The following is a 141,160-nucleotide window of genomic DNA, read 5'->3' as shown; positions in this document are numbered from 1 at the left end:
CTTGAAGTGCTTGTCGGGTGGGTTCTTCTTGGGGAACTTGGCCTTGTTCTTGGTGGTGTTGGTGGTGGCGGAGGAGGGGTGTGGGGGTTCGGGGTTGGGTGGTTGGGGCTGGGAGTCATTGGCAAAGCGCAAGGACTCGCCGGAGGTGAGGGGGGGGCCGCCGCAGGAGAGGACGGACCAGAGCCAGACGCTCTTGGCGGCGGCGATGAGGGCCGCGGAGGCCTTCTGGGGCTGGGCCAGGAGGATGTTGTACCGCCGCATCCGCAGCTGGTGGAGGGCGTTGGAGAAGTCTCTGTCCCCGGAGATCAGCAGATAGTTGGCCGGGGCCGGGTTGTCCACCGCCCAGAACAGCATGTCCACCAGGATCTTCTTATCACTCGCGTCCTTGACCCCTAATACAACACAATTCAAAACACGTGAGAACTCGGTTAGGGCTTCCGATTGAAAAATCAAGCGTACCGGCAGGGACGTGGTTGAGGGCGATTCCGGTGCTGGAGAGAGCCTGCTGGACAGAGGAAGGGATGCGAGTCGTGTCGCCGTAAGCGGAGATGGAGACTGGACCGCAATAGTTGATCTTCACCAGAGCGGAGCTGATGTTCTGCGCTATGGCGTGAGCGTCGCTGCCACGCGCCACCTGGCAGTTCTCTATGTCCCACCACACCGACGTCTTTGCTCTCGCGTACTGCGCCTCCGCCACCGCCATCGCCGCCTTTTTCGATTTCGGATCGTCCTAAAACCCTAATAACAACTCACTCTTCGTTTTCTTAACGCCCTCACTCCTCTCCGCATCTTTCGCTTCTTTATTCCCTTCGGAACGAGAAATAAGAATAAAAAGAGATCGCCTTGTTGCAATTACCATCCTACCCCTACACTCCCCCGCTTATTCCACTGTGCCCAGAGTCAACGCAGTCACCAAAATTACAAGTTTGACGGTCGGTATTGGTCGATTCGCAAACATAAATGAATCCTATTGGTCCACACAGCACAGTTTTGTTTGGACTATTTACTGCCATGCATGAACTCATTTAATATACTCCTCTATATAAGGAATTTGTTATGTTACCTTGGAACCATTCAACTTTGAAACGTTCAAACTCGAATTACGCATAGAAGAATTGGCGTTACTTAACTAAGACGAAAGATTAAACACTACTTGTCTTGCTAATTGATAAACACGCATCAAAATTAACAAAAGCAATAGACGCACCCGAAGAGGGAAAAAAATATAGAAAAATTGTCTAATTTGTCATCAACTTCATAACATTTTTCCACTTTCCACCAAAAAAAATGCCATCATCTAATGTTGACATCTATGTTTGCCCTTCACTATTAGATGTCTACATTGTTGACATAGATGTCAACATTGTTGACATAGAGATGGTATTTTGGGAAAAATTAACGTTTTGGTGGGAAGTGAAAAAATGTTATAAAATTGATAGTAAATTAAGCAATTTCTCAAAAATATATATATCTGATCAATCACAACCCCAGATACATAATGAGGGACCAAATAAAAACATCCAAACTATTGGGTCTCTACTGCTTTAACCAGCCACGTTATTACCAAATAGAGTGATATACGAACTTGTTGGTCCTGGCCTGAAACTTTCATTGCTTGCTCAAAACTAGGTTTTATACAACGAATAGCTTTCTAACTTTGCCTATGCGATCGCTGCTCCATGTGAATAAAAATTGGCTGTTCTGTTTATGTACTTTTACATGCTGGGTTTCCATTAAAGGTGGGACTTTGAGGAAGGTATTAGAGGAGCTTCTTCATCAACATGCAAATCCCCGCCCGAAACTTTCCATCGGCTTCTCCCGAAATAGCCCTTTTTGTCATTGTCATCGGGTGTGTACACATCATCCGACTTCTCGAGCTTCAAATCCTACAGTGTTCACATTGCAGAGCTATGATTTCCATATCACCCACTTAAACCAATATAAGGGACTGATAGAGCTTACCTGCATTGCTTTATCCGGGATAATTCCAGAAGGAAGCTGCGATGAGCTCGTATCCCTCATCTTCAGATAGTTGTAAACAACAACACCGCATAGAGCTGCCAAAAATGAAAGATGTTCGATCCCAACGTCATGAACTAAAATCAACGAGTAAAACTCAGATGTGACTGCGAGTACGTACCAATTGCGTAGCCGGTAATGTTGAGACCCGTGATCATGGACTCAGGGAATAAAACCGTGGAAAGGGCAATTAACATCCAGTCTTTCATGACTCCTGCAACTCGGATAGTCACGGCTCCAGTTCTACCAATCACTAAGAAAGTCGAGATGTTCAATGCCAGCGCTGCAAGAGCATTTGAGAAGAAGATCCAGAAGTTAAACTGGATCTTCGTAACATCTATGTTTGGATTCTCCAGAATATACCAAGGAATAAACAGGAACGCAAAGCTGCAAAAATGAAGAGATCGTAAGCAAGCCCCTCAAGAAAACAAGACAGAAAATAAATGTAATCATCATATCATTGTAGCTGGATGAATATTTCCTGTACTTTAACCAAATGAATAGATCATCAAAGCATCTCAATCTCGAGATGGGTCAGTGCCAAAATCAGCACCAAAGCAAGATTCAACACATTCATGCAACACTTGAAAGAAGTAGAGAAGAAAAATGATAAATAAAAAACCTTTAAAGTACCTGCATGGTGCAATGTAGTAGAGAGTGGTAATGGGGTTTAGAGTTAATCCCTTTTTCTGAAGAAGAACTTGAGTCAAGACAAGCCTAAGGGCCTCGCCAACGATTCCCATGAGCTGGTAGAGTGTGCCCATCATGTTGAAATGAATTTCACCGTACGATGATACGGCCACTCCAACACTAATCAGCACCATGTTAAAAAACACGTCAAATCTTAAAACATCGGTGCCGCAGATCACAGCCACCAGGAATGTTGCAACCGGCACTGCAAGTTCCAAGGATTTAAAACAAAAACAAAAAAAAAACTAAGCATTTCCCAAAGAGGAACGGAAACAAATGAAAAGAAAAAAAATCCATAACCAAGAACAACATACTTAGAGCTTTAAGCATCTGGATGAACGCCACGGATATGTACAAATAAGCAGTATTCCCAAACCTGTATGCATTTTGAGCATCAAGTGTAAAGAAATGAAATGAATTGAATCTAGAGAGTGTAATGAGCTGAAAGTTATGGGTTTGGTGAGTTACCAGAGGCTTGACGCAAAGAAGGCGCTTATGGGAACAACACAGGTGATGTATCTGCGGAGAATAGAAGAGATTAAATGAGATAGTCTATTTACATACAATGTTGCGATGTGGATGTGGATGTGGATGTGGAGGAGGGCTTACATCTTGAATGTCATCTTAATAGGAGAAACGACCTACACGAGAAGAAGAAATCAATTTCTGGTGGGAATGAGATGGGCAAATTGAAAGCGGGATTACCTTCGCGACCCGGATGAGGAAGAATGCGACAGCTGCAGAGAAGCCCATGTGAATCATAGTGAGAGTGATTGGGTACGGGAAATTGAAGTGCCTTGTCGAGAGAAACCACTGATGAACAACAATGAGAATGCAGAGTGAGAGAGAGAGAGGGAGAGAGAGAGAGAGAGGAAGAGAGATGAGAGTTGGCTTGCCTTGTTGTAGAGAATGACTGCGGAGGAGAGAGTGGTGTAGAGGAGAAGGTAGATGTAAGTCAAGAGATGTTGTCTGTTCAACATCGTCTTGTCTTGTTCTTCCCTGACCCCAACGCAATCGATCAATTTGATCTACACTAAGTGCCACTGGATCCACCAGATTTGCAAATCTGAAGCTACAAGCAGAGGAAGGTGAGCCAGATCGTACCATGCAATTGCAATGAAGGGTGTATTGCCCAATTCGCACCGAAAGAGATCGGTGATTGAAACAAGACCAGAAATAAGTGCCTTAAACACACAACTACTCTCTCTCTCTCACAGGACTCAGGAGTCAGGTCTCGGAAGAGGAGCGAGCACCTCACAGTCTCAATGTCCTTTTTTCTTTTTAACAAATATAAATATTAATTATGTGTGTAGAGAGAGAGAGAGAGAGGAGTCAGTCTCGAGACAGTTGCTGTGCTGTTACACAACAAAACTGGGCCTCAACCACCCATTGGGCCTACAGCCCTCACCGACGATACTGGCCGCTGCGAACCCTTTTAAATATTTTGATTAATATTGGAGAAATAGTCAACACCCAACTAGTAGCAATTTCGATACTTTAACTAAAATAACAAGGGTTATTAAGTTATATAGCCACGTAGATATAGTGGATTGAGATATAGCCCATCTTTGGTTAATTTCTTGTAAATAGCCAAGTAAACTTATTAACAAATTAATAAAAGCCTTATTTAACACAACCAAACATATATTTTAGGTAGTTAATTGGCTGCCACGTATGCAAGTTGGCTATTTACAAATTATTTACCAAAGGTTGGCTAATTTACAATTCCTATAGTTTAGGTGGCTTACGTAACCAATTTTTTGTAACAACAATTGTGAATATATAAGTCTACAATTACTAGTAAAAAATCCAAAAATATAATTGTTACTATTTTAGTCCAAATTATCAAAATTACTACTAATTGAAGCCATTTCCCTTAAAATCTTTCCTAGATTATTTTTCCATTTGGATTTTTTTTCCTCAAAAAATCAATAAAGGAATCCTGAATTTAGAATGAATTATGTAATTATTTTTAAGTAAACACTTAGATTCATGTGTCATTCGATTTAGGGCTGATTATATGATCACACGTAGATTGAGGTATGGTGGAGTCTCTTTTTTGGTCGTTGTTGTCTCATCAAAAAGAGATTTTTGGGTTCCTATCGTCTCGTCAATAAATCTCTTTCATGTTCTTCGTGTTCATCATGTTTGGTGTGCTCTTCTTATTCTTCACGTTTTTTGCGCTCATCGTCGAGTCTCCGAATACACGTGTCTTCACCTTGAACATGAGAAACGTGAGTCTAGAGGGGCACGAAGGGTTTTTTCCTCGGTGCGCGCTCTAAGCTCAACATTAATCATGCTGTATTGGATTGTATTATGATTGGTGAATTCTAGTTCGTCTCTGCTTTGTTTGGTAGAGAGGAGAGAAACATGGAAGGAGGGATTGAAGAAGAGGGAAATGGAAGGAAAAGAAATGGATGGATTGTATCTTTCCCAAAACTTGATTGGTATGTTTAGAGGAAAGATTAAAATTCATCCACTTGTTGTTTGTTAAGAGGAAAGATTAAAATTCATCCTTCACAGCGACGAAGACAAACGCAAATCCGACGATAATCAGACGTTTCTCTTTCGGTTCGACATGGAGGAGTACAAACTTCAAATGATTTCATCCATAATCGGCAAATTTCTTCCTAATTTCAAGTTCATAGCCGTTTTTATTATCGGTGAATTTATTTTGTTATGTGTTGTCGAAAGTTTTTGAAGTATGATGTAAAACAGGTAAACAAATACGTTTATTGGGCTTTGTTTGTACTGTTTTTTTTTTTTTAGCCCACTCTTAGCTTATAATGTTAATATTGTTTAGCTAATTTTCAACAAGTGCATGGTCACCAATGACATATTACTTTTACGATCATACATATATCTCAGCAGTTTTTTGTTTTATTTTGCCTTTTACTAATAATCAAGTAATAATCAAACAACCACTCTTATCTTATTGTAATTTTTTCAATGGTATAATAATGTTCAACTAATATAAAACTTTGTTTTTGTTGAATGTTATCATAAACGTCATACATATTTTAAGAAACATATATTTTACAAATTAAAAATTAAAGATATAGGTATTTATGTATAATAATGTTCAACTTTTATAAAACTTTGTTTTTATTAAATGTTATCATAAACACCATACGTAGTTTAAGAATCATATATTTTACAAATTAAAAATTAAAGATATAGGTATTTATGTATGTATATATTTTTATTATATTTTTGTGACACTTTGATTTTCCATCGGTTTGTTGATTTTCCATGAAAAACGACATTTGAAAATGGTAAATCAACTGCATTTTCCACATTTTTTTCCGTTCGATTTTTCATCGGCTTGTCGATTTTCCGTAAATCATGAAGCTCGAAACGGGGTCGAAAACGGTATTTCAAACCTTGGTTTTGTGAGAGCATGATATAAACAAAGTTAGGTATTTCGTGACAACAATGTCAAGATATTTAGTGACTTCGTGACAACATGGTCAAGAAATTCTTATTTTTCATGACGACATGGTCACGAAAACATGTGAATTTGTGACAACATTGTCACAAATTTTCATTTTTTTTACAAATTCATCAAAAATTGGTGGATTCTTTGACGTAACTAGTTTTCCACTTGGTCTTAAATGGCGCGTTGAATTAAAAAAAAAAAACAATGAAACCGTATAATTAAGCCTTTATATATTTAGATCATAAGATAATAGTATATATTATTCTTTTGAATATTATTTCCTGACTAATATACTCCTTCAAAAACAAAATAATTATATATTTTAAAATTCACTCGAATGCTATAGTTTTTCGGTAATTGTATTACCAAACACAATGTGTTATGACCTCATGATCCAAATATATGAAATGTTACTTTTTATGGTTTTATATTCTATATGTGGTTTTCTTTTTTCATTTTTTATGTCCATGTTTCTCTTTGGCAAAGAATTCACTAAGTTTTGAAGAATTTGTGAAAAAAATTCAAATTTCGCGACCTTGTTTTCACGATTTTACAAGTTTTCGTGATCATATTATCACAAATTTTTCGGTTTCTTGACAACATGATTACAAAATTTAGGCTTAAAGAAGATATAGTTAAGACCGGTCTTAAAAGAAACTAATCTTCGTGGGCTTCGCGTTGATACCAAAATAGTCGTGGAGGTCGGAATCAAGGGTTATAAACATTTAGAATTTGGGTTTCTTTATGTCCTTCTATCTTTCTCTTCATACACGCCTCTTTATGGTTTCATCAGGACATGAAAAAAAAAATAAGGCAAACGATTTTTATTGGATAACAAAGATTTTAGGTGGGTAAGAAAAAAAACTTAACAAATGAGACGAGGGTAGAATAGTAAAATAAAATCTCTCATACTTTAGTCTTATTGATATTAAGAAATAAATATTAAAATATATTTATAATATCATCTATGCTTAAGTCTAATATTTAAGTCGTTTTTAATTAATTTTTTAATTATAAAAATGTTATTTTTTAATATTTGATTCATTTGAAAAAAATAATATCAAACCGCATTTAATTTTAAACTGCTACAAGTATTTCCGTTAAAACTTAATTGATTTTGTTTAACAGTGCAATTGAAATATAATATTAAATATTTATGCCATCATTTCTTCTTTATTTAATTATAAACTCGTTAACAACTAATTTCAGCAGTATATAGTTAATAAATATGATTTCCCTCAAACTAAAATCATATTTGAATATTTTTATTTAACCGATAATATAATCTTTATTCAAATTTATTTATATACCTACAAAGCCAAACCGGATTTTGTTTTTTAATTTAAAAAAATAACTTCGACCACAGGCAGTCATTGCGCCAGAATGATTACGACGCCATCTTTACATAAGTTTATATCTTAAAATACGTCTCAGCATCCTAGGCCAAATAAGAATGTGAAGCAAAGTATATATAGATATATATATATTACAAATACATGATCATGATAACAAGGAAAATGGTTTGGGGGGGCATTATGAACAAATCAAATGCTTTTCTTCTCTCTAAAACAATGTAAATGATATGCAACAAATCCAACAATATAGCAAGACGGGCTCCATAAAATTCTCAGCGATTAACTCGGCGTTGCTGAGAGTGTTTCAGCAGCGGGCCTCGCATTTAAGAGCGGTTGCAGAGCTTTAACGACGATGCTCATGTTTGGCCTGAAATCTGCTTCATATTGAACGCACAACGCCGCCACTGCAGCCATCTGTATTTCCAATCATATTTCTCTTTTATCAGCAAATATATCACCACAACCAAAGCTATATATGAGCCTATGTGCTCGTACCTTTGCAACTGCCTTTGGAGGATAATCCCCTCCTAGTCTCGCATCAATGCACTGCCTTACTTTGTCTTCACTCAGTTTGGGCGTGGCCTATCACAGTCAGCATCTTATAAAAAAAACAAACTATAATCACCGAATATTTGGTACAGCAAATTAAAAAGGCGAATAGTACCCATGTGACGAGACTCTGTTGCCCACGCGGTAGTGTATGATCGACAGGTTTCCTTCCGGTTAGAAGTTCAAGAAGCACAACCCCGAAGCTGTACACGTCACTCTTTGCATTCAACTGTCCAGTCATCGCATATCTACCACCCAACAACAATTGATGAGCTTTTCATTCACAAAATTAACTGAACCAAAAGAATGCAAGTATAGGCTTACTCGGGAGCATGATAGCCGAAGGTTCCGAGAACACGGGTGGAGTGAAGACGAGCCGCCATATCGGGGGCTTGGTTCGACAGATCAAAGTCCGCAATTTTGGCAACATCGTCGTCGAAGATGAGCACATTGCTGGACTTGATATCACGATGAATGATGTGAGGGTCGGCCTTCTCGTGCAGATATTCGAGCCCTTTCGCAGCTCCAACGGCGATCTTCACTCGCTGCGCCCACGACAAGACCGGACCCGGCTGCGCTCCTTTCACACCCTTCCTTCCTGAACCAACCGCAAACCCTAGTTCAGCATATCTGGTTGAGAAAAAAATGCATAACCTATTGATCGTACTCATAGTACCATGTAGAATGTCGTGAAGAGAGCCGTTGGATGCAAACTCATAGGCTAAGATACGGGAATTCCCATCCACACAGTACCCGAGCAACTTCACAAAATTATCATGCTTCAGCCTCGACACCATCGAAACCTGAAAGAATGGAATGAGCGCGTGTGCGAACACTAACATGTTTTTGTGTTTAGAGATTTTTTTTTTATAAACCTGAGCCAAAAACTCGTCATCGGGCTGTTTACTAGCATCGAGTTTCTTGATGGCTGCAGCGTCTCCGCTCTTGAGCATGCCATAGTAGACTCTTCCGTACGAGCCCTCTCCGATCAAAGCATTAGTCCCAAAACCATCGGTGACTTCCTTGAGCTCATCCGCCGACACCGCCGGAACTTCGATGGGCTGGACTTTCACCGCCTGACCACCTCCTCGCGGTGCCGCCTCCGACGCCGGATATCCTCCATCATTTCCTACATAAAGTCATCTCTTTCACTATCCGATACAAAAATAAAAAGAATAAAAGCTTTTATTTTGTTTGAATTAGTGTATGGATTGGAAACACGTACCTCCCATGGTTCTGGCGGCATATCCACCGCCATTATCAGCGGGTTTGTGCATATCGTCATCTTGACAACACCCGAAGCAGCCCATGATTTTGCGGCAACACAACAACCTGTCTCCAAATTCAATACCACACTCGTCAAAAAAACTCCAACCAAAGTTCGTACTTGTTCTCTATTGATTAATCGGCCTCTTCACAACCACTCACTACAAAGCTCCGTTACCTGTATTATTTCCGATCCTTGATCGAACGAAGTCTTTTTCAAGTGAGATCGTTCCTACGCATACTTAATTGGAGAAAGATCGGAGTACTGTACCTTGAACAACGGAATTGGAGGAGATCTGAGCTTCGGTGCTAGCGAAGGATAAGAGCTATGGGTGCGCAGGATAAGAGGGCAAGAAGAGAGAGAAAGTCTTCTGACTTCGCTTCGCACACTAATAGTCGTTTTTTGGGATGATTATAGATGTAACTAAATATTATATATACAATTAGGAATATATGACGCGGTGGCGTTTGCAGCCGAGTTTGACTTGCTCTGGTCAAATCAAAGCTAGTCCACGTGTCAGCTTTTCATTCGCCCCTCAATATGTAAGGCTAGTCTGTCTAATGTAACTTTGAAATTTATAATCTGACTAGTTTAAAAAAAATGCGCAATTAGCTAGTCAATAATTTTTTTATTTATTTTTAAAAAGTGAAAAAGAAAAATAAATAAAATAGAGTAAGTTGAAAAATTTTAATTGTATTGAATTAAATCTAGCAAAATCGTTGTCAATGATGTTTAAAAAATAAGAAAAAGGTAGAAAAAAATTTCTTTTATGATTCAAAGGTTTTCAAAATACTGGATGTTTTCCTATCTGTCAGATTTCTTAGAAGTACTGTGAGAAAAAAAAAATTTAGGTAAGTAAAAGTTGAAGTTAAATTTTGATAAAAGAAATTAAAAAACAAAGATATAGAGAAATAGAAAGTATAAAAAATTTCTTATATTTATAATAATAATAAATATTGTTATGTTAAATTGCAAAAGTGTATTATACATCAAACAATAACATATAAAATCTACGTGTAATATTAATACCACATAGTTTTTCCAAGAATATATATATATATATATATATATATAAAATAACATATACTCAGAATAATGTATGTTATTGGTATAGTATAATATAGTATTAGCAATTATGATTATAATATACTTAAAAAAAATTATACAAAATATATTGATAAGAGAGAGAGGAAAAAAATTAATACACAGAAGAAAAAAAATTATACAAAATATATTGATGAAAGATGAAAAAAAAAAAATTGAAGGCTGAAAAAAAAAGAAGGCCAAAAAAAAAATCCGCCACGTGTCGCTGTCAGGCGGGGCCACGTGACGACCCTAAGATGCATGTGGGAGAGGAGTTGCTCTTTATTAACCATGTTATAGATATATAATAACATATACTCAAAATAATGTATGTTATTGGTATAGTATAATATAGTATTAGTAATTATGATTATAATATACATAAAAAATTATACAAAATATATTGATGAAAGAGAGAGAAAAAAGAAAATAATATAAATAAAAAGGTATACAAAATATATTGATGAGACAGGGAAAAAAAAAATTAAAGGTCGGAAAAAAAAATAAAGGATAATATATGTTATTGATATAGTATTAGTAATTATGATTATAATATACATAAAATAAATTATACAAAATATATTGATGTTTGGAAGGTAAAACAAAAATCAAAATTGGAAGGGGAAAAAAATCAAAATCGGGTAAAAAAAAAAAATTGGCCGCCACATGTCGCCGCTTGGTTGCGCCACGTGGCGACACCAGGATTGAAGTTGAAGAGGCATTGTCTCTTATTAAGAGAAATTTCATTAAGTGGGCTTAAAAATTGATTAAATATCAAGATTAGACCCTAACTTTTTAAAATATCTAAAAATGGACTTTTGGATCCAAAACGGACAAATATACCCCTGTCCTCTATTTGAACTCATTCGCGCCTCTCTCCCTCTCTCCTCCATTTCACTCGTTCAAAACAAAGAAAAAACTGAGAACTCCTACGATATTGTACGACGGCATACGATCTTGTACGAGCCAGTACGATATAATACGATAGAGGACGATGGCGTACGATGGAAACGCTTCAATCTTCGGCGGCGGTGAAACACAGAAATCCCGAGCTCAAAAGTCATCTAAAAAGGTAAGTTTTCAACTAATTTGTTGTTAAATGTCTTTGGAAATAGTTAGAATAGGGTTTATGAGTTAGTATTAATCTTATTTGAGTTGATTTGGGTCGGATTTAGAATGTTAGGGTTTGAAATTAGGGCCAGTGTACGATGAGATTGATGCATCGTACGATGTCGTACGATGCTGTACGATGTCGTACGATGAAATTCATAGAGCTCTACGATGCGATACGATGGTGTACGATGGGTTTATGTTTTCTCAAAAATTGTCGTACGACTTTGTACGATGTCGTACGATGCGGTACGATGCTATACGATGATTTTTAAAAAACTTTAATTTCTTGTTTTACGATGATATACGATGCTGTACGATGCTATACGATGATGTTTTTAAAAATTTTAATTTCTTGTTTTACGATGATATACGATATTGTACGATGCTATACGATGATTTTTTTAAAAAATTTAATTTCGTGTTTTACGATGATATACGATGCTGTACGATGCTATACGATGATTTTTTTAAAAAATTTAATTTCTTGTTTTACGATGATATACGATGCTGTACGATGCTATACGATGATTTTTTTTTTAAATTTAATTTCTTGTTTTGTGATTCTAATTTAATTTTGTTGTTTTTTTTAGGACAATTTAAACTACATATACAACGTCTCATTCCCGGGGCGTATCACGTACGGTGGGACGGGGATCTTGAAGCTTGTACGGAGTAGATTCGATGAGCTCGGGATAAAAGAACGAATCCTCGGGACTCCGTTCGAGCAATTTTTTACGGAGAGCGAGCTTGGTTTCTCACCGGTGCTCGTACATACTCTCCTTCAGAAGAAGATCGAGGCGACAGTACGCGGCGAGATACATTTTGGTATCGGAGGCAAACGGGTACGATTTGGACGCCTCGAGTACGCACTCGTCTCGGGGATGACTTATGAAGACGGTCCGACCAAAGCCGAACAAGACGAGCGAAAGAACGATGGATTGATCACGGATCACTTGAACGGCGTTGCCGGAAGCAAGTTGAGCGCGTTGATCAACGCGTTCACCATATGTCGAAGCCCTGACGCTGCGTTCAAGCTCGGGCTGCTCGTATTCGTCTACGGGTATCTTCTGGGGCAGCCGGCCAACAAAGCCATCGAAGAAAGGTGGCAGAAATTTCTATACATCGTTCAAGACCTCCCCTTCTTCTTCAAGATGCCTTGGGGAAATTTGAGTTGGGCAGAGACGTATTCCAGCTTGTCGGTGAACCTACGGCGTTATCACGAAACGCTGCAAAAGAAGTTGAAGGACAAGCCGGATGTGGCACAGAAAGAGGCCAAGTACACATTGACGGGTAATCTCCATACCCTTCATTACTGGGCGTACGAGGCTATCCCAGAGATCGGGAAGAGGTTCGGGTCGAACCAGGGGATTCGTGTGCCCCGGATGCACTCGTGGTCTAGTAATGTGCTCATAATGGGCAAAGACATCGAGGCGGTCTTGAATAAAAAAACGGTAACTTTTTTATTATTTATCGTTTATTAATGTATTTTACATTATTTTGGAATATTGGTAACGTTTATTAATGTATTGTAGGTGGGTGTTCTTCAAATGCTGAGACCAAGGGCACCAGAGAAAGAAATGTTCACTCTCCTCGAGACACAGACGAGCAAATGTCTGTATCCCATAGACGTCGAGGGCGAAGATGCGACAGAGCCGCGAGACATCGAAGAAGAAATAGATCGAGTCGCGACTGTTGCAGAAGATGCCATCGTCGGAGACTCCGACGACGAACACGTGTCAGACACTCCACGTGTTCGTCTTGCTAGTCCGACCACTCCCGCAATGGGATCGAGGCCTACAGCGACCTCTCGCGCCGACATTCCCGAGGCCTTTGTCATAACACGGGAAATGTGGGGAGAAATGCGAGCTTCCCAAGAACAACTGCGAGCATCTCAAGAACAACTGCTAGCATCCCAAAAACGAATGATTCAGTCACAAGGGATAGTCTTACGTTCTCTTGCCACGACCGGCCGTAGAGTTGAGCGCATGAGTGTTAGACAGGTTAGAGTTCAAATTTAATTTAACGTTTTAAAGTTGAGTTTAAATTTAATTTAACGTTTTAGAGTTAAGTTTAAATATAATTTAACGTTTTAAAGTAGAGTTTAAATTTAATTTAACGTTTTAAAGTTGAGTTTAAATTTAATTTAACGTTTTAGAGTTACGTTTAAATATAATTTAACGTTTTAGAGTTAAGTTTAAATATAATTTAACGTTTTAGAGTTAAGTTTAAAATTTAGAGTTGAGTTTAAATTTTAGAGTTGAGTTTAAATTTTAGAGTTGAGTTTAAATTTTTTTGACAAGTTTAAATTTTGTGACATATTTTATTACTTTGACTTTCAGCTTTCTATGTGGAGGAGGCTGAACATTTTGTTCGAGGACGCAACGGGCTTGCCTGGGGGTGAAATTCTCACGTCCCAAGATGATGGCCGTAAACGCCGGACCCCTCCTCCTCCTCCTCCGGCGGCTAGTCAAAAGCCGGCGTCTCCATCGCATGAGGCAGAGCCGTCTTCTACGCATCGCGAGTCATCGAAGAAGTCAGAGCCGTCTTCTACGCATCGCGAGTCATCGAAGAAGTTGAAGAAGCCATCTTCAACGCATCGCGAGTCGTCGAAGCGATCGGAGATCAGGCCGGTGACTTCTCCCAGGTTGTCGACGTCTTCGTCGAGTCCTCGTAGAGAAGACATTTCGGATAAGCTACGCCCGCTCACAACTCCTCTAAGGAAAAGACAGAAGGCACAGCTTACTCCGGCACGTCCAGATCGGCAAGTGCGACAGAAGACGTCGCGTTGGTCCGAATTCACTGATCCGACGAGGCCCAAGTATTTGGAAAAGCCGATCCCCAAGTTCAAGCCGTTGAAGGACGCGAAGCAAAAAGAGTTTGATAATTTCGTTAAGTGGTTGCGGATAAAAAAGTGGGACGGCAAATTCATGGAGTCTGTTCGACTGAAGACGTGCGACGCAGACACGATTTTCTTCGACACGATATTGACAGAAACCAAATGGCTACATGATTCGGTACGTTATTATATAATTTCACTTTTTCCAATCAATTTAAAATAACGCTATATGTTTGTAATGTCTCAGCATATTGATGCTATGATTCACATGGTTCGGGCTCGCCAACGAGGTCTCGACGGTTATCGGCAAGACGTCCGAATCATGGATTGTCGGTGGGTCCAGCACGTGTACGGCCGATTCAGAACGGAAGAAGCGAACATCAACAAGGCCATCGAACTGGGAGCAGAGCCCGAACCCGTGGACTGGGACATGAGGGCAACTATTAGCCCGATGACTGGGTATAGGGACGCCGATATTTTGCCTTGGGATGGTGCTCGAGAGATCCTGTTCGTCGTGAACTTCCAGAACCTTCATTGGTTCACATTTCGGATCGACATCGAGGCCTGGACCATTACCGTCTTCGACTGCCAAAAGGATCTCATGCAGTCGTCGAGACATCAAAAGGACTTCACTGAGCTGATGGAGGTACGTAAAATGTTATGTTATTCACAATTATTACCTTAGAGCAACAATTAATTAAATTATAAGGGTTACTTAACATTGTTAAAATGTTTATTATTCAGACTTGGAGTCGAGCATTTGCTAGGGTTGTGGCCATAGGTGGTTTCTTCAAGAACCATCCCCACTCTTACCGGGAAAGTGAACATGGTGAAATTAAGTTCACTGTGCCGACGTGGATCGTCGATGACAAGGTCCCACAATGTGCTTACAGGTAAACAATTATATTTTTATTGACAAGTTATTTTACTAGTTATTTGAACTTTTTTTTGACAACTTTCTCTAAACAATCATGTTTTTATTGACAAGTTATTTTAGAAGTTTTTTTTTTTTTTTACAAGTTTTAATTGACAAGTTATTTTACTAGTTATTTGAACTTTTTTTTGACAACTTTCTCTAAACAATCATGTTTTTATTGACAAGTTATTTTAGAAGTTTTTTTTTTTTTTTTTACAAGTTTTAATTGACAAGTTATTTTACTAGTTATTTGAACTTTTTTTTGACAACTTTCTCTAAACAATCATGTTTTTATTGACAAGTTATTTTAGAAGTTTTTTTCTTTTTTTTACAAGTTTTAATTGACAAGTTATTTTACTAGTTATTTGAACTTTTTTTTGACAACTTTCTCTAAACAATCATGTTTTTATTGACAAGTTATTTTAGAAGTTTTTTTTTTTTTTTTTACAAGTTTTAATTGACAAGTTATTTTACTAGTTATTTGAACTTTTTTTTGACAACTTTCTCTAAACAATCATGTTTTTATTGACAAGTTATTTTAGAAGTTTTTTTTTTTTTTACAAGTTTTAATTGACAAGTTATTTTACTAGTTATTTGAACTTTTTTTTGACAACTTTCTCTAAACAATCATGTTTTTATTGACAAGTTATTTTAGAAGTTTTTTTTTTTTTTTTACAAGTTTTAATTGACAAGTTATTTTACTAGTTATTTGAACTTTTTTTTGACAACTTTCTCTAAACAATCATGTTTTTTCAAGTTATGTTTCAACTATTTGTGACAACTTATTCTTGTGTTGTAGCGGTGATTGCGGGATGTTCGCATTGAAGTATGTCGAGCACGTAGTACTGAACGAATCATTTGACACTCTTCAAAGTGAGAATATGAGAATGTTCAGGAAGAAATGGTGCGTGGACTTATTCGACAACCACCTTATCCCGTGATTTTGTATTTTCGGATGTTTATTTTTTATCTTTTTGGTTTTCTATGTAATAGTACCTTATAAACATATTATCGAGATGGTTTGTTGACTATTGTGTTTTTTATTGTACCTTATAAACATGTAATTCAATTAAAGAGATTCACAAAAAAAAAACATCAAAAATTCACACATTCACAAAGGGTTTAGAACTCGAGACATTTATAAAGAACTAAAGTTGCATCTTGACGCCACTGACAAGCTTGCTTTTCCATCATAGCTTCATGTAGGATTAGGATAGTGTGTAACTAACTTGTTCATTCTAGATTAGGATAGTTTGTTACAAATAATCAATATTCTAGTTTTTTTTTTAGATTCTAGCAAAAGTTTCCTTTTATTAAAAAAGAAAAATAGCTCACTAAGCTGAATTAAATTAAATTAACTAAAATAGTTAAATTCAGTTACTTCGAACTGGTGAGCTATTTTTTTTAATAAAATGAAACTTTGCCAATTTTTAAAAGGATAGTGGTCTATTGATTGTCCCGTATAAAAAGGTCCGTGAGACGGATGACACTCCATTAAACAAGATAAAAAGGTGACTCAAATAAACGTTAAAGTTTTAAACTTAAAAATAAAAATAACACACAAAGTCTAAAGTTTTAATCCCTCCAAGTGCATGTTTTTCTGTTATGTCCCCTACCACCACATTTCCCGCATTTTCGCTGCACGACAATCTTTTCGCCTTGAGATGGGTATCGATTAATTCTTCTTCTTCATTGTTTACTTTTCTTCGGTCGACCGGTTTGCTTCTTTTCAACGGGTTCCGAAACTTTCATGTTTTTTTATCTCATCCGGGACATCCCATTGATCTTCATTGCCAACCGGATATATGGCTTCCTTGTACATCTCAATCCACGTCTCCTTCAAATAAAAGTCACTGCATAACGAGTACACGTCCACGCTTCGATGTTGGGCTGCTGCGATAGAATGCTCGCACGGGATATTCAATTGTTGTGGTAGTCCGCAAGTGCACGTCTTCGCCATAAGGTCTACATCGAAATCACCTCTTACGTCTTTGACATGACATTCATATAGACCAAGTCCGTACGCATTGATGAACTGTGCCTTATTATTTAGCTGTGCGAGATCACTTTGCCACGTTGGTGTCAATTTTGTGTTCAACTTGTTCGCTATCTCTTCTCGTTCAAAAAACCAAGTTTGGAGTGTGAATCGAATAAACTCGAGCAACGTCGTAATGGGAAACGTCCTCGCATTCCTTGTTTTGTTGTTGAAGCTTTCTGCGTTGTTGCTCGTCATTAGGTCGTACCTATATAAAACATACTTGATTTATATAATCAACGACATAAAAAATTCAGTACAAAAGAAGTTCTAGACTCTTACCGTTTTCCAGGAAAGAAAGCTCTGGCCCACCGATCGACACCAACTTCTTCAAGATACTTTGCCATCTCGACATCCTTACGTCTCAACTGTCTAAAATTAGCTTCGAATGCTGTTTTACTGAAGGCGTAAGCCGCATCGTAAAGTTCAAAGCGACAATGGTCTGTCTTGAACTTGTGTTGGACATTCAGTTGTAAATGATGGTAACATGCTCCGTGAGGGATACCAGGAAACACAACCTCGACACCATGTATGATGCTAACGTGGCGATCGGATATGAACGCCAAATTAGGTACGTCTTCACCGATAGCTTCTCGCAATCTTCTCAAAAACCAAATCCAAGAAGCATGACACTCGCTATCTACAACTCCGAATGCAAGTGGATATAATTGTGAATTCGCATCCATTGCAATTGCGCAAAGCAACTATCCCCCGTATTTTGTCTTCAGAAATGCACCGTCCAATGCTATGACCGGCCGACATGCTTTGAAGCCTCTACGACACGCCCCAATGGAAAAGAAAGCATACTTGAATTTATCACCATCTCGCACAAAGTCTGTTAACGTCCCAGGATTCTTTTGCTTCAACATGTACATCCAAGACGGTAACTTCTGGTACGATTGTTCCGACGTACCCCGCACGTACCCAATAGCTTTCTCCCTGGATCTCCAAGCTTTCAAATACGATACGTTCACACCCCATCTTGTCTTCACTTCTTCCCTGACGTTATGCGCCGAATACTCCGCCATAGAGTTAATTGAGTACTTGTCTTTAAATACGTGACCGATGACCCATGGTGCCGCTCCTCGATGGCCCTCTGTTCGAACAACACGCCCACATGAGTGTTTACCCTCGTACGACGTAATCTCCCACATCTCAGACCACTGCACGACACCCCTCAACCTCCATGTGCATCTCTCGTTTTTGCATAGAACATACCATCTCTTTTTCGAAGAAGATTTCACTCTAAATTCGAAATTATGTTTCAACGCGTACAAGTGGATATGTTTCTTCAGTTCATGCTTGTTTTCAAATTGCTGCCCAATATATATTTCTTCTGAGCTACCTGTTACTTTCAAAGGTTAGTTAAACAATATGTGGTTTCATATTATACTTGAATCTCATTTGAATCCACTTAAATTACCTGTAGAAGAATGACTTGGATAATGACTCGGGTTTTCCTTCACAACATCATCGGCGCTGAACTCGGGTGCTTTCCATGAATAAGGAACGATAGGTGATCCGATCATCGGAGGCTCACGCTGACATTGACCCGATGGTTCACAATGACCCGTTGGTACCGTAAACGTTTCCACAAATTCTTCATATTCTTCGGGATTGGCAAATTCTTCAAATTCTTCACCTCTACCATTGTTATCTCCGTCATATCCATCACTATTCTCTTCATCACCATCGCAACCTTCGTTTTCATCACCTTCGCCACCTTCGTTTTCATCACCTTCGCCATCTTCGTATTCATCACCATTGTGTCCATCATATTCGTCACTGTTGTGATTACAATCTCTATCACGCCTGTATACTTCGTCACCGTTTCCGGCACCCTTGTACTCGTTAAACAAGTCATCGTCACAGCCACCGTCTTTGTTTTCAATTATAGGATGTTTTTGTCGATCCTCGATAACAAGAGTATTCCGTTTCTTCTTCGGTTCATTGCGAGACACCATTCCAACTTCCACATCTTTCCCTTTACATAGTCCTCGATACGCAATAGGTGCAATGACCTCGATCTGTTTCGGTACCAAACTTACACAGAGTGGAAATCTATTACGATATTTGTGCTTCATAAAATGCGAAACATCACCATTGTCCTTCAATACGGCAGGACCTACTGGAATTGTACCGACTTCGTATGGGACTTCGAGTTTTAAGTCGAACGCGAATCTGTCTAACTCGAACTTCTCGTATAAGAAATCTACTAACTCCGTGTACGTTACCTCTTTCGGAATTACAAATGCACGAAATTCTGCATTGGTGAAAACCCATTGGTGTCCTTCCTTCTCCCAAGTGCCGTTAATCATGACAAAAACTGCAAAAAAACAGTCAAACTATGCAAAATAAGCTTCTATATCGCACACCATCGTACTGCATCGTACAACATCGTATACCATCGTACACTATCGTACATCATCGTACATCATCTTACTGATAGACATCGTACTGCATCGTACAGAATCGTATACCATCGTACAGAATCGTACATTGTAAAAGAGGCATCGTACGGCATCGTACAACATCGTATACCATCGTACACCATCGTACAGCATCGTACAGAATCCAATTTTTTTTCTAAATTTCATCGTACACAAATTTAAATTTCATCGTATACCATCGTACAAACAAGTTAAACCCAGATTTTGGACTTTGTTTTCAGATCTGATCGATTTTTTATGCTACATTCTATCATATACATTCATAAACTTTGTAAAAATGATTAAGTTAGTAATCTTACCCATGATTCTTTTGAAACCCGCTTAAGTAGAGAGGATTTGAGTGGATTTGAAAGAGTTTGAGCGAGTGTGAGAGTGAGAGTGAGGCTGAGCTGATATAGTCTCAGGGGCATTTTTGTCCATTTTCGGTACAAAAGTCCATATTTAGATATTTTTAAACATTAGGGTCTAATCTTGATATTTAATGGGTTATTAAGCCCAATTAATGAAATTTCTCCTTATTAACTATGCTATGGATAAAAAACAAAAAAAATCCTATGAATTTTTTTTCCGATAAAATAAAAAGCTTCGAAATTTGTTTTCTTTTAGCAACTTTTAATCTAGAAGAATGACTGAAAAATATTTATTTTTATTGGATGCACTTGAGTATGTATTTTTTTTCGTTAGATAAAATACTAAATATTTTTTTTCTGATTCCACCGTTATTACCCAACTCAAATCAACGGTCTAAACTTAATCTATATATTTTTATTATTTAAAGATAAAAAATAGCAAAAAAAATAACAAAAATAACTCTCTCTCTCTCTCTCTATCTCTTTCTCCTCTCTCTCTCTCTACTTTTGTCTATAAAGACCGGGCTCTTCATGATCTCTTCGACAGAGATGTTGTCGTCGGCCTCCTCGAAAATTGTGTTGGCTCTGTCCCTGTTGAAGCTGTTGGGTTCCGCGATCTCCATCTCGAACACGCCCCTCACTTGGTTCAAAGTGAAAACCCCCGAGAAAGCCGACAAATGATGAGAAGAACAACCATTATGTGTCTCGACCACCGTCGCCAATGACGACGATTCTTCTTCCTTATCAAGTTCATCGTCGTTAATCATAGCCTCGTCGTCTTCGATCCCGACCGATTTAGAACTAAAGACCTTGTGGTAAGTGCATGACCCAGACAGACTTTGGTTGTAGATGTGTCGTTTAAGTACCGTTACGACACACTAACCGAGGTCAATATGATTGTCACAGTGAGACTTGATCTAAATCTTAAAGTGATCATGGACACTGGATCATGTCACCGCGCTCTTTGACTCATTCGCTAAAAGGCTACTATCATGCTAATGACAGCTTATGTCTTTGGAGTTTTGGAGCATGATTCGAGTGGGAAGTGGTTGAAATATACGGAATCCACCCTTGCTGAAAGAAGGTAAATGTTCACTCACCTAAGGGTTGATTCTATAACCGATAGATTGCTGACACTTCCAAAGTATGAACGTTCGGAAGAATCTTTCGTTGGGGAAGCAACAATGCTTAGAGTATATAAGTGTTATCGGTCGTTCTCAGAAAACCCGAAACATCAAGAAGGCCCACGTCACTCAAAGGACCGATGGTCAGGCCGGAGGTCATAAAGAGTGACAACCTTCTTCCACGAGTCGACAGACGAGTCCTCGCGTCAAAACTACGTAACTCATCGAGTCGAGTCTCGCTCCTCGAGTCGGGTTTTGCGTCCACGAGTCGATTGACAAGTCCTCGTGTTGACCCTAATTCCTCGAGTAGAGTCTCTATCATATCGCGCGACTTGCACGAAATCCCAAACTCCGAAAGCACAACGGGCCAGGTCGCTGAAAACGGCTAAGGCCCACGCAAACGACCCAAAAAGTCCAAGATCATACTCCCACATGGAGCATGGAGTTGCCATCGTGCGCTCCACGAAAGGAGCACGCGCTCGGCACGCCACTCAAAAGGAGCGCACGAGCACGCTCCTTGGAAAAGAGCGCGCACGTGGCATGCAGGCACACGGCACGCGCGCCCAGGCGCGCTTGCGCTGCGCTCCTTGTAGCCGCGCGCGCCCGGAACCCGTGCCCCGCTCCTTGAGGTGCGTCCTTGGGGCCTCCTAGGCCTCCTCATTCACTATAAATACCCCGTCTCATTAAGGGGGAGAGATACATTCATTCTTCCCTAAGATTACTCGCTCTCAGAGTTCTGAAATGTTGCCAGAGACTTTCTGAGCACAATTTCCTCTTATTCAGCGCTTGATCTAGAGCGCAAGCCGCTCCTAGGATTTTCTACTGAAAATTCTCTACGCGTCCAACGCATAAGCCACGTCCATGATTTTCCACTGAAAATCCCTGTCACGACCCGTGAGCTCTCGTTGGCTCACGAGCTGCGACTGATCAACTAAAATCATACAAATCTTATATCATAAATATACATTGAATAGAGTAACGCGGAAGGTTTATATATGATAAGGTAATTTGCGAGAATTCGGGGAAATTTTTTGCTTTTAATAAAAGCTTAAAGTCTTATAACGACTCATGTACATATACGTTTCAGAATGTGTTGATAAATGAAACAAATCCCCGGTTTGTGAGACCCCATAGCCCACAAGTCAAGGCGATACGCGCTCGGTTTCGGTCTTCAACTCCGCTTCCCGCTTACAAGCTTTTTCCTTATCTACGTTATCAAGGGTCATAAAGCTATGAGTCGAATGACTCATTAAGTGGGAGTCTATCTAGGAAAGAAAAATAACTAATGTCATGTGATATCATGTGACGTGCAAGTAAGCACATAAGAATGCAGAATGAGCGCTAGATGAATCTAGAATCTAACACTAGAACATGATAGACACGTGACGTCACAATCTACCTACATACTTGTCGTTCTGCAAGATCGTACATCCTCTCCTACTACGATCTTCAGAACGATAAAAAGCCAGCCTCAGACCTCGAGCAGCAGTCTTACAGCGGCCTAAGTGTTTTAAGGTTCAGGTACTCTGCAACACTCAGAGTACACCTATACTACTTACATGAGAGCAACTCAGAATAAACCCCGAGAGAAATATCATTTTCCTTTTATGCTTGTTAGTGTTTTCAATTGAAGACTCGGACGTGACTCCCGGTGCTTCTACCCTTGATTAGAATCCGAGAGTTAATCACATCTCTTCTGTCTCCCCCGTTCTAACGGGTCAAGCGCAGAACCTAAGGGATGATTATATCACGTAGTAGAGGATGGGTTTCACAAATCTTATGTTTGAACTTATCGGGCGAACCCGAGCTAAGTTTTCAAGAAAAGCGGCCGAAACCTTAATCTTTGAGATTATTCGTTTTTAGGGCTTTCACCTACTCTTGTTTACTATCACGTAAAATGCACCTAAACAAGGTTATTCCCTTGGTATGTAGTTGACTTAGGTCTCCACACTTACCCGTAGTAGTTCGTCGTAAAATTTGTTGACTTGAGGAGTTGCCTCGCTTAACGCACTTCTCAATACTCTTGGAACGTCCTGGTCCGTCGAGAGAACTAAAATTCGAAGTTGAAACTTCGGTAGTTATTCGATTCGGTGTTAGAATAGATCTAGGATTAAGAATAATTTATCGCTTCTAGCAAGCGGCAGAATATAAAAAATTCTTTAAAACATATAAAACAATTTTACTACCTAGACAAAGTGCATGAACATATAATCTAAAATAAAACTATAATGAGTTTTCACTCGGTACCAATCTTGCTTGAAGCTTGAGCGTTGGTAAGCTTTTGGGTTGGTTGAATCGCTCGTCTCCCCACTTAGCTTGTCTCCTTCGTGTCTTCTTGAATCCGAGTAACCACGATAGTTTCTACCACTAGAGTCTTCGAGTTTGGAAAGGATTTAGTGTGTGCGCACTACTAAACACAATGACTCAAGAACTAGTCTTAGAGCCAAAGAGCTAATACAAAACGCTAGGTCTAACCAGTACCTAGGTGCCAAAACAAAAGAGCAAGAAGAAGAGCGAGAGAGAGAGATGGGGGGTCGGCAAAAAACTAGAGAGAGAAGTTCTCACCAAAACTTGTTTCAACATTGTGAATGAGGTGTGATATTTATAGGAGAAGAGATTGCCTTGAAGAGGCAATTTCCTCTTTTCTATTGAATATCACATATTCATGAGCACAATCTTTATTTCTCATTCCTATCATAATAATACCAAAGTGCACATGCTCATTTCTTGAGTTGGTATGATTACTGTATGACCGTTAGCCGATAGATATTGTCGGAGTAGTCATTTTATTGGCTGTTTTTGTTGAACTATGATATTTGGTAGATTGTGTCGGTCTTTTCATTTTTGGTTCGTACTTTGTATTTAACTATTTTCATTAGGTTTGTGTTGAACTATTTTCATTAGGTTTTGTGTTGAACCATTTCATATTGATTATGTAACGAAGATATTGTAAACTATTTTCATTTTTAGCCTATGGTATGTATGACATTTTATAAATATTTGTTCACTGGATACCCCCTCGGTAAGTCTGGTATTTGCCTGTAAACCACATCGGTAACAGTAAGTTCACCGGTACGGTTTACCCTCACTTTCACTGGATACCCCGATAAACCAAGGATATCTCCCGGTAACCTAGAAAAATTTGAGGCACGGTACGGCATCGGTAATAGTATTTCAATCCTTGATCTGAACACTGAGTATTCGGAGCTTTTCACTTCTTCGGATCCGTCTTATCCTTCAGATTTGGAGAATTTGATAACCCCGATTCTAAGTGTTGATGACATTGAACGGCTTGGAGCTATACCCACAGGGGAGGAAGTGAGAAAGACGGTGTGGCACATGAATGCGACAAAAGCTCCGGGGCCGAACGAGCTCTAAGGAGCTTTCTACCTTAAGTTTTGGGAGACGGTTGGCTAGTCCCTCATAATGTTTGTGCAAGAATTATTTCGGAATGGAAAACTCCTAAAGATCATCAACCTTGCTCATGTGGTTCTTATACCAAAGTCGGAAGGGCAGAGACTTTCGAGAACTTTAGACCCATTAGCCTTTGTAACTTTAGTTTCAAAGTGATCACTCGAATCCTAAGGCTAAGGTAACACTTGGGAGCTATGATCTCTCCGTTTCAATCCACTTCTGTTCTCGGAAGATGAATTGCAGAGAACACCATAGTAGCTAGGAGGTGGTGGCCAAGTTGAAGTGAAAGAAGGGGCGTTGAGGTCTCCGCGGAGTCAAGATCGACATGAGCAAGGCGTATAATAAAATGGAGTGGGGCTTCATCCTACAAGTGCTTAGGTGCTTTGGAGTTACTAGTACAAAAAAGACCTTTGTGTGCGACTTTTTTCGCACCCAAAAGTCAATTTTCACACCCAAAGATATCTTTAGGTGCGACTTTGGGTGCGACTTTTCCGCACTCGAAAGTCCGCACCTAAAAGTCTTGGGTGCGAAAAGTCGCACCCAAAAGTCTTGACTTTCGGGTGCGACATTTAGGTGCGACTTTCCGCACCTAAAGTCGCACCTAAAAAGTCACAAAAAAGGCGACAATTAGGCCCTGGCTCTGTAGCTGTCCGGAGTCTTGAAGCTTCAAGAATTCGTGCCGAAATGAAATCTGCGATAAGGCAAATGAAAAATACCCTAAATCACAGATTCAACAAAGATCGAAATACATACATAAAAACAATACCCAAATTTGACTTCCCTTGATGTGAAATCCGGCGAAACACATTCGGAATTGAGGTGAACTCTTCTTCTTCTTCGTCGCTGTGTTAACATTATTGAAACCCTAATTCAGATTTCGAGACATAAAGGCCAAACCCTAATTTGATTACTTACCTTGGATAAATCTCTCTCCCTCTCTCTCTCTATCGATTGGGAGATAGGTATTTGACTAACTTCCAAGGCCGAGGCTTCGGATCGGAGCCGACGGCGGGGCTGCGAGAGGCGAACCAGGTCTACAGACCTACAACAAGAAATAGAGGGTGACAAAGTTAGAGAGAGAATCGGACAGAGAGAAAAAGAGAGAAGAAGAGGAAACTCACCTGAAGTCCGGCGGCGGCGGCGGGGGCTCAGCTCGGTGACACCGCTCCAACTCGCGGCCTCGTTGCTTCTTCGGGGTCACAGCTCGCGCACGGACAAGAGAAGAAGAAGATGGGAAAAGAGAAGAAGAAGATGGTCGGAGATAACGTAGGAGAGAACTCGGAGAAAGAGAGAGAGAGAGGCTCGGGTTTAGAAGTGCAGATTAAATGAAAAACGAAGTGCAGATTTGTTTTATATCATGACCTAGAATTTGGGTGCGACTTTTCGCACCCAATAGTCTGTCTCGACACTTTTGGGTGCGACAAAGTCGCACGCAATGATCCGTTTTAACACTTTTAGGTGCGACAAAGTCGCACCTAATAGTATTTCACAAAAAAAGGGGGAAAAGTTGACCGTTCAAATGTTTTAAGACTATAGGTGCGACTAAGTCGCACCTAATATTTTGACGAAGCATTGGGTGTCGCACCCAAAAGTTTTGACGGACTTGTGGGTGCGAAAAGTCGCACCCAAAGTTTAAAAAATCAGCGAAAATTTTTATATGCTTGTTTGAGTTTTGGGTGCGACAAGTCGCACCTGAAAGACTAATTTGGTGCGAATTTTGGGTGCGAAAAGTCGCACCCGAATGTCTTCCGCACCGGAAAATAGTATTTGTAGTAGTGAGTGTCGGAGAGGTTCGTCGGCCTCATAGAGCAATATAATTCCCCAGCCTTGTATGCTATTCTCCTTAATGGGAGCCCTTTGGAGAAGAGGACCCTGTCCCGTGGCATCCGACTAGGAGATCTGTTCTCCCCTTATTTGTTTATTTTTGTGACGAAGTCTTGAGTAGGTTGCTTACGCGCGTTGAGGGTCAAGGAGGCTTTCACAGGATCAATCTAGGCTCGGGGAGACGAAGTGAGTGCTTTATGGAGCTGTGTGGAGAAGTACGAGAGGTGGTCCGAACAACAGGTCAACAAACAAAAATTGGGGATCTTTTTCTCAACAAATTGTTCAGAACTTCATCAGAGAAATATCTCTAACTACTTGGCAATGAGTGAGTGTGAGAGGGAAATACATTACCTTCGGAACCCGTTGTTCATTGGAAGAAATAGGGGAGAGAATTTTGCCAAGCTAAAGAAGAAGGTCTATGATCGGCTAGAATGGTGGATGGAAAAAACGATTTCGAAGACCGACTGGACAACGTTGGTCAAATCGGTTATTCAAAGCACCCGGTTTATGCTATGGAAACCTTCCGACTTCCGAATTACTTTTGTCAATCCCTTGACAAAGTAACTACGAAGTTTTGGTGGACCAGACGGAATGATGTGAATAAATTCCTTACTTTGTCAAGTTGGGACTCTATGTGCCAACCAAAATCTCACAGGGGTTTAGGCTTCCATAGATTTGAGGATATAAATACGGTGTTATTATGTAAGCTTGGATGGCACATGGCGATTAACTCGAATCTTTGGTGGGTTTCAATCCTTAAGGACAAGTATTGTGGAGATAAGGGATTTCTTCAATGTCGGCCGAGAACTAGCGACTCTGGGCTGGCGTGACATAATGTCCACTCAATAGATTATACGGTCCAATGTTTGCTACCAAGTTGGAAGTGACAACTCCGTGCCCATCATCGAGGCCAACTGGTTACGACAATGAAGTGCGAGCGATGTGTCAAGGCAAGAGTCCGAAGCCGAGGATGGTCAAATACTTTTTTCTGCCTAATTCAAGGAAGAGTGGCTAAGTGGAGACTAGGGAGAGATGGCGGAGGGGCTACGAGTGCTCAAAGAACCGAAGGACGACATGCTGGTTTGGTTGGGATCGACCAAAGGAAATTTTAACTTAAAATCACTGTATTGGGCGGTGGCAGGAGCGACCTTCAATCCGAAAAATGAAGTGTGGCAAAGGCTATGGAATTCGAAACTCCCGGAGCGGCTCAAGATACTTTTGTGGAGAGTGGCGCGAAACTATCTCCTGACTAGGGCAAGACTAGCGCGCTGCTTCAGAATCCCGGAGTCGATGTGCGTGTTCTGCGCAGGGGCTGTTGAGAATACCCAACATCTCTTCTTCGCTTGCCCTTTTGCGAGGAGATTCTGGATGGTGTTTTCGAATGAATGCCACTGGGAGGTGGACACGGCAAAAGATGGGTTCGAGAGGGTTAGCCTAATTCTGGAGCGCAACAAGATGGAGGAAAAACAGGGAATTGACGAGGGGTGGTTTTTTCTTCAAGCTGCAATTGTCATTGAGGTCGTGTGGAAATGGAGAAATGAGAGCATCTTCACAAGGGTTCAGGAAAATCAAGATCGTCATATACGATGGCCGAGGAAAAGATGCAAAGGATTTTGGGAAAGTGTGAATCCCTTAGAGGCAGAGCGAGAAGAGATTAGAGGTCGTAATGGGCTCCAGTGGCAAAAACTACTCCGGGCGAGACTAAAATTAACGTGGATGCTAGCTTTGGTAGAAGAGGAGTCAGTGAGGGGTTAGTGGCGCGTGATGAAGCCGGGGAAATCTTGTGGATGTGGAGAAGTGCTATTACAGCAGCCACGGTCCTGGAAGCTGAGATGGCTGGAGTTTATCTGGCGATTCTGATGGCAAAATTTATATTTGTGCAGCGACTAGTTGTGGAGGGAGATAACAAGCAAATCATGGAGGGTCTTGATACACGGATGGCTGTACGGACTGGAGCTTACCACCCCTCTTTGATCAGATACAAACCACTGCAAGTTCGTTTACTTTGTTTAAATGTAATTGGGTACCTAGAAGGGTGAATGGAATTGCTCATAGTTCTGGGTAGCAATATTAACCAGAACATTAGTACTGGGTATTGCTCTCTTACTGATGTACCGCCGATTGTGCAAAATGCGATCCTCAAAGATTGCTGTTAATGAAAAGACACTATGAGATAATAAAAAAAAAAAAAAAGAGATGAGGAAATCGTTTGAAATAGTTCTGTTTAAAGATCAACAAAAATCAAATTTCAAATAATTGCGAAGCCGAATCTAAATATGTCCCCCGTCATTAGTGTGACATCACAACCATAAGTCGTAGGGCACGTCGGAAACAAGAATATCAACATAACATAATTCAAACAATTTTTTTTTTCTTTTCATTATTAATAATAAAACAAAACGATCCATATATCATAGTACTCGATCTGTAGCTACTTTTACCGGTGTCCTACTAAATTGGACACTCCTCTCTCTCTCTCTTCACCACAAGGGACACCGGTAACAATGTAACATGATTAAAATGAAACAACAGTAAAACAAACAAAAATCAATTTAAAAGGAAAGGAAAAGAAAAGAAAAACGTTGAAGTATAATAGAGGTAGGGAACAATTTCGGGTATAGCGCATGAAATGAGAGAGTGGAGAAAAGGAGAATTATTAAAAGTCGAAGCAAAAGGGCAGTAGAATTATGCGGAGGAAGGGTTGTCCCACTTGAGGGGCTTGACGACCTCCCAGGTGAAGTCGGGGTCGTCCCTTCCAAAGTGGCCGTAGGCGGCGGTCTTGAGGAACCTCCCGTTGGTGCCTCTCTTGAGGTCCAAGTTGATGGTCATCATCCCCGGCCTGAAGTCGAAGTTCTCCTTCACGATCTTCAAGATCTCCCTGTCCGGGATCTTCCCCGTCCCGTAGGTGTCCACGAACACAGACAGGGGCTCGGGCACCCCGATGGCGTACGACACCTGGACGATGCAGCGGCGAGCCATCCCGTTGGCCACAATGCTCTTGGCAGCCTGCCTCACGATGTACGCCCCGCTCCTGTCCACCTTCGTGGGGTCCTTCCCGGAGAAGGCACCGCCTCCGTGGGCGCCCCACCCTCCGTACGTGTCGATGATGATCTTGCGGCCAGTGAGACCGGCGTCCCCGTGCGGCCCTCCGATCACGAACCGCCCCGACGGGTTGAGGTGGAAGATGGTCTTCTCGTCCAGGTACTTCTCGGGGATCACCGGCTTGATCACGTGCTCCTTGAGGTCGGCGGCGATCTCGTCGTTGGTCACCGTCTCATCGTGCTGGGTGGAGATGAGCACGGTGTGGACGCGGGTGGGGACCATGGCCCCGTTGTCGTTGAGGTACTCCACCGTGACCTGGGTCTTGCCATCGGGCCGCAGCCACGCGCACGTGCCGTTCTTCCTCACCTCCGTCAGCTTGGCTCCCAGCTTGGTGGCGAGGACGTGGGTGAGGGGCATGAGCTCGGGGGTCTCGTCGGTGGCGTAGCCGAACATGTGACCCTGGTCTCCTGCGCCGATGTCCTCGGGCCTCTTCGTGAAGTGGCCGTGGACGCCCTGGGCGATGTCCGGGCTCTGCTGCTCGATGTTCACCAGGACCTTGCATTTGTCGGCGTCCAGGCCCACGTCGTCCGAGATGAACCCGATGTTGCGGCAGGTGTCGCGCACGATCTTCTCGTAGTCCACCACCGCCTTGGTGGTGATCTCGCCGAACACCATCACCATGTTCGTCTTCGTGCACGTCTCGCACGCCACCTTGCTGTCGGGGTCCTGGGTCAGGCACGCGTCGAGGACCGCGTCTGAGATCTGGTCGCACATCTTGTCTGGGTGACCCTCGTTCACCGACTCCGACGTGTAAAGGAAAGTCTCGGCCATCTTTCAATCTGTACTATTTAACAAATTGCACACGCCAACACACTATATGAGATACTATTACAGGCTAGGCCTAAGATCCCAAGTTCGTGGAATACACAACAAAAACAAAGTTTAATATTCTAGCGTTGATTTTAAAAACGTAAAATCCAAAAGTTATTCTTCGGTCTCTTAAAAGTATCAGAACACATAGCAACAACAACAAAAAATAAAAATAAAATATAATAATCCGAGACAAGAGGAAATTGGTGTACAGGCAAAGATAAAAAAGCAAACAAGATTCGCGGAGCATTATACAGAATAAGCATGGAATCTGAATAATTACAGAAGTTCTAATTCATTGCTTCGTGCTAAACAAAAACTTCATTTCTAATAATTAGTGGTTAATAAATCTTAATGTAAAACGATATGATGCACACAGATCTAAAGAGTGTTTGGCTATAAGAACGTCGCGCGTAAAAGAATTCGAATAAGCAGATACTATACTCGGACAAAATGACAACCGCTAATGATTCTGCTACATTACAGATCATGGACATTCAACAAATGAGAAAACGAAATCGTGACAAGAAAAAACAGATCTGAGAGCATTACGGTAGAATCGAGATACGAAACAAGCAAATCTGACAAAAGCTTAGGCTAACAAAGCGGAGATCTAAAAGCGAAACTCCATCAGAGAAAAAGAGAGAGAAATGTGTACCTGAGAGAGGAAGAAGTAAAGGGTAGATTGGAACAGATCTGGAGAAAGAAATATGTAAACTCCCTCTTCTAGACCTCTTCTGTTCTACGACACAGAGTCATTCAAGCGTCGTGGCCCTATTTATAGATAAATATTCCTCTATTACCCTTCACCGAACCATTCGGTATTCTAATCCTGGGTGTAAAAAAAATATCATGACCGTCGAATCATATTTCTACCAGATGAATCATGAAGGGATGTGATTGTCAGAAGTTGGTGTGAGATACAAATTTTATTATTTTATTATTTAGTGAGTGATTTGCAACGCCCAAGTGGCATGGACATGGTTGATGATTCTCACTGGTTGGGCTTAGGTATGACCGGTATACGCCGGTGACTCAACAACCCTACCCGGTCATCTCGGCTTCGATGGCTTTTGTTGACCCAAGCCAACTTACTTCTTTCACAATGGCGTCTTTCTTGGCTTGGCGTTTCATATGCCTACTTTATTCAATTCAAGTACTACTTTTAACAATATTACCATGGTTTAGGGATAAACATACATATAGTTTGAGAAATTTCATTTTATAGACCTAAAATTTAACAAAATATCGGGATTAAACCTCACATTTTAAAAATATCTGAAATTGGACTTTTGGACACATTTTGGACTAAAATACCCCTGATTCAAATAACCCATATTTTTCTCTCATTTTCATCATAATTCTTTTCATCTTCGAATTGGTTGCGCTAGGATTAGAATTTTCAGTGGTCGAGCTCACCGCTGAGCTCATGGGGTTCGGGGCAACGCCCCGATTTTTTTTATTTAAGAATTTGGGTATGTGTTCAGTTTCGATTTTGAGGGTTTCACATTGTATCTCATCGTACGGTATCCTATTGCATCGTACGACATCGTACAGCATCGTACGACATCGTACGATATCGTACATTATAATGTGTATGAATTCTATCGTACATTATAATTATAATGTATCGTATCGCATCGTACAGCATCGTACGGTATCGTACATTATAATGTGTATGAATTTTATCGTACATTATAATTATAATGTATCGTATCGCATCGTACGGCATCGTACGACATCGTACGGTGTCATACGATAATGTACGATGTTATACGATAAAATTCATATTTTTTGGATATTTTAAGCGGAAAAAGTCAAATTCACGTGAAATTTTGTCATTCTATGTTATCATAGCTCGTCGGATTCCCTCATATATCATTGAATTTAGTTATATCTCATCGGAATCGAGCGTTAAAGATCGAATGAAGGATTGAGAAAATATCTCAAGTAAAATGAGTATATTTGTTCAAAATGGTATTTATGTCCGAAATTGGGATAAAAGTCCATTTTTAGATATTTTTAAAGTGTGAGGTCTAATCCCGATATTTTGTTAAATTTTAGGTCTATAAAATGAAATTTCTCTATAGTTTAGGGTCAAAGGTTAAATTAAACCACGTATAGTTGAAGAAGATTTTAGTGGTCATTGAACGAGGACAACAATATTGGGTTTATACACCTTAGGCTTGTCAGTGTCATTTGGAATAAATACAACCATAGATCTCGGTCCACAATCCATAATCATCGTGGTAAACTGGGTTCTTGCTTATTATTACACAGCATTCTTATTCATGAGCAAAATCGAATTTCACATGTTGTCGATTAAAATCCTTGGTGGCTATTTCGATTAAATGCCAAAACTGCCCTTCGTGAGAAGGATGTGCCTTTTGAAAAGGCGATGGGGGTATTTTGGTGATTGAAAAAATGCGACCGACAGTTTAGTTGCAAGTTGCAAATTGCAAATGAGCTGGAGTATATACTTCAAGGCTCATATCAAGCTATTTTACACCTCTTTTCTCCAAAAGCAGACAAGATTGCCCACGCATCAAATTCACAATACTTGCTGGATATAGTTATTACGGTGGTAAGGGTAAAAGAGGAAAAGCACGATGACGACAGTATTTAATATTTTACACTCACAAGTCACAGCCAATTGCATTTGCATGAGAAATAATGCGCAAAAACTGATTGCAACCTTTTGACAACTTATCGACTCTAATTATGTTAATGTTCACATTCAAGACAGGGTCCAGTTAAATTGGTGTATTTGAAAAGCGACCATATTTCACCTTATGTATTTTCATGATTTTCATGAGCCCCACTTCTATTAAAATACAAACTGCATATAAATGCATTACCGTTGATCGCTGATGCGCTGCTATATAGCAGTGCTCATTTGAAAATCCATGTGGTTAAACAAGAGGTTGAGTAGTGATGATATAGGGGGCTTTATGTAATTTTTATGGTGTATATTTTAATTGATTTTTACGATTAACCTTTGCTAGTGACAAAAAAATGTCATGCCCATTAGAACAAGCCGAATACAACAAAAATCTAGGCTTAATGTTCATATAAAACAAGGATCTAGTTAAAATGATAAGATGATAAATAAAAAATTGGTAAATGTGTTGATTTGATGATAGGTAAAGTCAATGACATGATGTGAAAATTAATATTATTGTGTAAAGCACGGGAGAGTGTGGAGAGCTTTTCTGTTGCCTCCTCTTGCTTTTTTTTACTGCCAGGTCATGGATTTATCACGACTTGATAGTTATTTGGTGATAACCGTCTTTGGAATTGCTTTGAATACTGTTTTGCCTCGTGAAAATTGATAGGTATTTAAGTTTATGTGACCATGTAAACATTCGATTGACTACGTTTTTAAATAATCACTACTTTCTCCGAATTTTTGGTTACGTTGAGTAATTATCAGGCTTAACGATCCTCGGCGCTCTTCAACTTCTTTGGAGTTTGAGCTCTCTGCTCATAATTTTCTTTTGATAGTTAATTACGACTAGATAGACTTTGTTCGAAGTTATTTTAAATTTTACCTGTATAATTGTTTTATACAAAAACTTCAGTGGCAATGAAGGAATGCGCCAAGTTATTTTATATCAGCCGAAATTCTTATATTGAAGAAAATAGCGTTGTGTTTGTCCACCAACCGAATAGACCTTTGTATTGAGAGAGAGAGAGAGAGAGAGAGAGAGAGAGAGAGAGAGAGAGAGAGAGAGAGAGAGAGGGGTCAATTATGGAAGTCCATCACCAACTCACCAACCAACCAACTCACCAACCAAGCAGAGCTCGAGTGCACTCAAGCCGTCAAGCCATCCTCCTGATGACATGGCGGTTGGTGGGGTTCGTTGGAAGAAAGGCAGGGCTATGATGTAAAAAAGTGATCATCTTTTTCTAATTATATTTCTTTATCTCTCACTCCCACACAACACAACACATTGACAGGCGCTATTATGTAGGCAGGGATATGGGATTTTGTTGGAAAATAGATTGGGTTGTACCCGGTTGCCGGTAAAGTACCAATGACGTGGCTATTAAACCAAATCCAACATAGTAAATGGAAACTCTTGATATCATCATCCACCTCGAGTAACTAGGATTCGTCCGAGTTAAAGAGTAGATGGTGGTGGTGCTGCGTGTTTTTATTGATTCCGGATCTCACTCCAAAATAAAAATGATAAACCGAAAACTAGTATTTATTTGAGACATGGTGGAGGACCACTCCACCGCCAATCATACTTAATTGTTGCGAATTGAGAGCATGTGGCCTTTTCATGGCAAGGTTGGGGAGATCCAAAGAGTAATTATTAGAATTTGGTCCCTCGTTTGGGAGTCAAAAGTGGCTTTAGCATTTACTGGGAAAACCAACGAGGAAGAAGGTGAAGAATGAAATAGATCCAGGAGAGGAAAAAGAGAGACTCCAACTCTGACTGGGTTTAGTGAAATAGCATCACCAAATGACACCCCATCAACTCAGCGAAGGTTACCAATTGTAGAGAACTCGGCGATTTGCATTCCTCTTCCGGCTACTACGATCTGATAGTGTCCCCTATATAGACAGTAATAACATTAGTCGCTAGAATTACAACATTAAACTTTGTAACACAGATGACAGTGATACTTAATTACCTACTACAGGCTCTAGCATCCAATGCTTCCGGTTCAGGCACGCTAATGATGACACATGCATACTCTGACAGCTTGCCTTGCTCTTCAAGGCTCCAGCATCGGATACGCTGATCGAGACCGGTCGAAAACACCCATGACCCGTCCGTCCATATACCTTCACCAAACAACTTGTTAAGAAAACGGAGCATAAAGGGTTTAAGGCTTGTCATCATAGACGATTGTTTAAAACGAGCTTAAACAAATATTCAAAAGGTCACACTTTCTAGAGAATAATACTCTCTAATTATTTATCTTTGATATAGGGGAAGACCTTTAAGAGCCATTGACAAACCTTCACAAATGAAAAATAATCCAATAAACACTAGTGATCTAACAATTGCAGGAGTCAGATATGTAATACTAAGTTGCCAAAACATTTGAGCCTAATGATGGGTGGAAAGATTAGAAGACAAACTGGCAGCTCTTGCCTTTGTGGAGAAGTGTTGATAGGTAATATGCTAGCCATAATATTATAAGCGGAGACCTGGTTTTCATACACATAAATTACCTTTCACCGCAGAGGTATGAGCTGACAGGACTTTATCATGGTACAATAATACAATTTTGTACTCTGTGCTCTCACTCTGGCAGGATCGATCAAAAGTCTTCCCATTTCCAAGCCCAATGACCGACTCTTTGTCTAGCAGTGTCCTTGTTTCGAAATCTTGGCTAGCTGTGAGTGCAAATACAAGACTGTGAATGGCTTGATCATCACCCCCAGTGAGCACATTGTAAACGAAACCACCATCAAAGCTTTGGTAGCTTCTCTCATTTGAGATGTGAAGACAATTGACACCAGATTGGTGAATGTTTTCCAGTATACGTAGAGGTTGTATTTCATATATCTTAGATGCGGAATCATCGGGGTCGGTTTCCGACTCAGCAGTGGTGTCGCAGCCGGAATTGTCTTCCATGGACAAGGTTTCATGATTAGGAGGTGTATCAGAAGTTACAACGCTTGGTTCAATATTTTTGGTGATGTAACGGCCCAAGGACCTCCACCACCGTCCACCCTGACTTCCCCTTCCTGTGCGTGGCCTTTTCTGACAGTCGATGAACTTCTCCACTTGAAGAACTGATATCCGACGCGTAAAAGCTTCGACACTCTCAGTTAAGTCCCACAGGGCAATACTTCCATCAGTAGCTCCACTAATAACAATATACACATTTCCATCTCCACAGTACTCTGCCATCAAAAAATATAATTGGCAATCCATGTAACTGCATACACAAGGAATACTCATAAAAGAACTCTGAAATCATTAGAAAGATGAAATCAAGGAAAACTTGAGCTTCAAGATAGCTATTCGACGCCGATATGGCCTAATTGGATATAGTATATGCAAGCATAAATCTCCATGATCCAAGATCCGCACAATCTAAACTTCATTTATGCAATTGGCAGAATAATATTTTGGGTCACAGGAAATATGAATTATTCAAAGTATTTTCATTCAGAAAGGGCATCAGCCAAACATAGTCATGGGCCAGAGTGTTAGGCCGCCATTAAATTTTGGGGTTTTGCCCCCTTATTCAAAGGAATGTTCCTTATTTTTGTGTTTTTGAGGTGGTTTTTGGTGGTTGTGTCGGATTTTGCTTTGTTCTTTTGGGTTCGTCTGTTTAGATCCTAAGCCAGAGCATCTCTCCGTCTAATCTTTTCTGTAAATGTGGTGTTCGCATATTTTTGTAACTGTGGTTTTCGCCTATATTTTTATAAAGAGGTTCTTGTTTAAAAAAAAAATGTTATGCCTAGGAATATTACATTCATGGATTTCTGTGAGTGGACCAACCTTTAGAAGGCAGACATAGTGGAACAATGACATGCCGCAAAGCTAAAACTGGTGATGATAGAGGCCCAAGTAATGCTACATCAAACCTTCAATATCATGCAAGAAACAGATTAGATAATTCTTAGCAAAAAACAGTGAAAATAAAAGGAAGGAAAATGTAAACACAGCATAGGTTTCTTTGTAAATACTACCATAGTCTAAGTGGCAACACTAGAGCCCGTAATACTAGTGTTGCGTCTGAACAAGCAACAACAACAAAACATACAGTTAACCTGCAATGCAATATTAATAATTAAAATATATTTAAAAAAGAAAAGAAATCTTGAACTAGATTCAGGACATAAGTGGAAGGCAACCACACCTGGAACTTGTAGCTTTAACCAGAAAAGCAGTAACAGCCATGTATCTCCAGTCATCTTCATATTTGTCCTTAGAGCATGATTTTAACTGCAGCTTTTCACCTCTATCATTACCATCTGCGTTCACACTAGATGTAACATCAGCTACACCAACCATTTTATTAGTACTTGAATTCTTTGGCGGCATGTCCGTGGAGAGCCATTGGAATGACATAGAAGATGACCCTGCCGATGAACTGCCGTTTCCAATTTCACCGTGCTGGGTTTTCGAATTTCTTAGTGACCAAGAAGTTAGAACACGCTTTGCACCGACTGATATCAACAGGAATGGACACTCATTGCCGTCGATTCGTATGTCGCTTCCATCAGCTATGGCGGTCGCTTGCGTTGAAACCATATGCATCTTTGATACAGAGCATATTGATCTCACCGCTGATCCACCTACATGCTCTCCCATCAATTTTGATTCCGTCCAACCTTCAAGACCTGGTGTAGACCTAATTCAACCATACAGCAAATAACACTTACAGCTTACCAGCTTTGGGATGAGGACTAACAATCCTTGTCATGAATTGAAACAGTTCTTTCTTGTTACTAATTTCATGGGTATAATGATTATATATTTTTTACTTGTTACTAATTTCACGGGTGTAATGATTTTTAAGAGACTACTACATACAGGCAACCTACAAACTGAGAACCACTTTTTCAGTGTATCATAAAAAATCACTTGCAGCCATATACCTGGTCAACCTTACAGTTCCATCTTCACACCCAGTAGCAATCCAACTGGAACCAGAGAAGAGGCCAGGCTTTGCGTTTGTTGCTGTAGGTGATTCTTTGCTGATAAAACATAAGGAGTGCAATTCCCTTCCATGGAATTGCATATGCAGATTCTGTGGGTATATCTTCCAGCAACTCTCTGGCACGAGATTTTTGTGAATATGAATGACTTCATCCTAGTAGCAAAGTACGTATTATGCAAAAGTAAAAATTAACAGAATAGCTTCGTAGATGCTGATGAAGAAATAACAAAATTGTCAGATTTAGAGCTGATCGTGGCTATTAGAAAACTAGGTATATCTTACTAAAATAATGTTTGCGGAAACAAATTGAATGATTTTTATTACTTCCGAATGCCGAATGGTGTATTTATACAGCCTAAAAAGAATAATTTCTAGAGAAAATCAAGAAGATCTGATCTGATTAGGAGGAGTTCAGATAAGAATAAAATAAGATCAGTAAACCTAATTAATTCATTATATTCTGGAATTAGATTACACATAATATTCTAAGGAGAGAAATGAATCAACCGTATATTCTAACGCTCCCCCTCAAACGGGAATGTAGATATCGTACGGTCCTAGCTTGCTGATTAGTTCTTGAAACGTAGGACCATGAAGACTCTAGGTTAAAATACCGACTGTTTGCTCCTTTGATGGGACAAATGGTAGGCAGACTTCTCCTCTATCTTTTTTTCGATGAAATGTCTATCAACCTCCATGTGTTTAGTAAGATCATGTTGGACAGGGTTGTGTGCGATACTTATTGCAGATTTGTTGTCGCACATAAGTTTCATTGGACTGTCACATGGCTGTTTCAGTTCCACGAGGACTCGCTTAAGCCACATGATTTCACAAAGTCCTTGAGCCATTGCTCTGATGCAGAACCTGCCCAATACCCTGATGTTGATCTTCGGTCAGTTGCTGAACCTGCCCAATCAGCATCGGTGAAGGCGTGGACTTCTCTGTTCTGATGCTTCTGGAATAAAAGGCCCTTTCCCGGACAGCCTTTAAGTTAACGAAGGATACGAAGGACAGCATCGTAATGATCTCGGCATGGAGCATGCATGTATTGGCTTACGACCCCAACGGCATATGCAGTGTCGGGTCTCGTGTGAGCCAAGTATATTAGCTTTCCAAATAATCTCTGGTACCTTCCTGTATCATTTGATGGTCCTTTTTCTGCTCCTCCAAGTTTAACACTAGCGTCCATCGGAGTTGTTGCTGGTTTACATCCGAGAAGACCTGTCTCTTTTAGCAGATCCAGGACGTATTTTCGTTGAGACACGGAGATTCCTTTGCTTGACCGAGCTATTTCCATCCAGATGAAGTACTTCATATGGCCGAGGTGCTTCATCTCGAACTACTTGGCTAGGAGTATCTGTAGCTGCTCGAGCTCTTCAACATCATCGCCGGTAAGTATTATGTCATCTACATACACTATAACTTAGGGCGGTGCAAAAAAACCGGTAAAACCGTAAATCGGACTGAACCGTTGGTTTTTAGACCGTTGGTCCGGTTTTAAACGGTTTAAAATTTCACCGGTCCGGTCCGGTTTAAACTTTTAAACGGTCCGGTCCGGTCTAAAAAGTCTAAACCGCAGTTTAGACTGAACCGGACCAGTTAGTATTTAAATTAAAAAAAATTAATAAAAAATGTCTAAAACGGTCCGGTCTAAGACGGTCCGGTCTAAATCGGTCCAAAACAGTCTAAAAGAAAACCGGACCAGGTATTATTTAAGAAAAATATAAATAAAAATTAGGCTAAAATAAAACTGTCCGGTTTAAAACGGCCTAACGATCCTAAACGGTCCATATTAAACCGGTTCGGACTGTTTTAACCGGTTCGGTCCGGTCCGGTTTTTTTCCTTATTTGGTCTGGTCCGGTCCGGTTTAATTTTTTTTAAACCGTTTAAATCGGTTCGGTTTGATTTTTTGACCGGTTTTATACCGGACCGGACCATGCACACCCCTACTATAACTGATATTTTCTGATCTTTGGAGTGTTTGTAGAACACATTATGATCGGTTTGAGCTTGGCATAAACAAAGGCTTTGCACATATCTGTTGAACCGTCCAAACCATTTTCGAGGCGACTGTTTAAGATCGTAGAGAGATTTGATGAGCTTATACACCTGGCCTTTATTGGTCTCGTCTTCAAAACCGGGTGGTATGTCCATATAGATTTCTTCGAGTTCTCTGTTTAAGAATGCATTTTTGACGTCAATTGTTGTAGAGGCCAATCTAGGTTTGCAGCGATCGATATGAGTACTCTAATGGTATTTTGCTTTGCCACTAGGGCAAAAGTCTCGGTGTAGTCGAGGCCGTAGGTCTGGGTGTATCCCTTTGCAACGAGACGAGCCTTGTATCTTTTTACGGTGCCGTCCGAGTTAAGCTTCACAGTAAATAGCCATCTACATCCCACGGTAGCCTTTCCATTTGGAAGTTCCGTTACTTTCCACACGTCCTTCTTCAAGGCCCGAATCCCGTCAAAAACCGCATCTCTCCACTTTGGAACTAGTGCTTCCCGAATAGACTTTGGGACTTCCTCTTCAACAAGTTTAGACACAAAGGTTATATATGGTGTACACAGGTTTGCATATGAGACAAAATTGGCGATAGGATATCGGGTACATGATATGGTTCCTTTCCTAAGGGCTATTGGAAGCTCTTCAATGTTGTCTTTATTAACAATCGGTTTTTTAGGAATGGATAAGGGTATAGTACCTTGTTCGAATGCAGGTGGGTCAGGAGTGATGATTGGCACTGCCGAGATGGTAGATGGCTCATAATTCTTCACTCCTTGGTTCATCCTCCGCGCATAGATTTTAAACGGTTATGTCCCCGGTTGTACTTCTTTTGTTCTTGCTTCGGGATTAGGGTCAGTAGGAGTAGGTTCGGGATGAGGGTCTGCGTGTAGGATTGGGATTGGGATCTGTAGGGTTCAGAATTTGTGGAGGTGAGGTATGATTCTGACCTGAATCCCAAAACTGAGCATCATAATTTTGTCTCCCCCTGAGGTGAAGTATTGGGGTAAAAATGCTGATTTTCGAAGAAGGTTACATCAACACTAATATGGTATTTTCTAGATGTTGGGTCGTAAAATTTGTAACTTTTTTTAGTAGATGAGTAGCCTAAGCCAATTTTAATGGCTCGTTGGTCTAGTTTTCCCCGGTTGATGTTATGAGCATGTACAAAGGCCGTACACCCGAAGACTTTAGGAGGCAGGTTGCTAAACTGTTTGTTTTGAGGATATGCTATTGTGGGGTGTCGGGTTTTCCGTTGGAGACTCCTTGGTGTCGAAGGTATATAAGCCATCTACCATCTTAGCATTGCCAATCATCTTCCCCAATACCTAATCCTGTATGACACAATGAGTTGGAGTAAAGTAAATCACACAATCATGTTTGTATAGGAATTTATTGACTGAGAATAAATTGCATGAAAGTTTGGGGACATGTAAGACAGATTTGAGTGGTTTCCGGGGATATAGGTATTGATCCTTTCCTGGCAATGGGAGATAACAATCCATCTGCTACTTTAACTTTGTGGTTGCCTGGGCTTGTTGAGTATGAGGAGTAAACAAGTGAGTTGTAGGTCATATGATCGGTTGCTCCCGAGTCTATGATCCATGGATTCGGTATAGCTATATGTTACCTCTTTTGGTATGTGAAGTGGAAGGGATATTGTTGGTATTGCTTAGTTGAGAGGAATTGATGAGACTAATCAATTGCTCTAGTTGTTCTTTGGTGAAGAGCTTTGATTCTGATGAAGCCTCGATTGGTTTTGATGAGTCTGACACAGTGGTGTTGAGAGCTTTGCCATCTCGAGAAGCTTTTGAGGATTTCCAATCAAGAGGCTTGCCATGAATCTTCCAACACTTATTGCGGGTGTGTCCAAGTCGTTGACAATGGTCACACCATGGACGGTTGTTCCTCTTCGTAGATTGGCTTGATGAGGACTCGTAGGCATTGATGTTGAGTGTCGAGGACTCAAGAGTGGAAGGAGCCGGGGATTGATCATTCATCATGACATAGCGCCGGCTTTCTTCTGGCATGACCTCGGATGACACTTCTCGGATGTTGGGAAACGGGACTCGGCTCACGACTTGACTCCGTACACTATCAAGCTCGGTATTCAACCCTGCGAGAAAGTCAAATACTCTCCTTGTCCAGTCCGTGCACTTCCAAGAAAACGAGTTAAATAAATCGCATTCATGTCACAGACCTGTGAGGGTGTTGGAAGTATTGTGTGACGCTGGATGTGCCATGTTTGGTGTCGCGGATGCGGTTCTTCAGCTCGAAGAGTTGCTAGGCATTCCTTAAGTCATAATATGTCTACAACTGAATCCCACACAAATTTGGCCGTCGGCAAGAAGAGGTAAGTTTTCCCAATTTTCTGTTCCATCGAATTGATTAACCAGGACATGATCATAGAGCTTTCCGTCTCCCATAGTGGATAGGAAGGATCGTCTTTGCAGGTTGTGTGATGGGTTGTGTGATGATGCCAGAAAGATACCCGAATTAACCTTTCCCTTGAACTATTTCACAGATCGAGACCATTGAAGGTAATTTAGGCCATTCGATTTGTGAATTGTGATGAGGGAAGGGTTGGTTTCGGTCTGGTGTGGTGGAACAGGGTTAGAGCTTGTCGCTGAACTGGAGATTTCACTCGTGTTTGTCATCATATACGATGAGGAAGAGGAATGGAATTGGAACGTGTTTGCGAAAAACGGAAATGAAGGTATTCAGAGTAGGCTCTGATACCATAAAAGAATGTTTGCGGAAACAAATTGAATGATTTTTATTACTTCCGAATGGTGTATTTATACAGCCTAAAAAGAATAATTTCTAGAGAAAATCAAGGAGATCTGATCTGATTAGGAGAGATCAGATCAGATCAGAATAAACCTAATTAATTCCTTATATTCTGGAATTATATTACACACAATATTCTAAGGAGAGAAATGAATCAACTGTATATTCTAACACTTACCTTTACATATGCAAAGCAGTTATTCGCTTCTGGTAGATCACCAACATAATAAGAATGTGGCCGTCGCCATCCACCACATGGAATTTGCAAAATCTGTTCCAACACAGACCACCCTCAGCTACAAATATTCTAGTTTTCTTTATCCCGGTCAAGAGAGAGAGAGAAGTGAGAGATAGAACTGTACCTTTGCTTCGGTTTTTAAGTTCAATATCATAAAGTCAACTGATGTGAAGCCCGCTGCATAGTGGGCATTGGACAACTCATCAACAGGGTTAGCGTCAGTGTGAACAGATTGAATCAAACTCAACTCTTTCACTTGTTTCATCCCAGTAAATTCCAAAGGCTGTCCTCCCCTATCACATTCCAAATAACATATGCAACCATCTCCTCCAGTCTGACCAAGAAAGAATATTCTCAAACAGAGAACCTTCTGCTACAACTAGATTCTAAGATAAAACTATTAATATATAAGTACCCTTTTAGATAAATCATACCGAACATATTTCAATGGGATTAGCTAGCCGTCGTGTAACAGAAACACTGGTCACACTTGAGATCCCATGAGCCCCTTTGAAATGACTTATGGCAGATATTTTTGTATGTGATGAAACATCTGAGCCTACCAACGTACTTCTCAACAGAGGAAACAGAATTAGATTACCACGTTTATCTCCACATACCAGCACCTACAACATTTAATCAAATATGAATTATGATCAAGATATTTTATAACATAATTCGATGCGAATATTACTGAGCTATGCAAGTAACAAACAAAACCAGCATGTAGCATTCAAGTTCGCCGAATCAAAGATCAATTCAGAATGAGTATGAGATAAAAAATAAAAAAATAAAAAAATAAAAAAAAAAAAAAAAAACATTTATCTTCTTTTTCGTGTGTCAGTTTTCATTTGTTTGCTTTGGCATTTCATGGAAATCCAATTGAAATCAAAATGTTTAGGGTAAATCAAGGTTTTTTAGGTCATCTTTGGTCGGCATCTATGAAATATTTGGCAAAAAGTAGATTGTTCATATTCAGTAAATTAATCGTATACCTCATCCTGAAGTGAAGCATCAAGACACATTATTCGTGTTCCAAAAGATGACGTGAATTCTGCGATGAAGGATACATTAGAACATTCTCCAACATTTCGAGGAAAAGATTGGAAATCAGCGCATAGTCTCCATAGCTTTAATGTTCCTCTGGGATCCGCAGTGAAGATGTAACTACATGATAAATCCCATAAAAACAAAAAGACAAATATTAGCACAGAATACATCATAAAGGAAAAAATTAAGTCACGGAACATTTTTTGTTTTTTTTTAAACTGTGGTATCCGAGTTAGACCCGACTAATATCCATGAGGCCGTGGCATTTTCGACCGGGATACTACCCCAGTGGCCCCAATTGTTGCGTCCAGGGGGAATTGATCGATAATAAGATATCTTAAATTTAGTCATGCATGGCCAAAATGTGGGGAAAATGATTAAAGTTGATTATTTGAGAACATCAGTCATACCTATGACCTAGTGGCTTACACCAATGAGTGCCCAAGAGTTGCCTTTCTTGCCCGGCCGACCAGGTTATGGTAATATCTGCTTTAGGTGAACAAACTTCACTAATAACTCTAACAACAGTCATGTTTCCTTTACCATCTCCTACACCAATCCAATCCTCATTAACGCAGCCAGTCTTAAACACTTTTGGCAGCAAGTCCATACAAACAATGGGCACCTTTTCTCGATTTCGGAAGATCTCTGTCCAAACTACATCTCCAGTATCTACTAATTTAGCATGATACAATAAACCATGGTTTGTGGCAACATAAAGTGTGTCCTCCAATGTAAAGCGCAAACAACGAACATATTCGCTTTTACTGCAGATATACAGAAGCGCAAATTCCACAACATAATCAGTTCTATAATAAATGAATAAAAGAAAATTCAAACCATGAAAGACATGGAAAAGTCTGCAATATATACAAAAGTTTAGGGTTTAGATCAACCAAATTAAGTATTTTTCAACCAGAGTAACCAGCATGTTCCCCATCTAATTTCCTTCTAAAAAAGAATTATAACATGCAATCATATATTACCTATCCACGAGTCCAATAGGTTCCAGCAAACTAGGTATTCTAGTTGTGTATATATTATTTTGGTTGCTACTTGTTGCCTCAGAATGTCCATCTAAACTTCCCGGAAGTGAAGTGTTCCCAAGCTGATGAACTTTGATTGAAGAGTCAAACCCAGCAGTAATTAGAAGTGAAAATTTTGGATCGTACAGACATCGCCATATACCCCTTCCTCTGCATTACGGAAAATTAAGACAGAAGTTGAAATTTAATGTGATTACAGCATTTCAACCGGCAAGGGCTTAACACAAAAAACAAATACAATGAATCATCTTCGATACATAAATTGTAAATGTGACCCAAAAGCTGAATTCAAGTATATTGAAATAATAATGTAGTTATATGATTTTGACAATACTGAATACAAGTCTCCAAACAGTGTGTGTTACATACTCAGCCATTAGGAGTTTTATTTATGGAAATTAGACTATTTAAGTATGAAATTAGGCTATTTAAATCTTGCAATTCCTATTTTTAATTATGCATTTTTATTATTACGAATTTAGGATTTTAATTAGGCAATTAGGGTTTAATTATATTATTCCAGAATTGTCCATAGACCTACTTGTATATGGGTCTCTCTTTTATCAGTGAAAGTAGCCTCCAACCACATAGCTTAATCTCTCTCAAAACGAGAAGAGGTTAGGTTCCGGTGGAGCTTTGCATTCTTAGCATTCTTATTTTCCGACAATTAAATCACAACGGCTCCCATCACGAGATCGAAATCCCGGGTTCATAACAGTGTGAGTGTGTGTGTGAGAGAGAGAGAGACTATCATTAGGATTGTGACAGTGTTGGTGTGTGTATGAGTTTTTCTTATCTGATTTTAATATTTATTAATTAAACATTTCATTTAAAACCACATCATCACAAGATTGTGACAAGTGGACTTCCGCTAAACATAACGGTCAAAGTAGTAACGGTGGAAGTGGAACTAGAAACCAACATTAAGTATTTTACCCGCCGAGAAAAAAAATGGGTAGCCAAGTGTATCCAGCATAAAACTTTTAAGTATTTTTGCCGCCATTTACTCTTAAAAAAAAAAAAAAGACAAAAACAAAAATATTATACATAAACCACTTACAAATGTTCCTTGATCATGTGGAGTGGTTTACCGTCCAAACCCCAAACACGACATGTGCAATCTTCACCTACCGTGACAATCAACTTAAGAGAGCAAGAAACAGAAAGAAAAAAAAAATGTAGAATTAATATTCCACATTTATAAACTAAATTTACAGCAGCAAAAAGAAACTCCCTGTTCGAACTTGCTGAGGAAATCTTAGAAATGAAAAATAGAACTACGTGAGAGTTAATGATAGTGAACTTATACTTACGGAATCGAAAATAGAGCAGTCCCAAACTCGCGCACTATGACCAAAAAGGACAAGGCCAACAGACTCACAAAGTTCATCATGATTTTCTGGTCCCATATTAACATCCCAGACACGGGCACTTTATCAAAGAAGAAATTAATTATGACAATATTTTTTCTCCCTTTGAAAGAAAGTAAAGCAAATCATAAGCTCGGTATGGAAAACCAGTGCAATGTGTGAAGGTTAAAGATTCACCTACGATCGTCAGAGGCGGAGACCAGTTTTGATCCGTCGGAAGACCATGCTAACCGGAAAATTGAGCCTTCATGCCCAACTAGTTTACATGTATGAACAGCTTTGTACTCCGGTTTGCAATCTTGAAGAGAGTTGTGAATTCTATTAATCTGAGGAACAACTTTCCACACGATGATCTGCCCAAGCCCCATTTAAAAAAAAAACAAAAACAAAAAAATATACAAAATTAGATGACCAATCTATTGCTTATCCCTTGGGGGTGAATAAGTGATCCAATCCTAAATTTTAAGTTTCGTTTAATCATTTATAGTTAGTGACAATAAGATTGAAATTAAGGCAAATCATAACCACCAAAAGAGTCGAAAGCAAATAAAGAGTAACCACCTCGTTATAGATAGTTCCAGATGCTATTCGTAGAGCTTCGAGACTGTCACCCCACAACCGCATTGAATATAGAAGACTCTTTTCTAAAATCAAACACAGAGAATGTTAAAATAAAAAAAAAAACAATTATGTTCGAGAATAGAACCACCTCTAAAATGTGCATGAGAGAACCAACCAAGAGATCGGACATGAAGAACAACGCTAGAGATGGACATGTCCCAAACACAGACCGAGTTGTCACTGAGTCCAATCGCTAAATGACTCTCCGTCCTCTACTTTCAAAGAAAACACACGAAAAAGTGAATGGATGAATGGAATCAAAAGAGAGTGAAATGTAGTTTTTGGTGGTGTTACCTGGAAATAGCAAACATCGAAAATCCAGCTTCCGAACTTAGGCAAGGTCTGCAACATAGTGAATTCAACGCCATTATCGAAGGTCGGGGTGAAGAGCCTGAGCCTCCTCTCGCCGAAGACGGCAATGGTCGGAGGACGAGAAGGGAGACACGAGATTCCATGGACGCGAACGCCTTGGAATACGGGGAGAGACGCGATTTTCTTTCCGAGTTCCAAGTCGTAGACCAGAAGCTGAGAGCCCGAGCCTGTTAGGCGGGAGTTAGAAAATCAGAGCACGTGAGAGAGCGAGTAAGGGCCGAAGAGAAAGAGTACCTGCGATGAGGTAAGGGAGAGAAGAGAGACGATGAGGATCGGTGAGAAGACAGAGCGCCGATATTTCGCCCACGTATTCCCCGCTTCCGAGACGCCATTCCTCCACCACCGCCATTGCTTTGCTTTTGGTGGGAAAACAAAAACGACGGCTTCACTAGTAGGATTTTTAACTTCTAAAACCCTTCTGAAAACTGGCTTCTTATGGACTCGGCTAAAAAGACAGAATATTGCGGTGAGCGTGGATCGAACACGCGACCTTCAGATCTTCAGTCTGACGCTCTCCCAACTGAGCTATCCCCGCAACATGCTTCACTTTTTAATCTATTACAATAAAAATTAAGAAATAATTACCCTCCTCGACTCCAACAACCCACCCTTGTCCTAGAGAAATTTCATTTTATGGATCTAAAGGTTGTCAAAATACCGAGATTAGACCTCATATTTTAAAAATATCTAAAAATTAATTTTTTTCCCAATTTCGGACACAAATACCTTTTGAACAAATAAACGCATTTCACTTTCACTATCTATCTTCTCAATCTCTCATTCGGTCTTTCACACTTGATTCCGACAAGATATAACTAAATTCGACGAGATACGAGGGAATCCGACGAGCTATGATAACCTAGAATGACAAAATTTCACGTGAATTTGACTTTTTCCGCTTGAAATGCCCGAAAAGTATGAATTTTATCGTATAACATCGTACATTATCGTACACTATGGTATATTATATCGTCGAATTTAGTTATATCTCGTCGGAATCAAACGTGAAAGACCGAATGAGAAATTGAGAAGAGAGAGAGTGAAAGTGAAATTGATTTATTTGTTCAAAATGGTATTTGTGTTCGAAATTGAGACAAAATTCTATTTTTGGATATTTTTAAAATATGAGGTATAATATCGATATTTTGTTAACTTTTTTATCCATAAAATGAAATTTCTCTTGTCGTAATCCTTAATCATTCTGTCAACTTTTCTGACGGCCATCCAATTATTGATCACATGATCACTTATAGATCACATTTTTAAGAAATGTATTTGAAGTTGAACTAAGATTTCAATTTTTTTTTCTTTTATTTTTGCTGGTGTATGATTGTAATTTTTTAGAAATCAATAAAATTCCAAGTTTGAATCAAAATTGTCTTCTTTTGAGAGTATTCCTCTATGTACCAAGTCACCATCTTTGTTAATGAAAGAGATAAATGGCACCAACACTCCTTTGACTATCGTCGTGAATTTAATTACTGTGAATCCATACTTTACACCCGTCTTGGCAGATTTGTTCATCGTCGACCAAATCTGCTCGCAAAGGATCGCAATGAATATGCTAAACTCGTCCCATTATTTTATCGACAAGTCAGAGCAATCGTGGATCCACCCAACCACCTCCTCCATATTTCCACTATGCATATGAAGCGAATGCATTCCCGTCGGAACCCAGCTGAGCCGATCGCATCCCAACGACCAGTCTCGTGAGAACCCTAACCATGAACATGGTTGTGAAAAATTTACAGAGATATGCTAGATTGAGTTCAGTCAAACTCGGATTCAGATTTGGACTCAGACCTAGGGCTGGTCTAGGGACTCAAACCTCCCGATGTAGATCGATGCTCTCAAATTTCATTTATTAAATTAACTTAAAAAATTAATTAATTAACTCTTTAATTAATATAATTTAATGCGGATTGGTGAACTATTTTTTAATAAAATAAAACTTCGACTATTGAGCTACTAACGTAATTTTCCCATATTATAAATTGTAATAATAATAAGAAATAAGATCAATACTATAAAATAACAAGTATTTGTTTTATATAATATTTGATCATTTAACATCATTGAGTATATTAAAAAATGAATAAATCATTGTAAATCAAACTACTAAACTTCATATTAGAAAACGTTTGACATTACTTTTACAATTTAAATAAATTATTAATATATAATGATTTTTTGAATAATATAATGAAATAAAGAGATTTGTAAGTAACTAGCGTATTCACAAGAGAAAGTTAAAATTTTGGTCAAAATATCATTTCTTTGAAGGAAATAGCCAATAAATGTAGCTTATCTTGTTCGGCCTTTTTCTAGTTGATTTCTCCAAGAAATCGATGATGTGTTCAATAATGATGGTTGAGCTTTGGATTGTGAAGATGGGAAGTCAAGTCAGCACCAACCTCAAGCAAGCTCTTCTTCACCACCAGCCTTCAAAGAAGCCAAGCACCGAAAGCCCTAAATCCCACGTCGACGACATTGAAGCAAAGAACCGAAGAATTATAATCATGCCGTTTGAGGACGCTAATGTGATGTCCAAAACAATCTACCTCCACAATTTCATGCTCAACTTCATGGTCCGAGCCTCCACTCGGGTCTCGGCGCACGAGGCCGAGTCGTTCGCCCACTGTGTCGTGATAAAGCATGACCTCGAAGCCAACCCTCACGTTTAGAACAGGCTGGTCAAGATGTACGCCAAGACGGGCTATCTCTATTCATCTTTCCGCGCATACAGCGAGATTCCATTGTAGGATGTGGTGGCCTAGACCGCCATGGTCAGCGCTTGCAAGAAATGCGGCGAGCTAGGGTTCACGTGCATGATGTTCAACGAAAACAATCTACCGCCACAAATTCTTAACCGATATTGAGCGAAGTCGTTTAGTTGTTTGGTTTATGTTTGATAGGTAGCGTAGGAAGCAAGTTATTTGTTTGCTTAATTTTATTTCCCATCGTTTTACTTTCTTCTGTCGTTTTACTTTCTTTGTGTAAACGACTTGTCGTTGTTTTACAGAGAGTTAGTTAGTTTAGTTTTCACTATATATATATATATATAAATATATATATATATATATATATATATATATATATATATATATATATCTTGTACTCTGCATCTTTTTAATTGAATGAGAAAAGTTCAGTTTTCCTTTTCTTCTTCTTTTCTCTCTGACCTCTCACGAAGCTCATCGTAAAATGGTATCAGAGCACATTGCTCCGACCAAGCTTTCCTTCGTCTGATCAGATCCTTGATTTTACCTTTCTCCTTCGTCTCCTCCAACTATGGCTGAAGATCCAACGATCCATAGTTCGGCTACAGGAATTACCTCACGAAGGACTGCTAATGAAGAAACCCTAGATCCCTTTTTTCTTCATCATACAGACACCACAGGTCAGATTTTGGTTACCACAGCCCTCACTGGTGACAATTATCCCACCTGGCGAAGATCGATGAAGATCGCTTTGTCTGTCAAGAACAAATTCGGTTTCGTCGATGGATCTATCCCGAAGCCAAACGCCACTGATATGAATCGCCTCATTTCTTGGACAAGGAACAACGATATCATCATAGCATGGATGCTTAATTCTGTCTCCAAAGAAATCTCATCGAGCGTCATCTACAACGATTCAGCGGCGGCGATCTGGAAAGATCTGGAAGAACGATTCCAACAGAGCAACGCGCCTAGGATCTTTGAACTCAGACGCGCCATCATGAATCTTGTGCAAGATCAGATGACTGTGGGAATGTACTTCACCAAATTGAAGATCCTCTGGGAAGAACTAGCTAATTTTAGGCCAGATTGCCCTTGCTCGTGCGGTGGATCGAAGGATCTCATCAATTTTGTGCAAGATGAGTATGTAATGAAGTTCTTGATGGGACTGAATGAGTCCTTCAACAACGTTCGTGGTCAAGTTCTCCTGATGGATCCAATGCCTTCAATCAATAAAGTCTTTGCCATGGCTGTCCAAGAGGAGAAACAAAGATCGCTGAGCAATGATGTCCTAGGAGGCCAAGACATCTCCAATTCAGCTGCAATGGCTGTGAAAGATGACCAGAAGAAATCCACCAACAAGAAAGATCGGCCAATTTGCACTCACTGCAAAATTCCTGGCCACACAGCTGACAAGTGCTACAAATTGCATGGATTTCCACCTGGCTACAAATCAAGATTCAAGTCTAATGCCGCAGAAGGATCCACTGGTCTCAATGAGGTCAACAACAATGGAGCGACAAGCACCATGAACAACCTATCAGCAGACCAGATACACCAGCTCATCAATGCACTCTCCAACCAGCTCATCATGCCAAAAGCACAATCTGAAGGCACCAACAACATCAATATGACCACCATGAGTACAGGTTCTTATTGTTATCTTAACAGCACAGGTTGTACCGTTAAAACTCCTTTTTCTTGGATTCTTGATTCGGGAGCCTCTAGACACATATGTGCACATAAGAGTTTCTTCCATAATTTTAGGAATTTGCACAATTCCACTGTCACCTTACCTAATCATACTGTCATCCCTGTTCATCATTTAGGTGATGTTAGGATTGATAAAAACCTTGTGCTCAAAGATGTCCTTTATCTACCTGGTTTCAAATTTAATTTACTTTCTGTCAGTGCTTTAACCCGAGATTCTCAGGTCACCATCACATTCTCAGATGATGAATTTGTGATACAGGATATCAAGTCCAAGATGAAGATTGGCAGGGGTAATATGGTTCATGACCTATACGTGTTGGAAAAGGACAACAATGACTGCATCAACATGGTTACTTCTCAGACATGGCATCATAGATTAGGACATCTCTCTTATAAGAGACTTGATCTTTTGAAAAACCAGTTACAATTCAGTTCCACTAATAAACTTGTTCCTTGTGATATCTGTCCTCTAGCTAAACAGATACGTCTTCCCTTTGTTTCTCATAATCATTTAGCTAGTAAGACCTTTGACCTCATTCACTGTGATGTATGGGGTCCTTACTCTGTGACATCACATTCTGGTTACAAGTATTTCTCGACTCTTGTGGATGATTGTAGCAGGTTTACCTGGATCTATCTCCTGAGGAATAAAAATGATGTTCATCACATTATCCCTCGGTTTTGTTCCATGATAACTAACCAATTTTCTACTACTATTAAACAATTTCGTTCTGATAATGCCAAGGAATTAGTGTTCTTTGATTTTTTTTTCTAAGGCAGGTATTGTACACCAATTCTCTTGTGTGGAAACACCACAGCAGAATTCTGTGGTAGAAAGAAAGCATCAGCATCTCCTCAATGTGGCAAGATCCTTATACTTTCAGTCACACATTCCTATTGAGTATTGGTCTGAATGCATTCTTACATCTGTCTACCTCATCAATAGAACTCCTACACCTTTGTTATCTAACCAATGCCCTTATGATATTCTGTTTGGCAAGCCTGTTGATTATGATTTCTTAAGAGTTTTTGGCTGCTTAGTTTTTGCCTCAACCTTGAAATCTCACAGAACCAAGTTCCAACCTAGAGCACGCAAGTGCATTTTCATAGGATATCCTGCAGGTGTTAAAGGGTACAAGTTGTTAGATTTATTGACTAGAGAAATTTTTCTATCACGTGATGCAGTGTTTCATGAACATATTTATCCTTTTCATGATCATATGCAAAGACAAGTGCAGGTTGATCCTTTTCCTGATTTGGTACTGCCTATACCATCCACCACCACACATATTCCATATATGGACTCCACTGACCAAGCAACACACTCAAGTCAACCACATACACAAGAAATGATTTCTTCTCCAAGCCATGACTCTGAACATCCGGGGCCACCCTTGGAAGTGGAAGAACCAGTCACTGTTGTTCGAAGATCAGTAAGGCCTAGAGCTCCACCAACACACCTAAAGGACTATCACTGCAACTTGTCACAATCAACCACATGTGTACTCTATCCATCTCCTCATCATTTGTCTAAAGTCCTTTGTTATGATAATATTTCTACTGCCTATAAATCCTTTGCACTGTCTGTTTCTGATTATTTTGAACCTCAGTTTTATCATCAAGCTTGTAACTTCCCTCATTGGAAACAAGCTATGCATGAGGAATTAAGTGCTATGGAAGATAACAACACTTGGTATGTTGTTCCCTTGCCCAAGGATAAGAAGGCTATAGGTTGCATATGGATCTATACTAACAAATTTAATGCAGATGGGACTCTTGCCAGGCATAAAGCCAGATTAGTGGCCAAAGGCTACAATCAAAGACAGGGAGTTGACTTTATTGAAACTTTCTCTCCAGTCGCCAAACTGGTGACTGTTAAAGTTTTATTAGCTCTTGCTGCCTCCCAAAACTGGGCTTTAGCACAATTAGATATCAATAATGCTTTCCTAAATGGAGAGCTATTTGAAGAAGTATATATGGATTTACCTATGGGTTATTCCTTTCAGGGGGAGCAGCAGTATCAGGGTACTAGTCAGCTTGCTGGGAAACCTGTCTGCAAATTGCATAAATCAATTTATGGTCTGAAGCAGGCATCCAGACAATGGAACATCACCTTCACAAATGCTATTGTAGCTGCTGGATTTACTCAATCCAAATCAGATTATTCTCTTTTCACTAGAGGACAATCTGATACTTTTGTTGCCATTCTTCTCTACGTTGATGATATTGTGGTTGCTGGTCCTAATACTTCTGTTATTGACTCTGTTAAGACCTATTTGCATTCCAAGTTCAAACTCAAGGATCTTGGCCCCTTGAAGTTTTTTTTAGGCATTGAGATTGCCAGGTCAAAGTCTGGGATTGTTATCAATCAAAGGCATTACACTCTTCAGTTACTTGAAGACTATGGTTTCCTGGATTCCAAGCCTGTCAAAACCCCAATGGCACCTCGACATACACTGAATTGTTGTCAATGGTGCCCAAAAGAAGAGTTGTAATCTTTATTTTGTACATTTGATGTAATAAAGTCTCATGAAGACTCTTGCTTGTAATTGCCTATTCATTCATTAATAAAGTTGAAACGTTCATTCATTCTTTCTTTGTTTGAAGCTTTATGATAAAACCTTAGTCTTTTAGTCCATAAACAAACTTAACAACTTACGAAGAGACAAATGTAGATTTTCATGAACAAACTCTTCGTAGTTTGCTTAAAACGATATATTCGCAATCTTAGGGTCAAAGGACTATTGACCTCAGTACGATTGTTAGAAGAATCTATGATGTCTGGTTATGAGGCATTGAGAGTTGGGGACTCTATAGTTCTTCTAGGTACCTTCCGAAGGTACTGAATTGACCAGTGCACTTCTAGAGACAAGATAAGAACAAACCATTTAACCTCTTATGTCTCGAAGTCACTATGTATGAATTGCATCATGCTTACCTTAATCCTGAAATGAGACATGTCATTTCACACCTTAGTATTCTCATTTGAGAAAGTCAGAGTTCGGACTCACTATGTGATTCCGAACAGGGCCTATTGGTGAAGTACTAAGTTGTGAGTATGTCATGAGTAACTTTGTGAAGTTCTCATAGATATGGAATTCATGTACAAGATTGCTGAAATGCAATGTATGTCACCTCATGCTTTGTTCCTTGGAGTGTGAATAAATGAACTGGCCAGTGTCCAAATTGAGTCCTGACTCTTTTGGATGAAACAATGTGACTTGTTAGCTCCTCGTCAATACATTGTTTCTAACTTATTCACAAGCGACAAAGGAGTTGAGGAAATAACAGCTAGAAGGGTAAAATGGTAATTTAGTAAATCCCGACTAGCTTATGACATTCATGAAGGGTAAACATAGATAATATTCAGTGGATCCGCTCATTATAATTAGGTGAATTCTTGAGTAGAAAATAAATTCATTTGAACCGAGAGATTTTCAGTGTCAGCTCTTTAGTGGAGTCAGTTGGCATTAAGCTAAACTTGGAAAATGTTTGTGAACTTTTGAGTCCAAGTGTTTAGCTCAAGCTTTGTTCATTTGGGTCCATGAGGTCACTGTCACGAATCACATCGATAGGAATAGTTAAACTGGAAGCTAAGTCAAAACGAGAACGAAAATAGTCAAAAGGGTATTTTTGTCTTTTGAGACAAAATGATTAAATGAATGTCAATAAATTTTTTGACAAGTTCATTTGATGACTTAATGTCACTCGGCCATGACTTGATCATTGGGCCTCGTGAATTAATTTCATTTCATAAGAGTTTTATTGAAAATTCTTAATGGGCCTTTTTCATGTTCTCATGAATAAATGAAGAAGCTTCTAGAAGCTCCTTCTAGAGACATGTTGGGCGCCTACCCTATAGAGAAATAGGAGAGTTTATTTTGTGCATAAATGTATTTAGATACTTGCCAAAAGAAAAAGAGGAAACAAATTTGCATAAGGATGCATAAGGAACTTCGGCCATGTTGAGAGAAAAGGCAAGCCATGAACAAAATTGGAAACAAATCAAGGCTTCTAGAAGCCCTTGTTGGCCGAGTGTCTCAATAGGGAAAATAAGAAATTGGCTCATGAATATGTGATATTCTATAGAAGAGGAAACTACCTTATTGAAGGTGAGACCTCTCCTATAAATAGGAGCCTCATTTCCTCACATTTCATTCATCCAAGTTTAAGAGATTTGAGAGACTCTCTCTCTAGAACTTTGGCCGAAACTCCTCTCTCTCTCTCTCTCTAGTTTATTTTCGATTTTTCTTGTTTTGGCACCTAGGTCCTCACTCGACCTAGTGTTTAGCTCTGCGACTTCAAGACTCATTCTTAAGTCGTAGTGTTTAAAAGTGCCCACTCACTAATTCCTTTATTTCGAGTGATTTAGTGATAGAAACTTTCGTGGTTGCTCGAGGTGCCGAGGAAAGAAAGAGAGACGTGCTGCGAGGGGAGACGAGCGTTGCAAACTTTCCAAAAGCTTCTTCAAAGTTCAAGCTTCAAGAAAGGTTAGTAAACTTCTAGCTCATATTAGTTTTTAATTACATGTACTTGCTCTTTGTCTAGGTTAGTAAAAACTGTTTTTACTTGTAAAGAAATTTTTTAAAATTCCGCCGCTTCCCGAAGCGTTTAATCTTTTTCTTAAACCCTAGATCAATTCCAACATGAATAACATTGATGGGGCTCTCTTAGATGATGTCAAACACTATAGAAGTCTCATAGGACGTCTTTTGTATTTGACTATTTCTCGCCCTGATATAACCTATGCAGTTCACTCATTAAGTCAATTCTTGCAGGCACCTCGTGATACACATCTCAGTGCGGTCCATCATCTTCTGCGTTATCTCAAAGGGTCTCCAGGGCTTGGTTTGATGTTCCCGGCAGACTCACCGACGCAATTGAAGGGGTTCTCTGATGCTGATTGGTCGACGTGTCCTGATACAAGGCGATCAGTGACTGGATACTGCGTTTTTCTTGGAGGTGCCCTGGTTGCTTGGAAATCGAAGAAACATCATACAGTTTCACGCTCCTCAGCTGAGGCTGAGTATCGAGCTTTAGCGGCTGCGGCAAGTGAAGTCTTGTGGTTGAAGCAGCTTCTCCAAGATTTAAAAATCCCAGAACAAGGTCCTTCTCTTTTGTTCTGCGACAACCAAGCCGCTGTGCACATTGCTACAAATCCCTCGTTTCATGAGCGCACCAAGCACATCGAAGTGGATTTGTACTTTGTCAGGGATCATCTACAGCTGGGTGATTTCAAACTCCTACCTGTTCGAACACACCATCAACTAGCTGATGCGTTTACAAAACCACTTCCAGCTCCGGCGTTATCCTCTATCATGTCCAAGCTGTCCTTGAAGGATCTCTTTCATCCTTCCTCAAGTCCATCTTGAGGGGGAGTATTGAGCGAAGTCGTTTAGTTGTTTGGTTTATGTTTGATAGGTAGCGTAGGAAGCAAGTTATTTGTTTGCTTAATTTTATTTCCTGTCGTTTTACTTTCTTCTGTCGTTTTACTTTCTTTGTGTAAACGACTTGTCGTTGTTTTACATAGAGTTAGTTAGTTTAGTTTTCACTGTATATATATCTTGTACTCTGCATCTTTTTAATTGAATGAGAAAAGTTCAGTTTTCCTTTTCTTCTTCTTTTCTCTCTGATCTCTCACGAAGCTCATCGTAAAAACCGACTCCGAGATCTCGTCCTCCGAGGGAGTCCAAGCCCTTAACCATGAGCTCGAACAGGCCACGAAGAAGTTTAAGAACAACCAGCACGAAGAGAGCATGTAACGCCCCTCCATAGAGGTTACTCAAAAATAAGATTGAAATAAAATAAAATAAACATGTTATAAAATCAAACAACTTGAACCCGAAAACCACAACGAGACAACTTTTATATTACCAGGTATTTCACTTCAGGACAAAATCCTTGATTACACAACCACACAAAGACATAAACCTTACATTCCCACAAATGTAACACCAAAATAAGACTAAACTCTACATTTCTCATCAGAATATATACACCCATTAGTTTTCAAAAGTATAACTCATACTTACAAGATTTACAACAAAAAAATAGGCGCTAACTAGAGTCTAGAAAGCTAATTCTCGAGCCTTGTCTTAGCCAAGATGCTCCTCCCCCTGATACGTCACACTGAACGACTCCTGAGGGGGAAAAGGAAGGAGGTGAGTTTGCAAGTTTAGCAGGGAACGATTACCATCCTCTACGTTTTATGATTAGTCAATTATGATATCTTACCTGCACTGTTAGCTTCACAACGTACAACAAGTAGGTTTGTCTAGAAAAATATATCATCACATCAAAGTTAGATATATCATCACATAACAACAAAATATGATTAAGATGTATAAGTCCAGGGACTCGAACCCACGAAACCTCGTGTCTAAACGTCAGAGACTTGAACCACCAAAACGTCCTATACCAATCCGGGGACTCGAAGCCACGGAATCTAGTCTACGCAGTACTACAAGATACATATATGCAAGACATGATGCTCAAACAAACACAAATTAATGCAAAATAAAATGATCATATTCCAAATCAGGTCTCGAAAACTATAACCAAGCAGCGCGTTCGGCCTGATTATGAGGTTTGAATCTTTGATGAGAGTCAGCGTTTCTTTGGTGGGCTTGATTTGATTGTTGTAAACGTTCAATTATGAGGGGAGAATTTTCACCCTATAATAGAGATCAACTGATGTTCTTGTTTTCGTTGATAAGATTAATTGTCGTTCTTGTTTTAGTTAATAAGATTAACTAAGTATTCTTGTTTTCGTTGGTAAGATTAACTATTGTTATTTTTTTCGTTACTGCGACTAATTATTGAGATTGAGTTAACAAATTTTAAATTAATCGAAAAAATTGTATACAAGTTAATATTATTTACTCTGACAGTTAATAATATTAATGTATTATTGGAAGATTGAAATGTTATTCTAACCAATTGACTATGTTCCTAAATATGTTAATAGTTGGACTACATTTTAAAGAAGGTGTGATGTTTGAGCTACTTACTTAACCCGCTTTAAAATAAAATATAACTCCAAGCATGCTATGGTTATTTCAAGCATGCTATGTCTCCATGCATGGTGAGGGCAGACAGTTTGAGGATGAGCTCGGAATTGAGCTCGATTTGATAACTCTAAGCATGAGTTTCCTCCTACTTTCCTCGTGTCTGACCGCGGAGAAGGCTTCACGGAGAGATGATAGTGGTTTTGTACTGATTATCCGACCTCTGACCTCGTTGAGGTCTTGGTTGAGTCCGGATAATAGTTTAAACACATGTTTGGTCTCCACTATCCTGCGATAGAGTTTCGAGTCTTCGGTGCAGGTCCACTGGTGATGTTCGTAGAGGTCAATCTTCTGCCATAGATGCGTGAACGAGCTGAAGAACTGAGTAACAGACATCTCTCCTTGACGTAGGTCTTGGAGAGTGTTCTCATTCTTAAACACTCGGACACATCTTCGGAGTTGGAGAAGATTTCTCTAACTGCTTGCCAGATTTCTGCTGTCGTTGGGTAAAGGAAGAATGTTTCCCCGATTTCGAGATGCATAGAGTTTATGAACCAGGACATCACCATGTTGTTTTCTGCCTTCCAACTCTTAAACGCCAAATCTTCGATCTTCGAAGATGTAGCCACGCCTGTGAGGTATTCATCTTTACCTCGTCCCGATATGAACATGAGCACGGATTGAGACCACTGTAGGAAGTTGTGGTCATTGAGTTTGTGGCTCGTGATATGTTGGGAGAATGATTCAGAGTGAGACTGAGTGGGCGAGGTCTGCAAGGTGGTCGAAGTGGTGTTGAGGGTGGATGAGTTTTCGAAAGAGTTCACGATGATTGAATTTTTGGGCTCTGATACCATGTAGAAGTAAAGAAAAAAAAGGTCGGAAATGAGAGAGAGTGTTCCGAGGCTTTGAATGTTATTTCTTATTTTGATATGAAATTCTATCACCTATTTATACATATGGTGGATACATTAGTATAGACTAGATACATGAGTGTAATAAATACGTGTAATTATTATGTCTGGGAAATAGAGAATAATAAATATTACACAAAGAACAAGACATAGAAAATATAATAATAAATAAATGCAACACTTTTCCCATGTGAGATGAGTTCCAAGAAGTGAGGGTTTCCGAGACATGCCTGTCAGGAGGAATAGCGAAGTGACGAGGTGAAGCTTAGCTTAGGCGAGGTGACGAAGTGACAAGGGAGAGCGAACTGCCGAGCTAGATTTCAACGGATCAACATGTGAAGTCAGGCAGTGAGCGAGTCAGAATTGATCCAAAGAGGTTCATCAAACTGACCCAACAATTCTTCAGCATCACACTCCACATCACCGCCTCCTCCCAGCACCACGTCATCACTTCCCGACAGCCACGTCGGAGTCCCGTTCTCGTAGCCACTCCACGTCAGCCTCCTCAGCCCACTCCCATCCAATCTCACCACGTACAGATCCCCGTACGGCTGAAACTGATTGGGCAGCCCCACCGGCTCCGCCGAAACTCCGCCAAGGTTCGCCGCGAACAGAAGCCACTCACCGTCCTTGCTGAAGCAGACGTGGTTAATCCTCTCTCTGTCCACCTCTTCACTCGCCACATGGATCCTCCTCAGCCCCGTCCCGTCCGGCCGAACCACGTACACGCTGAACACGCTCGGATCCTCCGCTCTGTGCCTGTTCGAAGAGAAAGCAATGAGGTCTCCGGTCGGAGACCACGACGGCATAGTGTCGATCCAAGCACCGTCCGTGATCTGCCTCAAGCTTCCCCCTCCGGCGGAAAACTCGCCGTTCACGGCGTCGACGACGTAGAGGTTCTTGTGTCCGGACCGGCCCGACCGGAACACCACGGATTTCCCATCGGGAGAGCAGGACGGGAAGGCGTTGTTTCCGGTCTCGTCATTTGTCAGGATCTTGACCTCGCACGGGACGTCATCGTCGCGATCGGCGGTCAGATCTCCGGCGTCGAATGTGATCCTCGCGATCTGGACGGTCGCTTTCACTGACTCGAAGATAGGGCCGATGGAGGCAAAGATCGTGTTCTCTTCCGCAGGGCTCCACGCGCTGCAGAATACAGTCCGGCCTCTGATGAGAGTCCAGCGCTTTGAGCCGTCGGATTTCATGATCTTGAGGCCGGTCTTTTCCCTCGTGAAGCCTGGGTTGAACGCGATCAGATCTCCTCCCGGCGACAACGACGGGAAATCGCCGTTCACTCTCAGCATCCGGAGAGACTTCATCGGCGAATCCACCGGATCCAGGTTTGGAATAACGCTGTGGCCGATTCCTCGGAAGCGGTGGTAGCCGACGAGCTTGGAGTCGGAGGAGACGAAGGGGTTGTAGTGATGGATCTCCGGGTTCAGCAGGGCGGTGAGCGGCCGAAACTCGTTGGAGCGAAGATCGAAGAGCTCGATGTGGCGGAACGGGGAGCCTGGGCGGCGCGTGGCGACCACGACGCCGGTACCGTCATGCAGAGCCGCGGGAGTGAAGCAGTGGACGCCGGGGGGTGTGACGCGAACGGGAGAGACGACGGCGGTGTCAAATAATCCGGCGAAGTCGACTCTGTATACGCTCCAGCATTGGTCGTGGTCGCTGCGGCGGTGGAAGTAGATGGTGCGGTCACCGCACCAGGAGGGCCAGCCGCCTCGGTGGGCGAGGGTGAGGCGGCGGTGGGGGCGGGAAGGGTCAAAGACGACGATGGAGGTGTTGAGCTCGTTGAAGTCGCCGGCCCAGGGGGCGGAGCCGTAGGAGGCGACGGCGAGGAGCGTTCCGGAGCGAGACAGGGCGGGGCTGAAGTCGGCGCAATCGGGAGGAGTGAGCCTGACGACGTCGGATCCTGAGAGGGAGAGGGAGTAGAGCGCGGCCCAGGAGCGGAAGGGGCGGCGCGGGGGCTGGTGGGCGGAGATGAAGTAGAGCGTGGAGTCTGCGGCGAGGACGGGGCGGTCGTGGAAGAGGCTCGCCGGGGCGCCAGGGAGGGCCACCGGGGACGGCAGCCCCGCCCGGGTCAGGAAGATGCGTGGCGACCCCGTTCTCTCGGAGACGAACACCACTGAGTCGGAGTCGGCGTGAGCGAAGTTGCCGTTCAAGTTGACGGAGATGGTGTCGGTGAGGCGTTGCTCGGCGTGCTGTGGGGCGGAGAGAGGGACTGAGAAGACGTCGAAGCCGTATGACACGCGCCCCACCGTGCTGAACACCACGCTTCCACTGGGCTCCATCAATACCGGATAATGATTTAATTTAATGCCTTAAGCTGGGTGTGCTTACATAATGTGTAATCCCATCTCTTATATACACATACCTGCTTGTGCGTATTAGATACCTACATAATGTTTTTTTGGATTTGATGACCTTTTGTCGTCCAATTCCGAGCATCATCACGGACTGTTTTGTTTTGTTTCGCTACTTGCCAAGTACTCCACGCATTCACCATTTATAAACAACTCAATTTCATTTTGTATACTTCAAAAGTCTCAAAATATCTAGACTAATCTCATTAATTCAATAATATCTAATTATATTTTTGTCCAATTTTCAAAGGAAAATACCCATAATTTCAAATAAATCCACTAACTACTATTTCCCTCTCATTTCACGCCCACTCTTCATCTCTTTCTCTCTCTCTCTCTCTCCCTCTCTCTCTCTCTCTAATCCGAGCAAGTCCGACCTACCACCTCTAAGTCCGGCGTTCAAGGTTCTTCAAGGTCGAAATCCGGATTCAAAGTTCCATAGATCAAAATGACGAAAAAGGTTAGATTTTGATCTTACTTTCGTGTTTTTGTTGTTGTTAGATAGTTAGAATAATGGATTAGAGTGTGATTTGTTAGTGTTTGAAGATTCTAAACGGATTTAGAAAGTTTTATAGGAGTTAGGGTTTTCAATTTTTTGGGCAAAATCCGATGATATTCATCGGATTTTTCGGATGGATTCCGCCAAAATCCGAGCAAATCTGATGGGTCCGATGAGTCTGATGGTCTCTGATGGTTTTGGTCAAAATCCGATGGTTTCGGTCAAAATCCGGTGATTTTGGTGAAAATTCGATGATTTCGTCCAAGATCCGATGGTTTCGGAAATAATTGATTTTTTTTCTTTATATTTTAGGATAAATATACTAATAAAGTGATATTTTTTATGATAATTTTTTTAATAAATTATTGATTTTTTTTTTTTATATATTTTAGTGACAATATACTAATAAATTGTTGTTATGTTTTTATTTTATATTTTAGGAAAAATATATATTTATCAAGGTTGTTTTTTTTTTAATATAATTATGCTAATATTTTAGGATAATTATATGTTATTGGTGTATTTTTTTTAGGACAAATTGACATTCCTATGCGGGCACAACTTTGCGGGACGAATCACATATGGTGGCTCAGGTTACTTGAAGATGGTGAAGGAAAAATTCACCGATCTTGGTGCAATTGATCAGCTCGCGGAGACTCCGTTCTAGCAATTTTTTTAGGGGTCCACGCTCAACTTTTCCGCGATACTCATACACGGTCTTCTTCTCCGTAAGATTGACCCAACGAAACGGGGGGAGATACATTTCGGGTTGGAAAATAAGCGCGTGAGATTTGGATGGCTCGAACGCGTTAATAAGCGGCTTCACTATGGAAGATGGTCCGATGGTGGCTGAGCAGGACGAGCGAACGAGCGATAGGTTCGCAACTGATTACTTGAACGATGTATCAAATGTCGTTCGACGTCTTAGTAAATGCGTTTAAGACTTGTCAAGATCCGGACGATACTTACCAGCTTGGTTTTTGTGTGTTTGTCATGGGATATCTCCTCGGACTAGAACACAACAAAACCAATAACGACAAATACTTTTATATGGTTGAAGATTTGTCGTTCTGTAGTTTGCCTTGGGGAAACATCACCTGGGCCGAGACTTTATTGTTTGTCGATGAATTTATCGTGCTACTATGACAGATTTCAGGAGAAATGCGGGAAAGAGAATGTTGTCCAAAAGGAGGCGAAGTATTCGTTGTCGGAAAATTTGCACGCCGTGCAATACTGGGCGTACGAGGCTATCCCAAAGATTGGTCAACATTTTGGTAAAAATGTCGGTTTTCGAGTACTGAGGATGCATTCTTGGTCCAGCACCTGGGTTGTCACCCGCAAGGATGACGTCGAGAAGATTTCAGTTAAAAAATGGTAATTACTTTGAACTTAAATACCTTAATGTCTCTAACTTTTAAATATTTATAACTGTTTGTTGTCTTGTAGATTGGCGTTCTTCAGATGTTGAGACCACGACCGGAGAGCGCCAAATTTTCAAGCTTCTAGAGACGCAACCCAGTCAATCTCTCTATCTGACAAAAGGCGAAGACATGGTTGAGCCACGTAATATTGAAAAAGAGATTGACTTAGTAGAGTCAACGGCGAAATAAGTCGGCGTACTCAGACAAGCCGAAGATGACGAAGAGGATGACTTGTGGGGTGAAGAAGCCGATGATAAAGAAGAGATGAGTTCGACTCAGATACAAATTAAAAAAAAAACAGTTTGATGATGTTCAATAAATATATACTAGTTCTCTTTTATTTTTTTTTCAAGGTCGTTGCCTACTAGTACATTATTATTTCAAGTATAAAGTTGATTCTTTTTTGGGTCCATTAAGTATATAGTTATATTTACAGTTTCACATTGCTATATAGCAAAGTTTCGTAAATCTTAGGTAAATAACCACGTTCACGTATTTGCACACATAAATTTACAAAAACACCGCACGCTCTTATTTCAATGAATGAGCAAACCAAGAATGTCACGTCATCTTTATGGCTATTTACTTGAGATTTACGAAACGTGGTTATATAACATCACAAACGTTTTAGTTGGTTAGTTACCTAATGTTTTGTTCTTTTTTTTGGTATTGCACATTGCATCCCATGGAGCTTGATAAATTCATAGTAGTTTATTCATAATAAAATACTCTTATTATCAAGATTCCTATAAATTACGTGCAAATCTTATTTATCTTTCCATGAAGAAATTACATAGGCTACGGCTTGCTTCATCTTTTAGCAAAAGATGAACTTCAGGTTCATACAAAAAATCCAAATTTTATGGTTGACTTAACGACAACACAAGGGAAAACGACGACATAACTCAGCGTAGAGTGGACTAAAGATAGTATTGCAGGAATAAATACGGGTACACCGGGCAAGAAGATGAAGCAGAAGCTCAGCGTGAACATGAAACAAGAGACACGCTAAGCATGTCTCTTGTTTCATGGGTGATTTACAGATATTGGACCACATTATGTGACTGCTCTAGTCATAAGAAGATATAGCATAACTAACTGCACTAGGACACACCATTTATTACCAACATTGCGTCCTTGGAAACTAATTCAATGTCCTCACATAAGCACGAGGAAACAACCTGGGGAACAAACTGTTCTTGGCTCTGAAAATCAGTGCGTATATCCCGTAACAAGGCACGTGAAACAAAGCCATCCCCAAATACCTGCACGGGCACATATATTATACATGTAAGATCATCATCGTAAAAGGGAGACCCACGAGAGAGACGTACCATAGGGGTGCCCATGGCGTGTTGAGCTCTAGAAAAGGATACGGCCACCTGTGAATATTGAAACCCCAATGTTAGAGCTCAATTCCCAGTGAGAGAGAAGAGAGAGAGTGAGGACACACATCTTTGATTTACATTGTAACCTGATGAAATGGATAGCAAGACTTGGGAAAGGGGTTTAATTACTTACCGAGTCGTGAAACCACAAGCGTGAACCGCCCATTGGAAACCCATGTAGACGCAACTCCACACCACAAAGTTAGCAAAGCCGAACCACGTGAATGGCTGGACCACAACAACACATATTACATCATATTTAGAGTCAGTTACAATTACATTGTTGTTTTGTCTCTACTTACAAGCCCATTCAGCACGGTGTCTCCGATGAGAAAAACCACATTCACTGTGTGAAGACACACTATCAACTGCACCAAAACACACTCATAAATAAAGCCTTTTATTTTTTTTTTTGCATAGTAAAAGAAGAAGCGATACTCACAAAGGTTAATTGGAAGTGGACGTTGACGTGCAGTGGAACCAAGAGACACCAGAACACGAGATCTGTCAGCACACAGGCACCTGCACAGGTCTGTCGTGCAACATACTCTTTTCTTTTATTTCACACTCTCTCAAAACTCTATTATGCAAATATTATATACAAGAAAGGAACTAACTTGATACATAGCTAGCATTAGGTGTCCCCAACAACCAGCTCCGCATTGAATCTCGTCTTTGAATTCTTCTTCCGGAGATTCCCTCTTCTTCTTCATCGACACCCAACACCCGTGCGCCGACATCACACTCGCCAACTACAAATCACCATTTTCATTTTCAATGTTACGAACAAATGCGGAGAGCTTTGACTTGCCTTGACTTTTCTTGACATACCCCAAAATAGGCCATGACTAATGCAAAAGTCCACCTGTATTACTCAATTATGAGTCGAATTTCTTTTCTTTGGGTACCCAAATTGTAAAAGAAATGGAATCGGACTCACTGGGTGTAGAAATAGAAGGCAAAAGCACCCATGAGAGAGACCATGTTGAAGAGAATGAGAGAGAGGGAAAGGAAAGCGAAGGCTCTGTAGATGAGGAGCCAAAGAGGGCTGAGAGTTCTCCAGCAACTATTCCACAAGTGGAATGACCTCACAGGCTCGTGACTCTTCTGGTTCTTGATGTGTTTCAGAGCCACCGCGGCTGGGACGAGGAGGATCGCAGCACATACCGGGACTTGCCATTGGAACCAGTACTCAAACCCTTGCTTCGACATTTCCAACCTCTACCCACAAGTCAAGTGACAACTGTTTGGAGTATCCATGTCTCTTCAAAAAAATACTTTTCAGAGTGGCAACAGAACGTTCTGTCAGAGGCTAGGCCAATCATTCCAAGCCCATTAATGATCGTATTGGGCTGTGCAACGCTATTTTTAACTAAAACTCATGTTAGACCTTTTTCATTTTTTTTAAGAGACCTTTGTTTTATGGGATATTTGCCTACTGAACTCCGAAGTTAAGCGTGCTTGGGCGAGAGCAGTACTAGGATGGGTAGGATGGGTGACCTCCTGGGAAGTCCTCGTGTTGCATCCCTCTTTAAAAATTTATCAAAAAAAAAAAAAAAAAACCGAAATTGTACCAAAGTTACCCACCCGCTTTTGCCTAAAATTGGACTATAATACCCCTACTTTCATTTTTTATTGGCTGCGTTTGGTTCAGGTTCAAAAACCTTGTTTTTGCTTTTAGAAAAAACTAAACTGCTTATTTGGTGTTTGGCAAAACTGTTTTTATAAAAAACTTCAAAAGCGATTTTAAATTTTGTACATGAGATGGAAAAACTATGATTCTTGACTTTTAGAAAAAGTGTTTTTAAGTTTGGTATATAAATTACTGTAATATCCTCGTACAAAATATTATATATATATGTATATAAATAAGTATTAATAATTATTATTTAATTATTAAGAACATGTCTATTTTATTCTTTTTACTATAATATATTTATTTTACCAAACGTTAAATCAGTTTTTGTTACCAGCAATAACTGTTATATAAACAGTTTACCAAACACCTTGTCAGTTTTTGAAAACAGAAGCACTTTTTTTTAAAACAAAGCTATGCCAAACAGGCCATTATCTCTCGTCCCCAATTCATCTGCTGTTTCTCCTCCGGAGCTTCACGCCTGTGAATTGATGTACGATCTCAGCTTCGCTTTGAACGACTTCGTGTCCGACATGTAGCTCGGGTGCCGATCGCCGCCGCCGTAGCACACGCTCTCTGCCGGAGTCACAGAGCGCACTCACTGCAGAATTTCCACGTGCTCTGCGCCGTCGAGAATCGACAATCCTCCGTCGGAAGAGATTCTCGCTAGCCGATTAGACCTATCGCCGAAGCCACCTCAAGCCGGAGAGCTTCGATCTCTTGCCGAGTCCCAGCCTGTGCGAATCAAGTGAAAGAGGCGGAGATGACGACGATGGCTTCGATCTCTCGATGAATCCCAGCCTGTGCGAATCAAGTGGTCTCCATCGTCGTTATCGTCTCGTCGAGCTTCGATCTCTCGCCGAGTCCCAGCCTGTGCGAACGGAGAATCTATTGCAGAGTTCGAATCAGATACACGACTCGCTCAGCTCGATCGATTTGTGGACTCAGCGTCGGAGATCGAGTCGAAGCCGTGTTGAGGCGGCCTGTTGTCAATGGTGCCCACAAGAAGAGTAGTAGTATCTATTTATGTACATTTGATGTCATATAGTCTTACGAAGACTCTTGCTTGTAATTGCTTATTCATTATTAATAAAGTTGAAACGTTCATTCATTCTTTCTTTGTTTGAAGCTTTATGATAAAACCTTAGTCTTTTAGTCTATAAACAAACTTAACAACTTACGAGGAGACAAATGTAGATTTGCATGAACAAACTCTTCGTAGTTTGCTTAAAACGATATATTCGCAATCTTAGGGTCAAAAGACTATTGACCTCAGTATGATTGTTAGAAGAATCTATGATGTCTGGTTATGAGGCATTGAGAGTTGGGGACTCTATAGTTCTTCTAGGTATCTTCCGAAGGTACTGAATTGACCAGTGCACTTCTAGAGACAATATAAGAACAAACCATTTAACCTCTTATGTCTCGAAGTCACTATGTATGAATTGCATCATGCTTACCTTAATCCTGAAATGAGACATGCCATTTCACACCTTAGTATTCTCATTTGAGAAAGTCAAAGTTCGGACTCACTATGTGATTCCGAACAAGGCCTATTGGTGAAGTACTAAGTTGTGAGTCTGTCATGAGTAACTTTGTGAAGTTCTCATAGATATGGAATTCATGTACAAGATTGCTGAAATGCAATGTATGTCACCTCATGCTTTGTTCCTTGGAGTGTGAATAAATGAACTGGCCAGTGTCCAAATTGAGTCCTGACTCTTTTGGATGAAACAATGTGACTTGTTAGCTCCTCGTCAATACATTGTTTCTAACTTATTCACAAGCGACAAAGGAGTTGAGGAAATAACAGCTAGAAGGGTAAAATGGTAATTTAGTAAATCCCGACTAGCTGATGACATTCATGAAGGGTAAGCATAGATAATATTCAGTGGATCCGCTCATCATAATTAGGTCGAATTCTTGAGTAGAAAACAAATTCATTTGAACCGAGAGATTTTCAGTGTCAGCTCTTTAGTGGAGTCAGTTGGCATTAAGCTAAACTTGGAAAAGGTTTGTGAACTTTTGAGTCCAAGTGTTTAGCTCAAGCTTTGTTCATTTGGGTCCATGAGGTCACTGTCACGAATCACATCGATAGGAATAGTTAAACTGGAAGCTAAGTCAAAACAAGAACGAGACAGTTTTACGAAAATTGTCAAAAGAGTATTTTTGTCTTTTTGGACATAGGACGAAAAGAATGTCAATAATTTTTTTTTTTGACATTGTCATATGATGACAAATGAAATAAATGTTACTCAGCCATATTAGTGTAATTGGGCCTTGAGGATTAATTTCATTTCATAGAATTTTACTTGAAAATTCTTAATGGGCTTTTCTTATGTTGTCATGAACAAATGAAGAAACATCTAGAAGCTCCTTCTAGAAGCTCAAATTTCGTCCAACCCAAGGAAAATAAGGCTGAATTTCGTTCATGCCATAGTGGGAAAGAGAGTTTATTTTGTGCATTGATGTATGAAGATACTTGCCAAAAGAAAAAGGGGAAACAAATTTCCTTAAGAAGGAAAGTGCATTTTCGGCCAACTAAGAGGAAAAGAGGAAACTACCTTTTGAAGGTAATCCTCCTCCTATAAATAGGAGCCTCATTCCTCACATTTCATTCATCCAAGTTTAAGAGATTTGAGAGACTCTCTCTCTAGAACTTGGCCGAAAATCCTCTCTCTCTCTAGTTTATTTTCGATATTTTCTTGTCTTGGCACCTAGGTCCTCACTCGACCTAGTGTTTAGCTCTGCGACTTCGAGACTCGTTCTTAAGTCGTAGCGTTTAAAAGTGCCCACTCACTGATTCCTTCTTTTCGAGTGATTTAGTGATAGAAACTTTCGTGGTTGCTCGAGGTGCCGAGGAAAGAAAGAGAGACGTGCCGCGAGGGGAGACGAGCGTTGCGAACTTTCCAAAAGCTTCTTCAAAGTTCAAGCTTCAAGAAAGGTTAGTAAACTTCTAGCTCATATTGGTTTTAATTACATGTACTTGCACTTGTCTAGGTTAGTAAAAACTGTTTTACTAGTAAAAGAAAATTTTTAAAATTCCGCCGCTTACCGAAGCGTTAATTATTTTCTCAAACCCTAGATCGATTCCAACAAATGGTATCAGAGCTATGGTCAAAGAGATGCATGTACATGTTTTTAAAATTATGAGCTTGAAAATCGTTTTCGAAAGTTTACTAATTTTGTGACAAGTTAGAATTGTTATCTTAGATTTTTTTTAATTTATTGCTCATGTCTTTAAATTAAAAAGCATGTTGATTTTCTATGAGTTTGGGATGTTTTTAAAACACATTAGAATCAGTTCTAAAAGTTTTTAATTTTTTATATTGAAAAACGTGTTTTAAAGGTTTGAGAAATTTTGAGTAAAATTTTGTGACTAGTTATATTGTCTTGCTAGTTTCGTTTATTTACTTGAATCATTTTATGCATGTTGTTATTTCTTTTATTCTATGTTATTACCCTGCTAATAAAACACAAATAAAAGCTTTAAACAACATCTTAAAACGTTCCGTTACACTCGATTCTTTTTCGCACCTAAAAGGACCAAGCTTTAATTATTTCTTTTTCTTCGAGCTGGAGTAAACCCGCATTAAAAGTGGCATAACTCTCTGCTCAAAAATCTAAATTTAATGATTCTTAAATCAAATTAAAGCTCTGTCTGTCCTCTGTCCAATGCCACCGGTTTCGGCTCAAAAGGACATCGGAGCCGTCAGATATGGCGATTTTACTCCGAGGTGCGCGGCTGTCTGAAACTCCAGTTTTTTAGAAATCCGGATTTTCAAACCCCACTACCATGAGTTATAGAACTCTAATGAGAAAATTTTCTTGAGCAAAATGTTTTTCATATGATTATAAACATGATGTGTAAGATTAAAAGTTTTGATTTTGAAAGATTAATTGAAATTGAGTTTTTACAAAACTAGTTTTAATTTTGAAAAACCGTTTTCACTTTCAAACTTGAAAATATTTTGTCACCCAAATCAAATAAGTTTTCAAAATGTTTTCAAAACTATATCTATATCACATATGTTCAAAATCTATATGCTCTTGAAAATTTGAGTGAGAGGTCTCTTTGTAGACAAGCCGAAAAATAAAAAGATGTGTAATCTCAAACTTTCAAGTGTTCGAGTGAGTTGAAGTTCACACTTCCCTCATGCACTTTCCCGAAATAGAAAATAGGAAAAGATCGAGTATGTACCTTGTGCCTTTATGCACTAATACTACTCTGAACATGTCGATCTAGGATTCTCTTCTAGTTGTCCGCTCTGTCGCTCTCTAACTAGGAAATTTGTTTCCGAAATTATAAGAGTCGATGAACCAACTCCAAAAACTAAGTGGGAGGGTTATACTTGTTGTTTGTAACCCACGATCCCCAACACTAATGAAAAGTGCAAGTGTCGCCGGACTAAGAGTCACCCTCGTGGCCCTCTCTTAAATGAGAGTACTCAAGGGCGCTTTGCTCTGATCATTGCTCAATGAGCTACGTCCAAGAGTGAGACGATGATGGCAAGGCCTCCCCTTGGGGGATTGTTTTTCAAAGTTGACCTTTTGGACTAAGTGGTTGGTTGCACACTTAGGCTCAATCCCTAGTAATCCTCCCTCGAGGCCCTGCGAAAGAATGTGAGTGATCAAACCAATTTACAAGGTGGCTAGTCAAAATAGATGTATTGACATCTTGGCTTAGCATTAATGATGTGTCATTTACTTATAAAAGGAGATTTTTTGCGGCCTTCTCTTGAGGGAGTAAATTATCGTTTGGTTTATAACACCTTTGGATTTTATAAAAGTCTTAATAAAACTTAAATCCTAAACCAAAGACTAATCATAAACTTGTTTCAACTTATATAGGCAATATGTCTCTCAACCATCTCTCAATCTTTCTTTCCTCGATCAAACTCGAAAACGAAAACTACGTAGATTCAAAACGTAACCTCGACATATTTCCTACCATTAACAAGCACAAATGGGTACTCACCACCCCGTGTCCTCCTCTGACGAATGATGATTCAACTCAATAGGATAATGACGCCGTAGCGGCCTGGGTTCGATCCGATGAGATTGTGAGGTGCTATATCTTGGCATCTATGAACAATATGCTGAAAGAGCAATATCGTAACATCGAGACTGCCGCCAAAATGCTCTACAATCTCCTTGAGATGTTTGGAGGGCAATGGCGTCAAACAAGGCAACAAGCAGTCCGACAGTTTATGAACTGTCACATGAAGGCTAGGACTCCTGTTGGAGACTTTATGATATTGATCATTAGTCATCTGAGTAAAATGGAAATCCTAGGATCTAAGATTGATGGGAAGAATATCATAGATATGATCTTAGATACTCTCCCCGCATCTCTTGATACCTCCAAGATGAACTACTCCATAAACAAGCTAGAGTACACTGTTACCAAGCTTATGATGGAACTTCGCACTGCTGTGGGTCTCACTAAGAGAAAGAGGAATCAAGGAGAGGCACATGCTACTGAGCACAAAGCCTCCGCCTCTAGAACTGAGAAGGGACCTTACAAGGCCGATAAAAAGAACTGTCCTGCCTATCTCAAAGCAAAGGAACATAGTATTGTACTAGTTACCGAAGCATGCTTAGTAGCTGATAATGTATCAACGTGGATTCTTGACTCCGCTGCTACTAACCATATTTGCTGTTCCTTGAATGGTTTCAAGAAAACCAAAAGCTTAGAGGAATGCGAGTTCTGTTTCAAATGGGGTGATGGGAGCCTGGTGTCTGCAAAGGCTGTGGGATCCGTGACGCTGTCTTTTGAAGACCGCACTTTAAACTTGAATAATGTATATTTTGTTCCTACCTTTGGGAAGAACTTAATATCCGTTGCTCGTCTTCGTGAGCAAGATTATTGTTTAAAGTTCACTAAGAATGGAATTCGTATTTCGTTTCCTGATAATTCTTTTGTCACTGATGCATGTATGAAGAATGCTCTTTTCTACATCTATCCCACCCAACCTTCTCTTTTAGACACCGAAATAGATAATGATCTAATTAGGGAGCCAAAGAGGATCAAACTTTCTGAATCCTCCGATCTAACAAAATCAACACACCTATGGCACTTAAGACTTGGTCATATCAGTCTAGAAAGGATTAAGAGACTTGTGATGGATGGTCCACTCCAAGCCTCTGCAATAGGTTCACTACCTACTTGTGAATCCTGCATAGAAGGAAAAATGACTAAGCGACCTTTCTCTGATAAAGGTCGAAGAGCCACTGAGTTGCTGGAACTAATACATCTGATGTATGTGGTCCGCTCAGCCAACAGGCACGTGGAGGATACGAATACTTCGTTACCTTCACTGATGATTACTCACGATATGGGTTTGTCTATTTGCTCAAACACAAATCCGAGACCTTTAACGTATTTAAGGTCTTTAGGGCTTTAGTGGAAAAGCAAACTGGCAAAGTGATCAAAACTCTTCGATCTGATCGAGGTGGTGAGTATATGTCTGGAGAGTTCGATGACTTTCTTAAAGAAGAAGGTATTGCTTCTCAGCTTACCGCACCTGGCACACCTCAACAAAACGGAGTGTCAGAGAGAAGAAACCGAACTCTTATGGAGATGGTTAGATCGATGATGAGTTACTCGTCACTCCCGCTTTCCTTTTGGGGATATGCCCTCGAAACAGCCGCTTACATTCTGAACCAAGTTCCGTCTAAAACGGTTCCTGGTACTCCTTATGAAAGATGGACTGGCCGTAAAGTAAGTTTGGGCCACATCCGAATTTGGGGTTGCCCTGCACATGTGCTAAGGCAAAAGACTAGCAAGTTGGCTAGTAGGTCAGAATTGTACCTGTTTGTAGGATATCCAAAGGAAACCAAAGGTTTCATTTTCTATAGTCCCGAGGACGATAAGACTTTCGTTAGCACGAATGCTCGTTTCCTCGAGGAGGACTTTATGAAAGATGCAAAACCTAGAAGCAAAATTGTGCTTGAAGAAAAGTTGGGTGAGGAAGCTTCTACCTCATCTGTAAGAACTGTTCTTACCCCAACTGAAACACAACCTAACTCATCAGAATCTCGTCAAGTAGTACTTCGACGTAGTGGGAGGGCTGTTCAACAGCCTGACAGGTACATGTCTTATGGAGACTCTCTTGTAGCCGTCTCCGACATGGATGACCCTGTTTCCTATAGCCAAGCGATGGCTTGTTCTGAATCAAACCTTTGGCTTGACGCCATGAAAGTTGAAATGCACTCGATGTATGTCAACAAAGTCTGGAAACTTGTAGACCTTCCTGAAGGGATTAAACCTGTGGGGTGTAAGTGGATATACAAGAAGAAAATGGGTCCTGATGGGAACGTCGAGACGTTCAAAGCACGACTTGTGGCGAAGGGTTATACCCAACAAGAAGAGATTGACTATGAAGAAACCTTCTCGCCAGTCGCGATGCTTAAATCCATCCGCATACTCCTATCCATAGCTGCAGCTCTCGACTATGAGATCTGGCAAATGGATGTCAAGACAGCCTTTCTGAATGGCAATCTTGACGAGCGCATTTACATGGCTCAACCAGACGGTTTCGTGGATAAAGGTCAAGAGACCAAGGTTTGTGAGTTGCTTAAATCCATTTATGGACTAAAGCAAGCATCTAGGTCATGGAATATTAGATTCGATGAAACTGTAAAGAGCTTCGGCTTTGAACAGTCAATAGATGAGCCTTGTGTTTACAAGTTAATACACGAAGGCAAAGTTGTGTTTCTGGTACTATATGTCGATGATATACTACTCATTGGTAATGACGTGGGTAAGTTATCTGAGGTTAAGGTCTGGCTGGCAAAGCAATTCGATATGAAGGATCTAGGAGAAGCTGCGTACATTCTGGGGATCCAAATCTTTCGAGATAGGAAAAACCGGACCCTGTCGCTCTCTCAAGCATCTTATATTGATAAGGTAATGGATCGCTTCTCGATGCAAGACTCTAAGAAGGGCCAAACACCCTTTAGGCATGGAGTTTCACTCTCTAAGGACCAGTCTCCCGAGACTGCATAAGAGATTGAAGACATGAGGAAAATTCCTTACGCCTCTGCCGTAGGAAGCCTCATGTATGCTATGCTTTGCACTAGACCTGATATATGTTTCGCCGTTGGCGTAGTTAGCCGTTTCCAATCCAACCCTGGACCCGAGCACTGGATTGCTGTTAAGCATGTTCTTAAGTATCTTCGAAGAACTAGGAACTTGATGCTTACATACTCAGGTACTGACCTGACTATGACGGGATATACCGACTCCAATTTTCAAGCGGATAAGGATTCCAGGAAATCCACTTCGGGATCTGTGTTCATCCTAAATGGTGGAGCTGTTGTGTGGAGAAGTATTAAGCAATCTTGCATTGCTGACTCCACAATGGAAGCAGAATATGTGGCTGCTTGTGGAGCATCCAAAGAGGCTGTATGGCTTAGAAAATTCCTTAAGTATTTGGAAGTTGTTCCAAACGTCGACGAGCCCATGACCCTTTATTGTGATAATAGTGGGGCTGTCGCTAACTCAAAGGAACCTCGAAGCCATAAGCGCTCTAAGCATATAGAGAGGAAATACCATTTGATTCGAGAGATCGCGCAGCGCGGAGACGTGGAGGTGAAGTAGATCTCTGGCAGATCCATTCACCAAGGCCCTAGCGAACAAGGTCTTCGACCAACATCGTGAGGGATTAGGCATGTAGGACTACTCACATCTTCTTTGAGTCAAGTGGGAGTTTGTTGTCAATGGTGCCCATAAGAAGAGTAGTAGTATCTATTTATGTACATTTGATGTCATATAGTCTTACGAAGACTCTTGCTTGTAATTGCTTATTCATTATTAATAAAGTTGAAACGTTCATTCATTCTTTCTTTGTTTGAAGCTTTATGATAAAACCTTAGTCTTTTAGTCCATAAACAAACTTAACAACTTACGAGGAGACAAATGTAGATTTGCATGAACAAACTCTTCATAGTTTGCTTAAAACGATATATTCGCAATCTTAGGGTCAAAGGACTATTGACCTCAGTATGATTGTTAGAAGAATCTATGATGTCTGGTTATGAGGCATTGAGAGTTGGGGACTCTATAGTTCTTCTAGGTATCTTCCGAAGGTACTGAATTGACCAGTGCACTTCTAGAGACAATATAAGAACAAACCATTTAACCTCTTATGTCTCGAAGTCACTATGTATGAATTGCATCATGCTTACCTTAATCCTGAAATGAGACATGCCATTTCACACCTTAGTATTCTCATTTGAGAAAGTCAAAGTTCGGACTCACTATGTGATTCCGAACAAGGCCTATTGGTGAAGTACTAAGTTGTGAGTCTGTCATGAGTAACTTTGTGAAGTTCTCATAGATATGGAATTCATGTACAAGATTGCTGAAATGCAATGTATGTCACCTCATGCTTTGTTCCTTGGAGTGTGAATAAATGAACTGGCCAGTGTCCAAATTGAGTCCTGACTCTTTTGGATGAAACAATGTGACTTGTTAGCTCCTCGTCAATACATTGTTTCTAACTTATTCACAAGCGACAAAGGAGTTGAGGAAATAACAGCTAGAAGGGTAAAATGGTAATTTAGTAAATCCCGACTAGCTGATGACATTCATGAAGGGTAAGCATAGATAATATTCAGTGGATCCGCTCATCATAATTAGGTCGAATTCTTGAGTAGAAAACAAATTCATTTGAACCGAGAGATTTTCAGTGTCAGCTCTTTAGTGGAGTCAGTTGGCATTAAGCTAAACTTGGAAAAGGTTTGTGAACTTTTGAGTCCAAGTGTTTAGCTCAAGCTTTGTTCATTTGGGTCCATGAGGTCACTGTCACGAATCACATCGATAGGAATAGTTAAACTGGAAGCTAAGTCAAAACAAGAACGAGACAGTTTTACGAAAATTGTCAAAAGAGTATTTTTGTCTTTTTGGACATAGGACGAAAAGAATGTCAATAATTTTTTTTTTTGACATTGTCATATGATGACAAATGAAATAAATGTTACTCAGCCATATTAGTGTAATTGGGCCTTGAGGATTAATTTCATTTCATAGAATTTTACTTGAAAATTCTTAATGGGCTTTTCTTATGTTGTCATGAACAAATGAAGAAACATCTAGAAGCTCCTTCTAGAAGCTCAAATTTCGTCCAACCCAAGGAAAATAAGGCTGAATTTCGTTCATGCCATAGTGGGAAAGAGAGTTTATTTTGTGCATTGATGTATGAAGATACTTGCCAAAAGAAAAAGGGGAAACAAATTTCCTTAAGAAGGAAAGTGCATTTTCGGCCAACTAAGAGGAAAAGAGGAAACTACCTTTTGAAGGTAATCCTCCTCCTATAAATAGGAGCCTCATTCCTCACATTTCATTCATCCAAGTTTAAGAGATTTGAGAGACTCTCTCTCTAGAACTTGGCCGAAAATCCTCTCTCTCTAGAACTTGGCCGAAAATCCTCTCTCTCTCTCTAGTTTATTTTCGATATTTTCTTGTCTTGGCACCTAGGTCCTCACTCGACCTAGTGTTTAGCTCTGCGACTTCGAGACTCGTTCTTAAGTCGTAGCGTTTAAAAGTGCCCACTCACTGATTCCTTCTTTTCGAGTGATTTAGTGATAGAAACTTTCGTGGTTGCTCGAGGTGCCGAGGAAAGAAAGAGAGACGTGCTGCGAGGGGAGACGACCGTTGCGAACTTTCCAAAAGCTTCTTCAAAGTTCAAGCTTCAAGAAAGGTTAGTAAACTTCTAGCTCATATTGGTTTTAATTACATGTACTTGCACTTGTCTAGGTTAGTAAAAACTGTTTTACTAGTAAAAGAAAATTTTTAAAATTCCGCCGCTTACCGAAGCGTTAATTATTTTCTCAAACCCTAGATCGATTCATTGAATCACCAAACCCTAGATCGATTATTTTCTCAAACCCTAGATCGATTCATTGAAGCGTTAATTATTTTTAAAATATTTCATTGAATTTTTGTCCGAGATATTTGAACGGTTTAATTGTTTGGAAGATATCATTTCGAGATCTTTATTTTGTTTGGATTTTTTAAGCTGGTGACCTTCAGAAGGGTAAGCTTTTAATTAATAACCTCTTATGTTTGCTTAATATTTTTATATTTATTTTTCTTATTTATTTTTTCGAATTTACGAAAATAGCCTCTTAAAACCCATCCCATTTGAATGAGGGTAACGAACCAAACCCATCACAGGTTGCCCCAAAACCCTCCCAAATCCTCCCTTGTGGCCGCAGGGAACACACCACCAAGAAGACCTCCAAGAACCAAACCCCCAAAAGACAGGCTGAAACCCATCCCCCCAAAACCCTCCCAAATCTGAAACCACATAAGCCGCTCTCGGTGGAAGAAGCCAACGTGGACGTGAATGCGCGTGACCGGTGGGATTTGGCGGCGCTCTACTACGGCTGCCTCGCCGGCCATCTCGACGCCGCGAGGCTTCTTCTCGAGTCCGGCGTGATCTGCTCCGAGCGCACGTTCGACGGCGATCGCTGTCACTACGCCGCTTTGAACCTCAAAGTCCGAAAGCTTCTCAAGTCGTTTGAGGCTCGTCCTCCTCCGCTCCCGCCGCTCAACGCCGCCCTCCGAGACCTCTTCCTCACTTCGCCACCCAATCTCCCTCCGCCGCTTCCACTCTTCAACTCCGCAGGTATATCTATATCTTGTATACGCGTCTCTATTATGTATTGTCGTATTAAGCTGTTGATTTTCTTGATTAGCGATTGCTTGATTGGCTGAGTGTTCTTGGTAATTGAGTATGTTTGAGTGTTGTTTGGGGTTTGATTGGTCTGATTATAGAAAAATGGTGCGCGGTAAGATCTGTTGTAGTAAACTAGTTCTAGTGACCGATTTAGAGAGAGAGTAGATTCAAAATTTCCTTTGCTAAATATTACGTTAAAAATCAAAAGAAGCTATTTTGTAACACAGTCTACTAGTATTTCATCCAATTAGTCATTTCTTTGATTCTATAATCACGTTTTTTAAATGACAATGCTTCCTAAACGTTGTTTAACAAGAACGATGCAATTTTTTGTTTTGTTTTTGCTGTACACGAATTATTTTAGATTCACAAGATCTTAGATTCACCATTTATCTTGTTCTACGTTTTCTCGGTTCCGTATATGTTCGCGAAGCAATTTTCCGGGGAGAATTTCTTAATGAGCTTTCAGAGCCTTTTTTTTAAGGAGTCTCGAATGGAAAGATCGGAGATCGAATAACCAAAAGTTCCCGTGTATCTTTGTCGTAACAACTCTGACTGAAATCGATAGAAAATTTGGGGGTTCTTTTAAGTAAATACTAAATAGCACTGTGAGCAACAAGGATTTTTTAAGCTGGTGACCTTCTTTTAAGCCGCTCTAGTTTTATATTTTTTTCTCTCTTTATTTAAATCTCATAAGCATTGAAATTTCATCTATTTGAATGTAGATCACAAAAAAAAAATATGTCGATACCAGAATTTGAAGATGACTCGGGAACAATAGGTTCAACGCCACCAAATTTACATAATAATGTCGAGCAGGTACGACTTTTTTTTATACTTTTTCCTTGCTTGATATGATATGAATAAATACTCAAATAAAAGTATATAAATTACAGGTTCCGGATGCCGCTCGTCCAATATTCAAATTGGATGTCGATAGAAGAAACTTCAAATGTAAAATTGGAGTAAAATGTCTATTGGCCGAAATTGTGGATTTCCTAACAGAAGTGTTGAAAGACTATCCAGAAGGTTTGCAATGGTTTAAGAATTCTCAATTCGGCCACTTGTTCGATGTCCCAAATCATTTGGAAACCAATTTGGCGGCGATGTGGATGATGTTATGTCGAGAGGTGGAAACAAAAAAAGAACATGAAAGTTGGTTTGTCGTAAAAGACATACCTATCCGATTCTCTTTGGTGGAGTACGCTTTAATATCCGGCTTGAAATGTTCAGATTATCACGATGGTTGGAAAGATTTTGGAAGCGGAGCCTTTAGAGAATTTTACTTTCCAGGTATGAAGAATGTCGGTTTGGTGGATATCAAAGACAGGCTGTTGCGAATGAAGATCGATTGTCAAGGAAGTCAAAAGAGAAGTAAAATAAACATTATTCTCAATGAAAAAGGAAAACGAGTAAACTGAAGATGGCGGTGATATTTTTTTTTGTCCTCGGTATTGCTTCACCGAGATAAGAATACCACTCATGTAGGAGATGTGGAGTTGAGAATCGTTGATGACTTGGAGGCGTACCGCAACTTCCCTTGGGGAAGAAATTCTTTCGATTATCTCATGATGAATATTAGAAAATCTGATATAGTGAATAGGTCATCACTTGTTCATGACAAAGGGGCAGATTGTGCTACATGGAGTTTTGTGGGTTTGTTCTACCTGTGATGGTAAGTTTTGTTTGTTTAGATGGTAAATATTAATTAATTGTCAAATATAGCAATTGTCTAAATTTTTTTTTATTTACTTGACATTTATGTGCAGTTGCTACCGTTTGAGTGCGTATCAAAGTTTTTACCACACATTGTCGATCGTAGAATCGATGCGAGTGATGATTGCCAAGAATCTGTCGATGGGAAACAAAATTTAAAAAGAAACAGCCCCCTCAACTATCTTCTATTTTTGAAGCACTTGGTGAATCAAAGGTTTGTCTAAGTCTTCAATGTTTTGAGTGAATAACTTGATTGTTGTTGAAAAAAAAATAGATTTTTACGAATTAATTGATTTTCAGGATATAAAGAGTTTATTGAGCCCGACGTCAGAGGAGGAGCGGGCTGAATACATGGAGGGATTCACTCCATTTCAAGATGAAATAGATTCCATAGTTGATCAATGGATTTCAATACTAGAAGGCGGAGCGAAAGTGTATTGGGAAGATATCATGCACGATGATGTTAAAGGTCGGAAAACATTTTTATTGGCAGAGGAAAGACGCAATGAGCCACGTAATGTCATCGACGCAAATGAAAGCCACAGTGATCCACCAACTTCATCGACTGCTAGACCTCGATTGGAAGAATCACACTTCTTGCGTGAGCTTATGGCTTATGTTGATAAGAAAGTAGAAGAATTAAGGGTGGAGAACATGTGTCGTCATGTAGAAGTTATGACGAAGAACAAAGATGACTTTTCTTGATTAGAAGCAAAGGTAGATGCATTGATGGATCTTATCAAAAGCCAAGGCATGGAGCATTCCGATTCGCGCGGATTTGGTAGTAATGCACATGGAAACAATTTGGGTGGAAACAAGGAAAGTGTTGATCAAGTCCCCGAAATTGGTGATATTGACTTGTACGGCGAAAATGGTCACAAAAGCCAAGGCATGCAGCATGATTCTCCCAAAGTTGGTAGTAACGCACATGGAAACAATTTGGTGGAAACGAGGAATGTGATGATCAAGTTCCCGGAATTGGTGACTTGAACGGGGAAAATGGTCAAATTAATGATCAAAGTAGTGACTCTACTCCAACTTGTGTTGATTTGTATTATTCTACTCCAGCTTGCTCAAGCAATGAATAGAGTCATACTCAGATGGATATCGTTGACGTTAATTGTGTTCAACCAAGGAAGTCGATGAGAGTACAAAAGAAATCAAAATATATAAGAACTCCATTTACAGAGCCGCGCAGGAAGAAGATGAAGATTTTGAAAGGCTCGTTGCCTCACTTCGATCCATTGCGTGTTTCCAAAGACATGGAATCCTCATTTCTTGAATATTTCAATGTTTATAAGAATATTGATCATCATTGCGGGCTTCGGGTGCGAAATTGGGAATTTTTCGAGAAGATCATGAAACCGAATACTTGGCTTCACAGTGAGGTAATTTTTTACTTGCGTCATTACAACTTGCATGTTATTTATATTAATACATATTATTTATGTTTCAATGCTCTCTTTGTAGCACTTGGATGAGGCTATGTACGATACCAGGAAGAGACAACACAAGTATCCTGACTTGATTAAGCAAGATGTTGTTGTTTTAGATGAAGTCTTTTGGCAACTACTACGCGGAAACTACAATGAGAAGAATCGAGAGATCATAGATGTTGCATTGATGGCATATGTTAATGGGAAAAGTCCAAAAATGGAAAAATCGTGGAAAGGTGCAAATGCACTCTACTTCATATCGAACATCGGGGACAACCATTGGATTACGATTAAAGTGGATTTGATTAATCTAGAATTGGTTGTTTATGATTGTAACTTCGCATTGAATTCTGAAAAGAAAATGGATGATCATATGGTACAATTTCAGAAGATGATTCCATTGTTGCTTCGAGAATCTGGATACTTCAACCATATTAGCGAGTACAACGAGACTACGCAATACAGACGGCCACGTAACATTCCACAATGTTCTTCGTAAGTAACTTTTCATTTAAATGTTTGTTGATAATTTTTTTTTTTTTTTTTTTTTTTTTTTTTTTTTTTCATGTTTTACATAAGTATTGCTTTTAAACAGCGGAGATTATGGTATATATGCTATCAAGTACATCGAGTTTGATATGCAAGGACTTGAGTTTCACGCGATTGATGATTCAATGATGGCTACCTATCGGAAGAAGATGGCAATCGAGATCTATCACGATGATTGGCTACCATAATTATGCTATGTGATTATTTTAATTGTACTCGAATTTAACTTGCTTGAATTTTAGACTTAGATATATTAGACTTAGAACCATTTGGATGTTTACAAATTTTACTTAGTAGGACGAGTCGAACATGTTAACAATACTTGTAGGACCATTTGGATTTTTACATATTTTACTTAGGACCATTAGTTAGATCAGTTGGAAGTAGCAGTAGGACTGGTTGGACATGTTATATAACACTTGAGAGGATTTAATATTTTATAAATTATAAACAGTTGGACCTGTTAACTATAACAGTAGGACCAGTCGGGCATTTAAAAATTATAATCATTTGGACGAGTAGAACATGTTAACAATACTTGTAGGACCATTTGGATGTTTACATATTTGACTTAGGCTCATTGAATATCTATAAATTATATTAAGTTGGAAGTAGCAGTAGGACTGGTTGGACATGTTATATCACACTTGAGAGGATTTGATATTTTATAAATTATAAACAGTTGGACCAGTTGGACCTGCTAACTATAGCAGTAGGACCAGTCGGGTATTTAAGAATTATAAACATTTAGACCAGTCGAACATGCTAACGTGTAGCGACTCGAAGTTTTAAGATTAATTTTGTAAATTAAGTTAATCCAAGGACGGGAAAATTATGTAAATTAATTTTCTAAGTAGTATTTCCAGTATTTTGGATTTGAAATATATAAAGGTAAGGAGAAATCTCGGAATAAAATAAAGGAATTATCGAGTTTGTCGTGAATGATAAATTATTTTCCGATGAGATATTCCGGAATTTAATTTAAGAAAATAAATTCTTAAGGACGAGAATTATTTCCGAGAAACCTTGAGTATATTTGAGTTATTTGAGAACGAATGAGAATTTTCTTAGTTTTGAAGCTTTTAATTAAAGGTTCGATCGGTTATGGTTGAAGTCACAAAGTTTTGTGACAAGGACGTAATTGTCATGTTTTCTGGAGTTAATTGAAATAAAAAGCTTGAGTCGGGGTCAATTTGATAGCGGTGGAATTAGGAAGAATTTAATTGCAAAATTCGAAGAATTCTCTACACTCTTCTTTTCTTTTCTTTCTTCTTCTTCTTCTATTCTTTTCTTCTTCTTGCCTTTCCTTCTCTCGTGCGTTACCTGCAAAAAGAAACAGAGAAAAAAAAACAACAAAACCGACATCAAGGACATCATCGTCACCGCCACAATCCTCACCACCACCGTCATCTTCTTCACCTTCCTCTCTTCTTCTTTAGTCTTCGCGCGCCGTCAAGCCACCGAGCCATCACCGCGCGCGCCCGCCGTGGCCGAGAGAAGAACGCCGCGAGCTCACACCGCCGCCGACCGGAAGAGAAACACCGGGAAAAGAAGGGAATAGCATCAAGGAAGTCGAATTTCTCGAGGAAAGGTAAGGAATCGTTCTTTCCCGTATTGGTTTTGGAAAAGTTTAGGATCTGCTCATTGAATTGGGGGTTTTCAATTTCAACGAGTTTTTTTGTGAAATCAACTTGTCATTGCTCTTGTTTATGATGGATTAGTGATGATTGTTACTCGGATTGGAGAGTTTGAGCATGTTTCTTGATGAAATTTTGGATTTTGGACGAAAAATTAGAAGTTTAGGGTTTGTATAAATCTGAATTGGGGGTTTCGATATTCTGGATGTGATTTGATGATTTTGGACTGAATTTGTGTTACAAAACTGAGTTTAAGATGGATTGTGTTTGGATAATTGGACGAATTGTTATGGATTTTTGATTTTGAACATTTGGTTTTGGTTTTCTTGCTTGGCCATGAGTTTGTTTGGCCGTGAGTTTGTTTGACCGTGTGATGTTGATTTGAGATTCTGGTTTTTGGTGATTAATGATTCGATATACTTGAGATAAGTTATTGACGGTTTTGAATTTGGAAAAGAAAAGAATGATACTTGTTTCGCTAGAATTATTTTCAGATTTCATTATGGAAATGAAATTAGACTCGTTCAAGAAATGCGAATTTTGGACTTTATAGTTAGAAATGTCTTTGGGTTTTACGATTATTAAATCGTACGTTTGAGTTTGAGTATCGTGAATTATTCATAGGATTCTGATTCAGGATCGGTTTGATTTACCGTGATAGGACTCAAGATTGAAAGTCGTTTAGAGGTTCACGAAGTAAGTGAACGTCTGGATTCTCGATATTAGTGAACGTTCAAGTTCACAGGACGAGCGGACGTCTCGTGGAAGAGCGATATAGACGCTTACTCTTGAGGTAGGTTATTATAACCCTTCTCTCCTGATTTTATGGTTTGGCCTTAAGTATATATTATTTTCGAAATGAAAATGTTTGTGAACGTGCCACGTAACCTAGAACCGTTTTTAGAAAATGTGGCGGAACTTCAATTCGGTATATCCGATTATGAAGTTGAGAATATTTTCGATATTATACATATATCCCGTATTTACGAAAGGAAATGTTTCGTATATCCTGGACAAGCCGGTTTCACACACACATGTATACGGTGCGGAGAGTGCACCTTGCTCTGATCAGAGGACTGCCACGGGTTAAGTTGGCAGGCGGCTCAGGAGATAGTACACGTTTTAGAAGTATCTAGGGACACATTTAAATTTCTGTCATTTACATTTCTGCAATTTACATTTCTGCAAGGTATACTTGTACGTGTATGGTGATTTACACGTGACAAGAATAGTAATATTATAAAGCTAAGTATTATTTTCGAAAATCTTTTTTTAAAATCAAACCATTATTATAGCACCTACTGGGCCTCAGGCTCATCCCTATTTCTTCAATTTTTTTTTATAATCAGGGAACGAGAAGAAGGGTTAGGACGACCTCGGAGTTTTACGTCGTCAAGTTTTTGAAGTTTTTAGTTTCGTTATCTAGCAGGTCTGTATATAAGCTTTTGGTTTATCAAAGTTTGTTATATTTTCTGCATTATGTTTTGTTTATCTTTGGATCTGTAAAGCGAATGACTGAGTATACACTGTGGGATGTTTAGTTACTCGTTTAGTGTTTAATAAAGTATGTTTAATATCGCTTATCTTCGCTTAGTTCACGTCTCGGTTCTCGGGGCGTGACATAACGATAGCAGTAGAACCGGTTGGATATATTAGACTTAGAACCATTTGGATGTTTACAAATTTTACTTAGTAGGACGAGTCGAACATGTTAACAATACTTGTAGAACCATTTGGATGTTTACATATTTGACTTAGGCTCGTTGAATACTATATAAACAAGTATGACTAGTCAATCATATTAATAAATTATATGAAATAGTTGAATACTATATAAATTCAATATTCATATGAGAATAACATATTGAAGATAAACATACTATTAATATTGTATAAATATATTCTAAAGTTTTGTATATCCTAAATTTGATTAGTATTATCATCATTATTGTTAGTGGATCTTGTCATTTGACTAAGAAGAATGTCATTCCTATTAATTGCATTATTAGTGCATTTTTTTATAATTTTTATTGTGCTAAGTTTTATTTTTTTAAGAACTCTAAATAATTATCCAATGTATGAATCAAGTATTTTATTAAGTTGATAACATAAATCGAACTAGTGTAACCAGTTGGACATGACAAAGTTCACGAGTAGGACCGGTTTGACCAGTCGGATATGACAAATAACATAATTTGGACTAGTCAGACTAGTTGGACCAATCAGACCGGTTGGACATGGTAAAGCACATCAGTAGGACCAGTTTGACATGGTAAAGCACAACAGTAGGACTGGTCTGACCAGTCGGATATGGCAAATAACATAATTTGCATGGACTAGTCAGACTAGTATGACCAGTCGGACCGGTTGGACAAGGTAAATCACATTAGTAGGACCAGTTTGACATGGTAAAACACAACAGTATGACCGGTCTGACCAGTCGAGTATGGAAAATAACATAATTTGGACTAGTCAGACTGGTATGACCAGTCGGACCGATTGGAGATGGTAAAACACATCAGTAGGACCAGTTTGACATGGTAAAGCACAATAGTAGGATCAGTCTGACCAGTTGGATAGTCAGTAGGACCAGTTTGACATGGTAAAACACAACAGTAGGATCGGTCTGACCAGTTGGATAGTCAGTTGGACCAGTTGAACCTGTTAAAAATAACAACAAAAAATTGACCAATTTTTTCCCAAGTTCCAGGTTCATCAAATTCAAAATAAAATAATACTCTAATAACAGCAAAAATAACAACGAAAAATATTTCAAATAAAGAAATGGATCATTCTACACACTCTCGTCGGTGAATTTAGCTTGGCGTGCACGAATGAGTTTACGTCCTCGTCGCTCTCCAACGGATGGAAATCTTGTTTGTTGGATTCTTCCGCGCTTTCTCTTATAATCTGGAGGTGATACACTTATAACTTCTACATCATCGGGAGAAACGACTTGAACCTTTTACTTTTGCTGCTCGCAATGACCATTTGCAATTTGAAACTATACACTTTACCACGTAAAGCTCCGGTGTCGACTTGACTATACGATAATCAAAACAAGCTTTCAACGACGCATTGAGCACCAAATTTTTTACCTCATTTTTGCTCACGAATTCTTGACCCATTGAAATATCCATACCATCTTCGAAGGTAAAAGATGAACAATTTTCTTCAATTTCTAACGTCTCACAATGATCATCGCGACTATTCTCATGTTCATCAAGAAGAATATCCTCAGCTTGAAACACATCTTGTTGATCCGGAGATGAAATAGGGTCATGCGCACAACTTGGTGTAGAGGCAGCGCTGTAAGGGCTCAAGGGCTCTATGTCAACATCAAAATGTTCATCTCGAATTATATCTTCATTTTGATTGCAACCTGCAAGTTCACGAGAATGAGTATGAGTGTGAGTATCGTATTTAAAGTGAATACACGACTTATAAGTATGATATTTTGTCTAACCTTTGTCTTGGTCTTTCGTAATTAGCTCAACATGCAGCATCATTTTGCATTGGGACATGCCACGTCGATCAACAAGATAACATTTGACATCAATGTCATCCAAAATAAATTTAGGCGCTATCTTTTCTGACATTGGACACTTGTAACTCAATAACAAGTCCGTAACTTCTTTATTAATATGAAGTCTTTCGGATACCCTATCGAGTAGATATGAAATTGTCGCACACTTTTCATCGTCTAGTAATATGCTCTTCATATCTTCATTCTTTGAGAACCATTCATATGAGCCTTCATCTTTCTTTTTCCACTCTCCGTCGAATAAAAAATAAATAATAACCTCAACCATCGTACCTATGAAAATGGAACGAGTTATAAAAGAGGAATTGCATCATATAAAAAAAATAACATTAGATTCATAATATAAATTCAACTGGTCCAACTGGCCCGACCGGTCCGATTGGCCCAACTGAACTAGCTCCAGTCGACCCAGTTGGACCAGTTGACTACTGTTCGTGTTCATAACTTAGGAATCGCGAAAATCATGAAAACTTGAAAATTTTCATAATTTCTAATTTATTATTGATTATGGATTTAGAGAGTAATGTTACTATTTTAAATATTTTGTAGTGTAAGCATCGGGTATCCGTAAACATCTTTAACATTACCATAAATTTCTTATCGGAGATGTTGGCGGCGGAGGTCGTCGAAATCGATTATGATGGCGGTTGCTGAAGAAGTTGACGGTAAAGGTCACCGGAGATGGCGACGGCGACGACGACGACGACGTTGGAGCTTGGGAAATAGGGCTGCGTTTTTTTTTTTTTTGTTTTTCGTTTTTTTATCAAGCTTTAAATATTATTAACTTCTTACAAAAGAAAAGGGTATTTATGTGATATTATAACTTTCTTAAATTTTATTAAGAAATAGTTATTGATTAAAAAAAAATCAATTTTAAGGTCAAAAAACAAAAAGACCCATTTTGTTTCACAACAATCAAATCCTTCATTAATTGAATTTCGATAAGATTTGGCATTTTCGTCGTGGCTAATTCAGCTTACACTAAAGGCCTTTTTCGAGTTTTCTTTGAATGCCTAACGGTGCTTTTATAGAAAGTGTGAATTGATTATGTTTTGTTCATTGTATATTTTTCTTTTCTCTTACTAACTTGTCTTTTGACTTCAAAATGGTTTAAACAGCCTCTCAGAAGTTACTTTGTCCAATTTCTTCTAGTCCAACTTATGTGGTGTTTTGCAGATCTTGATTTTATATCAGAATTGTAATCTGAGTAAATGTGGTGTTAATGTCTTTTGTTGTCTCAAAGAAGAGTGAGAAGAGGAAAGGGAAGATCAAAGGACCGGTGTTTGATCTGAAAGCAAAGTACGAGCGGAGATTGTGCAGTGCCAAAAGCAAGCACAATTACATTCCTTGCATCGACTTCGAGACCGTCTCGGGAAAGAGAGCTCAGAGCTACCGCCACATGGAGCGGAGCTGTCCCCGGAGCTCGCTGACGTGTCTCGTTCCTCACCCACGCGACGGTTACGAGGCTCCGATCCCGTGGCCCGACAGCAAAGAAAAGGTATAACTAATTAGTCTATTGCTTTCTTGTGAATTAAGTATTTCTTTTAAAGTTTTTTTTGGGGGGGGGGGGGGGGGGGGGGGGGGGGGGGGGTGTGTTTAGATATTGTTTATGAATGTTGGGCATCCAAAACTGGCAGCTTTTGTGAAGAAGCGTAGCTGGGTCGTGGACTCCGGCGAGTATTTGACTTTCCCCGAAAAACAGGTCAAAAGTCAAGGGTGGCGTTCTTCACCACCTTGACTCAATCGCCGAGGTTAGGTGATTCTCCTTTCATTGACACCTGAAATTATGAATCCTTGTTTGGACTGATTGTTATAATTTTGATACACAGTACTGGATATTGAGTGGGGAAAGAATATCCGGGTAGTGCTCGACATTGGGTGCACGGATTCGAGTTTTGGAGCTTCTCTGTTCGAAAAATATGTGTTGACTTTGACCTTGGACTTCAAAGTTCAAAGATGACTTTGTCGATCTCGCTCAAGTGGCTCTCGAGTGAGGTTTTCCGACGATTGTAATCCCTCCCGGAAAAAAAAGGAGGCTTCTGTTTCCCAGCAGAGCTTTCGTTGCTGTTCACTGCGCCGTTGCAACGCCAATAGGCATTCCAACAGTTTGTTTCTTCACACTTTTTTCCCTATGCTTTTTTATTTCTATCATATTTATATATTATGGTCGTAATTTCTTTTTTCAGGGGGGATTCGGCTTCTGGACATGAATAGGATTTTACGGCCCAACGGATACTTTATCCTCTCTACCAAACACGACAACATTGAAGACGATGAAGGCTTTTTTTTCCTCCCTGTATTACATTCTTCAAAGAAGCTGGGATTTTGTAACATTTAATTTCTTAAAGATATTTTATTTTATTTTATTCTTTGCAGCCATGACTGAATTGACAGCGTCCGTCTGTTGGAATATTCTGGCGCATAAAACCGACGACATCAGCGAAGTTGGCGTCAGAATTCGTCAGAAGCCCGATTGGACCGACATCTACGAGTTGAGGAGGAAGAAAGTTCCGCCTCTGTGCAAGGAAGAAGTTGGCGTCAGAACAAAGTGAGCGCCGACGCCAAGCACTGGTCAGCCATCACCGAGAAGTCGTATCTCAGCCATCAGCAATGTTATTGGCATGAAACCCATCTATGGAGGGTAAGTCTCAATGAAAAGAACTCAACAAGTCAAGGCCTTCACGCTATTTTTCGATGGTGACATTTATTTGGCCATCTTCTGTTTTCTCTGGACTAGTACTTTTTGGCATTTCCTTACAAACTGGCGTAAAATTACTTCTTAAACTTGTGTTTCTTCGATACATTAGCCCCATAAGTTATTTTAAAATGACATTTTCTTTTTGTTAATTCGCATACGCTCGAGAGATACTAGAAAATTTTACGTTTAAAATTGAAATTTGTGAGAAATTGCCAAAAGAGAATGCAAATTTAGCGAAGAATTTGCCGAGAAAGAAACATGGGCCAAAGTGTCACCATCGTAATTCTAAAGGATAAAATGTTTTTAATTTATTTTAATGTTGTATTTTCCACAGCTTTGCTGCAGCGCTTTCGAAAAAGAAGGTATGGGTGATGAACGTGGTCCCGGTGCACGCGCCGGACAGGCTTACCGTGATATTCAAGTGAGGCCTCATCGGGACATACCACGGCGATCAACCTGACCTCCTTCCTGGTCTGCTACGCCGTCACAATTTGTATACGAAGTCTATGCTGAATTTTATTAGTCGTAATCATTTGTATTGTATAGTTTTTTCTTGTTATGTCTTTAACTATTATAGAAATTTTGTATAATAGGCTTCTTCATCTAGTATACATTTGTTTACAATATACATTTTTTGTTTTTGATTTGTCTTTCATCCAATATACAAATTTTGTCTAGTTGACTATCGAGTCTACATTTTTTGTACTTTGGTTTTCATCCAGTATACATTTATTTTGGTTCTATGAATATACAATTACTTTTGTTCTTAGAGTATAAAATATATTTTGTTTTATGAGTATACAATTATTTTTGTTTTAGAAGTATACATTTATTTTTTGTCCTGAGTTTTTGTTATTTGAGTATATTTTTATTCTATAAGTATATATTTATTTTTTTGTTTTATGAGTACATTTTTTTTCTTCTATAAGTATACTCATAGTTTATTGTTTTACAATACTTATTCATTAAAGTTAATCAAGGTTTAAAATGTCGAGAAATTGCGTCGTTTTGTCGGCGAAATTGCGCTATTCGGAAGGTATCGGAGTAAAATGTGCATGTGGTTCGTTTCGCCGCAAAATTTTGACGCAACATCGGCGATGTGGCATGGTGGCATTCAGATTTCGACGACACCTGTGTAAAATCAACACAATTTAGGCGAGTTCCTCTCCGGTGTGTTGCGTTCATATCCAACGTCGGCCGCTGAGTTGGTTTAGTACAAAAATTTGCATTTTTTATTTTTTCTGTTTGAACTTTGAAGCTCTGTGTAAAAGAAAAGATATGAGTTAAGAAGAAGAAGAAGAAGAAGAAGAAGGAAGAAGAAGAAGAATAAGAAGAGTGGGCCCACTTTTAAAATATACATTTAAAAATCAAATAAGAATTCAAAAGAGTCCACATTCTTACCCGGAAAGAGAAAAAAAATATATAACAAATATGTGTGTACTGATGATGACGTGACCAAGGTAAGAATTATTGGTGTACTCTTTTTTTTTTTTTTTAATTTCTTTTTATATCAAAATGTTAATCGCGTTTTTGGATTAGCATTCAGAACTGTCCGTGGTTCGATCTAGGGTCGGACCCTATGACTACACGTAGATTAGGTGTGGTGAAGTTCTTCTATTCTCGTCGTCCTTGCCTCGTCGGAAAGTGGTTTCCGGCTCCTCGTCACTTCGTCAATAGTCGGCCTTCGTGTTCTTCACGTTCTTCGTGTTCTTCGCGTTCTTCAACCTGAGAATCAAGAAACATGAACTAGGGGGTGCGGATGGTTTTCTCCGGACGCACGCGCCGACACTCAACATTAGCAGAGGTGTGGGGTCTCATCTCGTTTCTAGAGGGTAGAGAGAGGAAATGAGAGTTAAGAGAATTCAGAGTTAGGAGAATTCTGAGTCGAGAATGACTTACCTTCTTGCAATGTGAGTGAGCTATTTATAGGATATTGGCGCTTGGCGCTTGTCGCTTGTCGCTTGGCGCTTGGCGCTTGGTGCGTGACGCTTATCGCTTGATGCTTGACGCTTGGCGCTTGTCGCTTGGCCAAGTGCCATCATGAAATAGCTTGCAAGCATGTTTACCGATCCTCGGTTTTGGTCAAACATATTTTTGGCCCGTTTGACCGAGTTCTTCTTTTTGCATTGTGCGGTCGTTTTAGCAATTGAGGCGTCGTTTTTACCATAAGAAAAATGACGGTATAATATTAACCCCCCAGTTTCGCGTGCGACTTGTCGTGTGGGAAACTTTGTAGTCTTGTCGGGGCTATTTCTTTGCCTTTGGGTTGATCTGTATCGAGACCATCTATTTGCTTGTCTGGACCACGAGGAGTCTGGTTTCAGCCATTTGGGGTCGTGCTCGTCTGGACCGTGATGGTCTAACTTTGAGCTCTTTGGAGCCATGCTTGTCTGAACCATGAGTGGTCTGACTTTGAGCTTTTTGGCTTGTTCGTGTGGACCGTGATGGACCTAAGTTTGAGTTGTCTCCGAATCGTTGGAGTTATGGCCTTTGTGTTTCTCGGGGCCGAAACTTACTCGATCTTCTTAAGATTTAGGTGAAATTTACTCTAAGTAGCATAACAACCTTAAACACTTACGGTCGGGGACGATCTCGGTTTTAGGCTAAGCACGCTCATACCTCTTGGGGCAAGGGTTTCGCCTATCTTTGGATCGTCACGCGGCGTTTTGGGTACGAGGTGTTACACTACTTGGTGATGATTTTGCCCAAGCCATATGAAGTCGGAGAACGGGCGACCCAGAACCATGAAGGTTGGGTTATTTGGAACCACGAGGGTTGTGCGACTCGATCGCGGGGATCGAGCGACCCAGAACCACGGGGGTTGGGATTTTTGGAGCCACGGGGGCTGTTCAACTCGATCACGGGGATCGAGCAATCCAGAACTACGAGGGTCAGATTTTCAGAGCCACGGGGGCTTTAAGTGACTCGATCGCGGGGATCGAGCGACCCTAAACTATGAGGGTCGGGATTTTCGGAGCCTTGGGGGCTTTGAGCGACCCTGAACCACGGGGGTCGGAATTTTCGGAGCCACGGGGGCCTTAAGCGATTCGATCGCGGGGATCGAGCGACCCTAAACCATGGAGGTCGGGATTTTTGGAGCCACGGGGGCTATGCGACTCGATCGCGGGGATCGAGCAACCCAGAACCACGGGGGGTCGGGATTTTTGGAGCCACGGGGGCTTTAAGCGACTCGATCGCGAGGATCGAATAACCCTAAACCACGGAGGTTGGGATTTTTGGAGCCACGGGGACTGAAATCATGCTAGAGGCAATAAACAGAGTCGTTTTTCATTGATAAAAGTCTTTCCACTGGGTGGATTACAAAAAGTTTCCCTTCGCGGGGATTACATGTGGCGGGACACAAATGATGGTGATAAAAAAGAAGAGCGTATGGGGTCTGATCGTCGGTGTAGATCTCGCTCTTGCCTGGGCGGCTCCTGGTTTTTAGGTGACAATGCTGAGAGGGGCTCTTGCCTTTTGAGCCCAGTTCTCATTGTTCCCCTTGTCTACTGCTTTGCCGTGTTGGCCCGTCGAGGCTTCGGAGTTGTAGACCATTTTGAGAATGAACTCTTTTAGTTCTCTTCCTCTGATTAAGGACTCGATCTGTCTCTTCAGATCGTCGCATCCGGAGGTCACATGCCCGTGACACTGGTCAAACTTGTAATACTTGGACCGATCTCGTTTAGCGGGATCGCTCTTTAGAGGTGCGGGATCGGTAAACTTATCGCGAGCTAACACGAGGATCCTTTCAGGCGGGGCGTTTAGCGGGGTAAAGTTCGAGTGGTCTCAAAATTTTTCCACCAACAGACGCTTCGAGTCGGTATGGGGTTGTCCGGAGGTGTCTCTATGCGCCTTTTTCCCTTTCCAATCGTCGGACTCGTTGTCCTCCCTTCGGCGATTTCCTTGTTCGCTTGTCCTTCGGATCTAGACAAATTCTTCCAGAGTGATGTATTTTCCGGCCCGGGCCGTGGGCTCAGTCATTGTCTTTGGCTCTTTCTTGATCAATGAGTTAAGGAAGTCGCCGAGTATGAGGCCATCGAGAATGGCCGAGATGGCATCGCCGTCTTCAAACTTGTCAACTTTGTTTGATTCCTCAGTGAAACATGACAAGTATTCGAGCATAGATTCGCTTCTCCTTTGCCTGACTGTCCGGAGGTGGCTTTTTCCCAGTTTTCTCTCTCTAGAACCGCTGAAGCGGGCGAGAAAGTTCTGTTGCCGCTCCTCGAAAGATCGAATGGACCCGGGCCTTAGCTTGAGGAACCATTGGTAAGCAGGGTCGCTCAGAGTGAGGCAGAATGCTTGGCACATGATTACTGGAGATTTTCTCCCCATTTTCATCCACATCTAGCACTGCTGGATGTGGCAGAGGGTCGGTCTTTCCATCGTAAGGGAGGATGTGTGGCAGAAGGAAGTCGCGTGCGAAATCCTCTGCGAGTATATTCGCGGTGAATGGTGATGCAACGTCTTCTATCATGTTGCGGACGTTGGGCGTCAAGGTTTGGGCCGCTCTGATACTACGCACTTTGTCCCTCAACTCTTGGAAGATGGTCATCACATCTGTGTTGTTAGTGGGGTTTGCCGCGGGGGCAAGTCTTGTCGTCCATCTTCTCTCGTTAGACGCTTGATCGAGAGGTGTGATGTGTGATGAAGTTGGGTCGTCCAGGGTTGGACCCATTCCCGCTCGAGGGTTTGCTGGTTCGAGAGGGGATGGATTCTGTGGAATCTCCCATCGGGTGTTGAGTCGTTGCCTTCGATCCTCGTCATGGCGGGACGTAGGTCTCGGGTCGTGGATGCATCTCGGTGGAGCAAACCTTCAAGTACCGCTGCTATCCGCCATGTCCTCTCTGTGGTCTTGGCAATCAAAGACGGACGGACGTGGCTCCTCTGTGAAGGAGCGAGAGCTCCGTGAGGCGGTCGGGTGGTTTCGTGGCCTTGGCTCAACCATTGTTCAGCGAGCCTCACGTCGGTGTTGTTCACGAACTCCTCGTGCCCCTTCGAGGTGGTTGTGGGCAATGTCCCGAATGCATGGGTCGGGGTCCTCATTTCTTTCCTCTTGAAGGGGCTCAGGTGCTCCTCCTTCGGGGTTGTCGTCGGCGCCTTGCTCCGACTCTTCAATCTCGGGTCCCAACGGGATGTACTCCAGTGCGTCTTGATCGTTGAAGATGTCGTCGATGAGGGTGCCTTGCCCTCCGAGTCTCTTGACAATACCGGCGAGACGGAAGATATTCGTCTTGTTTTCGGACAACTATTTAGGAACCGAAAGCGGTCACACCCAAGGCCGGACAAAGTGATCTCGCTTCGGTTCGAGCGTGTGGGACTCGATGTCTCGAGTCTTCCCTTAGCTGTCAATGGTCCCTGAGCTCGCCGGCACACCTGAAAAAGAAAAGAGAACCGTGAACTAAGAAGGGAAAACAGAGGGGGTGCCTTTGTTTACCTCTCCGACGCTCAACATTAGTGGGATTGAGGTGGAGTATAGAGGTTTTAGAGGGTGAGAGGCCAAAGATGAGCGAAACGAGTGAAGTATGAGTTCGACAACATTTCAGGACTCAAAAATGGATTACATTTGGGAGAGGATGGACTCCTGCATTTATAGGCGACCAAGGGGCGTTTTGGGGAACCCCTTGGCCGAGGCAAGCCCTTGGGCCGGCCAATGGCCGAGGCAAGCCTTGGGTCGGCCAATGGCCGAGGCAAGCCTTTGGGTCGGCCAATGGCCGAGGCAAGCCTTTGGTCGGCCAATGGCCGAGGCAAGCCCTTGGGCCGGCCATTGGCCGAGGCAAGCCTTGGGTCGGCCATTGGCCGAGGCAAGCCTTTGGGCCGGCCAATGGCTGAGGCAAGCCTTGGGTCGGCCATTGGCCGAGGCAAGCCCTTGGGCCGGCCAATGGCCGAGGCAAAACCCTTGGGCCGGCCATTGGCCGAGGCAATCCCTTGTGCCGGCCAATGGCCGGACAAGCCATGGCCGGCCGGGAGTCGACCGGACGGGCCTTGGCCGGCCGGGGGTCGATTGGACGGGCCTTGGCCGGCCGGGAGGTGGCATTGAACAACACCACCTCGTTTGTCCGGACTATCCAACAACACCTCGCTTCCACGTGGTTCTTCGAACCGTGACGTGTATTGACTTCTTTTCCCCTGTCGGTAGTCGACGGGCCGACAACATTAGCCCCCCGAGTTTCCGATCGAGCGGGACGAACACTCTTGAGCTCGTGAGTGCGCCGTAGGGAGGCTTTTGTGCATTGCGAGGGATAACCCTTTTTCACGTCACAAGGGACGACTTTTGTGCGTCGTGATGGACGGCTTTGGTTGTCTTTCGTTTTACGTGTCTTATGTTCTCGATACACTATCGTAATAGATTCGCACGGTTTTGTTGATGCGCGTCTTATTTTCTCGATTTGTCGACGAAGGCGTAATCGATTTGCACGTCTTGTCGGTGCGTGGCTTATTTTCTCGACTTACCAATGAAGGCGTAATCGATTCGCATGGCTTGGCGGTGCGTGACTTATTTTCTCGACTTACCAATGAAGGCGTAATCGATTTGCACGGCTTTGCTGGTGGTGCGTGGCTTATTTTCTCGACTTACCAATGAAGGCGTAATCGATTTGCACGGCTTTGCTGGTGGTGCGCGGCTTATTTTCTCGACTTACCAATAAAGGCGTAATTGATTTGCACGGCTTGGGCCTCGAGGGGCCTCGGTGCCACAAAACGTGACCGGGTTTTCTGTAGACGCTGGCTAAACCAGTTTTGTCCGGCGGGCGCAGGCTTTTGAAACCCATATGTGACTCGCTGCCTGTTGGGGCACGAGCTGGGCGGCGATCGCGACCACACCACCTTATGAGCGTGGCACCCTTGGGTGCGCGTGTCATGTGATAGGCGGGGTTGGGTGTAGACTTGATCCCTCGGCGAGTGTGGCACCTTAGTGCACTGGTCGCGTTTACGGGTTAAGTCTCTAGGGTCGAGTCTTGTGCCCTTGTGAGTCGTGTCACGTTTGGGGACTCAATTGGCCCATTCTTTCTCTCACGAGAGCGTCGTGGAGTGAATTTTGGTGCGCCGTTAGGGGCGACTTAAGCACGTCGTTAGGGACGATTTTTCTGCTGCTTGTAGAAGAGCACGTAGATTTGTCATCGAGACTTGTGAGTCTATCGGTTATTGGTGGGTCAAGAAGTCGTGCATGTCTGACACGAGAACTTTCAAGTCGATTCGTGGGTTTGGGACTTAACTCGAGGAATAGACTCGAATCGAGGAGTTACGCGTAAGGTCGACTCGAGGGCTAGTCATGTGTAGAGTCGGCACGAGGACTTATCAGTCAACTCGTGGACTCGGAACTCAACTCGAGGAGTCATGTGTAGAGTCGGCACTTGAAATTATCACTCGACTCGTGTACTCGGAACTCAACTCGAGGAGTGAACTCAACTCGAGGAGTCGTGTGTAGAGTCAGCACGAGGAACCATCAGTCGACTCGTGGACTCGAAACTCAACTCGAGTAGTGAACTCAACTCGAGGGGTCGTGTGTAGAGTCAGCATGAGGAACCATCAGTCGACTCGTGGACTCGGAACTCAACTCGAGTAGTGAACTCAACTCGAGGAGTCATGTGTAGAGTCAGCACGAGGAATCATCAGTCGACTCGTTGACTCGGAACTCAACTCGAGGACTCATGTGTAGTGTCGGCACGAGGACTTATCAGTCGACTCGTGGACTCGAAACTTGTTGTTGCTCATTTTCGGACAAAGATTTAGGAACCCCAAACGGTTCGACCCAAGGCCGGACCAAGTGATCGCGTTCGGGCTCAAACGTGTCGAACTTGGTATCCCAAGTCTTCCCTTAGCTGTTGATAATGCCTATCTCGTCCAAACACCTGAAAAGTAGGAAAATGAGAGTGAACTACAAAGGGGAAACAGAGGGGGTGCCTCTGTTTACCTCTCCGACGCTCAACATTAGTAGGATTGAGGTGGAATATAAAGGGTTTAGGTGTTTAGAGGCCAAAGATGAGCGAAACGAGTAAGGTATGAGTTCGAAAGGGTTTCGAGACTCAAAATTGGATTACCTTTGGGAGAGGGCGGACCTCTGTATTTATAGGCGACCAAGGAGTCATTGGGGCACCCCTTGGCCGAGTGAGATTTTTGGGCCGGCCATTGGCCGCCGACTGAAGCTTTGACTCGGCCAATGGCCGAGTGAACTTTGGGCCGACCGTTGGCCGGCTGAAGCTTTGACTTGGCCAATGGCCGAGTGAACTTTGGGCCAGCCATTGGTTGGCTGGAAGCTTGGGCCGGCCAATGGCCGGCTGAAAGCTTGGGCCGGCCAATGGCCGGCTGAACCTTGGGTCGGCGATTGGCCGGCTGAAAGCTTGGGCCGGCCAATGGCCGGCTAAACCTTGGGCTGGCCAATGGCCGGCTGAACCTTGGGTCGGCCATTGGCCGGCTGAAAGCTTGGGCCGGCCAATGGCCGGCTGAACCTTAGGTCGGCCATTGGCCGGCTGAAAGCTTGGGCTGGCCAATGGCCGGTTGAACCTTGGTCGGCCATTGGCCGGCCAAAGGGTTTGGGCCGGCCAATGGCCGAGTCAATCTTGGGCCGGCCATTGGTTTGGGCTGGCCAATGGCTGAGGCAAGGTTTCACCGTCCGAGGCCTCGCGTCGGTCGTGTGGGTTGAAGTGACTCTTTTGTCCTCGTCGGTCCGAGACGGGCCGATAACAGAACTCAACTCGAGGAGTGACCTCAACTCGAGGAGTCTTGTGTAGAGTCGGCACGAGGAATTATCGGTCGACTCGTGGACTCGGAACTCAACTCGAGGAGTGAACTCAACTCGAGGAGTCATGTGTAGAGTCAGCACGAGGAACCATTAGTCATCTCGTGGACTCGGAACTCAACTCGAGGAGTGACCTCAACTCGAGGAGTCACGTGAAGAGTCGGCACGAGGACTTATCAGTCGACTCGTGGACTCGGTATTCGACTCGAGGAGTGAAATCAACTCGAGGAGTCATGTAGAGTCGGCACGAGGAGTAGTTAGTCGAATCGTGGACTCAGAACACAACTCGAGGAGTGAACTTAACTCGATGAGTCATGTAGACTCGGAACGAGGAGTAGTTAGTCGACTCGTGGACTCAGAACCCAACTCGAGGAGTGAACTCAACTCGAGGAGTCGTGTGTAGATTGTCTCTCTTCGGGACCTCCGGCCTAACCATCGGCCCCCTGAGATCTCGCGTCGGGCATTGAGTTTTTCTCTCAAGTCGCTCCCATGACTCTCCCTTTGGGAATTGAGGCGATCTCTCAAGTCTCCGTTGGCCGTTCCTATCACCCTTGGCAAGGGTGTGTTATTCAAGCGATGTCCTCGACGGACGCCGCGACCACCGATGTCGTCATCTGTCCAGGGGTTTCGGACGCAAACGGTGAGCTCGGAGCATCCCTTTCGGGACCTTAAGATCGAGCGTCCTTGAGTATTGCTCGATCTTTGACGCCTTGAGGTGGTCTCTTGAGGGTGTCCCCCCGAGGGCGGATGTGTGCGTCCAATCATTGATTGATGTCCTGGTGCGATCGCCTGAGGGTGTCCCCTTGAAGGCGTGCGTGCGCGTTCACTTTCGTGAGTCGCGCGGTCGAGGTTGGTCTCGTTGGTTTTTTATTTTGCCTTGTAGTTGGGGTCTTTCCTGTCATGGTTGACATCGTCGACGTTATTGTAGCCAAGGAGGTCGGCGATGAGTGCGCCATTCACCCCAGGCCGCTCGAGCAGTTCAGAGAGTCTCTGGGCCGTGTCTTCACGGAGAGCGTCGTTGGCGTCCCCGGCCGGTTCATGGATGGCTGGTTCGAGGGGTAGGCTCTCGTTATCACGAGGCCCTTGATTCCCAATCCAACGTGCCAAGCTTCCCAAGGTGCATCTCGAGCTAGTCGCTGTTGGAATCGATCTAGGGTTTAAGAAAAAGTTTAACGCTTCGTTAAGCGGCGGAATTTTAAAAATTTTCTTTTTCAAGTAAAACAGTTTTTACTAACCTAGACAAAGTGCAAGCACATGTAAATAAAACTAATATGAGCATGATAAATTTACTAACCTCTTTAGAAGCTTGAACGTTGATGAGCCTTCGGAAGGTTGAAAACGTTCGTCTCCCTCGCAGCACGTCTCTCTTTCTTTCCTCGGCAACTCGAGCAACCACGAAAGTTTCTATCACTAAATCACTCGAAATAAAAGGAATTAGTGTGTGGGCACTTTTAAACACTACGACTTAAGAACGAGTCTTGAAGTCACAGAGCTAAACACTAGGTCAAATGAGGACCTAGGTGCCAAAACAAAAAATCGAAAATCAACTAGAGAAAGAGAGAAGAGGGGCGGCCAAGTTCTAGAGAGAGAGAGTCTCTCAAATCTCTTAAACTTGGATGAATGAAATGTGAAGAAAGGGGCTCCTATTTATAGGAGAGGTCTCACCTTCAATAAGGTAGTTTTCTCTTCTATAGAATATCACATATTCATGAGCAAATATTGCCCATTTCCCCTTTGATTCACTCGGCCAAGGCTGCCTTCTAGAAGGCTTGGATTTGTTTCTTTTTTTGTTCATTGCCTTGCCTTGACTCTACTTGGCCGATTACCCTCATTCCTCTTTGAGGAAATTTGTTTCCTCTTTTTCTTTTGGCAAGTATCTAGATACATTTATGCACAAAATATTCTCTCTTTCTCTTGGGTAGTAGGCGCCCATTTCAACTCTAGAAGGAGCTTCTAGAAGCTTCTTCATTTGTTCATGACAACATGAAAAAGGCCCATTAAGAATTTTCAATAAAATTCTTATGAAATGAAATTAATCCACAAGGCCCAATGATCAAGTCATGGCCGAGTATTATTAAGTCATCAAACGACCTTGTCAAAAAAATTTATTGACATTCATTTCATGCTATGTCTCAAAAGACAAAATACCCTTTTGACAATTTTCGTTCTTGTTTTGACTTAGCTTCCAGTTTAACTATTCCTACTCGATGTGATTCGTGATAGTGACCTCATGGATCCAAATGAACAAAGCTTGAGCTAAATACTTGGACTCAAAAGTTCACAAACCTTTCCCAAGTTTAGCTTAATGTCAACTGACTCCACTAAAGAGTTGACACTGAAAATCTCTCGGTTCAAATGAATTTATTTTCTACTTAAGAATTCAACCTAATTGTAATGAGTGGATCCACAGAATATTATCAGTGTTTACCCTTCATGAATATCATCAGCTAGTCGGGATTTACAAAATTACCATTTTACCCTTCTAGCTGTTATTTCCTCAACTCCTTTGTCGCTTGTGAATAAGTTAAAAACAATGTATTGACGAGGAGCTAACAAGTCACATTGTTTCATCCAAAAGAGTCAGGACTCAATTTGGACACTGGCCAGTTCATTTATTCACACTCCAAGGAACAAAGCATGAGGTGATATACATTGCATTTCAGCAATCTTGTACATGAATTCCATATCTATGAGAACTTCACAAAGTTACTCATGACATTCTCACAACTTAGTATTTCACCAATAGGCCTTGTTCGGAATCACATAGTGAGTCCGAACTCTGACTTTCTCAAATGAGAATACGTAAGGTGTGAAATGGCATGTCTCATTTCAGGATTAAGGTAAGCACGATGCAATTCATACGTAGTGACTTCGAGACATAAGAGGTTAAATGGTTTTTTCTTATCTTGTCTCTAGAAGTGCACTGGTCAATTCAGTACCTTCGGAAGATACCTAGAAGAACTATATAGTCTCCAACTCTCAATGCCTCATAACCAGACATCATAGATTCTTCTAACAATCATACTGAGGTCAATAGTCCTTTGACCCTTAGATTGCGAATATATCGTTTTAAGAAAACTACGAAGAGTTTGTTCATGCAAATCTACATTTGTCTCTTCGTAAGTTGTTAAGTTTGTTTATGGACTATAGACTAATGTTTTATCATAAAGCTTCAAACAAACAAGAAAGAATGAATGAACGTTTCAACTTTATTAATAAATAAGCAATTACAAGCAAGAGTCTTCATGAGACTTTATTACATCAAATGTACAAAATAAAGACTACAACTCTTCTTGTGGGCACCATTGACAACAAACTCCCACTTGACTCAAAGAAGATGTGTATAGTCCTTCATGCCTAATCCCTCTCGATGTTGGTCGAAGACCTTGTTCGCTAGGGCCTTTGTGAATGGATCTGCTAGGTTGTCCACCGTTGAGATCTTCTTCACTTCCACGTCTCCGCGTTGCACGATCTCTCGAATCAAATGGTATTTCCTCTCAATATGTTTAGAGCGCTTATGGCTTCGAGGTTCCTTTGAGTTAGCGACAGCCCCACTATTATCACAATAAAGGGTCATGGGCTCGTCGACATTTGGAACAACTTCCAAATACTTAAGGAATTTTCTAAGCCATACAGCCTCTTTGGATGCTTCACAAGCAGCCACATATTCTGCTTCCATTGTGGAGTCAGCAATGCAAGATTGCTTAATACTCATCCACACAACAGTTCCACCATTAAGGATGAACACAGATCCCGAAGTGGATTTCCTGGAATCCTTATCCGCTTGAAAATCGGAGTCGGTATATCCCGTCATAGTCAGGTCAGTACCTGAGTATGTAAGCATCAAGTTCCTAGTTCTTCGAAGATACTTAAGAACATGCTTAACAGCAATCCAGTGCTCAGGTCCAGGGTTGGATTGGAAACGTCTAACTACGCCAACGGCGAAACAGATATCAGGTCTAGTGCAAAGCATAGCATACATGAGGCTTCCTACGGCAGAGGCGTAAGGAATTTTCCTCATGTCTTCAATCTCTTGTACAGTCTTGGGAGACTGGTCCTTAGAGAGTGAGACTCCATGCCTAAAGGGTGTTTGGCCCTTCTTGGAGTCTTGCATCGAGAAGCGATCCATCACCTTATCAATATAAGATGCTTGAGAGAACGACAGGGTCCGGTTTTTCCTATCTCGAAAGATTTGGATCCCCAGAATGTACGCGGCTTCTCCTAGATCCTTCATGTCGAATTGCTTTGCTAGCCAGACCTTAACCTCAGATAACTTACCCACGTCATTACCAATGAGTAGTATATCATCGACATATAGAACCAGAAACACAACTTTGCCTTCGTGTATTAACTTGTAAACACAAGGCTCATCTATTGACTGTTCAAAGCCGAAGCTTTTCACAGTTTCATCGAATCTAATATTCCATGACCTAGATGCTTGCTTTAGTCCATAAATGGACTTAAGTAACTCACAAACCTTGGTCTCTTGACCTTTATCCACGAAACCGTCTGGTTGAGCCATGTAAATGCGCTCGTCAAGATTGCCATTAAGGAAGGCTGTCTTGACATCCATTTGCCAGATCTTATAGTTGAGAGCTGCAGCTATGGATAGAAGTATGCGGATGGATTTAAGCATCACGACTGGCGAGAAGGTTTCTTCATAGTCAATCCCTTCTTGTTAGGTATAACCCTTCGCCACAAGTCGTGCTTTGAACGTCTCAACGTTCCCATCCGGACCCCTTTTCTTCTTGTATATCCACTTACACCCTACGGGTTTAATCCATTCAGGAAGGTATACAAGTTTCCAGACTTTGTTGACATACATCGAGTGCATCTCAACTTTCATGGCGTCAAGCCAAAGGTTTGATTCAGAACAAGCCATCGCTTGGCTATAGGAAACAGGGTCGTCTATGTCAGAGACGGCTACGAGAGAGTCTCCATAGGACATGTACCTGTCAGGCTTTTGAGTAGCCCTCCCACTACGTCTAAGTACTACTTGACGAGATTCTGATGAGTTAGGTTGTGTTTCAGTTGGGGTAAGAACAGTTCTTACAGATGAGGTAGAAGCTTCCTCACCCAACTTTTCTTCAAGCACAATTTTGCTTCTAGGTTTGGCATCCTTCATAAAGTCCTCCTCAAGGAAACGAGCATTCTTGGTAACGAAAGTCTTATCGTCCTCGGGACTATAGAAAGTAAAACCCTTGGTTTCCTTTGGATATCCAACGAACAGACACAATTCTGACCTACTAGCCAACTTGCTAGTCTTTTGTCTCAGCACGTGTGCGGGGCAACCCCAAATTTTGATCCGACCAAGATTCACTTTACGGCCAGTCCATCGTTCATAAGGAGTACCAGGAACCGTCTTGGACGGAACTTGGTTCAGAATATAAGCGGCTGTTTCGAGGGCATATCCCCAAAAGGAAAGAGGGAGTGATGAGTAACTCATCATTGATCTAACCATCTCCATAAGAGTTCGGTTCCTTCTCTCTGACACTCCATTTTGTTGAGGTGTGCCAGGTGCGGTAAGCTGAGAAGCGATACCTTCTTCTTTAAGAAAGTCATCGAACTCTCCAGACATATACTCACCACCTCGATCAGATCGAAGGGTTTTGATCACTTTGCCAGTTTGCTTTTCCACTAAAGCCCTAAAGACCTTAAATACGTTAAAGGTCTCGGATTTGTGTTTGAGCAAATAGACAAAACCATATCGCGAGTAATCATCGGTGAAGGTAACGAAGTATTCGTATCCTCCACGTGTCTGTTGGCTGAGCGGACCACATACATCAGAATATACTAGTTCCAACAACTCAGTGGCTCTTCGACCCTTATCGGAGAAAGGTCGCTTAGTCATTTTTCCTTCTATGCAGGATTCACAAGTAGGTAGTGAACCTATTGCAGAGGCTTGGAGTGGACCATCCCTCACAAGTCTCTTAATCCTATCTAGACTGATATGACCAAGTCTTAAGTGCCATAGGTATGTTGATTTTGTTAGATCAGAGGATTCAGAAAGTTTGATCCTCTTTGGCTCCCTTACTAGATCGTTATCTATTTCGGTGTCTAAAAGAGAAGGTTGAGTGGGATAAATGTAGAAAAGAGCATTCTTCATACATGCATCAGTGACAAAAGAATTATCAGGAAACGAAATACGAATTCCATTCTTTATGAACTTTAAACAATAATCTTGCTCAAGAAGACGAGCAACGGATATTAAGTTCTTCCCAAAGGTAGGAACAAAATAAACATTATTCAAGTTTAAAGTGCGGTCTTCAAAAGACAGCGTCACGGATCCCACAGCCTTCGCAGACACCAGGCTCCCATCACCCCATTTGAAACAGAACTCGCCTTCCTCTAAGCTTTTGGTTTTCTTGAAACCATTCAAGGAACATCAAATATGGTTAGTAGCAGCGGAGTCAAGAATCCACGTTGATACATTATCAGCTACTAAGCATGCTTCGGTAACTAGTACAATACTATGTTCCTTTGCTTTGAGATAGGCAGGACAGTTCTTTTTATCGGCCTTGTGAGGTCTCTTCTTAGTTCCAGAGGCGGAGGCTTTTTGCTCAATAGCATGTGCCTCTCCTTTATTCCTCTTTCTCTTAGTGAGACCTACAGCAGTGTGAAGTTCCATCATAAGCTTGGTAACAGTGTACTCTAGCTTGTTTATGGAGTAGTTCATCTTGGAGGTATCAAGAGATGCGGGGAGAGTTTCTAAGATCATATCTACGACATTCTTCCCATCAGTCTCAGATCCTAGGATTTCCATTTTATTCAGAAAACTAATGATCAATATCATAAAGTCTCCAACAGGAGTCCTAGCCTTCATGCGACAGTTCATAAACTGTCGGACTGCTTGTTGCCTTGTTTGATGCCTTTGCCCTCCAAACATCTCATGGAGATTGTTGAGCATGTCGGCGGCAGTCTCGATGTCACGATGTTGTTGTTGCAACACATTGTTCATTGATGCTAAGATATATCACCTCACAATCTCATCGGAGCAGAGCCAGGCCGCCAAGGCGTCTTTGTCCTCTTGAGTCGAATCATCATTCGTCAGAGGAGGACACGGGGTGGTGAGTACCCATTTGTGCTTGTTAAAGGTAGGTATTATGTCGAGGTTATGTTTCCAATTAACGTAGTTTTTGGTTTCGAGTTTGTTTGAGGAAAGGATGATCGAGAGAGGTTTGAGAGACATTTTGCCTATTAACGTTGAAACAAATTTATGATTAGTCTTTGGTTTAGGATTTAAGTTTTATTTAAGACTTTGATAAAATACAAAGGTGTTATAAACCAAACGATAATTTACTCCCTCAAGAGAAGGCCGCAAAAAATCTCCATTTATAAGTAAATGACACATCATTAATGCTTAGCCAAGATGTCAATACACCAATTTTGACTAGCCACCTTTTAAATTGGTTTGATCACTCACATCCTTTCGCAGAGCCTCAAGGGAGGATTACTAGGGATTGAGCTAAGTGTGCAACCAACCACTTAGTCCGAAAGGTCAACTTTGAAAAACAATCCCCCAAGGGGAGGCCTTGTCATCATTGCATCACTCTCAGACGTAGCTCATTGAGCAATGATCGAAGCAAAAACGCCTTGGAGTACTCCTATTTAAGAGAGGGTCGCAAGAGCGGCTCTTAGTCCCACGTTAATTGCTTCTTTCATTAGTGTTGGGGATCGTGGGTTACAAACAACAAATATAACCCTCCCACTTAGTTTTTGGAGTTGGTACATCGACTCTTATAAGTTCGGAAACGGATTTCCTAGTTAGAGAGCGACAGAGCGGACAACTAGAAGAGAATCCTAGATTTTCATGTTCAGAGCAGTATTAGTGCATAAAGGGACAAGGTGTTGTCGGTCGTTTTCGGAAAACCCGAGACGCCAAGAAGGCACGTCGCTCAAAGGGCCGATGGTCAGGCCGGAGGTCCCGAAGAGCGGCAGGTCTTCGAGCCCTCGCCCAAACTCTTGACTCCTCGAGTCGAGCTTCGCTCCTCGAGTCGAGCCTTGAGTCAATCTCCTCGAGTCGAGCTTAGCTCCTCGAGTCGAGCCTTGAATTGTCCCTCGAGTCGAGCCTCGAGTCATTCTCGAGCCGCTCCTCGAGTCAAGTCGCTAGTCGCTCTCGTCGAGTTGAGCCTTGCTCCTCGAATCGAGTCACTCTCGTCAAATGGAAATCTTCATATTTCACGTGGGAAGAATGATATTCGAAGGCCCGCAAGAGCCCGACAAGACGAGCCGTTCGTCACGCACACAACACGCTACGCCGGCCAGCCGTGCAGCAGACGGCGCGCCGCGCCAGGCAGGCGCGCGCCGCGCGCTCTATGCGCCGCGCGACCTGCGCCGCGCTCGGTGACCCTCGCGCCGCGCCCGGTGACCCGCGCGCCGCGCCCCCTGCGCCGCGCTTTGTGCGCCGCACGCGCCGTGCGCCTCCACTTGATGGCATGCGCGTTCCTAGTCCCACATGGACGAAAAAGGGACCTTCTAAGGCTCCCAAACACCTATATAAACCCCCTCCCATTGAGGGGAAAGCCATCCCATTGAATCCTATTCAATACACAAAAATTCTCTTCATCTCCTATCGACACGCTCGATTTCTTACTCTTCTCTGCTTCTCTGGATGCCATATTTGGCCTGAAGCAGACTCTCTTCTCTCTCCCCCGTTCTCAAAGGTTCCGAAGCACTCACGGGGACTTCCCGGACGTCGCTCCCTTTGACCGAACGTTCTCCGGTGCTCAAGCACGCCCCTAGGGTTCTCGACTAGAGTTCCCCTCGCGCGTCTAACACGCTAGACGCGTACGCGATCTCCGAAGTTCTGAGACGCTGCCGAGGACTCCTCGCGCCCCGTCTCCTTCGTCGAGCACGCCTCTCCACCAAGGCCCCGCGCCTCATACTGCGTCTTTCACGCTTGAACTACGTTCTGACCTGATCCCAAGCACGGGTACGTAGGCAGCCGACAACCAAGGCACGGTCACTCCTCCTCCTCACCCCCTACCTCTCCCGAGAGGCGGGTTGATCGGAGAAAACCCTAGCTCGAGACTATCGAGTTCCCACTCTTGGCCCGGGTTCGATCACTTGGTCAGGCCTTGGATCGAACCGCCCGAGGTTTTAAATAGTTGTTCATTTTCGTGCGACAACATTTTGGCGCTAGAAGGAGGGGACTTCCCGACCTATTCAGCCCGAAATCCCTTCTATTCATCTTCTTCTTTTCTTCTGCGAACTCAACCTTCTCGAACTTGAGAAACGATGAGCAGCCAACCACCCGTACGTTCTGAGGGCGTGAACAACCCCGAAAACGTCGCTAGGACCAAGAAATACTTCTTGCGCTCCCGAGCGCATGGTGACGAAGAGTCGCTCCACGAAGAGAGCTCGACCCGCTCACCATCTCCATCTCTTGATAGCAGGGACAACCGCATCGTGGAGTTAGAGGAGAGTATCCGCCGACTGAAGGCGAGGAACGCAAGGTACCACAGCCGACTGGCTGCGAAGCAACCTATGCGTGACACCACGACCCCCAACGGGGATCCTGAGAACCTCAACGAGGAAAGCCGCGACCCTGATTACGAGGGTACTGGTGAGTCGGAGGATATCGAGACTTCTCTCACGAAGGACGGGGAACTCCCCGCCGTGTTTGAAGCCGGTCCGTCGAATCCCTTACCCCGAACAGGCGATGCGCCGGCAGCTTCTCAAGAGGGGAATTCCCGACGTTCGGCTCTCGACCAACTAGGTCCGAGGGAGAATGTTGCGGAAAGTCAGGGCGCGCGGAGAGCGCACCGCCGCAAGCAAAGCCGGCGCTTCCGTACGGCCAGCCCTAATCTTAGGGACCACCTCACTGCTCAACGCACTGGGTGTGGCAATGATCTGAGAGAGCGACTAAGCTCTAGACCCAATATCCCGCTGGCAGCCCCAACTAACGGGAACCGCCGCGCATGACAAGGGTCTAACGAGAGGCTACAGGTGACTCCTCCCGATCAAGGGGTTACTCCAACGACCAGTCTCGATGTGGTCACTATGATCCACAACCTTCGAAATGAGGTACGAGATCTCCGAGAATACGGAATAGGTGGAAGTGCCTACGGAGTCGTTGAGGAGAACTCATCGCCTTTCACTACTCAGATACTGGCTGAGGTTTGTACGGGGAATTTTAAGCTCCCGAACCTCGCTCCCTATGATGGGAAAGCAGATCCTGCCTACCACATCCAGCACTATGAAACCTGGATGACGATGCAGGGTGTTTCTCCTGGCGCCATGTGCCAAGCTTTCAGTTTGACCCTCGCCGGACCCGGCTTTGAGTGGTTCAAAAACTTAAGGCCAGGAAGCATCCACTTGTTCAAAGACCTGAAGGACATGTTCCTAGCACGGTTCGCTACGTCTATGGTCCAAAAGAAGACCAAGATGTACCTGTGGTCAATCAGGCAAGAGAGTGGCGAGTCTCTTAGACGATACCTCGCCCGATTCACTGAAGAGTCAAACAAGGTCGACCACTTTGACGACAGTGACGCCATTGCCGCTATCATAGAAGGCTTGCGCACAAGTGACTTCCTCAAGTCTGTCGTCGGCCGTGTCCCTTCCACCATGGCCGAGTTAATGACTCGAGCTAAGACCTTCATGGGAGTCGAAGACTACCTCGACGGCCGCAAGAGCACTAATCAAAGCTCTCGCCGTCGAGAAGAACCTAGCCGCGAGCAGAACGAACCTCGTAAAAGGCGAAACAAGGGGAACCCGGTTCCTAGCAACCAACCCCCTGTACCTCAGAAACCGCGACTTGCGGAAAACTTCAAAGGGTACTCGTCATTCACGCCGCTGAACACAGCGCCAGAAAGGATCTTGGCTCTGGCACGTGACAAGTTCACGCCCCCGGCTCCAATGAAGAAGGATCCCGCAACTCGCGATCGATCCAGGTATTGTGAGTTCCATCGGGAATACGGTCATTTGACCTCGGAATGCTACAACCTCAAAAGGCAAATCGAGGCTTTGATCCAACGGGGTGAGCTGAAGGAGTTCGTGTTGCGCATGATTGGCGCTGCGGGCCCCACCACGAACAGACAACAGTCTGGTCAAGGAGGCGGAACAACCGCTTCTGCCGACCGAACCACGGCTACTGCCAATGCCAACCCACAACTCCACGTGGTAACCACCATACTGGGAGGTCCACAAGATGGAGATTCGGCCCGACAACGAAAGAAATTCCTTAGGGCCGTGTCTCAGGAAGACGCTGCTATGCACGTCAACTTCACATATGAAGAACCTCCGTCCGTGCCTCACGAGACGATGTATTTCACCAATGAAGAGGCCAAGCGAGTTGTGCATCCGCACAATGACGCAATCGTGCTCAAAGCCCAAGTGGCCAATAACTTGGTGAAAAGGGTTCTCATCGATAATGGCAGCGCTGCCGACATAATTTTCAAGTCCACCCTAGAGCGCATGAAGCTCGGGGGGCTACGCCCGACTCCGACCCAAACGCCATTGTTTGGGTTCACTGGGGAAAAGGTTATGACCGAGGGCATTATCGACCTGCCGGTCACCTTTGGGACCCCTGGAGGGATCGAGGCCGTTCACATGGTCCCATTCCTAGTGGTCGATCAGGAGTCGCCTTACAACTTAATCATCGGGCGACCCACGTTGAACCGGCTAAGGGCAATCACTTCCACGTATCACCTACTGGTGAAGTTCCCCACCGAAGGGGGAATTGGCATCATGGCTGGAGACCAATCCCAAGCCAGAATATGCTACGTGCAAGGAGTTGATGGCAAGTCCGCGGGAAAAGCGGTCAACACAATCTTCCAACTGGAAGACGATTACCTATGCAACCCAAGGGATGCAAGGAAGTTCGGAGAACTTGACCCTCGTGATGAAATCGAAAGACTTAAGGTGGAAACCTCCGATGATCTTGTGCCAATCGTCCTGGACGAATCGAAGCCTGATCAGGTTGTAAAAATCGGCACCCGACTTCCACTCGCCATCAAAACTCAGCTTACCGCCTTCCTTAGGGAGTTCAAGGATGTTTTTGCATGGACTCATGCGGACATGCCCGGAATCGATCCCGAGGTAATAGTGCACCGACTGGACGACGACCCAAAAGTCGCCGAAAAAGTGCAGGCTAGACGAACGTTCAACCCAGAACGATACCTGGCCATAAATGAAGAGGTCGAGAAACTCCTCACCGCAAACTTCATTCGAGAGGCTAAGTACCCCAAGTGGGTCGCCAACATGGTAATGGTAAAAAAGCCTAACGGGAAGTGGCGAATTTGTATAGACTACAAAGATCTTAACAAAGCCTGCCCTAAGGACTGCTTTCCACTCCCGCGCATCGAACAGCTGGTGGACGCCACGGCCGGCCATGAAATTCTAAGCTTCATGGACGCCTATTCAGGCTACAACCAAATTCGAATGCACGAGCCCGATCAAATTAAGACGACCTTTGTCACCGATCGAGGTCTCTACTGTTACAAGGTCATGCCTTTCGGCCTTAAGAACGCGGGAGCAACGCACCAATGCTTGGTAAATCGGATCTTCGCCGATCAAATCGGCAAGACGATGGAAGTGTACGTGGACGACATGCTCGTTAAAAGCCTACTGGCAACCAATCACGTACGCGACCTAAGGGAGATGTTCACAATCCTCCGCCGATATAAAATGAAGCTCAACCCCAACAAATGCGTATTCGGGGTTGAATCCGGAAAGTTCCTCGGGTATATTGTCAGCCGACGAGGCATAGAGGCGAACCCAGAAAAAATCAAGGCACTCCTTGAAATGAAGTCGCCAAGACGAGTCAAAGAGGTACAAAGCCTGACCGGTCGGATTGCCGCTCTGACACGCTTCATGTGTAAAGCCACCGACAAGTTTCAACCGTTCTTCAAAGCTCTAAAGAAGACGGACGGCTTTGAGTGGACGGACGAATGCGAAAGTGCCTTCCAAGAAATGAAGCCTTACTTTGGGTCCCCACCGTTCCTCTCTAAACCGAGAGAGGGCGAGACGCTATACGTGTATCTCGCCGTCTCTGAAAGAGCTGTAAGTGCTGTCCTTGTCCGCGAAGAAAACAAGGTCCAGTGGCCGATCTACTACGTGAGCAAAGCCTTACTCGACGCGGAAACGCGCTACACCGAGATTGAGAAACTTTCTCTGGCTCTCGTAACGGCAGCTAAGAAGCTACGACCGTACTTCCAAGCTCACCCAATTGCGGTGCGAACTGAGCATCCAATTGGTAAAGCTCTTCAAAAGGGAACATCGACTCGCATGGCGATCTGGTCCCAAGAATTGAGCGAGTACGGGATTGAGTTCCACCCAAGAACGGCTATAAAGGGGCAGGCCTTAGCCGACTTCGTGGCAGAATTCTCCTACGCTCCCGATATGGGAAGAGCAGAAGCCGACCTTAGCAACGATACGCTAACTCGGAAAAGGAAGGTAGACCCAACGGGTCCCATCTGGGAGTTATACGTAGACGGAGCATCTAATGCTCGGGGGGCTGGCGCCGGAATAATCCTGATTAATCCTAGAAAGCATGCGCTAAGACAAGTGCGCTAAAGGGAAAAATCCTAGTAAGCAAGCGCTAAGACAGGTGCGCTGAATGGAAAAACCTAAAAAGCATGCGCTAAACACTTGAGCGAGAAAAATAAATAAAGGAAAAGGTCACTCGGCGGGAACATCGCCTACATGATCGGCCCCGTCGAGTGGTGGGAATAGCGAGTCGAAGAAGTCGAAGGTGACCCCCCGAGAAACATTCTCGGTAGCTGTGGCGTCCCGACACTCCACCGCCGCTGCATGCCTTGCCTCCTCGACTCCGACATCAAAGTCGTCTTGGAGGTCGGACGCAAGCTGTTCCGCCGCGACTTTCTCCTCGGTGACCCGAACCACCTCCTCCGCCAAGGAGTCGCGCTTACGCTCCGCACGAACACGGGCAGCCTCACTCGACGTAAGCTGGCCCTGAAGAATGCCAACTTCTTCTGTGCGCGATTCCAACTGACGTCGAAGGTCCCGCGCTTCGCTCCGGAAGACCTCCGTCGATCGAGTCGCCACTTCAAGGGCTTGACGTTCCGTCGTTAGCTCCTCAGCCATCTTCGCCACCGCCGCCTGAGCACGGTCGCACTTGCCGCGGGTAACTCCCAATTCCACGCGAGCCTCCTGAAGCTGCTCGCGGAGACTCGCAAACTCCGCCTTTGAGTGAGAACCTTGCTCGGCGTGGGCCAGCTGAGACTTCGCTTGAGCAAGCTCTTCCTGGGCACGGCTCATCCGCCTGATGAGATCGTGAAGGATCTTCTCGCCCCGGGTCGCTCGAGCAAGCACCTGAGAAGGCAAAAAGATAATTTAGCAAAAGAAAGGTTCATCACAAACGAGGCAAGGGAAACTTACTCTCTGTGCATCGGAAACGCCGTGACGAAAGAACTCCACGTCACTGCTGGCCACAACGCTCTTCCACATCTTCATCGAAGATTGAGCGAGGCCCAGGGAACATTCCCCCCTAACCTCCGCAGCCTCCACGTCAACCATCGAGTTTACGCGCTTGGAGTCCGAAGGCGTGTCGGGTAAAGCCGAGGAGGAGGGTCGCTTCAAAGAAGCGCGAGGACCACTCCCCGTCCGATGATCGGTATCGGGTTTCTCCCGACCGTTCCGAGCGGCAATCCGACAACGGACCGCCGCCAACGACTTCGGGTCCCGAGAAGCCTTCGCTAGGCGCGCTCGAGCCCTCGCCCTAGCCGAAGAGACTACAAAAGCAACAAAAGTCAAAAACCTAAGCTAAAAACAAGATCAAGAAGTGTGAAACATCGACATACCTTGAAGATCGCCACTCGAGAGAGATGATGCGGCACTGGGGACACTCTCGGTCCGCTGGCTAGATGAAAATGGCGGGAACCACCCGGTGGAAGCCATCAGCTCAGGGGAACGAAATCGTTCGACGGCTTTCCGAGCCTCCGACATTCCCCGGATCTCCTTCACAAAGTCGAGGTCATCGGCCCCCACGTTAGCAGAAAACTCGGCCAAGGGGCCGAACCGAAGCAGCGCATCGCCAAAAGCCTCCGCCGAGACCCACACCCAGGGTCGTCGATTATACTTCTCTGAATCGACGATCAGCTTAGTATTCCGGCGATCGCGGGCCACAAAGAAACTGGGTTGCCCGGGCGCAGGGAAGACCGCGATGAGATTGCGAAAATCACTCACGGTCATTACCCGCTCAGTCTGGCAATGCCAATCCACGTGGCACATCGCCACTATGCGGTAGAATGCCGGGCTCATCTGACATGCGTGCATCCCCAGACGGGCGAGAAGCTGCTGAATGATGGGTTGAAACGGCAGCCGCAACCCGCAGTTGAGACTTGCAACTGAAACTGCGGCAAATCCACGACGAGGCCGGAAAGGACGGTCGCCCTGTAAAGGACGGAGAAGCGCCACGGACGACGGAATGGCGAATGCCTCCCGGAGACCAACGAATGTCCGGTAGGTGAGCGAGCTCGAAGCGTCGACCCCCGAACAATCGAAGTCCTCGGGAGCAGCAAGGCCCTCCTCGGGATACCACTCCGTCCTGGCAAGCGACCTTGCCGATACTAACGCCTCTGCGTCAGGGGTCTCGGGCTGGGAACCCCCTGGCTCCACGGAAGGGTCCCTGCCTTCCGACACGACCGCGGCAGCTGCCGACGGTACCTCGGGACGCTCAGATGCGAGGCCTTCGGCCCCCGGACATGTCTCTGACTCACCTCCGGGATCTTCAGACTCGGGACCAAAGTCGTCCACGCAGTCTATCTCGTCGAGAACCGACTCTAGCGGAGTCACCGCATCCGCGTCCGTAACATCTCCCGGCACGCCTTGAAAGTCCAAGTCGGACTGAGGCACGTCGAGGCGGACTTTGTCACGAACCCCCTCGCCAACTAAGTTGATCACAAGGCGAGGGCAGGCTCCCCGGACGCGGGATGATCAAACTCCCCACCTGTATCGCGCCCAGTTGGCGCGCACTCTCCGAGAGGCTGAGCAGCGGGCACGGTCGCACCCAGCTCGCCTTCCTCCAGCCACTGCTCTACTCCGCTTGGATTTTCTTCCACGTGCAAAGGAACTTCCCTTAATCCCGCGAAGAGATCATCCTCTGCGTGTTCAGAACCCTGAAACAAGAGAGAGAAATCAATCTCGGGACTCTCAGCTGAGAAAAGGGGAGGGACATCCATGATGCAAGCGTAAAAAAGAAAAAGAAAACAAGCGTAGAGAAAAGAGAAAAAATAAAGTGAGGAATAAAGGGAAGGGGGGAGGTCTATTTATAGACTTCTGGGGGGGTAGGAGTCGAAATCCTACTCCCACAAGGGGCAAAATCGGAGAAAAAGCTCCAAAAAGTCGGAGTTCTCCCGCGCAAGCGAACCAGCCCCGCGCACGGGGCGCGCCGCGCGCCAAGCCCGCGCGCCGCGCGGGTCACGCTGCACAGACCGCGCGCCGCGCCGTCCAGGGCGCGCGCCGCGCGGCCCTCTACAAAAAAAACAAAAAAAAAAAAGAAGAAGAGGAAAAGATTTTTCCTAGGGGTCACAAAGCACGGGAAATATTTTCCTCAAACACCCAACTAGAAGGACAAAAAGTTCATCGCTGGGACGCCCCCCGAGTGACGAACTTGGGGGGCCAATGTTGTCGGTCGTTTTCGGAAAACCCGAGACGCCAAGAAGGCACGTCGCTCAAAGGGCCGGAGGTCCCGAAGAGCGGCAGGTCTTCGAGCCCTCGCCCAAACTCTTGACTCCTCGAGTCGAGCTTCGCTCCTCGAGTCGAGCCTTGAATTGTCCCTCGAGTCGAGCCTCGAGTCATTCTCGAGTCGAGCCTCGAGTCATTCTCGAGCCGCTCCTCGAGTCAAGTCGCTAGTCGCTCTCGTCGAGTTGAGCCTTGCTCCTCGAATCGAGTCACTCTCGTCAAATGGAAATCTTCATATTTCACGTGGGAAGAATGATATTCGAAGGCCCGCAAGAGCCCGGCAAGACGAGCCGTTCGTCACGCACACAACACGCTACGCCGGCCAGCCGTGCAGCAGACGGCGCGCCGCGCCAGGAAGGCGCGCGCCGCGCCAGGAAGGCGCGTGCCGCGCGCTCTATGCGCCGCGCGACCTGCGCCGCGCCTGGTGACCCTCGCGCCGCGCCCGGTGACCCGCGCGCCGCGCCCCCTGCGCCGCGCTTTGTGTGCCGCACGCGCCGTGCGCCTCCACTTGATGGCATGCGCGTTCCTAGTCCCACATGGACGAAAAAGGGACCTTCTAAGGCTCCCAAACACCTATATAAACCCCCTCCCATTGAGGGGAAAGCCATCCCATTGAATCCTATTCAATACATAAAAATTCTCTTCATCTCCTATCGACACACTCGATTTCTTACTCTTCTCTGCTTCTCTGGATGCCATATTTGGCCTGAAGCAGACTCTCTTCTCTCTCCCCCGTTCTCAAAGGTTCCGAAGCACTCACGGGGACTTCCCGGACGTTGCTCCCTTTGACTGAACGTTCTCCGGTGCTCAAGCACGCCCCTAGGGTTCTCGACTAGAGTTCCCCTCGTGCGTCTAACACGCTAGACGCGTACGCGATCTCCGAAGTTCTGAGACGCTGCCGAGGACTCCTCGCGCCCCGTCTCCTTCGTCGAGCACGCCTCTCCACCAAGGCCCCGCGCCTCATACTGCGTCTTTCACGCTTGAACTACGTTCTGACCTGATCCCACGCACGGGTACGTAGGCAGCCGACAACCAAGGCACGGTCACTCCTCCTCCTCACCCCCTACCTCTCCCGAGAGGCGGGTTGATCGGAGAAAATCCTAGCTCGAGACTATCGAGTTCCCACTCTTGGCCCGGGTGCGATCACTTGGTCCGGCCTTGGATCGAACCGCCCGAGGTTTTAAATAGTTGTTCATTTTCGTGCGACAACACAAGGTACATACTTGATCTTTTCCTATTTTCTATTCGGGAAAGTGCATGAGGGAAGTGTGAACTTCAACTCACTCGAACACTTGAAAGTTTGAGATTACACATCTTTTTTATTTTTCGGCTTGTCTACAAGGAGACCTCCCACTCAAATTTTCAAGAGCATATAGATTTTGAACATATGTGATATAGATATAGTTTTGAAAACATTTTGAAAATTTATTTGATTTGGATGACAAAATATTTTCAAGTTTGAAAATGAAAACGGTTTTTCAAAATTAAAACTAGTTTTGTAAAAATTCAGTTTCAATTAATCTTTCAAAAATCAAAACATTTTAATCTTACACATCATGTTTATAATCTTATAAAAAAAACATTTATGTTCAAGAAATTTTTCTCATTAGAGTTCTATAACTCATGGTAGTGGGGCTGAAAATCCGGAATTCTAGAAAACTGGACTTTCGGAACAGCCGCGCACCTCGGAGTAAAATCTCCATAACTGGCGGCTCCGATGTCCTTTTGACCTGAAACTGGTAATAATGGACAGAGGACAGACAGAGCTTTAATTTGATTCAAGAATCATTAAATTTCGATTTCTGAGCAGAGAGTTATGCCACTTTTACTGCGGGTTTTACTCCAGCTCGAAGAAAAAGAAATAATTAAAGCTTGGTCCTTTTTAGGTGCGAAAAAGAATCGAGTGTAACGGAATGTTTTAGGATGTTGTTTGAAGCTTTTATTTGTGTTTTATTAGCAAGGTAATAACATGGTATAAAAGAAATAACAACAAGCATAAAACGATTCAAGTAAAAATAAGAAACTAGTAAGACAAGAAAACTAGTCACAAAATTTTACTAGAAAATTTTCAAACCTTTAAAACACGTTTTTCAATATAAAAAATTAAAAACTTTTAGAACTGATTCTCATGTGTTTTAAAAACATCCCAAACTCATAGAAAATCAACATGATATTTAATTTAAAGGCAAGAGCAATAAATTAAAAAAAAAATCTAAGAAAACAATTCTAACTTGTCACAAAATTAGTAAACTTTCGAAAACGATTTTCAAGCTCATATTTTTAAACACATGTACATGCATATCTTTGACCATAGCTCTGATACCATTTGTTGGAATCGATCTAGGGTTTAAGAAAAAGTTTAACACTTTGTTAAGCGGCGGAATTTTAAAAATTTTCTTTTTCAAGTAAAACAGTTTTTACTAACCTAGACAAAGTGCAAGCACATGTAAATAAAACTAATATGAGCATGATAAATTTACTAACCTCTTTAGAAGCTTGAACGTTGATGAGCCTTTGGAAGGTTGAAAACGTTCGTCTCCCTCGCAGCACGTCTCTCTTTCTTTCCTCGACAACTCGAGCAACCACGAAAGTTTCTATCACTAAATCACTCGAAATAAAAGGAATTAGTGTGTGGGCAATTTTAAACACTTCGACTTAAGAACGAGTCTTGAAGTTGCAGAGCTAAACACTAGGTCAAATGAGGACCTAGGTGCCAAAACAAAAAATCGAAAATCAACTAGAGAGAGAGAGAAGAGGGGCGGCCAAGTTCTAGAGAGAGAGTCTCTCAAATCTCTTAAACTTGGATGAATGAAATGTGAAGAAAGGGGCTCCTATTTATAGGAGAGGTCTCACCTTCAATAAGGTAGTTTCCTCTTCTATAGAATATCACATATTTATGAGCAAATATTTCCCATTTCCCCTTTGATTCACTCGGCCAAGGCTGCCTTCTAGAAGGCTTGGATTTGTTTCCTTTTTTGTTCATTGCCTTGCCTTGACTCTACTTGGCCGATTACCCTCATTCCTCTTTGAGGAAATTTGTTTCCTCTTTTTCTTTTGGCAAGTATCTAGATACATTTATGCACAAAATATTCTCTCTTTCTCTTGGGTAGGATGCGCCCATTTCAACTCTAGAAGGAGCTTCTAGAAGCTTCTTCATTTGTTCATGACAACATGAAAAAGACCCATTAAGAATTTTCAATAAAATTCTTATGAAATGAAATTAATCCACAAGGCCCAATGATCAAGTCATAGCCGAGTATTATTAAGTCATCAAATGACCTTGTCAAAAAAATTTATTGACATTCATTTCATGCTATGTCTCAAAAGACAAAAATACCCTTTTGACAATTTTCGTTCTTGTTTTGACTTAGCTTCCAGTTTAACTATTCCTACTCGATGTGATTCGTGATAGTGACCTCATGGATCCAAATGAACAAAGCTTGAGCTAAATACTTGGACTCAAAAGTTCACAAACCTTTTCCAAGTTTAGCTTAATGTCAACTGACTCCACTAAAGAGTTGACACTGAAAATCTCTCGGTTCAAATGAATTTATTTTCTACTCAAGAATTCAACCTAATTGTAATGAGTGGATCCACAGAATATTATCAGTGTTTACCCTTCATGAATATCATCAGCTAGTCGGGATTTACAAAATTACCATTTTACCATTCTAGCTGTTATTTCCTCAACTCCTTTGTCGCTTGTGAATAAGTTAGAAACAATGTATTGACGAGGAGCTAACAAGTCACATTGTTTCATCCAAAAGAGTCAAGACTCAATTTGGACACTGGTCAGTTCATTTATTCACACTCCAAGGAACAAAGCATGAGGTGATATACATTGCATTTCAGCAATCTTGTACATGAATTCCATATCTATGAGAACTTCACAAAGTTACTCATGACATTCTCACAACTTAGTATTTCACCAATAGGCCTTGTTCGGAATCACATAGTGAGTCCAAACTCTGACTTTCTCAAATGAGAATACGTAAGGTGTGAAATGGCATGTCTCATTTCAGGATTAAGGTAAGCACGATGCAATTCATACGTAGTGACTTCGAGACATAAGAGGTTAAATGGTTTGTTCTTATCTTGTCTCTAGAAGTGCACTGGTCAATTCAGTACCTTCGGAAGATACCTAGAAGAACTATAGAGTCTCCAACTCTCAATGCCTCATAACCAGACATCATAGATTCTTCTAACAATCATACTGAGGTCAATAGTCCTTTGACCCTTAGATTGCGAATATATCGTTTTAAGCAAACTACGAGTTTGTTCATGCAAATCTACATTTGTCTCTTCGTAAGTTGTTAAGTTTGTTTATGGACTATAGACTAATGTTTTATCATAAAGCTTCAAACAAACAAGAAAGAATGAATGAACGTTTCAACTTTATTAATGAATAAGAAATTACAAGCAAGAGTCTTCATGAGACTTTATTACATCAAATGTACAAAATAAAGACTACAACTCTTCTTGTGGGCACCATTGACAACAGTCGCTCGGTCGGCCGCGGAGGTGACAAACAATTGACTCATCTATCGAGAGTTTTGTCGTCAAAGGTAGAAGAAGAGTAGTAGAGGGAATGCGTCGCCAAGGTCGGGAGATCCCCTCCTTCTAGCGCCAAAATGTTGTCGCTCGTTTTTGGACAACGATTTAGGAACCCCAAACGGTTCGACCCAAGGCCGGACCAAGTGATCGCGTTCGGGCTCAAGCGTGTCGGACTTGGTATCCCAAGTCTTCCCTTAGCTGTTGATAATGCCTATTTCGTCCAAACACCTGAAAAGTAGGAAAATGAGAGTGAACTGCAAAGGGGAAACAGAGGGGGTGCCTCTGTTTACCTCTCCGACGCTCAACATTAGTATGATTCAGGTGGAATATAGAGGGTTTAGGTGTATAGAGGCTAAAGATGAGCGAAACGAGTGAGGTATGAGTTCGAAAGCGTTTCGGGACTCAAAATTAGATTACCTTTGGGAGAGGGCGGACCTCTGTATTTATAGGCGACCAAGGAGTCATTGGGGCACCCCTTGGCCGAGTGAGATTTTTGGGCCGGCCATTGGCCGACTGAAGCTTTGACTCGGCCAATGGCCGAGTGAACTTTGGGCCGGCCAACGCTTTGACTCGGCCAATGGCCGAGTGAACTTTGGGCCGGCCGTTGGCCGGCTGAAAGCTTGGGCCGGCCAATGGTCGGCTGAACTTTGGGTCGGCCATTGGCCGGCACAAACTTGGGTCGGCCATTGGCCGGCTTGGCCGGCTGAAAGCTTGGGCCGGCCAATGGCCGGCCGAAGGGTTTGGGCCGGCCAATGGCCGAGTCAATCTTGGGGCAGCCATTGGTTTGGGCCGGCCAATGGCTGAGGCAAGGTTTCACCGTCCGAGGCCTCGCGCCGGTCGTGTGGGTTGAAGTGACTCTTTTGTCCTCGTCGGTCCGAGACGGGCCGATAACAGAACTCAACTCGAGGAGTGACCTCAACTCGAGGAGTCTTGTGTAGAGTCGGCACGAGGAATTATCGGTCGACTCGTGGACTCGGAACTCAACTCGAGGAGTGAACTCAACTCGAGGAGTCATGTGTAGAGTCAGCACGAGGAACCATTAGTCATCTCGTGGACTCGGAACTCAACTCGAGGAGTGACCTCAACTCGAGGAGTCACGTGAAGAGTCGGCACGAGGACTTATCAGTCGACTCGTGGACTCGGAACTCAACTCAAGGAGTGACCTCAACTCGAGGAGTCACGTTAAGAGTCGGCACGAGGACTTATCAGTTGACTCGTGGACTCGGAACTCAACTCGAGGAGTCATGTATAGAGTCGGCACGAGGATTTATCAGTCGACTCGTGGACTCGGATCTCAACTCGAGGAGTCATGTGGAGAGTCGGCACGAGGAATTATCAGTCGACTCGTGGACTCGGAACTCAACTCCAGGAGTGAACTCAACTCGAGGAGTCATGTGTAGAGTCAACATGAAGAGTCATCAGTCGACTCGTGGACTCAAAACTCAACTCGAGGAGTGAACTCAACTCGAGGAGTCATGTGTAGAATTGACACGAGCGCTAGTTATTCAACTCATGAATGAAGATTGTTTCTCTTTGGGACCTCTGGCCTAACCATCGGCCCCTTGAGACTTCGTTATGCTTTTGTTTTTTTTTGTTTTTGTTTTTGAGTTGTTTTTTATTGAGTATTTCTCCCTATTAGCCCCCCGAGTTTCTTGCGTTTGTGAGACGAAAAGCAGGAAACTCTTGTGTATGGGATATACAATAACATGTCATATAGGTAGCGCAACTTTTATTGTAATAAGGAGGTTGTTACAGCTTGCCATGGCACTTGGCCTTCTTAGGAAAAAGAAAATAACATGCTTGAAATAAAACGGTGGGAGTTCGGGCGTGAGTTTGACGGCGAAAGCTGTGACAATCGGGGCTGTAAATGGTGGGAGCTTGTTCTTTAGTAGATAAACCGCGCTCACCGTCTCATTGCTCTATTACCTTAGGTTTCTGAGCCACTGCCTGTCGTGGGGGTTGTTGTAGCGGTGATGACGTACTTTTCCTTTCGGTTAGTTGGGCGCTCGGTCAAGATCGTCACCTTGCTAGTGCATGCGATGAACTCTTTGAGATTCCCGCCTCGAATTAGGGAATCAATTTGCTTCCTAAGATGGTAGCATTCAGCCGTCACGTGTCCGTGGTCTTGGTGATATTCGTATTACTTGCTTCTGTCCCGCGTTGCGGGGTCCTTCTTCATTGGAGGCGCATATCCTAGCTTTTCTTTGTGTAAGCTGAGGATCCGATTAGGTGTCGTGTTGAGAGGGACAAATGATCGCTTCGGGGTCGGAGAAGGATGGTCATTAGGGACTTGACCGTTTTTACGCCTTTTCCTTCGCGACTCGGGACCAACGGCCGGTGCCACGAGCATGGCAACGCGCTTCTTGTTGGGTGCTCGACTAACAACGTTGGGTGGTTGGTGTCCCGAGATGACTTCTCTTGCGATCTCGTGTTGGGCGTTGAGTTTTTCTCTCAAGTCACCCCCATGAGGTTCCCTTCGGGAATTGAGGCGGCCTCTCGAGTCTCCGATGGCCGTTCCTATCACCTCTGGCAAAGGTATGTCGTTCAAGCGACGTCCTCGACGGACACCACGACCATCGATGTCGTCGTCTCTCCGGGGGTTTTGGATGCAAATGATGAGCTCGGAGCATCCCTTTTGGGACCTTGAGATTGAGCGTCCTCGGGTATTGCGCGATCTTTGATGCCTTGATGTGGTCTCTCGAGGGTGTCCCCTCGAGGGCTCATGTATGTGTTCACCCGACGATTGATGTCTTGACGCGGTTGCCTGAGGGTGTGCCCTTGAAGGCGTGCGTGCGCGCTCACTTTCGTGAATAGCGTGGTCGAGGTTAGTCTCGTTGATTTTTTATCTCGCCACATAGTTGGGGTCTTTCCTGTCGTGGTTGACATGGTCCTCGACGTGGTAGCCGAGGAGGTCGTTGATGAGTGCCCCATTCACCCCTGGATGCTCGAGGAGTTCGAAGAGTCTCCATGCCGTGTCTTCTCGGAGAGCGTCATTGGCATTGCCGGCCGGTTCGCGGACGGCTGGTTCGAGGGGCAGGCTCTCGTTGTCACGAGGCCCTTGATCCCCAATTTGGCGTGCCAAGCATCCTAAGACGTATTTCGAGCTAGTCTCCCGGTCGTCTGCGGAGGTGACGAGCAATTGACTCATCTATCGAGAGTTTTGCCGTGAAAGGTAGAGAACAGTAGTAGAGGGAATGTTTCACCAAGGTCGGGAGGTGCCCTCCTTCTAGCGCCAAAATATTGTCGCTCGTTTTCGGACAACTATTTAGGAACCGAAAGCGGTCAGACCCAAGGCCGGACCAAGTGATCTCGCTTCGGTTCGAGCGTGTGGGACTCGATGTCTCGAGTCTTCCCTTAGCTGTCAATGGTCCCTGAGTTCGCCGGCACACCTGAAAAAGATAAGAGAGCCGTGAACTAAGAAGGGAAAACAGAGGGGGTGCCTCTGTTTACCTCTCCGACGATCAACATTAGTGGGATTGATGTGGAGTATAGAGGTTTTAGAGGGTGAGAGGCCAAAGATGAGCGAAACGAGCGAAGTATGAGTTCGACAGTGTTTCAGAACTCAAAAATAGATTACCTTTGAGAGAGGATGGACTTCTGCATTTATAGGCGACCAAGGGGAGTTTTGGGGAACCCCTTGGCCGAGGCAAGCCTTGGGTTGGCCATTGGCCGAGGCAAGCCCTTGGGCCGGCCAATGGCCGAGGCAAGCCTTGGGTCGGCCAATGGCCGAGGCAAGCCTTGGGTCGGCCAATGGCCGAGGCAAGCCTTGGGTCGGCCAATGGCCGAGGCAAGCCTTGGGTCGGCCAATGGCCGAGGCAAGCCCTTGGGCCAGCCATTGGCCGAGGCAAGCCTTGGGTCGAGCGGCCAGGGGTGAATGTCGCACTCATCGCCGACCTCCTTGGCTATGGAATCGAGGATGACGTCGATGAGATAGACCCCAAATACATGGCGAAATAGAAAACTAAGGAGACTAACCTCGACCACGCTATTCACAAAAGTGAATCCGCACGCACGCCTTCGAGGGGTTACCCTCCGGAAACCGCATCAGGATGTCAATCATCAAGTGAATGCACACATGCATCCTCGAGGGGACACCATCGGGTGACCACGTCAAGGCATCAAAGATCGAGTAATACTCAAGGACGCTCAATCTCAAGGTCCCGAAAAGGCTCTCCAAGCTCACCATCTGCGTCCAAAAGCCCTGGAGAGAAGATGACGTCGATGGTCACGGCATCTGTCGAGGACGTTGCTCGAATGACATACCCTTGCCAAGGGTGATAGGAACGGCCAACAGAGACTGGAGAGACCGCCTCAATTCCCGAAGGGAATCTCATGGGAGTGACTTGAGAGAAAAACTCAACGCCCGACACGTGATTGCAAGAGAAGTCATCTTGGGACACCAACCACCCGACGTTGTTAATCGAGCATCCAACAAAAAGCGCGTTGGCACACCTGTGGCCCCGGCCGTCGGCCCCAAGTCGCGATGGAAAGGCACAAAAATGGTCAGGTCCCTAATGACCATCCTTCTCTGACCCCGAAGCAATCCTTCGTCCCTCTCAACACGACACCCGACCGGATCCTGAGCTTACACAAAGAAAAGCTGGGATCTCCACCACCAATGAAGAGTTACCCCGCATCGCGGGACAGGAGCAAACAATGCGAATATCACCAAGGCCACAGACACGTGACGACCGAATGCTACCAGCTTAGGAGGCAAATTGATTCCCTAATTCGAGGCGGGAATCTCAAAGAGTTCATCGCATGCGCTAGCGAGGTGACAACCCCGGCTGAGCGCCCGAATCATCAAAGGGAAGAAAACTTCATCATCGCTAAAGTAATCCCCACGACAAGCAACGGCTTAGAAACCTCGAGCATGAAAACAATGAGACGGTGAACGCTGTTCATCGACTAAAGAACAAGCTCTCACCATTTGCGGCCACGACCGACATAGCTTTCGCCATTAAATTCATGCCTGAACTTACTCGACTCTATGATCGTTTTATTTCAAACATGTTATTTTCTTTTTCCTTAAAAGGCCAAGTGCCAAGGCAAGCTGTAACAACCTTCTCATTGCTATAAAAAGTTGTTCTACCCATTGTGACGTACTATTGTATATCTACTACACGAGAGTTTCCTGGTCTTCGCCTCACAAACATAAGAAACTCGGGGGGCTAATGGGGAACAATACTCAATGAAACCCTAAAAAATCAGAAACAAAAGTATAACGAGGTCTCAAGGGGCGGATGGTTAGGCCGGAGGTTCTGAAGAGAAACAATCTCCATACACGAGTTGGTTGACAAGTTGTAAGATACCGACTTTTATTTATGTAAATAATAAATAATAAGTCGACAAAAGGATTTTGAAAATACTTGAGCGTTGAAAATTTGAAGTGCTTGAGAATCACGGGAATAATATTAAGGAATTTCTCGAAAGAACGAGAAAACTATTGAGAATGCAAAATTAAGGATATTAAGGTAGATAAGGTTTTAGAATATTTTCAAGAATTTAAGAAGGATTGTGAAAGTGAAAATAAATTCTAACAATCTTAATTAATTTCTACGTTAAAGGAATTCGAAAGAAAATTGTTGGACTAATTTTATCGTTATATTTTCCATCTCTCGAGAAAAGAATAAAATTAAAATGAATTATGTGCAACAATGATTAAATGATATTATAAGGACTTAATTGTAATGTTTAAGGGACCCATTTGAAATAAAACAAGGAAAAGAGGTTGGATTGTAATTAAAAAGATAAGTTTGAGCAAGTGCCACGTCATTAATGAGTGGAATCTTCTCCAAAACTCGGCCAAGGCAAAATGCAATCAGGAAAAGAAAAAAAAGAGAAAGAAAAGAAAGAAAGAAAGGAAAGGAAAGAAAGAAAAAAGAGAGGAAGAAGAAGAGAGAGAGAGAGAGAGAGAGAGAGAGAGAGAGAGAGAGAGAGAGAGAGAGAGAGCCGAGAGAGGGAGCAGACGAAGAGAAAGCCGAGAGAGCGTGAGAAAGGAAGAGAGCGAGAGAGCGAGACGAGGTTGGGCTCGCGAAGAGGAAGCTCGACCGACAGCCACCGAGACCCAAACCCGCGCGCGCTCCGCCGAGGAAAAGAGCCGCCGCGCGTCTTCAAGGACACCGGCTGAGAAGAGCTCGCCGGAGAAGAAGGAGAGAGAGAGACGGCGACAGAGAAGATAAGTCCAGATTGCTACAAGGATATCAACGAGCATAAGGATATTACGTGGACTAAGCTACGTGAAGTAAAGAAAAGACTATTTCTGATGGAAGAGAAGGATTCGAGATTCGAAAGAATTCATATCCAGGTAAGTAGAAACATTTCAACTGTATCACAAAAACAATGTGTTGTGTGTGTTGCTTATATGCTTGCATTTACATGATATGATATGTGACGGTTGCATTTATGGCATTTGCATTCATGTTCATCTCATCTAAAAGTGTAAAAGAGTTTTACGAGAAATGAGGTTTTTTTTCGAAAGAAGGATGTGTGTTGTGGATCGTCCATGAATGGTTTGCTAGCTCCTAGGATCGGGGAGTTCGCTACAACTTCACGAGATAGGATCGGTCTCACGAAGGATCGGGTCATTTGAATAGTTCTGGGAACCTTATGACTTCGAAGAGCGGACCATATGTAGTACTGGGTATCTTATGGTCACGTCGGACCATTTGAATAGTGCTGGGCACCTTATGGTTGCGACCTCCGGGTTGTATGTCATAGTGCTGGGCACCTTACGGGGCTCCGATGTCTTTTTGACCTAAAACTAATTGCATTGGAAAGAGGACAAACAGACCTTTAATTTGATTCAAGAATCATTAAATTTCGAATTCTGAGCTGAGAGTTATGTCACTTTTACTGCGGGTTTTCTCGAGCTAGAAGAAAACTGGAAATAATTAAAGTTCGGACTTTGAGTGCAAAAAATGAATCGAGTGTAACAGAACGTTTTAGAGAGTTGTTAAAGCTTTTATATGTATTTTATTAACATGGTAATAACATGGTATAAAAGAAAATAACAACAAACATAAAACGAAACGAGTAAATAAACGAAACTAGCAATACAGTATAACTAGTCACAAAATTACCCGAAATTTTCTCAAACTTTAAAAACACGTTTTTCAATATAAAAATTTAAAAAATTTTAGAACTGATTCTAAAGTGTTTTAATAACATCCCAAAGTCATAGAAAATCAACATAATTTTTAATTTAAAGGAAAGAGCAATAAATTAAAAAAAAATCTAAGAAAACAATTCTAACTTGTCACAAAATTAGTAAACTTTCGAAAACGATTTTCAAGCTCATAGTTTTAATCACGTGTACATGCATATCTTTGACCATAGCTCTGATACCATTTGTTGGAATTTATCTAGGATTAAGAAACGATTTAACGCTTCGAGCAAGCGGCGGAATTTAAAAATTTTCTTTAAAACGAGTAAAATGGTTTTACTAACCTAGACAAAGAGCAAGTACATATAAATTAAAACTATTAAAGAGCGTTATTTGTTTACTAACCTTTGAGAAGCTTGAACGTTGAGAAGCCTTAGGAAGGTTGAAATGTTTGTCTCCCCACGCAGCACGTCTCTCTTCTTTCCTCGGGAACTCAAGCAACCACGAAAGTTTCCATCACAATAATCACTCGAGAAAGAAAGGAATTAGTGTGTGGGCACTTTTAAACACGACGACTCAAGAACAAGTCTTAAAGTCAAAGAGCTAAAACACTAGGTCAAATGTGGACCTAGGTGCGAAAACAAAAACGAAAGAAAACTAGAGAGAGAAAGGGGAGGGGCGGCCACAAGTTCTAGAGAGAGAGTCTCTCATTCTCTAACTTATGTGGAATCAGAGAACAATGAGAATGAGGCCTCTATTTATAGGGGAGGGTTACCTTCATGAAGGTAGTTTCTTCTTCTATAGAATATCACATATTCATGAGCAAAATTTGCTCTTCTCCCTATTAAGTCACACAACCATATACAATCCAAGCAAGTCCTTGGATTTGTTTCCTCTTTGATTTTGCTCTCTCCTTGCCTTAGTTGGCCACCCACCTTGCTTTCCATGTAGAGGATATTTGTTTCCTCTTTTTCTTTTGGCAAGTATCTTCATACATCAATGCACAAAATAATCTCCCTTTTCTCTCTTGGGTTGGACGGTTTTGGCTTCTGTTGTCGCTCGAAAAAGAACAACGATTAATTACCTCGGGCGGTTCAATCCAAGGCCGGACCAAGCGATCGCACCCGGGCCAAAAATGTGAACTCGTGGACCGAGTTGCACCCTCCAAACCCTGAGGTATGTTTTGGAGGGAGTGACCGTGCCAAAGGTTGCCTACGTACCCTTTAGTTGGGATCAGGTCAGAACGTAGTTCAATTTGACTGTTGAGGGCTATCTTGGGCTCGGAGGCTTGAGAATCATGGGCTTTAGAGTAGGACCCGGCTCGTAGCTTCTAGTGAAGACTTTAGAGGGGTCGCTTGCCTTGTAGCTCGGAGTTCTAGCTCAAGGGCCAAGAAGCGGGAAAACTGTGCGTACACTGCAGAGACTCGGGTCGCAGAGACTTGGGGGGTCCTTGAATTTCTGAGCCGAGAGAGGAGGAGCGCGTGCTCTTGGAATGTCACAAGAGCACGGGAGATGAGATAGAAGTGTTCTCTAGAGGAGAAGAATTGTATGTGAATTTGGATTTTGGAATGATTTTTCCTCACCCAAGGGAAAGGGGGGGGGGTATTTATAGCTTTGGAGGAGACCTTGGGCCGGCCCTCTCAAGGCCTACCGGGTGGCCGGGAGCGGGGCGCGCGAGACACAACGCCCGGACGGGCGCAGCGCGCGCTGGGCGTGCTGTCTGGACGGGCGCGGGGTGCCTGGCCGAGGCAGCAGGCGCGCCCGGCCGAGGCAATAGGAGCTCTCGGCCAGGGCAGCAGGGGCACCCGACCGAGGCAGCAGGAACGCTCGGCCGGGGCAGCAGGAACACTCGGCCGAGGCAGCAGAGGCGCTCGGCCAAGGCTACAGGGACGCCCGACCGAGGCAGCAGGGGCGCTCGGCCGGGGCAGCAGGGCGCCCGGCCGAGGCAGCAGGGGCACCCGACCGGGGCACCAGGGGCGCCCGGCCAAGGCAGCAGTGGAGCTCGGCCGAGGCAGTAGGGGCGCTCGGCCGAGGCAGTAGGGGCGCTCGGCCGAGGCAGTAGGGGCGCTCGGCCGGGGCGACAGGGACGTCCGGCCGAGGCGCGGGAGCGCGTGCGGGCCGGGACGGCCGGGAGCGCGGGGCGCGCACGGGCCTGGACGGCCGGGAGCGCGCGCTGGCCGGGATGCCCGGGGGTGCGGGAGCGCGCGCGCGAGCCGGGATGGCCGGGGGCGCGTGCTGGCCGGGACGCCCGGGGGCGCGGGAGCGCGGGCGGGCCAAGACACCCGGGGCAGCCGGGGGCGCGGGAGCTCGTGCAGGCCGGGGGCGTGGGAGTGCTAGGGCGCGCGTAGGCCCACTGGGCCGGGGCGCGGGTGTGCTGGCGCGCGCAGGCCCATCGGGCCGGGGAGCTAGTGCGCGCGCGGGTCGGGGCGCGGGCGAGCTGGTGTGCGCGCAGGCTTGCCGGGCCGTGGGCGCGCTACGGCGCGCAGGCCCAGTGCCCCATTGGGTGGTCCGGCCGGCGAAGCCCGGCCGGCTTGGAAATGTTTTCAAATTTTTGGTTCCCCGAAAACGATAGGTAACATTAGCTTCCCAAGTTTACGGCTTGCGAAACACGAGTCGTGAACTTTAGAGGAAGACTCTCGCGCGGCCGATAAATGGCTCGCGGAGTTGGAGACTGACGCCGCGGCGGTTGCCGAACTGGCGGGGCCCGAGAGCGGCCTACCTACAAGGTGCGGCCCCGAAGGGGAGGATGAAGGGTCCAAAGACTTGCGTTCGTCACGACTGGTGATCAATCTGGTTTCCCGCGAGGCGTCCTTTGACGCCCCCTCACTTAAGCGGCGAGGTGAAGTGATGGCAAGCGCGGGGCTTTCCGGGCGTCTAACTTAGATGCCTCGGGTACCGAACTTGCGATAGCACCGTCCGAATCTTTCTTGGACGAAATCTACTCCGATGACCCCCTAGGGTCGGGCTCAGAAGGCCTTGGAGAGGACTTGGAGGCTCCTCCCACGAGGGGGAAGGAGAAGCGTAGCAGAAAGGTGTTGGAGACGGCCTGGACGGCCTTTGAGTCCGCGGAGTCTTCGGGCTATACCTACGTCAAGTCTCTGGAAAGAACTCGCCTGTACGGAGTAGGCGACTTTGTTGCCCCCGTCGGTTTAGATTGTAAGGGGGTTGACGCTGCGAGCACACTCACCTCCCGAGTCTTTAGCGCGCTCTGGGAGACATATGACATTCTTCCCTCGGTAGGGATGCTCAGGCCTGCCCCCGAGGACAGGCCCTCTCGTCCGAGGAACGGGTTTGTGACCGTGACGATCGGGAGCCTTACCTGTGGGCTGCGTCTCCCATTCCCGCCGATCGTCCAGCATATTCTAACCCAACTAGGGGTCCATGCATGTCAAATGAGCCCGGCGTTCTATCGCCTATTGGCTACATGCTTCATGGAATGGCACTATCAGACGCAGCATGCCATGACCGTGGATGACTTCCGTCATCTAGTTGCCGTCTTCCCAACGCCGGGGCAGCCGGGCTTCCACATGGCCCGCGCTCGGGGAAACGTGAGGTTGGTCGACGATAGCGATCCGCCTAGCCGTCGATCGTGGGTGTGGGTCTCGACAGACGCCTTTGGTGAAGCGCCTCTTCGCTTCGGTCGTCTGGCAGATTTCTCAGCGGATGAGGGGGCGGCGGAGCTCCTTTTTGTGAGAGAGATATCGGGGATGTCAGAAGCCCGCAAGGCAGGCGAGCGGTTCCGTTCTCCCGAGTTGATGGCGCTTACCAGGTGGTTCCCGCCCTTTACTCCGGGCACCGAGGAAGCGCGCCAGGCAAGCAGGCCCCCGAGTCCCGAGGCTCAGCCAGCTGTTCCTGCTTCTCGAGGTAACCTTGTGGTCTAAAAATCTATTTGTTTGACTGGAATCTGACCGTTGTTGTTTTGTCTTGTGTAGCTGCAAAGAGGCGAGCTCGGAGACTAGCTTTCGCTTCTCGGGATCCCGAGCAAATGGCGGAGATTCGCTCTAGGGTCGCTGACCGCAAGGCGAGAGAAGAGCGTGCCAAGACTGCCGGCCCGATCGAACCAGAGCCCCGTGCCTCTTTGAAGAGGGCTTCGACTTTGGCGCCTCCCGATGAGCGCTCTGAACCCAAAAGGGTGAACTCGGCGGTGGAGATGGAGGCGATAGAGTCCCGAGGCGACTGTTTTCAACATCTCGAGGAGTCCCCATTGTCTTGGTGGAAAGGCGTGGTGTCAAAGAGCGACAACATCTTTTTTCGGCCAGGGGTTACCGACGCTCAAAGGGTCAGTGTTCTTATTCATTATTCTGTGAGCATATGTTCAATTCTAACCCCTGCTTTTTGTCGTCGCAGGCGTATGCGAGGGCCGTGTGGAGCGACATGATTCTGCATGACTTCATCCTGCGCCTGGGGGCCGCTCAGGAAGAGCTTGCTCAAACGAGAGCTAGGCTAGCTCAGGTAGAGCGAGGTTCACACCCGGGGGCGGAAATCGAGACGCTTCGAGACCAGCTTCGCGAGGCGAAGGTGGAACTCAAGATCGCCCGGGATCAGGGCGATGGAGCCCAGATGTTGGTGGCCAAGATGGCGGGGGAGCTGACCAAGGAACGGCGTGCTTCCGAGGTGGCGTCCCGATCGGCGAAGGTTTTCCGTACCGAGGTTGCCGACCTCCGAAGATAGCTAGATGCCCGGTCCGACGCTTTGGAGATGTCTCAACGTCAACTCACTTCGAGCGAAGCGGCGTGCGTCTGGGCGGAGCGCTAGCGCGATTCTCTGGCGGAGGAGAACGCTCGCCTCTCTTCACAGCTCGCTGAAGCGGAGCGAAAAGCGTCCGATTTACAAGATGACTATGACATAGGGACCGAGGAAGCCCGTCGAGCCGGAGCGGTGGAGTGTCGGGAGGCGACCGCGACCGAGAATGAGACCCGGGGGGTCACCTTTGACTTCTTCGACACCTTGTTTCCTCTACTAGACGAGGGTGCTGTGTGAGCCGTGTGGCCCTTTTTATTTATTTCTTATAGCGCGTATGTTTGGCGCTTTGCTTTTTCCCTTTTTCAGGATTTCATTTATTTTCCGCGCACTTTTTATTCAGCACGTGTTCATTGGATTTAGAGCAGTGGCTCTTTTTTATTTATGAGATATTTTGTTGCTTTCAAGTTGAATGCTATCTCGTATTGAGCAGCTTTGCTCGTATTTGCCTTCTTTGTGAGCTAACGTGGCCCGAAGGACTTGTGTGCTCACCAATAGTTTTGGCATGTTTTACGTCTCTAGTTGGGATTCGACCTCTGCTCATTTAGCGTTACGATTTGTCGTAGTTTAGCGTTTGAGCCGAGGAGGCGTTTGTGCCTAGTCAGGCATTTATTCAGCATTCGTTGCTAGGGGCAACTTGCTGCGATTGACCGATCCGTATTGAACGGTGATATTGGTACATCGGGTTAGGCCGACGATTTAGTGTGCCTATTGTGGCTGTGGCCCAACGAATTTGCTTCGTGCCACTTGGCGACCGAAGAAGTCGCATCGGGTATCGTTCCCCGGGGCTCTGCGTTCGTGCTATGGAGCGACCGAACGTGTGGGTTGCGTCGGGTTAGGCCGGCGACTTTGGTTCGTGCTATGGAGCGACCGAACATATGTGTTGCACCGGGTTAGGCCGGCGACTTTGAGTTCTTGCTATGGAGCGACCGAGCGTATGTGTTGCGCTGGGTTAGGGTGGCGTCTTTTGGGTTCGTGCTATGGAGCGACCGAACGTATGTGTTGCGCCGGGTTAGGCCGGCGTCTTTTGGGTTCGTGCTATGGAGCGACCGAACGTATGTGTTGCGCCGGGTTAGGCCGGCGTCTTTTGGGTTTGTGCTATGGAGCGACCGAACGTATATGTTGCGCTGGGTTAGGCCGGCGTCTTTTACTCAAACCCCGTGTGTTTCGTGCTATTGAGCGACCGAACGTATATGGCTCAAATTTGGCCGTTTCAGGGTTTGAGGCAGCGCCTTTACGCGACTTACATGCGTCTGGGTGACGTCTTTCACCTGCGCCTTTATGCGTTTTACGGCACGCCGGGAAGGCCGACGGTTTACTCGTACCCGTATGCACGAAGGGCCGTCGGGGTCCTGAGCTTCTTAAGTCTGTATCCTCGTAGGGGACTTAAGCCTGGATAAAAGGGGTACGTCGAGAAGGTCGACGGTTTGTGTTCGTGCTATTGAGTGACCGAACGTTTGCGGGGCACCGGGTTAGGACGGCAACTTTGTATTTGTGCTATAGAGTGACCGAACATATGTGTGGCGAAGGGAGTGGCCCTTTCGCCTTTACCTACGCATTTGCGTGACTTATGGCACGCCGGGTTAGGTCTACGATTTTCCTCAAACCCGTATGCTTGATGGGCCGTCGGGGTTTGAGCTTCTTAAGCCTCTGTATCCCATGAGTGGGGGGCTTAAGGTTTTTTTTTTGTTGGGCCGTGAGTTCTTGAGTGTATGTCGTAGGACCCACTAGCCCCCGAAGTTTTTAGTTTACAGGTCGTGCCACGATGACTAAAAACTTAATAAAGTGGATAAAAAAAATCGCAAACTTTATTATACTTTACTAATAGAGAACATCCTCAAACAAGGGCACGTAGGCCTTATTGAATAAGGGAAATCAGGGCAATAAATGGGGGAGCTTAGTCACTGGTGGTACTGCCTCAAGTGTTCGGCGTTCCAAGGGTGTCGGATCGGAGTTCCGTCCGTGTGGTCGATTTAATAGGTTCCGTCATGTATGACTTGTCGAACTCTATACGGTCCTTCCCAGTTCGGGCCCAGGACCCCGACGCATTGTACTTGGGTGTTTTGGAACACGCGACTGAGTACGAGACTTCCGACGGCGAAGATCCGCCTTTTGACTTTGGCATTGTAGTATCTCTCGACCTTTCGCTTTTGTGCAGCGAGTCTGGTGAGGGCCTCGGATCTTTTTTCGTCGATTAGATCCAATTCGAGGTGTATGGCCTCGTTGTTTTCTTTCTCGTCGAAAGTGTCGACTCGGTAGGTGGGGACCTCCATTTCCACGGGGACCACAGCCTCAATCCCAAAAGCTAGGGAAAAATGGATCTCTCCAGTGGCGTTTCGAACATTTGTTCGATAGGCCCACAAGATGAAAGGTAGTTCCTCAGCCCAGGCGCCCTTTTTGGCCTCGAGCTTTTTCTTGAGGTTGCTTTTAATTGTCTTGTTGACGGCTTCCACTTGGCCATTAGCCTGTGGGTGTCGCGAGGATGAGAATGTCTTGCTTATCCCTAGTTGGGCGTAGATTTCCCTAACCCTGGCATTGTCGAATTGTGCGCCATTGTCGGTCACAATCGACGCAGGGATGCCGTGGTGGCATATGATGGACTTCCAGATGAAGTTCGTGGTGTTGGCCTCGGTGATTCTGGCCAGAGGCTCGGCTTCGACCCACTTGGTGAAGTAGTCGATAGCGACGATGGCGTATTCGTATTGTCTCGGAGCTTTGGGAAGCTTGCCGATGATGTCCACGCCCCATTTTGCAAAGGGACGTGGTACAATGATGCTACCCAGGGGAGATGGCGGTTGCCGTGGAACGTTAGAGAAACGTTAACACTTGTCGCACTTTCTCGCCCAGTCGTAGGCGTCTTTTTTCATCGTTGGCCAGAAATAGCCTTGTCGGAGCGCTTTGAGTGCAAGGGACCTCCCAGCGGAGTGGTTCTCACAGATGCCATCGTGAATTTCGCGGAGGACCTTGGTCGACTCGACGCTATTGAGGCATCGGAGTAGCGGGGTTGAGTACCCGCGCTTGTATATGGCTTCGCCTCTCAGCACATATTTAGATGCAAGGGCTTTCAGCCTTTCGGCTTCTTTACGGTATTCGGGAAGTGCCCCTCTTTGCAAGAAGTCCGTAAGCGGAGTCATCCAAGTTGGATGAGCGGTGCTCTCAATCGTTCCAACCTCGTCACGTGAGACGGATGGTCGTGAGAGAGACTCGATTGGGATAGTTCCCAACCCGTCTTCGGTGATACCGGATCTGAGGCGAGCCAGAGCGTCAGCCTCGGAGTTCTCTTCTCGTGGGATCTGGATGATCTCAAACCAAGAGAAGGCATCTAGCTTGGCATTTGTTTTTGCCAAGTAGGCGATCATGTTAGGTTCTTTGGCAATGTAGTCGCCCTTAACTTGATTTACGATCAACTGTGAGTCACAGTGTATTCGCAAATTCTGTACGTTGAGCTTTTGAGCGAGCTCTAGCCCTACGGTGAGGGCTTCATACTCGGCCTCATTGTTGGAGGCTTGGAATCTATAGTGGAGGGCGTAGCGTAACTTTTCCCGGTCGGGATCTGTTAAAATCACGCTAGCGCCGACTACTTGGGCATTAGATGCTCCGTTTACGTGTAATTCCCAGATGGGACCCATAGGGTCGACCTTTCTCTTTAAAGCCAACAACTCGTCGGTCGAGTCGTCTTCTGCTCTTCCCATGTCGGGAGTATAGGAGAATTCTACCACGAAATCGGCTAGGGCTTGAGCCTTTATTGCCGGTCTCGGGTGAAACTCGATCCCGTACTCGCTCAATTCTTGGGACCAGATCGCCATGCGAGTCGATGTTAACTTTTGAAGAGCCTTACCGATGGGGTGTCTTGTCCGGACAACAATTGGCTGAGCTTTGAAGTAGGGTCGTAGCTTTTGGCGGCTAGAGTAGAGCGAGAGAGAGTTTCTCTATCTCTGTGTAACGCATTTCGGCGTCGAGTAAGGCTTTGCTCATGTAGAAGATAGGCCACTGAACCTTATCTTCTTCGCGGATCAGCACAGCGCTCACGGCTCGTTCGGAGACGGCGAGGTAGACGTAGGGCGGCTCGCCTTCCTTTGCTTTGGAAAGGAACAGAGGTGTCCCGAAGTAGGCCTTCTCGCACTCGTCCGTCCATATAAAGCCGTCCGTCTTCGTTATCGCTTTGAAGAACGGTTGACACTTGTCGGTTGCTTTGGCCACAAAACGCGAGAGGGCGGCAATCCGACCGGTCAGACTTTGGACTTCCTTGACACGTCGCAGAGATTTCATGTCTAGGAGCGCCTTGATTATCTCAGGGTTCGCTTCGATTCCTCACCGGCTAGCGATGTAGCCTAGGAACTTCCCGGATTCGACCCCGAACACACATTTGTTGGGGTTGAGCTTCATTTTGTACCGGCGGAGGATTAAGAACATCTCCCTTAGGTTGTCTACATGATTGGTAGCCAGTAGGCTTTAAACGAGCATGTCGTCCATGTATACTTCCATAGTCTTGCCGATTAGGTCGGCGAAGATCCGGTTTACCAATCGTTGGTAAGTAGCTCCTGCGTTTTTAAGGCTGAAAGGCATGACCATGTAGCAGTAGAGGCCGCGATCAGTGACAAAGGTCGTCTTGATCTGATCAGGCTCGTGCATTCGTATCTCGTTATAACCCGAATAGGCGTCCATGAAACTTAGCAGTTCATGTCCTGCCGTGGCGTCGACTAGTTGTTCGATGCGTGGGAGTGGAAAGCAATCTTTTAGGCAAGCTTTGTTAAGATCTTTGTAATCTATACAAATACGCCACTTCCCATTAGGCTTTTTAACCATGACCACGTTGGCCACCCACTTGGGGTACTTGGCTTCTCGGATGAAGCCAGCGGAGAGAAGCTTTTTGACTTCTTCGTTTATCGCTAGGTATCGTTTAGGGTTGAACGCGCGTCTAGCTTGTACCTTCTCAGCGATGTTTTTATCGTCATTCAATCGGTGCACAATCACATCGGGGTCTATACCAGGCATGTCCGCATGTGTCCACGCGAAGACATCCTTAAACTCCCGAAGGAAGGACGCGAGTTGAGTTTTGATGGCGAAAGGGAGTTGTGCACCGATCTTCACCACCTGGTCAGGCTTAGCTTCGTCGAGAACGATCGAAGTGAGATCATCGGGGGTGTCAACTTTCAACCTCTCAATTTCGTCACCGGGGTCTAGTTCCCCGAGCTGCCGTGCATCTTTTTTATCACACGGGTAGTCGTCTTCTAGCTGGTAGATCGTGTTAACCATTTTTTCAGCGGGCTTGTCGTCCACGCCTTGGACGTAGCATATCCTCGCTTGGGTTTGATCACCAGTCATGACACCGATTCCCTCCTCAGTGGGGAATTTCACCAGTAGGTGATATGTGGACGTGATTGCCCTTAGTCTGTTCAGCGTGGGTCGCCCAATGATAACATTGTAGGGCGACTCCTGGTCGACCACAAGAAAGGGGACCATGTGAACGACTTCGATACCTCCGGCAGTTCCGAAGGTGACTGGTAAATCAATGATTCCTTCAGTCATGACCTTTTCTCCCGTGAACCTAAACGGAGGCATCTGGGTCGGGACATGGCGGAGCCCCCCGACTTCATGCGCTCTAGGGTGGTCTTAAAGATTATATCGGCTGCGATGCCATTATCAATAAGCACTCTTTTTACCAGGTTGTTGGCCACATGGGCCTTAAGGACTATAGCTTCATTATGCGGGTGCACAACTCGCTTGGCCTCTTCATTGGTGAATTGTATCATCTCGTGCGGTACGGACGGAGGTTCCTCATAGGTGAGGTTAACCTGTCCGGCAAGGCCTTCCTGAGAGGCAGCCCTGAGAAGCTTTTTCCTTTGCCGGGCAGAATCCCCGTCTTGCAATCCACCTAGTATGGTGGTGACGACGTGGAGTTGCGCATCGGCCGTAGCCCCGACCGTGGTGCGGTCAGTGTTAGCGTTGGTCCCTCCACCTTTCTCAGGCTGTGGCCTGTTGTTGGCGGGGACCGCAACACCTACCATGCGCAGGACAAACTCTTTGAGTTCGCCTTTTTGGATCAATGTCTCAATTTGCCTCTTAAGATGGAAGCATTGAGCGGTCGTATGACCGTAATCCCGATGGAACTCGCAATAACGGGACCGGTCGCGAGACGCGGGGTCACCTTTCATTGGAGTTGGAGCGGTGAACTTGTCGCGCGCCACAGCGTAGATTTGTTCTACCGGGGCGTTCAAAGGGGTGTAATTTGAGTAGTCTCTGAAATTGCTCACAAGACGCGGTTTTGAGACATAAGGGATCGGCTATCGGAAGATTGACCTCCCTTATTCACTCTTTTGCAGGGGTTGCCTGGCTCGTTGCCGGACTCATCCCGACGGCGAGAGCTTTGGTGGTTGCTCATGCGGCCGTTGAGGTAATCCTCTACCCCCATGAAGGTCTTGGCTCGGTTCATTAATTCGGCCATCGTAGAATGGACTCTGCCGACGACGGACTTTAGGAAGTCCCCAGTGCGCAAGCCCTCAATGATGGCTGTAATTGCGTCACTGTTGTTTGATTATGCGGTGAATCGGGTGAGATACTGTCTCAAGGACTCGTTATTCTCTTACCTGATTGACCATAAGTACATCTTGGTTTTCTTTTGGACCATCGACGTAGCAAATCGTGCTAGGAACATGTCCTTCAGGTCTTTGAACGATTGGACGCAACCTGGTCTTAAATTCTTAAACCACTCAAAGCCGAGTCTGGTAAGGGTAAGACTAAAAGCCTGGCACAGAGCCCCAGGTGAGACGCCTTGCATCATCATCCAAGTTTCGTAATGTTGGATGTGATACGTAGGATCGGTTTTCCCATTGTAGGGAGGAAGATTCGGGAGTTTGAAGTTTTCCGTGCACACCTCAGCAAGGATTTGGACAGTGAAGGGCGAGGAATGTTCTTCTACGACCCCGTATGTGTCACCGGCCAAGCCGCCTTCACGTAGATCACGTATTTCGTTACGAAGGTTGTGAATCATGGTGACGACATCGAGGCCAGTGTTGGGGGTCACTCTTTGTCCAGGAGGAGTCACTTGGCGTCTTTCATTCGACCCTTGAGCCGTGCGAGGGTCCCCATTGATTGGGGCCGCAGGGTTGTGACCCTTGCGAGCACTAAGCCTTTACCATTAAAATTATCCTGCGATTTGCAACCAGGATATTCGACAACTCATTTGGAATAGTAGGATCATCGATTTTGTAGATGTTCTTCTATTGTTCTTATATTATCTGTTCGTTTAGGTTTGTCATTTAATCCTTCTTAGTTTATGTTTGTCTAGTGTAGGTATTTAGGTTCTTTAGTTTCTTACAACTTCGTTCTTATTTGGTTGTTAATTCCAAATTTTTTCCAGTTATTCATCATCAAATTTGAATCATGAAATCGTTCGTCAAATCGGAGACAAGTATTTTGTTTTTTCGAATGGTAAATAATATTTACTATCGGATGGTCCGATAGTAAATATTATTTACCATTCGAAAAAGCATATTTTATAAAAATAAAATAAAATCTTTATTTTGAACGTTCAACGCCAACCAATGTCGTACTTGTCCAATACTTCTGTAACTACTGTATAATAACAGCTTTGCGATTTTCTTCAAAAAAAAAAAAAAACAGCTTTGCAATTTATTTTTTATTTTGTAAACAAGATTATATTGCTTCAAAAACCCCCAAGTTACAAGATTCGGATAGAAACCTGATAATATAATGCTAAAATACACAATCAAAACATTCCTATAAAATACTACAAACAAATTAACAGAACATGACAGATCAAAGACGGTTTCAAAAGGGAAAAAAGTAGATCTAGCTCCTAAAGGGTGAGGTTCAGGTTCAAACGACAATCGTGAACATGTCGTTTATTCGGATCAGACGAGAATTCCTCCTCCGACTCGGTCTTCCTTCTCTTCGATCGACCACTTCCGTTGTCGGCCAAGAAATCGTAACTCTCGGGAGTCGTTTTGTTCCGTTGGCGATCTCTGAGTCGGTCCCGAGAGTCGCGGAATCTTCTGATGAGGTCCAAGAACTTGTTCAACTCCACGTCCTCCGAATCTTCTCCACCTGCCACGTCACTCTCCGCCGTTTTCTTGTTATTGTCCTCCATGGCAACGCAAACGCTGTTCTCAGTGTTCTGTATTAAATATCTCTTGTGGTGAATATATTCCTGTGGGAGTTGAATTATTAACGAGAGGTTGATATAGAATGGCATTCGTTTGCCGTTATGATGAAAATGACCAAATTGCCCTCATCAAAGACTGGGACACTGTGGGTCCATCCAACGACAGCGACGGAATGTCTGAGCTGGGGATTCAAACGTCAAATACGTGAGCCCGATGATGTCATGGGTGCGCGTATGATCGAGCGTAAAGCGTACGCGTGATTAGTTAATAGTCGACGTGGTTGGTCAAATTTTATTGCTGAAAGAAATTGGCCCATATAGTTGTTGCGTTGGTAGATGACGTATTATAAGTGACGTCATATCAGTCATATATATATAATTATATTTGTATTTATGCATCATGCACAGTAACACAAGTTATTTTCAACATTCACACTAATATTCTCTATGACAAACAAAGTTTTGCTTGGTTTAATAAACGTGTAGACTAATTTTCACCATACCGCATAAATTGATGAAAATGAGCTCTTTGCATTTTAGTTTCTCACTGAAACAGATTAGTTTCTCGGTTGGGCCAAAGTTTGAAATCTAGTTTATACCTCACGATATTTATATAATAATTGATTTTTTTACTTGTGTGGCACGATATTTATAATATCTCGTATGATTTTATAAAATATCACGATAAATATATAAGATGTTGCTGAAAATCTAGTCAAATTCTTAAGAAATTTAAACATTTGAAAAACTAAAAATTAGTAAAAAAATCGATTGTAGTAGGTACTTTTTTTTTTCTTCCAAATGTCCTCTTGTTTCGTTTTTGTTTA

The 141,160-nt window shown here is 43.2% G+C and overlaps 11 protein-coding genes, 1 long non-coding RNA gene, 1 other non-coding gene and 1 pseudogene across 16 annotated transcripts in view; 5 read left to right on the top strand and 9 right to left on the bottom strand.

Annotated features, from left to right (window-relative positions):
• LOC149390017 (Putative endonuclease or glycosyl hydrolase) overlaps positions 1-802 on the bottom strand; it is a 2,730-nt gene extending 1,928 nt beyond the window's left edge. Inside the window, exons 1-2 of the mRNA XM_089623452.1 lie at positions 460-802; positions 1-392 (exon numbers count right to left, since the gene is read on the bottom strand). The exon at positions 1-392 is cut by the window's left edge and continues 743 nt beyond it. Coding sequence (XP_089479578.1) covers positions 1-392; positions 460-703 — 636 coding nt within the window. The 5' untranslated portion in view covers positions 704-802. The remainder of the gene's footprint in view (positions 393-459) is intronic.
• Positions 803-1,322: 520 nt separating this feature from the next.
• Positions 1,323-3,993, bottom strand: LOC149390016 (putative sugar phosphate/phosphate translocator At1g48230). Its single transcript, XM_089624117.1, has 9 exons — positions 3,606-3,993; positions 3,415-3,522; positions 3,319-3,350; positions 3,178-3,228; positions 3,024-3,085; positions 2,653-2,914; positions 2,141-2,406; positions 1,963-2,057; positions 1,323-1,886 (listed from the first exon to the last, which is right to left on the bottom strand). Exons 1-9 carry the CDS (start codon positions 3,687-3,689, stop codon positions 1,734-1,736), a joined length of 1,113 nt encoding a protein of 370 aa, XP_089480243.1. The 5' UTR covers positions 3,690-3,993; the 3' UTR covers positions 1,323-1,733.
• A 3,470-nt stretch (positions 3,994-7,463) lies between these two features.
• Positions 7,464-9,736, bottom strand: LOC149390015 (pto-interacting protein 1-like). Of its 2 annotated transcripts, none has more exons than XM_089622837.1 (8): positions 9,590-9,736; positions 9,278-9,384; positions 8,928-9,181; positions 8,729-8,855; positions 8,377-8,650; positions 8,168-8,300; positions 7,999-8,085; positions 7,464-7,917 (listed from the first exon to the last, which is right to left on the bottom strand). In XM_089622837.1, exons 2-8 carry the CDS (start codon positions 9,360-9,362, stop codon positions 7,783-7,785), a joined length of 1,095 nt encoding a protein of 364 aa, XP_089478963.1. In that variant the 5' UTR covers positions 9,363-9,384; positions 9,590-9,736; the 3' UTR covers positions 7,464-7,782. The 2 variants fall into 2 exon arrangements, with proteins under 2 accessions (XP_089478963.1, XP_089478964.1); XM_089622838.1 differs by lacking the exon at positions 9,590-9,736 and adding an exon at positions 9,497-9,519.
• A 1,583-nt stretch (positions 9,737-11,319) lies between these two features.
• LOC149390014 (uncharacterized) lies at positions 11,320-16,208 on the top strand. The gene is made up of 8 exons (XM_089622795.1): positions 11,320-11,474; positions 12,106-12,966; positions 13,048-13,515; positions 13,855-13,977; positions 14,089-14,529; positions 14,599-14,997; positions 15,096-15,244; positions 16,067-16,208. The coding sequence occupies exons 1-8, from the start codon at positions 11,397-11,399 to the stop codon at positions 16,206-16,208; spliced, it is 2,661 nt and encodes an 886-aa protein (XP_089478921.1). The 5' UTR covers positions 11,320-11,396.
• Positions 16,209-28,810: 12,602 nt separating this feature from the next.
• Positions 28,811-31,274, bottom strand: SAM-2 (S-adenosylmethionine synthetase 2). 2 transcript variants are annotated; one of them, XM_089624162.1, is made up of 2 exons: positions 31,035-31,274; positions 28,811-30,345 (listed from the first exon to the last, which is right to left on the bottom strand). In XM_089624162.1, the coding sequence occupies exon 2, from the start codon at positions 30,335-30,337 to the stop codon at positions 29,150-29,152; it is 1,188 nt and encodes a 395-aa protein (XP_089480288.1). In that variant the 5' UTR covers positions 30,338-30,345; positions 31,035-31,274; the 3' UTR covers positions 28,811-29,149. The 2 variants fall into 2 exon arrangements, with proteins under 2 accessions (XP_089480288.1, XP_089480289.1); XM_089624163.1 differs by having other exon boundaries at positions 28,811-30,350; positions 31,035-31,215.
• Positions 31,275-34,718: 3,444 nt separating this feature from the next.
• Positions 34,719-47,888, bottom strand: LOC149390012 (Transducin family protein / WD-40 repeat family protein). Its single transcript, XM_089623721.1, has 20 exons — positions 47,738-47,888; positions 47,426-47,670; positions 47,247-47,343; positions 47,072-47,154; positions 46,688-46,863; positions 46,454-46,571; positions 46,201-46,283; positions 45,081-45,290; positions 44,505-44,861; positions 44,040-44,211; positions 43,479-43,670; positions 43,169-43,378; positions 42,985-43,077; positions 37,953-38,167; positions 37,211-37,705; positions 37,041-37,121; positions 36,850-36,935; positions 35,568-36,245; positions 35,021-35,174; positions 34,719-34,940 (listed from the first exon to the last, which is right to left on the bottom strand). Exons 1-20 carry the CDS (start codon positions 47,850-47,852, stop codon positions 34,865-34,867), a joined length of 3,936 nt encoding a protein of 1,311 aa, XP_089479847.1. The 5' UTR covers positions 47,853-47,888; the 3' UTR covers positions 34,719-34,864.
• Positions 47,889-47,965: 77 nt separating this feature from the next.
• TRNAF-GAA (transfer RNA phenylalanine (anticodon GAA)) lies at positions 47,966-48,038 on the bottom strand. The gene has a single exon. It is a non-coding gene; the product is annotated as a tRNA-Phe (tRNA).
• A 2,756-nt stretch (positions 48,039-50,794) lies between these two features.
• LOC149390010 (uncharacterized) lies at positions 50,795-57,308 on the top strand. Its single transcript, XM_089622794.1, has 4 exons — positions 50,795-51,872; positions 52,053-52,285; positions 53,547-54,362; positions 56,715-57,308. The coding sequence occupies exons 1-4, from the start codon at positions 50,795-50,797 to the stop codon at positions 57,306-57,308; spliced, it is 2,721 nt and encodes a 906-aa protein (XP_089478920.1).
• Positions 57,309-59,843: 2,535 nt separating this feature from the next.
• LOC149390009 (tolB protein-like protein) lies at positions 59,844-62,245 on the bottom strand. Its single transcript, XM_089624564.1, has one exon. It carries the CDS (start codon positions 62,146-62,148, stop codon positions 60,196-60,198), a length of 1,953 nt encoding a protein of 650 aa, XP_089480690.1. The 5' UTR covers positions 62,149-62,245; the 3' UTR covers positions 59,844-60,195.
• A 348-nt stretch (positions 62,246-62,593) lies between these two features.
• LOC149390008 (uncharacterized) lies at positions 62,594-64,385 on the top strand. Its single transcript, XR_016301088.1, has 3 exons — positions 62,594-62,680; positions 63,252-64,093; positions 64,166-64,385. It is a non-coding gene; the product is annotated as an uncharacterized LOC149390008 (long non-coding RNA).
• Positions 64,386-64,871: 486 nt separating this feature from the next.
• On the bottom strand, positions 64,872-66,820 carry LOC149390007 (uncharacterized). The gene is made up of 8 exons (XM_089621710.1): positions 66,469-66,820; positions 66,360-66,393; positions 66,146-66,280; positions 65,971-66,060; positions 65,831-65,896; positions 65,662-65,756; positions 65,475-65,522; positions 64,872-65,405 (listed from the first exon to the last, which is right to left on the bottom strand). The coding sequence occupies exons 1-8, from the start codon at positions 66,738-66,740 to the stop codon at positions 65,285-65,287; spliced, it is 861 nt and encodes a 286-aa protein (XP_089477836.1). The 5' UTR covers positions 66,741-66,820; the 3' UTR covers positions 64,872-65,284.
• Positions 66,821-81,362: 14,542 nt separating this feature from the next.
• LOC149390006 (uncharacterized) lies at positions 81,363-82,898 on the top strand. The gene is made up of 2 exons (XM_089624108.1): positions 81,363-81,955; positions 82,038-82,898. Exons 1-2 carry the CDS (start codon positions 81,668-81,670, stop codon positions 82,500-82,502), a joined length of 753 nt encoding a protein of 250 aa, XP_089480234.1. The 5' UTR covers positions 81,363-81,667; the 3' UTR covers positions 82,503-82,898.
• A 5,803-nt stretch (positions 82,899-88,701) lies between these two features.
• On the top strand, positions 88,702-91,125 carry LOC149390005 (putative methyltransferase PMT28; annotated as a pseudogene). The gene is made up of 6 exons (XR_016301038.1): positions 88,702-89,231; positions 89,334-89,484; positions 89,559-89,838; positions 89,920-90,012; positions 90,110-90,374; positions 90,766-91,125. The product of XR_016301038.1 is annotated as a putative methyltransferase PMT28 (transcript).
• A 3,230-nt stretch (positions 91,126-94,355) lies between these two features.
• Positions 94,356-94,763, bottom strand: LOC149390004 (uncharacterized). The gene has a single exon (XM_089622793.1). It carries the CDS (start codon positions 94,761-94,763, stop codon positions 94,356-94,358), a length of 408 nt encoding a protein of 135 aa, XP_089478919.1.
• Between the last annotated feature and the right edge of the window lie 46,397 nt (positions 94,764-141,160).

This window comes from Urtica dioica, chromosome 8 (assembly GCF_054948205.1).
Source record: "Urtica dioica subsp. dioica isolate 48M chromosome 8, U.dioica_male_clone48M_v1_H2, whole genome shotgun sequence".
Lineage (NCBI taxonomy): Eukaryota > Viridiplantae > Streptophyta > Magnoliopsida > Rosales > Urticaceae > Urtica > Urtica dioica.
Note: the sequence above shows the minus strand (reverse complement) of the source record. Positions and strands in the feature narration are given on the sequence as shown.

Coding starts and splice junctions, on each gene's coding strand:
- LOC149390015 (XM_089622837.1), bottom strand. CDS start 9,362: ATGGGCTGCTTCGGGTGTTGTCAAGATGACGATATGCACAAACCCGCT. Junction 9,182..9,277: donor TGCCGCCAGAACCATGGGAG/GTACGTGTTTCC, acceptor GACTTTATGTAG/GAAATGATGGAGGATATCCG. Junction 8,856..8,927: donor ATGACGAGTTTTTGGCTCAG/GTTTATAAAAAA, acceptor CCATTCTTTCAG/GTTTCGATGGTGTCGAGGCT.
- LOC149390016 (XM_089624117.1), bottom strand. CDS start 3,689: ATGTTGAACAGACAACATCTCTTGACTTACATCTACCTTCTCCTCTAC. Junction 3,086..3,177: donor TTCTTTGCGTCAAGCCTCTG/GTAACTCACCAA, acceptor AAATGCATACAG/GTTTGGGAATACTGCTTATT. Junction 2,058..2,140: donor CATTACCGGCTACGCAATTG/GTACGTACTCGC, acceptor CATTTTTGGCAG/CTCTATGCGGTGTTGTTGTT.
- LOC149390006 (XM_089624108.1), top strand. CDS start 81,668: ATGGATATCGTTGACGTTAATTGTGTTCAACCAAGGAAGTCGATGAGA. Junction 81,956..82,037: donor ATACTTGGCTTCACAGTGAG/GTAATTTTTTAC, acceptor CTCTCTTTGTAG/CACTTGGATGAGGCTATGTA.
- LOC149390012 (XM_089623721.1), bottom strand. CDS start 47,852: ATGGCGGTGGTGGAGGAATGGCGTCTCGGAAGCGGGGAATACGTGGGC. Junction 43,078..43,168: donor ACTTAAAAACCGAAGCAAAG/GTACAGTTCTAT, acceptor GTGTTGGAACAG/ATTTTGCAAATTCCATGTGG. Junction 36,936..37,040: donor GTGTTGCCACTTAGACTATG/GTAGTATTTACA, acceptor ATGATATTGAAG/GTTTGATGTAGCATTACTTG.
- LOC149390010 (XM_089622794.1), top strand. CDS start 50,795: ATGGCTGAAGATCCAACGATCCATAGTTCGGCTACAGGAATTACCTCA. Junction 52,286..53,546: donor ACAATGACTGCATCAACATG/GTTACTTCTCAG, acceptor TTTGAACCTCAG/TTTTATCATCAAGCTTGTAA. Junction 54,363..56,714: donor GTTTCCTGGATTCCAAGCCT/GTCAAAACCCCA, acceptor CAATTCTTGCAG/GCACCTCGTGATACACATCT.
- LOC149390007 (XM_089621710.1), bottom strand. CDS start 66,740: ATGTCGAAGCAAGGGTTTGAGTACTGGTTCCAATGGCAAGTCCCGGTA. Junction 66,281..66,359: donor TAGTCATGGCCTATTTTGGG/GTATGTCAAGAA, acceptor GGTGATTTGTAG/TTGGCGAGTGTGATGTCGGC. Junction 66,061..66,145: donor TAATGCTAGCTATGTATCAA/GTTAGTTCCTTT, acceptor GTTGCACGACAG/ACCTGTGCAGGTGCCTGTGT.
- LOC149390004 (XM_089622793.1), bottom strand. CDS start 94,763: ATGGGGAGAAAATCTCCAGTAATCATGTGCCAAGCATTCTGCCTCACT.
- LOC149390009 (XM_089624564.1), bottom strand. CDS start 62,148: ATGGAGCCCAGTGGAAGCGTGGTGTTCAGCACGGTGGGGCGCGTGTCA.
- LOC149390014 (XM_089622795.1), top strand. CDS start 11,397: ATGGCGTACGATGGAAACGCTTCAATCTTCGGCGGCGGTGAAACACAG. Junction 13,978..14,088: donor CTCCTCCTCCTCCTCCGGCG/GCTAGTCAAAAG, acceptor TCATCGAAGAAG/TTGAAGAAGCCATCTTCAAC. Junction 15,245..16,066: donor GTCCCACAATGTGCTTACAG/GTAAACAATTAT, acceptor CTTGTGTTGTAG/CGGTGATTGCGGGATGTTCG.
- SAM-2 (XM_089624162.1), bottom strand. CDS start 30,337: ATGGCCGAGACTTTCCTTTACACGTCGGAGTCGGTGAACGAGGGTCAC.